A 143501-nucleotide genomic window follows, 5' to 3' on the forward strand; every position below is an offset into this window, starting at 1 on the left:
GTCTGCGCCCTGGCTGCCCACTGTTAGTGAGCACGCTGCTCTGCTGCTTTGCAGGCACGTACTCCTGAACCCTCCCAACAACCTGGCGAGACAGCTATTATCAGCATTTGACTAGTAGGTGCCCCTAGCTCCCCATGCCACAGAAAGTCCTAATCTCCTTCAGATCTACCCCACCACCCTCACTCCTCTCCAGGCTTCGCTAGGTCAGTAAGCGGCCATTCACCCTGTTACTCAGGCTAGAAAACTCATTGTCAACCTTGGTGTCTCTCTTTCCTCCACACCCACATCCCCTCTATCACGAAGTCCAATCAGCTTTCCCCTATTTGCAGAAAGGATTCTGAGTCTGACCTCTGCTTGCCACTACCTCCATGCTTTGGATTCAAGTCCAAGCTACTGTCTTTTGTCCTCCATCACCTGCTTTACCTCCTGCCCATGACAGTCCGCCCTCCGCATGCAGCCAGAAGGTCCAGCTAAAAGGTGATCCCGAACCAGCCACCACTATCCTTCCTGTGAATTTCTTTCCAAGCTTGTTTTCATTCACATGTGTCTTCATAAAATCATACGTACATAGCAGAGTCTATAATGTGCTTATTTTAAAACCTAACATCCCATCATGAACATCTCTGTAACACCGTTTAAGTTGCTTCTATAGCATTATTTTTGACACCTGCATCATGTCCATTGCACGGATGTCCTGTCACTTGGCTAATCCTATATTATTGGGCATTTTCTTGATTTCCAGTTTTTGCTACTGGAGATATAAGCTAAGTGACCATCTTATGGTTAAATCTGTGATAGAACTACAGCTTCTTTAGGATGATTTTCTAGACGAGACATTATTTCAGAGATTCATCCAAAAAAGACCGGTTTGCTTCTGTTATGATTAGCGCTAGGTTTGGGGACTTATGGTATTTCCGTATGGCGCCATGGTGATTCTGTAGAGAGACTTTACATGTCTTAGAAAATCCTTGCTAGAGCAAATGGCTCCAAGAGAGAGCAAATACTGGAGAGACATTTGTGAGAGCCTGTCCGATACACGTTACTCATTGGAATATTTTCAGTTGCAAAGGCAATAAGACTCACTTCCTGGAACTCTGGGAAGGGTAGGAGAACTCTCTCTCTCTGCTGAGGCTTTTCCCTGAAGCATCCACATTTGATACACAGCCACAGCCACACACACACTTAGCAAGATCATTTGGAATCACAGCATATGAATATTTTCCATTCTTTGAAGAGTTAACATTATCTCGCATACAGTTTTTCTACTGTTACCAAAGTCTCCCAGCCCCCTCATTTTAAATGGATGCAGATATTCCATTTGAACAAATTCTTTTTCATTCATTCTCTCCTTTATTGTTGAACACGGCTGCCTCCCACAAAAAGGTAAACCTCTGGAAGACAGGGATGAGTCTTATTGATCTGTAACTGCCCAGCAGAATCTGTGAAGCAGCACAGGTCTTTGATAAATGCTGCTTAAATGAACAACTTGTGAACGGTTGGCTGGATGGATAAATGGATAGATGGATGGATGGATGGATAGGTGGTTGGGTGGGTGGATGGATGAATAGATGGACAGTGGATAGATGGATGGGTAGATGGATGATGGATGGATAAATGGATGGATATGCAATACTTTAGGGTTTGGGAGGGGATTTCTATGTTAGATGGGCTTGTTCTAGATGATTTTAAGGGTCCTGGCCAACTATAGGGTTTTGCTTCTCCATGGGCTTCACTGGGCTTTTTCAGCATCCATGCATTTTCCTATGCCATACTTCCTGCAAAACATGCCATTTCTCCCTCCCCTGTCCTCATCTAGTGATTCCTTACTCATCTTTCAAAGAGCAGCATGGTTTCCCTAATCCTCCCTCTCCCCAGCTGAGTAGCTGCTCCCGCTCCATGCTCCTCTCACCGCCCACTTTGCCCCATCCTGCAGTCTTGTTTCATAATGCACTTCTCTCATTAAACAAGGAGCTCCTGGAGAGCAAAGGCCCGGCCCTAGACCTCACTGTGTGCCCACACCTGACATCCTGCTTGGTCTTGGCTTTAGGAATTAAATAGACCTTTGAGCTCAACCTACTTTGACGTCTTTAGAGCATCCTAGATGGCCTTTAACCAGAATCCTATAAAATTGTTTTTAAGGTTAGACAGGGTAGGCAGTTAGTGACTAAGATTTCACCTGCACACAAGAAAGTCAGAGTTTCATGCTCCCTGGCTTAAAAGTTACATGAGTTTCGTTATATATTTCATCACATTAACATTTCTTTTTTTAAAAAAAGCTCTATTCATCTAGTTTTATCTCCAAAGCAGAAAAGAATGTTTTCTAGCTTTAATTGCTGAACTTACAGTTCAAGAGAGAGCTGTTCGGCAGCCTGCTCTAATGCCCCAGCCATGCTCGGGGATGCTTAGAAAATGGGGAAACCTGTGACTTGCTGAAGACTCCAAGATACAAGCAGCAAAAATGTGGGATTTTCTGTTCTTGAGAACCCATTCTCAGCCCAATTTTTGGTAATCTGAATAGGGAACACTTCCGACATTCACATTCCCATGAAATTTTGTTGCTCTGTGCACACATGGCATGCTCATCAGTCTATCGGAAGGCAGAATGGGTCCTTCCAGATCCCCTTAACTCTCCATTTTACAGATGGGGACACCAAGGCCCAGAAAACAGAAAGGATGGGCCCCAGGTCACAGAGGTACTGATGGGACAATGAGGTGTGAGTCGAGCTTTTCCTCTGCCCTGCTGGCGATCCTGGAATTGGGTCTTCTGAGAAGGGCTGAGGGAAGGGACAGGCTGCAAGTGTGAATGACAGGCATTCACACGTGTTAGCACATCACCCCAAGGAACTTTCTGGACTCGGTCGAGGTGTTTGTTCCTTAACCTTAAGTTGGAGGTTCTTTCTGAAATTTCCCCAAAATGAGTATATCCCTGTGTACTCCAATCAAAAAGCAACTGAGCATTTCAAGTCTGCTATTTGCCTGGTTTTCTGAGTGGGAAAAATCAAAGGCTCAAACACTTGCATCTTAAAGCCAGCTAGGGAAAGACCTGGAGCCCAGGATCTGAGGAAGAGAATTCCTCTCTGGGAATTCCTGTTCCCTTCGTGTCTGGAAAGCAGGGCAGGTCTTCTGAAAGGCCGAGTCCACTTTTGGTGCTGCAGTTTAAATCCCACTTCTATTCATCCAGCAGCTAGACAGGGCTGGGTGGGGTGTGACTTCTGAGGGTGAAGACAGGACACGGAGGGACACGTGCCCTCACTTCTCCTGTCATCTCCGAGGGCATAACCCACACAACATCTTAGCAAGCATGGCTCGGTGTTTTCATTTTTTGCAAAGTCTCCTTGCGAAGCTGCTCGGGCTGCCTCCCTTGGGATCTGGTTCACGGCTGGTGCTCAGTGAGTTCGCAGAAAGTGACTCGAGTGGAATGTTGTTCCCTCAGGGCAGGACACATAAGAAGAGTGATCAAGAACCCAGTGGGTCCTCGATCCCTTTGCATTCAGGGATGGGCTCTGACTCTCACTGACAAGGAGGAAAGCAAAGGTTCCGTTGTGCCTCAGTGGCTGAAACCCAACAGAACACTGCCATCTTCCACTTCCATCTCGTCAGCTGCTCCAGACCCAGCACTGGGAAAAGCCAAGCTAAAGGCTACTTCCTTCTGAAAGACCTTGCCTCTTCCTCCAGATCTGAGATTACCCGCCAAGAAAGGGCCTAGCACATGGGAAGGGAAGGAGGTCCTCCTATGTGAGGAGAACAGGCAGAGATGCTCTCTAGTCCAACGATCTCACTTCACAGTGGAACCCAAGGGGACCAAACCAGACCACGGGTCTCAGTCCCACTTACCTCTGACCCCTCGATGCCTCACCCAGTGGCTCTTACTGGGAATCTAGGAAGCGTTAGCTGACTGAAACCAGACCAGAGCCTTGTCATTCCCAGACAAGGATTTTTTCTTCTAAACCACGTGTCCTTACTCTTGGCTGTATGTGAGAGTCACCTAGATCACTCTCAAAAATACTGATGCCTAGATCCCACCTCCAGAGATACTGGTAGAAATTGGTCTGGGGTGGAGCCTGGATGCTGGGGCTTTTACTCTCCCAGGTGATTCCAGTGTGCAGCCGGGACTGAGAACCACTTTTCTCCATCCCACTGCTTCCCGGGGGTGAATGAAGAGAACTGCTGGTCCTCCCGCCATTATTTCCTGTCTCCCCAGACATGGGAGTAAGGGTTTGGGTCAGGAGAAAGATGGAGAAAGACCCCCATTCACCCTCAGAAATCAGCTGTCCATCCCCTACCCTCGAAAGACACAGAAAAGGACAAAGTTTGGAGATCAAGTTAAATGTCCAATTTATTTTTATAACTTGAAACCAGAACAAACTTGGTTTTGAACAAGCGTACAAATGAAATGGCAGACACATGCTGAACTCAACATCGTGACATTAAGGGAAAAAAAGAGGCCCCCAAATCTGGTACAGAGAATAAAAGGAACAATAAATATTTTCCTAAGCCATATTGAAATGACCTCCTGTCATCTCAACATTTTATCCATACTTAAAAAAAAAGAGCCCGTTTCTTAAACGGAGCACAAATGCCAAGCAATAATAAATAGTTCCAAACTTGTAGTAAAAGACAGAACCTCCAAGTAAACAACAAAAGCTCACACAGTAAGTAATAGAAAAGGTAATAAAAATATTTTGCCTTGCCAGTACAAATGCAAACAACTGAACTCAATGTGACTTTGCTTCACGGGGCGGATACAAAAAGCACCAGAATCTCGGGTCTGCCTGTGCTCCACAAAGCCTCTGCCTGTCACTTAGGACCAGGATGAAAGGCGGGTTTCCTGACTTTTCACATTTCGCTTAGAGGAATTCAGCCTCCTCCTCTCCCCACCAGACCCTCAAATGGCAAGTGGCAGGTTCCAATTTGGGGCAACTTTGAATCAAGTTGTGGCAGTGTGGAAAACGGCCTGAGGTCGGCTGGACCTCCCCGCCCAGCTCGGGGCCTCTCTCACTGGGTCACCGGCTTCGGTGTTGGCTTCTTAAAACACGAAAGAGATGCAAAATGCTCTTTTCTCTGCAGCGGACAGAGACACCATCTTTGTGCTTTAGGATGGCTTAGTCCTGGCATGGTGGTGACTTTGCGTAAGCTGGTGAGAGCTAGCTAGCTTTTGTAACTACAGGAGGGTCACCTTGGAGGCTCTCACGGACCTTCACAGGGCATCTGGGGGAAAGGGCAGCCCCTGGGTCTTCGGGTCAAGCAAGCAAGAAGTGGACAGCTCAGCTTTACCTCCCACCTCCTCTCCCTTCTTTTCACTTGGCAAAGTTAAGTGGCAAGGAGGAAAGAGCATGTCAAACAGAAAAGCGCCCAGAAGCAAGATTCTGCATTTGGTAAAGAATTGCCCAAAAGGATGCTTGGTTATACTCTCATCACCTGAAACAATGGTTCCTTACAGTTCCTGAAATAAAAAATGGCTTCCTGATATAGGTATTTCTTCAAATGTGTTATTCCCTCATCCAAAAAAACCACGATTTTATTATCTTAAAGCTACTTGGCTTTACAAAAAAAAGGGGGGGAGGGAGGGAAAAAAAGGGAGAAAGAAATCAAGTAGAAATGAAAAGAACAAATAAAGGACCGACAGAGGCTGGAGGATGGCGAGGAAACAGACGGAAGAGAGAGAAAAAGCTGCGGAAAGGCACCGAATCCATCCCAGGCCCTGGGCATTCGGAAACTGACGGAAGGTGGGTTTCGGAGGGAAAAGCAGCAAAGCAGGTAAGGAAGACGACAGGCCAGCGCTCTCCACGGAGCCACAGTTCCTGCTCGCGATGGGGACTCCTTCCTGAAATCCGCTTTGCGCAGGTCCCAGCAGCGGATTGTGTCACCTGGGCCTCGCTGACCGGCCAGCGACCTTTATGACATTTTTTTGCTTGTTTAATGTTGTCTCAAGGACTAAAGGAAGCTCCTCTGCATTTCTTTCTGCTCTGAAGGGCGGGAGAGGTGGTGGTGACGCCACGGTGGCAACTGTAGAGGAGGAAGATGCTCCGGCCCTCTCTCCTCTACACCTGACATCCTTACTGATGGCCGCTTAGAGAAAGGGAGGACTGTGAAACGTTACCGACATCTTTTCAAAAACTGATCTTTCCCTCAATACGAATAAAAAATTTCCCATCCGCTCTGCTGTGGCCACACCAGGGAGCCTTGATGCAAGGTTTGGGGCGTTCAGAGTGGAGCCCGACTCAAACAGTCCTTTGTAGAGGCCAATTCTGACAAAAATATATACAACTAAAATGATTTGTGAACCAAAGCATTTAGCTACTTCCTTTTGTTTCTTTCCCTCAAAGGTTGTCAAACAACCCTTTTTTCTCCTGTACAATAGGACTTCACATACAAATTTTTTTTGCAATATTTTATCCTGCCAAATTAAAAAAATATATTATGGCAGCCTGCTTGTTTTTGTTTTTTTTTCTTTTTATTTCCAAATTCACTAACAAAAAGGTACATTAAATCCCTTTAAAAGGACAAGCTTACAGTTAAAAAATTACAAGCTCCAGTAAAAATACAGCAAGTGCCTACATCATATGAACCAACCAATATATCCATTCCAGAGGGAGGTGGAGAGAAAAATAAGTACAGATCAGAAATGTGGATTTTTTTTTCTGCAAAGCAATAACAATATTAAGCACTTTTTTTTCTACATACTTTTTCTACATGGTGTAGCAATCCCCTTTTAATCCCCAAATACAAGTTTCTATACATTTTTTTTGAAATAAAAATTCAACACCCAAGGCAGAAAAAAAATGTACTAAAACTCCGACTTTACAGTTACTGTGACAAGAACAAATTATTAGAGACCCACCATTTAAATTTTACTGCAACATTTTCAAGGAAAAGAAAAGGGTTTTTTTTTTCTTGTTTTGTCAAATGCCCAGGCATTCTCGATTATTACAAATACTGGTCCACTTTTACAGTAATCAAGAAATTTTAATATATATAATATATACTAAAACCCCGTCACCAAAAGAAAACAATATACACGCAGCCACTGTGGCATTTTTTTTATAACCTATTAAGCAAACTTTGAAAAAAAATGATCGCTCCAACACACATACACACATTTTTTTTACCCTTGTATGTATCCAATACTGTAAACGTATTTTTAAGACAGAGTGCACTAAATTTAACTTTAGAAAAAAAATTAGCCATTGTTCCTGAATTGTTTTTGTTTTTTCATTCAACGATAGCAACTTGTAACTTGTGTCACTTGAGTTTTAATTCAGCAGTAAATCACCTCCACTCCAGATCTAAGCAGCGTTGTCCCACAGACAAAAGGGGCTGAGGATAATTCAGCTAATGAATGTCCAAGGTTGTGCTGGGTTTATTTCTTCATTTGATTGGGTCTTATGGCATTTTCGTGTCCTCAACCAGGATTTTAAAAAATTTATTTTAAGTAAATGTGGCTTTGTTTGTTCCTAAAGAAATGTACTTTTCTTGTTTTACTTTTTTTAAAAGTCTTTTCATTTCAAAAAAAAAAGTTTTGCATTTGTCTCAAGAGACTCAAATAGGAAGATCAGTTTTCAAGGCACTCACATCAAATTGGATGGCAGTAGAAAAACTGTCCAATAAATTATTATTTTATTTTGTTCTTTATAGTGCCAGTATTGTGAATGCCACGCTTAGCAATACCGACACTCAATCTCAGCCGTCCCTTACAGTTTAACCCACCTCTGGGCCAAAAAGAAGATGCTGCAATTTCTTGTTTAGAAGCCATTTAATTTAAATGCAAACAAAAGCTTTAAAGTGCGGGTCAACAGAATTCAAATGTCTAATCTTAACAGTCCAATGTTTCGTACCTTCCAACCTAATGGGATAGAAAAAAACAAAACAAAACAAAACAAAAACCAAAAAAACTGGGAAGTAGCGCTGGGCACCTTCGGATGGAACTCTTCCCGTTTTCCAGTAAAAGGGAACTGAGATTGGCAAGATTCCCCACCCACCTCCGTCCGTACAATGTCATCAGTGTGCATCAGATGAGAGAACAGGAACTTCCCTCAATTCCCCATCAGGACACTTGTCTGCTGGAGAAGCGATCAGTTGTCACTTGTAACAAAGTATGACTTAGGATTTCTGTGGTGGGGGTGATGGGAAAAAGAGACAGAAGCTGTCAAGCCAGAAGCCTGAAAGAATATCGCTGGTTTCTTTCCTTTCTGCGTCACTGCAGGCCACCACCATCCACCCCGAAAAGTACCCATGGCCCATTTTACTTAGTCTAATCTACCGCAAATAATGAATGATTTTTTCCCAGGGCACATTCCAAGAAAAGGACAAGATCTGCTGGGAATGCACAAATCTAGAATGCACTTGGGCCATTTCCCCAGGCGGCAGCCTGGAAAAACTCCTGTTTCTCAGGTGGTGCTTAGTTTTTGGGAGGGCCTCTACCCACCACTCAAAGGTTTCCTATTTATAGTAAGGTTGAAATCAACACAGAAAAGGCCTCTGTTACTCGGGACATCATCAGTGCTACATCTCCATTCCAATTCTGAAACAAAGTGCTACAACTTTAAAGATTGTTATCCGCTGTACATCCACTCTCCACCCCCAAAAAATCCCCAAAAACTGCATGCCACTTTTTATTTCAGGACCAAAAAAAAAAAAAAAAAACAAAAAAGAGGAATAAGAAAGTAAACAACTTTAAAAGTCATGTAAGTGTTGGCTTCTTCACAAGAAATTACACATGCTTAGCTTAGATTTCAAAAAAGCAGCGCCCTCCCCCCAAATTATAATTTAAAAGATAGGCTTCCCCTCTACATAGCTTGGGAGTCATTGCTCAGGCTACTACTGGGTTAAAAACAAAAAAAAAAAACCGAAGAAGGGATGGATACCCAACAAAATCTCTTAAAGGAATTTAAACAGAAAGAATAATAATAAAAAGTACCTGCACATGCCAAAAAAATTACAAAACCCAATAAATACAGAAATTATTGCACAGTTAAAAGGCTCCACAATTTTTACTGCCTTGATCAACCCTCGGGTTTCCATAGGACTTCGCAGACACAGGTTAGGTTGGAGGGTTGCCTCCCCTGGGCCCCGGGGACACGCGCGGGGGGGCTAAGTGGCGGGGACACGGAGGCAAGTGTCAGGTCAGCATTCTCTAGCTTGGCAACGGGTCCACTGTACAGGGGCGCGGTGCCCGGCCGGCGCGCGCACGCGCGCTTAGCTCCTCTCGGCCTGCTCGATTTTGACGTCGTTAGTCAGCAAGTGCTCGCCGTGCCACTTTTTCATGTGTTTCTCCAGGGTGCTGTAGACGCTGAAGGGCATCTGGCAGATGTCGCAGCGGTACACCTCCTTGCCGATCTGCCCGTGCGTCTTCATGTGGCGCGTGAGCTTGCTGCTCTGCGCGCACGCGTAGTTGCACAGCTCGCACTTGTAAGGCCGCTCGCCGGTGTGGCTCCGCCGGTGCACCGTCAGGTTGCTGCAGTTCTTGAACACCTTGCCGCAGTACTCGCACGTGTCGCTGCGGCGGCCCTCCTTGGAGCTCGGCCGCCCGGGGCCCGGGCCGCCCAGGTGCGGCGTGCTGCCCCCGCTGGCCGTGCCGCTGCGGCCCGACAGGCCGCCGTCCAGCAGGTCCCCGGGCGGCGTGGAGAAGCGCAGGCTGCCGTTCTCGGACGAGTGCTCGGACGACGTGGCGAAGGGCGACTGGCGCGCGTCCGTGAAGCCCAGGAAGGGGTCCTTCATGAAGTGCCGCGACGCCGCGTAGCCCACGAGCCACTGCGAGTACACGTTCTCGGACGGGATGAGCGCGGCGGGCGGCAGCTCCAGGTCCTTCTCCACCTTGATGCGCTTGGCCGCGCTGTTGAGCCCGGGGCTGGGCAGCGGCGCGGGTTTGCGCGGGAAGAGGCCCGGGAAGGGCTCGGCGCCCGGCGCGAAGCCACCGCCGCGCCCGTTGACCGCGCCGCCCGGGCCCGCGTCGCCGCAGCCGCCCGCGACCTCGTCGTCGTCACCCGCGTCGCCGCCCGCCGCGCGCTTCAAGAAGGCGCCGCGCTTCTGCTTGTCGGCCAGCAGCTCGCCGTACTGCGGCAGCGCGCCCAGGCCTACGTTCTCCATGACCTTGCCCAGCACCAGGGCCTTCTCGTCGGCCAGCGCCTTGGCCGCGCCGCCCACGCCGCCGCCCGCACCCGGCACCCCGGCCACCACCCCGCCGCCGCCGTTCTCGCGGTTGCGGCTCAGCTCCGAGTCCATGCTGAAGCTCGACTCGGGCCGGCTCTCGTTCTCCAGCAGCAGCTCCTCCTCCTCCTCTTCCTCCTCCTCGTCCTCCTCCTCGGGCTCGTGGCCCAGCGACGGGTCGCTCTCGTGGTGGCGGAAGTCGCCGTCGGACGCCTTGAGGCCCTCACCGGCCAGCTCGCTGGTGCCGGGCTCCGGGGAGCTGGCGGCCGAGAGCCCGTCGTCAGAGCGCCCGGCCAGCGAGCCGGCCTTGTGCATGTGCGTCTTCATGTGGCGCTTGAGCTTGCTCGCCTGCGAGCACGCGTGGTCGCACAGCTGGCACTTGTAGGGCTTCTCGCCCGTGTGGCTGCGCCGGTGCACGATGAGATTGCTCTGGAACTTGAAGGTCTTGCCGCAGAACTCGCACGACTTGCTCTTGGCGGGCGGCTGAGGCGGCGGCGTGCCGCCGGGGGGCATGGGCGGCAGCGGCGGCGTGCTCAGGAACGGGGACTTGGGGCTGGGCTGGAAGGGGTTCAGGAGCCGGTGCATAGGGTTGCCGCGGCCTGGCGACACGGGCGGCGGCGTGGAGCTGTTGCCCGCCAGCTCGCGGAGCCGCCGCGAGAAGTCCATGGCAGGCGAGTCGATGGCCATGGGGTTCAGGCGCATGACTCGGTCAAAGGCACTGGGGTGCTGGGCGACGAGCCCCATCTCCTCGGCACTGAGGCGGTGCGGGTCCAGGTGGTGGCGCGGCGGCGGGCTGAAGAGCGGCGGCGTGCCAGGCAGGCGGCCCTCGCCGAAGCCCGGGTGGTCCCGCAGGATGGGGCCCGTCATGCGCAGCAGGTTGAAGGGGTTGCTGTCGCCCAGAAAATTCATGAGCGGGGACTGGGCCACGGCCTCGGGCCCGAGCGGCGGCGGGATGGTGAGCCGCGGCGTGAGCGAGCTGCTGGCCGGCCCGGGCTCCAGGTAGATGCGGAAGCCGTGCGTGTTCTGCGCGTGCTGCAGCAGGAACCACGCGCTGTTGAAGGGTTGCTTGCATGTTGTGCAAATGTAGCTGGAAGGCTCATCTTTACCTGGGGAGACACACGGACAGAAAGGCAGAGAGAGCGTGAGAAGCGGACGGGGCGCGCGCACCGCAGGGCTGGAGCCGAGCACGTCCCGGGGTCCACGGCTCTCAAAGGCGGCAGCGGGACACCACTTGCGAGCAGGCCCAAGCCCCCAGCGTGGCAGACTCCCCAGTCGAGGGGCTGAAAAGGCCTGCCCGATGGGCAGGCAGCCGGCAAAGCCCAGTTTCGGCACACGATCTGGGCGAGTTACTCCAATTCCACAGGCCTTGCTCGGTTTGTGCCCCTAAAATATGGTGTCCTTAAACTCATTGTCTCAGAAGCCAAAGGAGATATGTTTGTGAGACTGCTCGATTCCAATAATAGGAACTATATAAAGGCTGGACTGCAGAAAGGATAGCGGGGCAAATTTCAGCCATTCAGGGTTGGTTCACACCTGCCAAGGTCCAGATGAAGCAAGGCACTACTGACATTTAGACCCCGATCGTTCTTTGGCTGCATGGGGGCTGTCCCATGCCTTGTGGGATGTTTAACAGTATCCCTGGCCTCTACCTACTAGAAGCCAGGAGCACTCCCTGCCCCAGTCATGATGGTCAAAACTCTATCCAGTCATTGCCACACATCCCGGGGCGGGGTGTGCAAAATTGTCCCCCCCCCCATCACTAATGAGGCAATATTTGAACCAAGGAAATTCTAAAAAACACAAATCAAACTGAATCACCTTGCAGACATTTTAAGAGAAATGGTGGATACCTCCGCATCATTTGAGATTTTAACTACAGGAAATTCTAGGGTTTTGTACAGCAACATTCGTGCAGAAAGCACTGTCAGATTTAAACACGGATGCATAGGAACAGAAGGAATTGAGCATATTATTATGAAGATCACAACTGGGTGACCACTGCCCCCCCCACTGCCTCCATGGCCTCATACAACCACGGGGTGGAATCTGACCTCCAGAGACCCTGGGGAGGGGGAAGTGGAGGAGAGGTAGGGGAGGGGTGGAGGCCACTGGCCTAGTGTAGTCCTTTGCCAGAGGGCTGAATGAAAGAGTGTCACATCTGACAGGACAGGAGAATGGCCGCAAGCGTGAATTTGTTACAAAGTGGCTCTGGTGACATCAGGAGCAAAACCTTAGTGGACACTGGTGGCACAGAGCCAGAACGTCCCTGTCTTTGTCCATCGTTGGGGCAGTCACAAAATGGGAGCCTGGACATTTCATCCAGACCCTGCCTTGCAGCCGCGGTCCTAGCCCACAGGTGACACTGGTTACTTCTCCAGCCTTAACCTCCCCTCATGCCTCACGTAAACTGGACAGGTGTGGGCAGGCCCTGCCTTCCACCATCAGATTTCCTCACCAGTCAGGGAAAGAAAAGGGAACAAGACATCACAGCCGCGATCTTGAAAAACCCCTTTTGTTTTTTCAAACTTTCTTGTACCTGGAAGATTTTAACGCTGATAAAGTCTGGTAGCCGCAAACTCCCTAGTGGAGCCAAACGTGCATGTTAATTCCCACAGCCCGCATCAGCACGGGGAGGGAAGAGCGCAGCCGGGCAGCCGGAGGAGACAGAGGCCATCTCAGCCCCTCCCCGGAAGATTAAGGACTTCTGAAATCCCGTACAGAGACCGATTTTTTGTTTTCCACCCACAAGCTATGTTTCTTTGGGGCTTCACCCTTAGCAGTAAAAACCAAGTGGCTCTAGGACCAAACGCCCTGAGTCCCGTACATGTTAGACTGGACATCTCCCAAGGGGCTTGGACCTCCCCGACCCACACAGTGTGTGCGATGCCTCAGAAACACAGTGGGCCGGCCAGGGGCCAGGGGGCAGCATGCAGACCCAGAACCAACGGGGCCAGAACACCTACCACTGGAAACCAAGACATGCCTTTCAAGTCTGGTGTTCCACGGGCACCAGTGCACACTCATATCTTATTTTGCCTGCATGTTTGGTGGTGAGGAGACTGGCAGCCAGGGGAGCAGGACAGAAAGGGAAAAATTCTGAAGTTCAACTTCATCTTGCTTCAAAACTAAGCTCCAGAAGAACTTCTGAAAGCAGTATTCTTTCTCTGGGCTACCTGGGTTCAGTTCCCCATGCTGGAGCCCCTGGGGGAATGTCCCCACCTGGAAACAGACAGGGAGGCCTTCCCAGGGCCCTGGGCAGCAGTGCTCCTCACTGCAGGAGCGGAAAGCCTGCACGAACACCCCACACGTCCTTTCCTGCCACCCCCTCTAGCACAGAAAGCTCCGGCCTCCTGGGGACACCACCTCCTGGCTTATGAGAGAAGGTACATGGGGAACAGAACTTCACCTCACAGGAGAGCTGGCCAGAAGCCATGCTATTTAGAGTCCCCCTCAAATCCTTTTCTGAGCAATGCAGAATGAATGCGTAATAAATAAGGAGAGAAATAAGCAGTCCCTTTCTGTCACACAGCTAATAACAGACGAAGCACCGCCTCCCACAGGTCACAGACCTTCAAACTAAGGACACACCTGTACCCTTCAACTCGGCTCTCAACACTCCCGTCAAGTTTTGACCCACAGCTGCTCTGGTGCCTCCTGTTTTTAAGCCAGGCCACCTCCCTTCCCCTAATCTCTTTTCTCATCATCTTCATTTCCTTGTGGGTCCCTCCAGAGCACTTCCTGCTTCTTGTTCTGATAGCCACACACTTTCTAGAAAGTCCTATTGCCCGTGAGGAAAACGGGTATCAGAAGACAAGGCGGAACTCCCAGGCAGGCTGGGAGTGAAATGGCCGATTAAAAACAATTTTTTTTAACTCAGATGGCAGCTGCTTGGAAGCATGTAGCTGCATGTTTTAAAGAGCTCAGATGTTTCCATTTCTTGTTTAAAAAATAAATAAATAAGAAGGGCAGAAGACGCTTCTAAACTCTAACTTGGAGCAGCCTAGGGAGGAAGTTAGCTGTCTGGAATTCAGCGTCAGGTGGGGAAAAACTCTGTGTGTCCATCGAATGGGATTCCAGGGTTCACTGCCAGGGTTCGCTCTTTATTTTCCTGCACCCCTGGACCAATTTGATTCCCAGACTTCCCTACATGCTGTTGCAGGAGGCACAGCAGGTGACACAGCCTGTGTGGCACGGAAGACTGCAAGGGACAGGCTTCCCAGGATCTGACAGCTTCCGTCATTTCTTCCAGCCCTCCAAGGCCCTTCCTAGACAACGCTCCTTCCACTCTCCTCTGTAACTTTATTTTTAAAGAAAATGTTCATTTCCATATTACCATTTCATGGTTCTCTCTTGCCTAGAAGTAGCCTTGAGCACAGGAGCTGCTCGCTTTTGAGAACCGAACAATGTCAGAAAGTCTCTGAAGAGCCACTCGGAACATTTTTCTGTTTGAAAAGCTGTTGGCTATCTTAAAGCCCTGGTACGTGCAGTCACAGACACCTCCTTCTTGCAGCGTAAGACCGTTGGTGAGAGGGCTGCATCAGACTCGGGGCTGCCACCCCGTCCTGGAGCTCAGGGCCCACCTGCCCAGAGGCGAGCTGGATGCTCCACCAGGTACCAACTTTGCCGGTGGCCCAGACAGGATCCATGCGACCCAACACGCAGCCACGGTGGCCCCCGAGGTTCTGACTGATAGGTGGATGCCGAGATAATTTTGAAGCGACTTATGAAACAACATCAAACCTGACCTACAGACCTAGGAATGTTGGCTACATTTTGATCACTAAATTAGTCTTGGAGACTCAGAACCCAGGGCCTGTGTCTTTCCTTGCTCGCTTGCTTCCTTTTTCCTTCCTCAGACGTTTTCAGTATCTATTGACAGAAACCCACACTGGATCTCCGCTACTGGCTCTGAAGGGAGGCCCTAATGTTTTTCTCATATTCAAAACCCTCCCTGCGATCTCTCTGTCACGGGAACCCTGGACAGCGGCGTGGGTTCATACCTCTGCCTTGTCTTTCCCAGCAGAGTGATGTCAACCAAGTCACTTAACCTCGCTGAGCCTCCGTTTCCTCATCAGTAGAGTGGGAATGACATACCTGCCTCCTAAGAGGGCTGGGGGAGCAAGTGAGACCTCACCTGTGGACACACCCTATAAAATCCACACATCACTATGCACATGTTACGGCTGGTCTTTGTCTGTTTCTCTCTCTATTATCCACCTTGTGCCTGGCTGTGGTGGATGTTTCAGGGATGCCTTTCTGTGTAACTCTGGCAGTAATAAAACCCTGGAGGGATTTTAATGCAGCCTGCCTAATGCATTAGAAGTTCCAGGGAAGCAGAAACTTGCAAACATTGAGGAAACATCATTTTTTATTGCGACTCTGGGGAACCAACACGCAACTGGGCTCCTGCAATGAAATGCTACTCTCCCTCTGCTCAGAGGTGTTTTTTTTTTTTAATGAGCATTTAAATAATTGTCCCCCATTATTATGCTGGTTACTCTAATAATACCAATAAAGGTATCAGGGATGTTCAATAAAAAGCACACCTTTAATTGAGTTATTATTCAATAAAAAGGCCATAATTGAGAGCAATGGTTGAAGAGGTCTCTCCTAAGGGCGGGTGGTACGGAATAGAAGCGTATTCCTGCCTGCGGGGGATCTAGTGGTTCTCTGCTATTCAAAAAGGAGCCACGGCAGACGCCACCTCCCAACTCAAGCAGGGCCTGGGGGGTCAGCAACCTCCAAAAAGATGGAGGCAAAAATGAGAGTCCTGGCACTGAAGTCAGGACCAGGTCTTGGCTTCACATGGCCCTCTACGGTATGTAGAGCACTTGACAGCTGGTTTGGCATTTTCACACCCATTCGTGCATTTCATTGTCACTCACACGACCTCTGAGGGAGGCCAGGCAAGGACCACATCCCTGCTGGCACGTGAGGATGCTGCAGCTCAGAGAAGCAGAGTCCGACAGCCAGCATGGGGAGGGCCACGCCCCTCCTCAGGGCATCCTGACCCCCAGGCTCCATCCCAGCTGCCCCCACCAGCACCACCTGACAGATGGAACATTCTTCACTTGTCAGGGCCTGTTTCACAATGAAAAGGCCAAGAGAGGTTCTCCTGCCACACTGTGTGCGTCCTCCCAGCAAGGGGCTTGATTGTCCTCCCAGCTGGGTTCACCAGGGGCCTTGTCCCCGGAGGGGAGACGCTTTGCACAGCAAGTGAGCCCACAGGGGCAATGCACCACTTGGGACCTGCCAAAGAGGTCACGAGATGCCAGGCAGCCAGATCTAGGGGCAGGCTGTGGATCCAGGATCCCCCTGTGTCAGGCCCCTTCCCTTTTCTGGACCTCAGGGTGCCCAGTGCCCAAGGAAAGGGGCTGGATTCACTGGCCAACCACCTCATCCTCCTCCAGAATCTTTGCCTGCTAACAGTGCTGTCTCCTTGGTCCCAAAATGATGCTAGTTATTGTCATGATGATGTCTAGGTGTGTAGCCCCCTTATTAGTTTAAAGCCTGTCTCCTCTTTCATGATCCCAGAAAGACAGTGTCAGTTGGCTTCCTTGGGGGAATCTTTGTCGGTTTCATGTTCGTACCACTTCTGCGCACGGTCATCTGTGAACTCTGTAAGCACCCCTCCTTGTTCTGAAAGCATCCTATCAGACCATCCTCAGCCTCTTCAAGGAAGACGGTGGAGCTGAGGGAACAGTAACAGCAATACGATAAACCATTGCTAAACCCTTACACGAGCTGCCCGCAGGTACGGCGAACTGTCCTCACAACAACTCCCAAGGTCGAGAACTGTCATCGGCACCACTTTATAAATGAGGGAACAGGACTGGAAGAGATAAGGCGATTAGCCCAAGGCCACACAGCTACCTGTGCTCTAGATAAACGCCGGGTCGAAAGAGGAAAGGGTGCAGCGCTGGGCCCACCCCAAGCCAAGGGACCCGGGGTAGGGGTGGCTGCGTGGGTGCCTCGGTATTTTACCTGTCGTTCCGGCCCAGTGCTAGCGAAATGTGGAGATGTGTTGCTCTCGGCTAGAACTGCAATAACCCAGTGAAATCACACTGATTATCTCATGCAGAAGTAACAGGCGCACTTTGTTGGCTGCTGGTGCTGGTGGCGAAAGTTACCAGCACTGCTGCTACTGCTAAGGGGTCTCCCGGGTGACGCAGTGCTAAGCCAGCCTCAGTCTAACTGAGCCAATGCGTCTCCACCAGTGCCCGTGGCAGACATGGCCAATCCATCCCCGCACTCACCCTTCGAGCCTCGGAATCCTCTTTGGGTTCACCCAGAGCCCTAGACAGCCATTACCACCACAGAGTGTGCGGGTCTGCCTCTTGGCCATCCCTGGATCCCAGCCCACACAAGCCCAGTATGTAGGGGACCAGGAGAGATAGGGCCAAATGAACTAGGTAGCAGAGGGTGTCCTGCTGAGAGCAAAGACTGCTGCTATCAAGGCATGCAGCTCTCAAATTCCAGGGGGAGACAAGAGCACCTAATCACCCTCTCACTTATTTCCTGTAAAGTGTGAGTGCTGCTAGGGCAAAGTTCAGGGTGCTGGGAGAGAGAAGAGTGCAGGGCTTGGCTGACTTGGGGGTTTAGAACCTGCATCGCTACACCCATGACTGTTCTCAGGAGAAATAAAGGAGGCTCAGAGAGCGTGGGTAAGTTGCCTGAGGCCTCATTACTGGCCTTGGGTTATTTATTTAAAATTCATCATCTGGGCTGGATCCCAAGCTCCCTGAGGACAGGAGCCTAGGAGAGCTAGTCCACTGCCCTGACTCCGGCCACCAGCAGGGTGACTGACACGCATGTGCTTCAGAATCGCCGGTGCCTGGTCAGTGCCGTGCTCTGTCTGTTGCCCTCCCCGTGGTTGGCACTGCTGAAGTCATCACCACCAGGACAAGGGCGTCTGCCCAGGTCTCAGTGAACCTGCCCGGGCTGCACAGTCTGCCTTCCAGGTGAGGCCGCCTCAGGAGCAGGGCTCAGCTCAGCTCTCAGCAACGCCCCACTGCCCCAGCAGGGCCCCACCCAGCACGCCCACACCTCTTGGCCCACTGCCTTTCAACCAGCGGAGCATGCCGGGATCCCAGGTGACTCCCAAGAGAACCCACTCTGGCGCTGCTCCCATCCACCTCTCAGCCACCCCCAGCAGAGTGGGCAAGTGGGCCAGCAATCTTCCCAAATCCCAGAGCTGATGGGCCCCGCCACCAGGACGAAGCACCAGGCACTCAGCTTTCAGGATCCGGCTGGACCTGCCGCCCACCTCTGCACTGGCCGCTCACCCTCCTGGCCCGTTCCCTGGCCGTGCACGTCACACCTCTTTGCACCTGCGGTTCCCACTGCCTGGGATACCTGCCTGTCCTCTCTCTACCAAACAGCCCAAGTGTAGGCCCCTCTGTATTCCCACAGCCTCTACGGACTGTTTCTTGACCCTGATCACCACAAGTGTTGTCTCATCTGTCCTTGACTTTGATGGGCTTGACTTCCATGCAACCTGCACGTGCCAATGGCAGATTTATGCTCTCCGGGGGGTGCTCACAGCGACTCTGGGAAGTGGGTTCTAATCCAGATTTTATATAAAAAAGAAACTCAGTCTCATCACAGTTAAGTGAGGGGCCAGAGGTCACACAGCTCGTGGGTCGCTTAGCCCAGACTCACACCTGGGTCTGAGCCCAGGGCCTGTGCTGCGTCTAACACACACCTGGCTGCCCCTCCGCTGGGACTTGCAAACTTGTAACCGGTCCTGGGAGGTTGGTGAGGGGGCCGGAACCAGCCACAGCAAACCATCCCATCTGCCCCCGTGCACACTAGCGAGCTGGCCGCGGCAACGAGCTGCAGGCTCAGTGCAGGAAATGCCACGCAGAGCTTGGCTGAGGATAGAGGGGCCTGACACAAGTGAGAAACCTCAGCCGCAGCCCACTCACCCTCCCAGCGTCCGTGCAGCAGCGGTCAGCTTCGTGCTTCAGGTGCCCGGAGTTAACTCGGGCTGGGGGACTGGACCTCCAGCCTCTCCACAGCCTCCAGCGGAAGCTCTGAAGTCCCCAGAGACAGCCAGGTGTACAAAAACACCAGGGTCCCCTTCGAGCCAAAGCAGCAGCCTGGGAAGTTACTGAACCCAGGGAAATCTAATTTTGTCCCAAATGGTCTAGGGACATGCCTTTCTCATTCAATTCACTCATCCACCCGGTCACCACGTGCCAGGTGCCAGTATCCCACAGCAGGGACTACCCAGGGCAGGGGATCGGCCACAGGTGGGGGCCGGGGAGCCGGGGTGGGTGAGGATGGGGACACAGAGCACTCGGAGGCAGAGCAGAATCTGCCCAGTGACCCCGGAGCCCAGGGAGGAGGCGGGCAGAAAACACCCCATGGAGGTGAGCTCAAGCCAGACACAGGGAAAACGGCACCTGCCCAGATCCAGCAGGGAAGGCACGCAGGGTGGAGGGCCGTGCACAAGCACACTGGGGGTGCACAGAAGAGAAAGCAGCTCTGTCTGCGGCAGGAGGAGGCCAGGAGGGGACACGGGAGAGGAGATGGGAAAGTTAAGTATCTGCAGAGAATTCTGCAAGGGGTGTTTCCATCTGCTGGTTCTGCAGGGTTTGCGGTGCAGGGCTGTCCTGACTCACCCACACTCCCCATCCAAGCCCAGGGCTAAACAGTGTGAAGATGATGCCCTGGCTCTCAGGGCTCTTATGCCCTGCGAAGAAAGCCAGGAAGCCATCGAGACAACACCCAGGGTCACACCTGGCGCCCCAGGAACTGGACCATTGGTGCAAAAGGTGAGAGGCTCTTCTCAACACAGCCATTCCTTTGCTCCTTCCTCCCTTCCTTCCCCCCTTTCACTCTGCACGCGCTGGCACCGCCCGCTGTGTGCCAGGCCGCGCTGGATGGAGGGACGCCCGCTTGGAGCCTGCAGTCCAGGGCAAGAGGCTATCGAATCCACACACATCTAACAAAGGCTCAGACAACTAAGGCGCAGAGAGGGTGTACCACGAGGTGCAGGACCCAAGGTGGGGAGAGACTGACGGCCCGGGAGGACCAGGGGAGACTTCTCCCAGGAGGAGGCCCCAGATCTGAGCTCAGAAGGAAAAATGAATCCATCATGCAGAGACAGGAAAGAAAGGGTGTGCCTGGTGGGGGGAACCGCACACACAAAGGCACAGACTCACAGAGGGGAGGACCTGGATGGGGAGCTGAAGAGGGGTGTGGGATCCATCTGAGGAGGCTCTGAAAACATGCAAAGGAACTGAGCTGACAGAGATCAAGTTCCATTGCTGCAAATTCCATCACAATGACAACTTAGATTTTTTTTTTTGTAATGAAGATTTTCAAGCCCACACTCAAGGCCTACTTGAGTCACGAACTATTCAGTATAACAAAATGTCAGTACAACAAAAAGATGTAGGTGAACCCCTCGGAGAGTTTTGTTTCAGACCAGATACGCCTTTCCCAAACTATGAAACATAAGGCATAAAGAAATGAAATGGGGTGGGGTAGAAAACACAAAGAAGGAACTTAAAATCCAATCTATGAGGATTGCTAGCCTACGACGCAAGGTGGCTTCTAAATCACCCTCTCCCACAGAAGTTCTATTATTCCAGCAAGCCCCCTATCTGAACACTCAAGGCACGTGAAGCCGCCTTCAGGAATGGAGCAGTCCAGGCTCTCAGTGGAACAGGGAAATATTAAAACTGATCTACAGCTGCAGGCACCAATGCACCCCAGATTTCCCCAAAACAGTCTCGATTTCAACTGCTCAATTCTGTGGTCACACCAGGTGTGCAATTCAGGCTCAGGAAACAGCCACCAGACTCTGAGACAAAGCAACAGCACTGACTGCGGAGGCATCTCGGGGCAGGGTGAGAACCGTCATGTTTGCTAGTCAGATAGAAGAGCTCGAAGCAGGACACACGGATTGATTTTATACGTGGCAACTCATTTCTGGCATTCTTGAGAAATTCCAGCACATTCCTCAAGATCATTTTTATACAGTCTGTCCCCGACCCCGCACGAGGCACTCAAACCCACGAGAAATAATATCTTCCCCGAAAGAGGTGAATGCATCGTCAGGTTCCCTTGAAATCTGCTTTTTGTAGACTTCCCCGAAAAGGACCTATGATTCTCCAGTGGGTGTTGGATGGGCTGATGGACGAATGTATTCCCTCTCCTCCCTCACCCCAAATATAGCGTTTTCTGAAAGGATTCTAGAACTCTGGGGACAGGAATTTAGCAGAGAGCATGAAGAGGCAGCAGAGTGAATCATCCTTATCATTTAACGGAAAAGAAGTGAATTAAGACATAAACAAGCAAAAACAATCAGGCAGCGAGCTGCCCATGTGTGTGGGCGCCAGCGTGGGCACACGGGGACACGCCCCGGGCACATCTCATGCACACGGTCCAGCTGACCCGGGAAGTCTCCCTTCTCCGTAATTCACGACTTCCTTCACGAGGCGGGCCGCCATCCTTCTTTTCCTTAAATCCACAAAAATCTCTACCTTCCACCCCAAGAAGTATTGCAGGGACAGTAAATCTCGTTTTAATGGAGTGTACGTTTAGCTCTGAGGAGATAATTGACGTTGTGGAGAGCCTCAACGCCCAGTTACATAGGTTAGCTAATGCAGAGGGGACTCGTACTCACACACTACAGACAAGCAGTAATATATGTATATTGTTCTGAGTGGCGTTATGGCAAAAGTGTTCGGGTCCGCGGGGATTGATAAAACACAAGAAAACAGCAGCCACGCACTTGTAAATTTGTCTCATTTGTCTCTGAAGTTAAAGGTTATTCCCTTGTTCTGAATTTGTAATAAAAACATGCTAGCCCAAGGTTTGTGGAGAATGTTTGAATATTTAAATTGTGTCTAATGATAGGCAATTATAGGGTAAAAACTGGACCTTATGAATGGGGAACGCTGTCTGGATCACCAAGTGTTTTCCCACCGATGACTCATTTATCTTTAATGCATAAGCGCTCCGCTCCCCACCACCTCCAAAGGGCTGCAGGGACCATTACCAGGTCCCACTGCCACTAACCGGTAACCAACCCAGCTTGGGTTTGCTTTGGCTGGGTGGCTTCTTTTCTTTTTTCAGTTTCATTTTCTTAAATACACCTCGTTCATCTCTCCAATCAAGAGAATCAAGAGCTGAGTCTGAGGTCACGGCCCTCCAGGACCACCCGCTACACAGCACAGTTCCCGGCTGGTCAGTGCCTCCGTGCTGTGGGGACGTGAGGCCAGGTGTAGGGAGGGGCCTCTGCCCCGCCCTGGAGGAGAGCAGGGGGCTGGCAGGGAGCCCCAGCCGTGCGGTGCCTGGGGTGGCCCCGCAGCATCCCGGCTAGAGCCGAGGTGCCCGCCTGGCCCCATCCAGGTTAACCAACTGCAGCGTCAGAGTAACTCCAGCCAGCTTGTCACAGCGCACAAAAGTCATCAGCGAGTGAATGTTCTTTTCTGCACCACAATTAAGACGAATCAATACGACGTGCCACAAATGGTATTTTACTCTCAATAAGAACTCGAGCTGAGTTTATTCAGAATATTTTAGCGCTTCCCCGGGGGATTTTGGGCCGACGCAGATGGCAAATAAAGTACTCAGCCTAAGGCTACAGCACATTATGGTAATTCTAATGTCAGATGTACTTTAATATACAGCTCTATTTAATCACCCCATTATTTCACATTTCCATATGAAAAACCTGCGGCACTTCTGCAGCGCTTTGCCTCCGCCACGGCGCCAGCTTTCTCCAACCCGCGGGCGGCAGGGAGGTGGTCATCCTCGCCAGGCACGGCTCCCCGTGTCGAAGTTTCCGGGTGCCCCTCTGCCAGCAGAGCTGCCCGGCACGATTGGAAAATCAGAGGATTCGAAGATGATACCGAGCGCCACGGGCGGTTATGAGAAAAAGAAGCCTAGCCACCCCCGACCTTGCCTCCCCAGACACAGGTTCACACAAAACGCAGGGATGTGCGCGCACACACACACACTGATGAGGGGAAAAGAATTACATCAGGCTTCAAACACCAGCAGCCCCAGCAACGTGGCTGGGTTGCCCGGTGGCTAGACCCCAGCATGGCGCGGGGCTGGGTAAGATGTGCCTCCTGCCCGTGGTCCACAGAGGCTGTGCCAGCTGGTTGTCACAGCACGGCCCACCCACCCACCCACCCCACGAGGCCAGAGGAAGGCAGCAGCGAAGCCAAGGGGCGGGAGGAACTGTGCAGGGGCAGTGGAGGCTGCCTGGTGACAAAGGAGGTGGGGAGAACAGGAGGCAGAGTGGGAGGGGACAGGGAGCTGCAGTCCAAACTGACTGCAAAGTCTGGAGCCAGTAGCCCCCCCCCCCGCCCCCAGGACGGCCCTGTCGGGTTTGCACTGGAGAATCTGAAGCCGAGGAGGCCTGGGCCCTGGGGGAGGTGGAGTCCTGTGAGTTCCAAGCAGCGCCAGCACCTCAAGGCGGGCTCAGCCAGCCAGCTGGCGGGGGAGAAGCCAGCGGAAACATGGGTTTTGGCTGAGCCCAGGAAATCACTCTCACGCTGTCACAGGCAGACTTGGCCACGTGGCGTTCCAAGAAGCCCAGCACAAAACCCGCTGACCGCCCAATTCTAGATTTCTCGAAGATGGGTTGCTGATGGGTGAAATGAAACCTGGCACCTGGCACCTGACTCTACCAGGGGCCCCATTAACGAGTCAACATTTCAAGCCACTGAACAGGATTCCTGTAAACGGTCACACATATGTCATCCAAGTGAGCGGGCCAGGTCCAACTCCTGACACGGGAGAAACAATCTCTACGGGTAGGAGGGAGGTGAGGAGGGAGGGAGGTGAGGACAGAGGGAGGGAGGGGAGGGGGAGGGAGGAAGGAAGGAGGGGCAATAAAACAGGAAGTCCTAGCCTACGATGCCAAAAACACTAGCAAATTCCTCCAAATTGTCTATTGACCAATAAGACTATCAGTTACCTGATTCTAGCAGATCAGTCTTAGAAGCTCAGTATGGAAATTTTTTTAAGAGGAAAACTGCTAGATTATTTGAAGGTACAGACTCCTGCCTACCTGGCCATTCCTAATCCTAAGGTGTGTCAGTAACGGACAGCTCAACCCCCTGCACCAGCCACCCACCAGGGTCGCTCCTTAAACCAGTATCATCCAGTGACTTCTTTTAAAATACACTTTTGTGGTTAAAAATTCAACAGTGGGGAGAATACAGACTTGTGGTTACCAGGGGGGTGGAGGGTGGGAAGGGATAGACTGGGATTTCAAAATTGTAGAACAGATAAACAAGATTACACTGTATAGCACAGGGAAATATACACAAAATGTTATGATAACTCACAGAGAAAAAAATGTGACAATGAGTGTGTATATATGTCCATGAATGACTGAAAAATTGTGCTGAACACTGGAATTTGACACAACATTGTAAAATGATTATAAATCAATAAAAAATGTTAAAAAAAAATTCAACAGTGGGAATTCATTCCCAACTTCCAAGACCTTTGATTCCACCCTATTATTACTGGTTATTCATGAACCTAAAAATAGACACTACTATTCTCCAGTCCTTTTCCTGGTTGTAGTGATTGCCGGTTTGGAGGGAAAAAAAAAAAACAGCTAGAACAGTGGCTGTCAATTGAGGAGTATTTTGCCGCTCTCGAGGATTTTGGCAATGTAGAGATATTTTTGACTGCCACGATTAGGGGGCTGAGGGTGCTGCTGGCGTCTGGCGGGGAGAGGCAGGGATGTTGCTGAACCACCTACAACAAAGATTTATCCAGCCCCGAGGTCAGCAGGGGTGGCCACCCTTAGCTGGACCCTTCAACCAAAGGACCCACTCTCCCAGCAGTTCTGCGGCTGCACCCAGCAAAGGAAACCGGGGAGGAAAGTGGGGAATGGGGTGGGGGGTAAGGCCGAGAGTGAGAAGGGGAGGAGAGAGAGGGTGGAGAGAAACTCAGAGACACCAGAGAGGAGGAGGAGGAGGGTCCCGCATCCTTTACTTTGGGCCAAAAACGCACTTGCAGAATCCCAGTCAGTTTCATCATTATAAGAAATTATTTGAATTCCAGAGTTGCCTGGAGCTTCGAGAACAGGGCTCCTGGGGAGCTGTATGCCTCGTAAAGGGGGGTGCCAGCCTGAACAGGCAGAGGGAGCAGGGGCATTCAGTGTGTCAGCACCCCCTCCCCGCCGCCTGCCTCCAAAAGACCTTTGGGCTCGGCCACCAATGCCGGGATGTCTGGGGCTGCCCTAGATTCAGCTGCTCAGATGTGAGCTTTGCAACAGCGGCTACAGGAGATGAAAACCCAAACATACTTCCTGAAGTCAGAGAGATAAAAATACAATTTCTGCTGCGTTCACCGCTCCTTGACGCGCAGCAATGCTTACACGTGGGGGAGGGGGGCGGGGAGGATGACCACGCAAGCTTCAGTAAAAAAATTTTTTTAAACACGATCCGGAGAGATTACATAAAAAGCACAATTAAGGACCTCTCCGAATCCCGGGGCCTTGGAGAACGTGCTGCCTCCAGAATATTTTTAGAACAATCACTGGAGTGATTCTTCTTAGTTGTAGAAACACTCCAAATCAGAAAGTCAATTTTTCCTCTATTTGCAGAAGTGAGCTGGCTCCGCTGGACGGAATGCGTGTGTTTTGCTTGGCGGCCGCTCACCACGCTGTCTTGGCAGCGTCTCCTTGGAGCGCGCACGGGGAGCCTGGCGCTCGCACACAGTAGCACTTTCATTTTAAGCGGCCGAGCCACGCTTCCCTAATAACAGCCTGGGAACTGCAAGCCCCCGTAAGCCCAGCCCTTTAAACGGGGAAGAGAGCCGGGCTTTCGGGGCCCCTCTCGCCACAATAGAGATTGTCGACTGGGGCTGGGGCTTTCAATAAAGCTGCTAAAAAGCAGAAAATAGAACAACGCCAGCCCGATCTGGCTACCTTTCACCTCGCCTCCGCCACACACACACACACACACACACACACACACACACACACACACACACACACACACACACACACACACACACACACACACACACACACACACACACACACACACACACACACACACACACACACACACACACACACACACGTCCAGCCCCAGGTGGCTCCTCCTTCCCTCCAGCTGCCTGCACAGGTACCAGATTATCTCTGGACCTGCTGATGTCTGTCTGGATGGGAAGGCACACGGCCACTTCAGAACCACAGGGCCCTGACTTCTGCTGCTTGGCAGCCTTGGCTGAACACGAATGAGGGAATTCAACTCTGAGCTCCGGTTTCCCTTCTGACAAGTGGGGTTCATACCCCTATTGAGGATTTAGAGCAAGAATCTTACATCCGGTCACTGCCCAATAGAGGAAGCTATTCATGGGCAAGAAAGTGAATGAGTGAGTGAATGAGTGAGTGAATGAGGACGTGAATGAATAAGGGAGTAAATGAACCAATAGGTGAGTGAGAGAATGAACGAATGAGTGAGTGAGTGCATGAGTGAGCGAATGAATGAATGACAGGATGGGGCTAGGAGGGAGGAGGGGGAGAGGAAGCACTCATGACCCCACCCCCTCCATTACTGATCCCTAGCTGTGGTCCCACCCTCCCCACCAGGGGAGTCATCACTCAAAAAAAGGGACTTCCAGGTACAATTTCCGTTCCTCCCTGGCATCAACAAATGTAGTTATTTCGGCCTCTTAGAACTGGCTCGTCACCACTGTCTCTGCTTCACACATTCCTCTTTCTTTCTGTGTTGTTTACAAAGGTTTCATTATGTTTTCAACTAATCAGAAAGGCCCTGCTAATACACAATTAAGATGTGATTATAAAAAAAAATTAAAATAGCTTCCAGAAGAAGGAAATGTAATTAAGTAGAGAATGCTTTTCAGTAAGTGCTTGCTTTAACCCATTGTCAGAACACAGTCTACGTTCGTCCACAATGCCTGGAACAGATGCCAAGGGCAGAATGTTAAAAACAAGTTAAAAAAAAAAAGGACATTATTTTCTGGAGGAATAATAACCATCAACTTGGCACCACGTGCTGGAGAACTCAGATTCCGGCTGCAGAGGCCTGACCTCCCCCCTCCCCAATCTTCTCACAACTCTCTTCTGTAAAAACGCTTCCCTTCTAAAAACTAAAATAAATGATTAAACCCAAATCTAACAGAATAAGTGAAACCAAGTGGAGAAGCAATAGTCAAACACACACATTTACAAACACCACCGTTAGCAGAAGCTCTAGTCCCAGACCACGAACAGAGCTTAGTAACACCACTTTTTAACCCAGTCTGGGATCATTTTGGCCAAATTTCAGAAGGGATCGATCTTAAAAACAAACAAGCAAGCAAGCAAACAAACCTAAATCTACGTAAATTGAAAATGGATTTTTAACCCATGTTCAGGAAGCAAGCTGACAAAAGGAAAGACTCCGTTTTCTCTCCCTTTTCCTGCTGCGACCCCAAAGCACTTCTTGATGCCAGTGCAATCCAGCCATTCTACTGGTCCCCAAGCTCATCAGTGTTCACGAGGGCCCCGGGTTTTGATGGTTTCTGCCAACCAATATGGCCCCACAGCACACTGGGAATTCAAGGAGTTCCTGTCTCCTTGGGAACGCTGTGTGAATGTGTGTGTCCCCACACACGAAGCACCTGGTCTTTGCCATAATTCTCCCAAACATGATGGAGAAGCACTAACCCCAAGCGGCTGGGGGCTGATGGCAGGTTACCGCACCAGACGCCTGTCCTCCCTCCTCCAAGCCTGGGCACTAAGTAAATGCTCCCGGCCCCAGAATGTCCCCAGCCGGGAAGCAGCAGTCAGTGAGTGGCCAAAACCCTACCTGGCCGGCCAAGGAGCTGGGGCTTCTGGACGAACATCCCACAGGGGAGGCAGCCTTCTGCCCTCTGGCCACTCAGGACACAGTCCAGTGCTGCTCCCTGCACCTCCAACAATGGACGTGACCCTACGGGTTTCTACTCCCAGCTTGGCAGTTGTTAGCTGGGTGACCCTGGGCAAAGTGCCCAAATTCTCTGAATCTGTAGTCCACTGTGACATTCCTTGTCTGTAAAGCGGCCTCAAAAGGAGGCTAATTTCTCTGTCTTACAGGATGAAAAGTGAGATTCAGAGGGTTTAGGTGGCTGGCCCGAGGTCCTGTAGGAAGTGAAGGAGTGGAGACCCCGGCCTGGACGGTGACGTCCAAGAGCCCACTTCTTAACCGTGGGGCCCCAGCCCCAAAGAGCTGAAGATCCACACTGCGGGCACCGGCCAGCAGGACCTCGTTTCATCCCTTATGTGCATGTTTTTGCTGTAGTCCAGGGATGAGGAGGAGCCTGAGGCTGAGGATTTACTCGCGTCTGCCTAAGGCCACCGAAGTGTAAAATTAAGGCAGGAACAAGCAAGGCCGTCCAGCCCTCCCCACGGTACCAGACAGGGGAACTGAGGCTGCCCAGCACGGAGGACAGACGTCCGAGTCACACGTGTGCTCAGGGAGCCGAGCCCAGTTCCTAACCCGGCCTTCCGGGTTCCCTCGACAACTCCACCAACAGGTCAGGTCCGCTCTGACCCTGGGCTCCTTCTGAAGAAAAGGAACAGAAACCACCAACAGCTCTCCCGATGTCCCCCACGCCTCCTCCATGGGCCCCCCCGGCACGCCTGTTTCACAGATGAGACCAGAACGCGGAAGGCGAACAGCATGCCTGGGCCAGCACTCTGTCATCGCTCCACCCCACCCCACAGCCCCTGACACCCCTCCCTGCAACCCCCCAAAACAAGGACCTGCATGTCTTAGTGTTTCTTTGCTAACTCCTACTGCGGTCCTTGCCTTGGATTCAGACGCAGAATTCAAGGCTCAGAGAGGTAAAGCAACCTGCCTGAGGTCACACCGCCCAGACCCATTCAGGCGCCGGCAGCCCAGATGACTCAAAACCAAGTGTAAATACCTTTCCTGGTAATAGTGCCTCCCCACCCCCAGCACCAAGGGACAACAGGCCTCTCCAGAGTGGGAGCCTCATTCCATCCATCCCCGCACCCCTCCCCCACTCAGCACCATCTGACACATAGTAGGTGCTCTACCAACACCTGCTGAGCTGAATCCTGCCTGCCATCCAGAAGAGCTGTTAAAATTCTGCAGCCGGCGCACGTCTGCCCGGCGCAGCAAGAACTGACAATTCTTCCTAGATAAATATCTGGAAAGAAGTCGGGAAACAATTAAAACTAGAAGCTAATAAATGATGAAGAAGCCCATGAGCCAAGTCCTGGCCCACTTCCCAGTCTTCATTCATGCATCAAAAAAACCCCAGCGGTTCGAGGCTTCGAGAGGGCAGCTGGGCAGTGGGGCTGTCCAGTGTAATATAAATGGGAATTAGATATGATCGAATGTACTCATTGCATTCCCAACAGCAGACACTATCTCCCAACTCCCCCTCCCGTGTCCGCCCAACCAAGCCCCCTTCTCAGGAACTCGTGACAGATGATCTTGTAACCAGGCAACCAGGCGGAGGAAAGGTTCCAGAGTTCCTCCGCTGGAGCGCAGACGGCTGCGTTCTGCTAAGGGTGGCTGCTAAGGTGGGATGCAGCACCGTGATACCCTCTCCTGGATCTTAAGAAACAGGGAGCCGGTGCACAAGATGTCCCATGGAGATTTAAGTGTTCCGGCATCCTCCCTCCCCATCCCAAGCCAACCCGGCACCCAGCTCTGCAGGGAGACAGGTTTCCCTGTCCTTCCCAAAGACAACCATGGCTATGGATGGATCTGCAGTAGAAGGTCCCAAGCCACAGTCTCTAGAAAGGCTCTCGCCTTGCACCGGCCCATCCTCCTTGACCATTTGCCATCTTCAGCTGTTTTGACAAATGCTCCCAAGATCCCAGGGGACCGGAGCGTCAGAGGTTCAACCAGTTCAGCTGCACTTTGGAAACATGTGCCTACAAAGGGAATGCCTTGTATCTGCGGGAGAGCTGGGGGCTGGATAAAGGATCTTGGGGTCTTGACCAACAAAATGGAAGCTCTGTGTGCAACGAGCAGGTGCACCCATCCGCTCTGACAAATCGAAATACTTTCCAGGCCACATTAGACACCTTGAGAGCTGAGCTCTCTCACTGGGCATTCGGCATAAGCTGGTGTCTCCAGGTCCAAGGTGATACCACGTGCTCACACCCGGTTAGGTGTATACTGTGGTTATCGTGCGGATTGCGGACTGGCGAGGCTCGGGGCTAGAGAGGGGAAGAGGAACCACGGGCTAGGGACTTGGCCGGAAGGATTTGTATACATAATCCCATGAACTTCATTCTCACCCTGGGAGGACCCTGAAACCCAAGATGCTCAACCAGGAGCCAATTGTGTGGCCTCCTGCCTCCCTCGCCTACACCCTTCCCAAGATCACGGCCGAGACTTTTGCTAACAGTCATCTCAATTTAGGGCACCGTGTAGGATTATGGTGGGTGGCAGTGAGCAGATAAGTGAGAAGAGGACCACGGGCAGATGGGCACGTCTGCAGAGGGCCCTGCGTGGACCAGGTACCACCCTGGGGTCTAAAATCCCCCTGGCTCCTTCCAGCCAGTCAGCTGAAGTTGGTATGCAAAGCAGGGTCCAGACACTGAATTCAGGCCAGAGCTGTCATTTTCTTTCTTTCTCTCCAATAACCATAGTGCACTTAATAAAGAAAACGAGTGAAGTTGGAAAATTGAAAATTGGAAAGAGAATAATTTTTTTTCCAGGAGGCAAGCCTCCAGGAGGTTCCTGTGGGTATCAGAGGGTAAGGGGCACGTGGGGAGGAAATGAAGACCCTGTTTCGGGGAGGGGGGTGGATATCATCCAAGTGTCTAATAAGGCTCTTCTGACCACACTAAGATACACACACACACACACACAGACACACACACACACTCACCCTCTTCCTAGCTGCACGAATAGAGTATGATTCTCTCTAGTGCCTTATCTGGATGGAAAGGACCATGGCCAGAGACTGGGCAGACATGGGAGTGAAAGAGAGGCAGAGAGACTGGGGTCTATCAATTCAACAAATGTCCTCACCTCATGTCCACTTCTGGACCACGCATCCCCAGCCCCAGTGGAGGAGGGCCACAAGCAGGGAACTGAAATAACGCCGATAAAAAGACGCCTCCCAGCGAACAGGACTGTGACCTTCTGCGTAGGGAAGCGACCCATCACCGCCGTGCCGACAAGAGTGTTTTCAGCATGTATCCCACGGTTATATCTAAGGGCTGAACGGTCTTCTGGGAAGTGGGAGGAGGAGCTAATGAAACCACAAGCCTGGCAGGGCCCAATGCAGGGTGCCCGGCTAGACACTTCCCTTTCCAACCAGCCAAAGTCACCACAACTTGAAATCAATGTTACTGCATCTTCAGATTTTTAAAGGAATGCTTTCTTCTAGTAGAAAACGTCACAGATACAGACCAGGATATAGAAGAGAACAGAAACCACCAAAGTAACTTCGCTGACATTTTGGTGTTCCCTTCCGGTCACTTGTCAGTGGACTGAGACACACAGACATCTACCCGTTGAGCTCTCACTGCATTCAGTAGTGGTCTGGGCCCTTCTCTCTCGATAGTACATGGTACTCTAGGAGATTTCCCGCATAGCAAGGGAAATCTGATTTTCCACTGCTATGTGATGTTCCATCAGGCGGCTGGGACACCATTCACGTAGCCATTCTCCTCCTATTGGAATCTACTTGCTTCCAAAACTGTCCAAGGTGACAAGGACACTGGAGGCGTGTGCCCAGGTGTGTAGGCGCATCCCCGGTCAGTCTTCAGGATGGCATCCCAGTAGAATCCCTGGGCCCAAGGGTATAATAAGGGATCTCACTCGATGTTCTGAGCGATGCCCCCGGCCCTCCAAACACTGCACTACTTTATAACCCACCCTAGAAGGGCACAAGATACCTGAGGATTCTCAAGAAAGCTTTCTGCTCGATTGATAATTTTGGAAAAAACTCCCAAGCAGGGGCTCTCCTGGGCCCTGCCACGCTGACAGTACTCACTGTGCTGTCCAGCTGCCTCCCCGTGCACCCCCGAGGCACGCCCGGCACCGATCGCCGCCCCCCGCAGCGGGCCTCTCTCGGACACCCTGGACTCCGACTCCCTCCCCACAGAACGATGCTACTGTCCACAATCATTGAAAGAAAGGAAACACACAAACAAACAAACAGAAAGAGCACGTCGCCAATACTTTTGTGAGATACTTGTCTGCTTCCTGAAAATGTGAGAGAATGAATAAAAATGTTCATTATGGAATTATTCACTTTCCTCCCTGATTCACGTCCTGGTAATTACCGTGACCAGCCTAATAAAAACTGCTACAAACCGAAGGTCAACTGGCAGTTAGAAGTGTTCATTTTCATTTCAATGTATTCATCTCTGGCTCCTAATGGCCTCATTTTCTCCCATGCTCCTTAATAAATACCACTGAATTACAGGTTAAATAGCTAAATTAAATTATTGCAATTACAGCGTGCAGAGCCCTGAATCTGGGTTTACCTTTCCCAGTTCAATTAGAGGCGAAGTTTCAACAGCCGCGGAATTCTGATTGCTGTCAATATTCTCAATTGCTGGGAATCTGCGCAGACACCCAGAAATTTGGTGAGAGGGCTTTTTTTACCCCCTGCTCCTTCTGAGGGGCTGATTGGAGCGCTCTCGACTGAAACAGAATCACACAATCAAAAGTGGTTTTTGGAAAGCGACCACAAGGCATAATTGATTCTTTTCGACTGAAAAGGGAAAAGACTTAGCAGGGTTCTGGCTAAATGCTGTGTGCGTGTGTGCGTGTGTGTGTAAAAAAGAAAACCCCATCTTCTGAAGGGGAAAGGTATGTTTCAATATATCCAGATCCTCCCTCTTTCACGACACTGGCCCACAATTATTTTACGGGTCCACATTAAAGAGCTTCCTCATTATTTAAATATATTCGAACGCTTGTTGCTGCTGCCTCGACACAGGATTAATTATCCAACATCCCTTATAAGACAGAGTGTCTTAATAATACAGAGTGCCTGGGAAGGAAAAAAAAAAACCTCACCAGTTCTGTTTCCCCAAATCCCAAGATATGAGTCTATTTCTTGTGAAAGAGCTCCCCCTTACTTTCCATCCCTCTGCTTCTAAAGGCACCAGATTCCACCACGGACAGAGACTCATGTGTGAGTGTGTGTGTGTGTGTGTGTGTTTAACAATCTTATTAACACACAGCACGAGTGAGCGGTGAAACCCCATTAGGCCCACCCGTGAGTGTTTAGAAGTCGGGGATGCTGAGGGGGTCCGCATCACGGAGAAGAGAGCCCGCCCACTTCCCTGGCCTCAGAGCCCCAGCCTGGTCAGACTTGAAGGGAGGGCTGATTCCACCCCGGTGGGCAGGGGAGGGGGGCCGGGCTGAAATCCCATTTGCAGCTTTGTCATCCCTGCTCAGAAAGCCCACAGCTGGGCTGGTGCCAAGCACAGAGAGGCGGGTTGCACAGCTAGAGCCAGGGCATGTGGGTGGTGACTGAGACCCGGGGCACGTCAGCAATCGGGGCCAGGGGTCTACTCCATGCGCTCGGCTCAGAAACCCACGTCTGGACACCCTCCAACCACAACATGCGGCCTCTGGAGGCCTGGGCGCTCTGCTCTCCGAAAGGTGGAGGGAAGCCGAGACACTGGGCTAGGGGGCATCTGTGCTCACATCATGTGGCCCACCTCCTCCAGCCAGGATCATGGCCAAGGCTCTGGACTTTCCTGTAAATGCCTGTTCCAGGCCTGGGCCACAGCTCACCAGGGCCACATGCCCCTGGCATAGGGCAGGGGGCTGGCATGGACGCTTCTGGGTCAACTCAGAATGGAATCAAGAGCAGGGAGTCCCGACGGGGAGCTCCCTGAGGGCAGAGCCTGTATGCAGGTCACCTGCAGGGCCCTCCCTCAGACCTGGCACAGAGCGGACCTCCCTCAGTATTTGCTGATCCAAACTGAATGCGAAGCAGCCTCCCAGCCGTCCACAGGCTGGCTGGGGGAGTCGGGCCTCTTCGTTCGCGGCCAGCCACCTCGGGCAGCCCTGGGGCCTCCCTCCTCCCAGACCACACTCTTGCTGACACAGGGAAGGAGGCACAGCCAGGACCAGCGCAGTGAGCGAGGCCTGGTCGCCGAGGCAGGTCAGAGAGTGGACACACAACACCCAACTTTCCAGGCTCCCAGCATTTTCCTAAAGACAGGATCAATGCCACAGAGCATCCAATTTCCCAGGAGCAGTGGCTGGCGGCCCATGCAAATATTTCTACAGAGGAAAAAGCAACTCGAGCCAGGGATTTCTACCCCTGGAAGCCAAACCAAGGCTCGTTTTAAAGAATGCCTAAAAAACAAACTGACCATCAACTGCTTAAAACGGATCAGTAGTTGAAAAGCTGTCACACGCAATTAACACATCAAATACTGGAGTTTTGGGTGGTTGGGGATGGGTACAAATGGTGGCAGGGCAACCCTCCCATGTATTAGGGACGCTCACTCTGGATCCTTATTGAGCCTTGCAACAATATGATGAGACAGCATCTCCATCATCATCACTATCCTGCTGGGGTGCTGCCTCCAGTTTACAGATGCCAACCTAAAATTCAGAGAGGTAAAGTGACTCATCCAAGGTCACACAACTGGGAGCCCTTGGTCTCCCATTACAGGGCTGCTTCCTGGAGAAAGACCCCCCCCCAAGCCTGGCACCTCTGCACATCTTGTTCTGCCGCCTGCTCCGCCCCCCGCCCCGCACCCTGTCCTAGCCCGTCAAGCTGGCTACTCACAGAAGGGTCTTCTCCCTCACACTCTGTTCTCCGTCACTCCCAGTGGCCTCCCATCCTCCACGCCCACTGGGGAATGTCTTTGCCTCCTTCATGTCCTGGCTCAGACTCCCCTCCAGAGCTCTCAGCCTCCCTTGATGACCCCTGGATGCACTGCACTGTTCCCTGGCCCTTTACCTGGTGTCCTCCAGAAGCTGCACCCCTTGACTCTGTCTCCCGGTGCCCAGAACAGTGTGTGACCTGAACAAGACCCTACCCCTCTCTGAGCCCAGGTCTTTGGCTGGGGAGGGAGTCAGGTCAGACAGCTTGCTGCCCTCCACTGGGAATCCAGGGCCGCAGAGCCCGAGTGCATCTGGGCAGGGGCAGCCACTGAAAAGCTACGTCCACGGAGACACGAGAGCCATGTGGTCCCCATCCTCGGCCATTCGATACCACGTCCCACTTGGACCAAACAAACGGCAGCTGACTTTTCCAAGCCTCCAGCATGCCCAGGTACCAAGCTGGGCCCTTCCACAAGTGATCTCAATGAACTCCAACTTCCCAGAGGAGGAAACTGAGGCTCAGAGATGGGAAGGAGGTTCCCGGTCACCGAGTAGAAAGGCAGCAGCTGCTCCACTGCCCACCAGTCCCATTCTCGTCCCTGCGGCCTTGTGAGCAAGGACCAACCAGAGGGTCTGTACTCAGCTCAAATCCATGCCTGTAAATCCCACCACCGTGGGCGGAAACAGGCTCTGAGCTGGGCGGGGGATGCAGTTATAAAGCGACACACACCTGAGGGCACCCTTACAGCCCAGCCCAGCGGGAAGCAACCCCCTCTGCCTCCCGGGACTCATAAACCCCCTCCAGCACCTCCACCCCAGCCCTCCCGCCCCACCTTTGGGAGAGGGCCCGGGCTCCGTGCGGCTCGGCCCTCCCAAGGCCGCTGCAGATGAGAAGGCGTCTTCCTTGTGATCTGCCGGCCACGGCCCCTGCCCCAGACTTTCAGGCTCTGCCCAGCCCTGTCTGGGACCCCGCTCAGTCAGAGCTGGCCTTGGAGTGAAAAAGGCCGCTTCAGGTTTGGTGCCAGGGTCTGCAGCTGAAGGGGGACGGTCACTGTCCCAGGTGGTTGCTGCACACAGAATCCATGCCCACGCTGTGTGGTGAACGCCGGTGACTGGCTATCTCCCGGCGTCTAGGGTAGAGGCCTCGTTCTCCCTGGAAGCACCAGCTGGCCTGTGCCGGGCACCCTGAGCGCCTCCTGCCTGCAGTGACGAGGGCATCTTACCCTACAGCGCAGGGGGTACCCAGGCACAGCGGCAAGGACGCAGGTGGTGGACCCTGAACTTTGCTCCCCCAACCCTGGCATTTTACCCCAACATCTCACAGTAAGCGGTGCACAGCCCCCCAGGTATCAATCCACAGATGTCCTGCCAATGCCCAACACGGATCCCTCCCCCAGGTGCTCACCCCACAGTCAGTGCGTCCTCAGTCACGCGGCCGGTCCTGGGCAGCTGGGAACAGGTACTGACCTGTGCTTGACAAGAGTCCAGAGCCTTCTCCCTCACAGGTAACTTCCCTCTCTCCCCGAACTCAGGCAGAGGTGCAGCTTGAGCCCAGGTGGTGGCAGGAATGTTTCAGATTAAACTGAACATCTTGGGTCCCTGAAGGTGGTCATGATGGGCATCCCTTGTTCAAAAAATGTGAAAAATGTGAAGAACCTAAAGAAACTCATGAGCGTACCCACCATAAGGCCACACGGGCAATGTGAACACAGTTGCTTGGCCTGGGCCGTACTCTAAGCCCACTCGCTGTGACAAAACCTCTTATCAAGGGGCACCTGGGACGGGACAGGTGAGCCAGGTCCCCAATCGATAGGCAGGTGTTCTGAAGACGCACCTCCATGACAGTACGTTACATTACTCAGACAGGGAGGATGAAATGATCATTACTTAATGGAAACACGACCTTTCACAGCAGTGGGAAGGGGGAATTCAAATAAAACAGGTCCTTGAAGGAACAGGAGGACTGCGCTGGGAAGGAAGGTGAGAGAGAATTCTGGGGTTGGTAACGGGGATGGTGCTTTATTCTCAGCCATTTCTACAGGCTGGTGTGCCAGCGGTCCTCCAAACCCTAAAAGTGAGCATCCAGGGACACCCCTAAATCAGCTGGGCCCCCAGAGAACTCCCACCCACTCTAGACGCCCCACTCACGTTTCATCCAGTTTGAGAAAATGCAAGGATTTTCCCGAAGGCGGCACCGCCCACCTCTGACAACCTTCAAGGAAAAGGCAAAGTCCATCCCCTGCCCCTTCTGTGAGCCAGATCCCACCCCCAGCGAGCTTTACAAACTTTCATTTTGCAGAGAAGGAAAAGCAGCTCAAACGTTAAGTATCTCTTTGCCGTCCTCTCCCTGCTCCGAGCCTTGGTGGAATGAGGTCAGGGCTAAGTAAATAAGCAAGCTGAAAATAAGTGGTAATGAGCAGAATTCACAGAAATTTCCTATTCCCATATACTGCCCCCAACAATCAAAAAAAAAAAAAAATACCAGCACAATGGCCTCTTCCCCAGAGCAGTTCAGTTCTTAACCACTGGGGAGTCAGCCAGCCAGCCCCAGGCCTTCCTACAAATACCTTTCCTTCGCAGGACAAATTGTCGAAGGAAGGTCAAGGTCAACCCGGAAGGGGCAGTTTTTGCAGGAAGGGAGCCTTAACACCTGAAATCTGGGGCTTTGGGATGGGAACACCCAAGCTGGAGAGATTCATCTGCCCAGGACTAGAGCCAGTGGCCTCCTTGACTAGATTCCCTCTCTCCAAGGACAAAGACATAGAATGAGGTCTGTGGGACTCAGAATAAGAGGACCAGACCCTGCACTTCATGCTTTGTCTCCATTTGTCTACCAGGGTCAGTATGAGGACCCGTCTCCATTTGTGGTCCATGGTTACCATTCCTTATCAGGGAGATCCACAAACCACGGGCCGTGAACTGGCTGGCTGTTTGTTGTAAATAAAGTTTTAACAAAACAGCCACACCCATTCAGTACATATGGCCCATGGATGCTCCTGCCTTGCACTGGTAAAGGTGAGTGTTGCAACAAGACTGTTGGACCCACAGAGCCTAAAATATTTACTATCTGGACCTTTATATTAGATAAAGCCCTGCCTTATCTAAAACACCAGGGGATGAAGTCTCCCAGACTTGAAGGTGAGGCAAAAAAATCCCTCTATCCTGAACCATTACACTTTCTTTCATAAGCAAATCAGAATTCACCATGTTTCCCTTTTTGCCAAGGCTGCCAGGAAGCTCAGAGCTAAATTCTGTGCTCACCTGTAGTATGGGTTATTGGAACAGCCTTTCCCATCCCTTGAATGTATGACTCCCATTCTTTCATTTTATCATTCATCCCGTTTCATCATTTTAATGCTTCTGCTACTGATTTACTTAACATAAAAGACTTTATATTCCCTTATTATGGAAACAGCAATGGTATAAACAATAAAGAGAAAAAGAGCATGAGGACAGGATGACCCTCTATCTCAGGGGTCCCCCTGCATCATTAAACCTTTGCAGACCCCACTCTTATAATTTACATGGGCAAGGACCCCCCATTCCCCCATTCCTTCCCTTCCAATTTAAACTTCCTCCAGCTGAGTCCTCTGGACTGGGAATTCCTGCATGAATGCTTGTGCATTCCTGGGTGAGCTTTGGACACTCAACTTAGGTCACTTCCAGTGCCCTATCTGCTTCTGGTGGGTAAGACATTCGTCACTCACTCAGACTCCTCTGCATCGGGCGCTGAGACCCAGAGACACACACACAACGCAGAAAGCACAGTCCATGCCCTGGGGGACCCTGTTTCACGTAAGAAGGATGCAACGCAACGCACTCAGCGCAGAGGTGCGTACTAAGCGCTGCCTAGGGGAGCTGGTCCTGGAGATGCTGCAGAGAGCTGCTTCCTTGGGAGCAGACATGCTGCCCGAGTGACTGAGGGGCTGGCTGGGCAGAGTCCGGCCAGACCAAAGGGCAGAGGTACCGAGGGCCCAGGAGAGCCCTGGAGGCCAAGCTCAGCCACCCACCAACCACCACGACCAGCCCAAAACGTCAGGGTTCTGGCCTGCAGCTGCCACCTGGAAACGTCCCACAGCTCCACCTGGAAACCAGCCGCGTGTGGGCTGGATGACCCTGAACTAGCCACAGATGCACCAACATCACAGCAGCATCCTTAAGAGGACCTGAGATCATAGGCGTGCCCGCCGGCCTGGCACAGAAAGGGTACTCCATCAGCAGAAGCTCTGACGGGCGATCTGGCTGGGGTGATGGACTGGGAGGTGAGTCCAGAAAGCCCCGGAGGCCGTGCAGGCCGCAGTGAGGAGCTTACATTCCCCAGGACATCCCTGAGAGCCCTGACGTTTAGAAGCAAGCGCTGAAGGATCTAGTCCCTTATCCTGAGCAGCACAGTTTGAACCTGAGCTCAGCCAGGCCTGCCGCTCCTCCTCCACTGGCAGAAAAGCCTGGTGGTGCCGGGGTGTGAGGCACAGGCCCTGGGGCTTCACTGGGCCCTGGATTCCAGGTGTGGACGGGGACCCTCCCCCACAGAGGCAGCGTCTCCAGGGCCGCCACCTCGCTGATCACCACGTCACTTGCTCGTTTGTGAGGCAGTTGCTCCCACCGGCTGCTGGCAGGCCCTGGTACTCACACCCGCTTTCTCGAGGCTCCCAAAGTGCGGAAGTCATAAAAGGGCTGCTCCTCCACGCGGCAGACAGGGAGACTAACCCAGCAAAACCAAGCAAGGGGCCGCGTTTAACAGTTGGAAAGGGGCTTTCAGGCTCCCTTCAGCTCGACTTCAAGATTCTGGCTAATAACGCTAGCCCAGGAGGCCACACGCCCAGCTGCCTCCACCCTGTCCAGGGAGGCTGGGGGCAGAGCCTCAGCCCAGAATTCCGCTGGACTTGCTTGAGGCATTGCTGGCCCATGGCACAGCGGGGTAGTGTGATGATGTGCCCACTGGAAGGCCCACTCTGGCTATCCATCCATCCATCCATCCATTCCCCAGACATCATCAGGCCCATTCGGTGAGCCAGACAGGATGCTGACATCAGAGACACAGAGGTCACGAGACCCAGTCCCTGCCTCAGCCAAGGCCCAGTCTAGAGGGGGACACTCAGACAGGCCCCTACACAGCAGCCAGGCCAGGACACCCAGGGGGAGGGAGGGAGTCAGAGGAGGCCTTGGGGCAGAGCACAGAGACAGCCGCACAGGAGGAGGCACCGTGTCTCCAAACATGTCGAGAGAGATGGCAAGAAGGGCTGGGGCCTCGGAGACCTGGTCTGACCCTCCTTCCGCTGCTGCACAGCCGTGTGGTTCTCTAGGAGGACCTGGCCTTTTCGAGCCTCAGTTTTCCCATCTGTAAGATGGGAGTGGCCCCCTCACCTCAGGGAGCCATGATGATGACTCAGGAGATAAAGGGGAATGATGGGGTCCAGGGGCCCCCAATCTCTCAGCTAACATTCCTCTTGGACTCCAGAACTCTGCCTTTTGTTGATCAAAACACAGAGCCTCCACTGACATCAGCAGGGAATTCTCAGGCAACTAAAAAGCAAGCCACGGCTCTGGGGTGGAAACCCCTAGAGACCACAGAGACCATGTGACGGAACAAGCCAGGTCCCAAGCCAGGACCAGGTCAGGGCGAGGGCCTCCTCAGCCTGCAGAGCTGCCTGTGGCCCCTGGAACAAGCAGACAAGAGAAGTGGGCAGCCCCAGTCCCACGCTCACTCTCTGGGGCTCACAGTGAGCTCAACCAGGTCCTAGAGAACACAGGTCCCTGGGGGCCAGGCGGGCTGGGCCACGGCAGCCAAGCCAGGGAAACACCTGGGAGGGGGAGGCTGGGGAAGAACTGCCAAGAGAGTAGCTCAGGTAACAGGTGAGAACCCTGGGGTTGAACTGGCCAGCCAAGTCAACCATCCTCTCTGCCTCCAAGTCCATGACCTCAGGCCAAGGCTGACCTTCTCTGCAACACTGGGCAGTGCTGTCTGCCCCAAGAGGTGGGACTGGCTCGGGCACACGCCAGCCCTCAGCAGGACAGCCATCACCTTCACAACAGTCACACTTAAGCCCAGGCCTCCCACCTAACTAGCTAACTCCCCTCACTTGTCCAATGACCCAGAAAGACCCCTGAGGCCCCAGACATTCCCCTCAAGGGCTGAGGAAACAGTGCCAGGTGGTGTCTCATCTCCTACCATTCCCTCAGAGCAAAGTCGTGCCAGGACAGAAAAGAAATTTCACCTTTTGGGCCAGTGTGATTGATTAGTAGTGGCTGCCTTGCTCCACAACTCGAGGTGCCCAGGCCCAAAGGAAAGAGATGCTGTGATCGACTAGTGATGTCTGCTATGGGTACCAGAGTGGGCCAATAAGGCACACCTGCTATGTATGCACCTGACCCTAACACATCTCTGGACAACAGCATCCCATTCCTTCAGGAATAAACAAATACAAACGGGACAAGGATTATAGAAAATAGGGGAGCTGGGACAGCTGGTCCAAAAGAATGGCCAAGACCAGGGAGGGGAGGAAGAAGAGTTGCCTAGAATTTTCATAGATCTCTGGGCTTTATTGGCAACAGTAAACACAGGGCTATGGGTTTTCTAGCCCATCTCGCCTGCAGAGGTGTTTACTACGAAGGTTTCCTCTAGGGAGAAATAACTGAGAATAGCTCTCTCTACTCAGCTAGCTACCTCCCTAGCTCCAGCCCCTTTGTTCTGGGTCTGGAACAGACTCCCGAGGGAGCCCAAGCAGCTCACACCTGAGGACCAAGAAGCCACCATCCTGAGGTTTGGGTTCATAGGGAGGTGCGGAGGGCCACTTGAAGAAAGAGGAGACACAGGTAGAGGAATCAGGAAGCCGGCACAGGGCAGGGCCTCCCAACCCTTGTCCAGGTGAGCACCACAGCCACGTGGAGCAGCTCACACTGGCCTAAGGGCCTTGGGCACCTGGGATGCAGGAGGACCCTGAGGCAGGGACCCAGCCTTCACCACCAGCCCCTCAGCTCAGCTGCACGCAGCCTGGGTCGCTGAGGAGAAGACACCTTCCCTCTACCGACGATAACCACTATTGTCACAGGGTAATCCGTGCAGGTCCCCTGGCTGGGGCCTTCCAAGTGCCAGGCCCGAAGGTAGCACCGCACACGCCCTAGAATGCAGGTAACGCCATCACCTCCTTCCAGTGAGTGCAGAAACCATGGCTCCAAGACGGAGGTGGAGGGCCACGGTCACCCAGTTGAGAAGGGGCAGAGCCAGGGAAAGCCAGGCCTGGCGCCTCCCCGGCAGGGGTCCCTACCAGCCCAGCTCCGCCTCCGAAAACACCACTGGGCAGCCAGTGTGCACCAGGAGAGAAGGCGCCGGGGTTCTCGGGAGAGCCTGCAGTCACGCGCAAGGGCATCACCTGGGTGCCTCACTTCCTCTTGGTCCTGTGCATGTGTCACTGTTCCCTGGACCCTTCACAAAGCATCAGAGCCGCTGGCCGCGGAGCCTGGTCCTCAGGATGGAGGGTGGAAGCACCGTCCACGCACACACATGTGCACAGGCATCCATGCATGCCAACATACACACACAGGCATGCACACACGGGATCCACGTATCCACTTACATGTGCGCGGGCACACAACACACGCCTCTTTCTGGATACTCAAGTCCATCGTCCTCACTCGCCAGGGAGACCTCCTTAACAGAAACGAGCCTGCTGCCGTGGGGTCCAAAGGCTCCGACGTGCTGGCCATCTCCCACCCAGGGGCTCTCTTCAGACTTTGCCCACCCTCTGGAGCCCCCCACCGTGGGTTCCTCCGTTCTAAACCGTTGTTCATTTTCTGGGAAATTTAATGGGTAAACAAACTGCTTTTCCAGCTTTTGCTTCTCATGGTCTACATGAGCTTTGTCTTCTTACTCATAAAAAGAGGAAATTTCAGCTTCATAGAGGACAATGAACTTGAACCCCTGCCCATTCTTACTCTCCCTCTCCTATGTCCACCCAAAAATGTGATGGTTCCAAACTCAGAAACCACACTCTGTATCAGAAGCCAAACCAAGAGCTTTCTGCTGTCCTGGCCGCTGACTTCCCTGGTTCCATCACCCTCAACACCTTCTGTCTTTCTCAGACGGATCCCTGAGCACTGCTCTTCCCACCAGGGCAGTCACCTGAGCGGTGGGCGGGCTGAGGGGTCTTGAAATAGAAGCAAGAGCAAAACGGAACCCTCAAAAGGCTGAATTTCCAAAAAATCAAGTGGCACATCCAAAGCCAGAGAGATGCAGCTCCAGGTTGGTCCGACAGCGCATCTTCCAGAGCCTCAAGTCTCATATTTCTTCAATGTGCAAACCTGCACTTCCCCCGGCCCAGTAGAGACTTCCAGAGGACACGGCCCCCCTCCGTGCCCCTTACAAGCTGCATCTGGGGCCAAAGGTCAGCTTGCCGGGTGCCCAGGCTCATGGTGAGAGAGTGAGAGCGGTGGGTGTGGGAGACGACAGCTGACAGGGGCTGACCCCAGCCTCACCACACCCCCCAACCTCCCCAGCCCACCTTGGCTGCTCTTCCCCAAAGCAGGATGCATGGCCTTCAGGCCTTCAGACAAGAAGTCCCTGGGTCTCCCCCTCCCCTCTTCAGTGACAACTCCCTGCCTTGGTTTAGGACTTGGACGTCAGAGGCTTCTGGGAAAGATATGCCAAATCTAGAGACCAGTTTCCTGGAGGGAGTAAAACCTAGCCTGTCTTCTGTACCCTCACCTGAGCAGGACACCCACCAGGGAGAGGGGACCCTGGGACTCTGTGCCAGGGCCAGGCACAGAGCGGGGATCCCACTCCAGCCCACTCCCATCTGCTCCCAGTTCACACGAGCAGACAGATACGGAGCCTTTTCATACTGGACATCACTCACTCGCAGCGCTTAGATCCCCGAGACCTCGCTTAGCCCGAGAACCGAGGCAGCCCCGGAGCGCCAAGCAGCACGGCCCTGCCACCCGCGACGTGCAGACACGAGGGAAATAAAGGCCGTGGGCTTGCTCCCGTTCAGGGGCCGCGTGCAAAGCCCCGACTCTAATCAGATCGCACAGGGCTGCGATGCAAAGCGCCTGGCGGATTATTCAGCAATAAGGAATAATTGAAAGGATTAACATGAATGCGATGTTTCCCTTCCAAAAATTCGAGGAACGCCAAAACGACTCTCATCTGGGCTGGTATGACTCATGTTTTAATAGAGGAACTTAATTTTCACTTCTGAGGAATCTGGGCTTCGGGAAACATTGTCTAAGAAACACTCATTTTACTCCACCGACAACCGCAAGTACTGCCACCCCGAAAGCAGAAATGAAGGTCCCCCAGCCTGTCCCTCGTCACCCAGAATCTACTACCGGCCACCATGTAGGTCCTCCACAGGCCTGGACACGGCACAAGGTCTCAGGGGAAAGGGCGGCGTCTGAGGTCAACCGGGCAGGTCCTGGCTTGGTGTGGTTACCAGTCCTGTCCCCTCTCAGAGGCACTGCTCTGGCAACACTGCACAGGAGCCCCTGGCAAGGTGTGCTGTGTGGTCAGGACAAGAGGCTGCCTGCAGCACAAAGGACACAAAGGTATCTTCCTCCCAATCCCCGCAGGCTCCGTGTGACGCAGCTCCCAGCGCCTCTTGAAGAGGGACAGTCTCAGCGTCCCAACCCCACGGTATCCTCCTCCCAGGAGAGCTGGCTCCCAGGACACTGACTCCTCCCTCCTCCCGAGCCCAGTCCTCACACCCGTCAAGGGCCAATGGCTGGAACAACCTGTCCCCACCCACTAGCTGCATGATTAGTGGAGGTAAGAGCCCCTACCTCCATGACGAGACATCACGGAAGCTCCAGAAACGCCTGTCCCTCCCCAAACCCCTCCCTCCTGGCACAGTCCGTGTGCACACATCCACATCCCTGCGCGGAGTCCCCACAGAGCCCCCGCCTCCCAGGGACTCCCCAGACCACCCCACTCCACTCCAGACTCCAGTGAACGTCAAGCTTTACATAAAAACTGAACCAAGCTGAGCATCTGGGCTGCAGATTTCTCGCAAGCAGCAATACCTGGCAAGCCACTGGTTTTCTGCCTCTTTACCTTCCCAGCTGCGTCTCCTTATCTACATGGCCCTCAACAGGCCCCCAGTGCCCACATGCTTCTAGCTGATGCTTCGTTCCTGAAGGGGCACAGGGATCATGGGGACCAAGATGCAAGTGCTGGCTTGAGGCCACAGCACCCAAGCACCACCATCACACCACTGAAGAGCCCTGCAGGTGACAATTTCCCATCAAGCACGCCTGGAGAGCGGATGCTCCAAGATACCACCGATCCTCAGATGCTCATCGCCACATCCTGGCAGCTGTTACCTGGCCAGCCACAGCGGGAAGTCCCTTCTAAGCGCTGCACACCCTTCACAAAGGCTTCCCCTGGACCCAACAGTGACCAGGACGGTGCCTCGCCACCCCCACCCCAACCCTGCAATGGAGAACAGACACCCAGGTGCCCTCCCCAACTCTCTCCAACCTCTGCTCTGGCCAAGGGAGAGGCACTCATTTATAAGTTGCAGATAATGTCACCCACCATTCATCCAAACGTGTCACTTACATCCCATTAGGCTGTAATTATTTTTTAATTAAAACTAAGAAAACTGGCATGCCTGTGCCGACTTTTTGCATCTGTTATGGGTTAAAATAGCTTTTAAAAAATGTTTCGGAGACCGCAGTCTATTGTGGCCACGGCCCCTGCCAAAGAAAACGCAAGCTTGCTTATTTTCTCCGTGGGGCGCAACAGCGCCTGTGTGTGCCGGAACAGAATCGGCTGGCCGTGAAAAGAATTCTAAATAAAACACAAACATGGAATTTGGCAACGCCACAGAAGCAAGCTTAAGACTAATTCCAGCATGCGGACGGCTCTCACATAGTGAGTCTGGCTCTAGCATAAATGAAACCAGGCGCTGTAAAATACCAAGCAAGTTGGAGTTTCAACTTAAAGGGACAGAACGCTGCTGGTTCCAGGTATAAAAAGCTTATTAAGCCGGCTCGCGCTGGCTCCATAAATCCATAGGTTATTAGCTGTTTGCTTTCAGCCAATTGCTCCTTAAAGAGGCGCATACGAAGAGCGAGAGAGAGAGAGAGAGAGAGAGAGAGAGAGAGAGAGAGAGAGAGAGAACAACAAATGAAAACCATCACTTTGCACTTGACGTTCGGCGCAGCAGTTCTGGAAATACTGGGTTCATTATCTCAATTAGAGGAGAAAGGCTATCTGACATCAAACGCACACAAACCCGGAAGGGAGGGGAAGACGACGGCGGGGACGAGGGATGAAGGTAAGGATGTCCATCGGGTTGGAAGGAGGGAAACGGCCCCCGGAAAACCAGAGGCGTCAGGAGGCGGGACTCGGCCACAGAGGGAAAAGCCATGTGGACGCCCGAATACCTCCCGCCAGGGAAACAGCAGTGGTGAGGACTGTGGTTACACCAACAATAAAAATAGTACAGTAATCTCCGCTTACTACTCCCCACCTTCCACAGAACTGCTGCGGCTGAAGGCGGGAGAGCACATCAGGGGAGGTTCTAAAGCCTAATCAAGCGGTTAAGGGTTCTGAAGACAGACTGCCTCAATTTCCTTATCTGTAAAATGGGGAGAATAGTGCCTTCCTTGCAGAGTTGGGGTGAGGGGTACTGAGGATGGAGCCCATCATAAGCGTTTAGCAAAGTGCCCCTGAACACAGCCGTTCACGCCTAAGGCTGGCGTCCCCCCGGCACAGCCCCCAGGACTGGCCCCATTTCCCAGCACTGAGAACTGCGGGCTCCCCGAGATCGGGGTGGGGCAGGGGACGGGGTCTCCCCGAGAAGGTAATGAGAAGGCGAATTCATCCCCAGAGGGTGACCTGCCCACAAAGGCCCCTGGAGCCTTGGCGCTGAAACATGCTGGCACACGCTGCAGCCAGGGAGAACTGCAGAGTTCAGGGGGAAAAACAATCAGAAGTGTCTCCACCGTGAACACCTGGCACTGGGCGCGCGGTGGGCGGGGGGGGCGACGGGGGGGGGCCCTGTTCTGTGCAGATAGTGCCCCCGCGCCAACACACACACACGTGCATGCACACACAAACTCACATGCACATACATACACACATACAAACACATGCACCCACATATAAACACACACACCCAGTCACCTACACTCACACATACATACAAATACACACACAAACACCTGCACATACATCCACATACACATAAGCACAGACGCACAAATACACACTTACATATTAATGCACAAACACACAGGCCCTTTCATTACAGGGTCGGTGCCAGGCCCAAGGACCCTGGCAGAGGCAATGGGAAAGATGAGGGAGAAAATTACATGAGGCAATATTTGGCTCCAAATGAAAAAGCCATGGAATGTTCTCCCTCCAGTCTTGGTTATTTCTTGCAGGTCCACTCAGCCCCATATCACAGGACGGTGGGCGGGTCAGCCTCGCCCAGAGGGAACCCCTGACCCTCCTGGTCCCGGAGCTAAACCGGTGTCAGTCCTCCCAACGGACCAGGCGCGGCCACAGTCAGGCCGCCCAAGGACTGTCCTCCCAGTAGAGACACCCACAGCAAAACGGGGTCCAGGACCGGGCTCCTGGCCCTCCGACCTGCCCTGTCCCCACCCTGCTCCACGGGCCTCCGCAGCCTGACTTGGTGACATCACACTCCAGTGGACCGCTCTTCCTGAAAAGTGGCACAGCGTCGTAGGAGATGCGGACTAAAAATATTCCTGGCTTCTCAGAGCCTGTTTACCAAAATAATTCTATTTTCTTAAAAAAATAGATTATAGGCAAGTCTGTGTCCAGCTATTTTTAGCTTCTCTTCAACTCTACTCATTTTTTCCTCATAATAATCACTGCAGACTTTTCTTTAAAGCCACCCTCTTCCCCTATCAATAACTGTGCACAGAGCAGGCCACACAACCTTCCGTAATCTGTGAGGTCTGAGGGCTGGCCAGAGGTGACAGCGTCTGAGAGTTGCCGAATTCCCAAGGAAAGGAACATGCGATCATCCCCGAGACCAGTCCAAGTTCAACCCATCATACATTTTGGGGATGCTCCACATGCGCCTGAAGCTGTCCTAGACCTTGGGAGTTCACAGAGGGCACCAAATTGGGGTTCTTGTCCTGGAGGGGCTCACAATCCAGTGAGGGGTATGTCATGGGTTGAATGGCAGCCCCCTTTAAAATGAAAAGTCCATAATCAAACCCTTAGAATCTGTGACTGTGATCTTATTGGGGAAGAAGTTCACTGCAGACATAATTAAGTTCAGGATCTGAGATGACATCCTTCTGGATCATCTGGGTGGGCTCTCAATCCAGTGACAATTGTCCTTTTAATTTTAATTGTCCAGGAGAGAAGACAGACCCAAGAAGGCAGCAACATGACCCTAGAGACAGAGATGGGAAGGATGTGGCCACAAGCCAAGGAACACCTGCAGCCACCGGAAGCTGGAAGAGGCCAGGAGCAGAGTCTCCCCTTCAGGAGGAGCGCAGCCCTGCTGACACCTTCCTTTTGGACTTGTGGCCTCCGGAACCTTTAGACAACCAATTTCTGCTGTTTGGGTCACAGCAAATGACCCAGCCTGTGGTCATTTGCTAAGGCAACCCAAGGTCACAAATACAGGGCAACAGAGAGAAATCACAGCACCACATGATTATCCTCACTACAGCCCCACGATGTCCCCTTTCACAAAAGACCCAAGGCCACCACATCCGCATGGCAGACCCAGGAAGTAAGTCGCCCTGTAGGTCGACTCAGGATGCCCCCTCTCCAATTGCTCCCAGCCCAGCCGGGGAAGCAAGGCTGGGCGATGACCCCCAGCAGACAGGAGAGGCTCAGAGAGGGGCAGCACGTTTCCCAGGACACCAGCCAGCTCTACCTTGCCCCCCGAGTGTCCCCACAGTACATACACACTCTTTCTGCTGAACCCAACCCAAATCAACACCTGGAGGACACAGCAGAAAGGAAAGTGAAAACTGCCCACTTGCAGAATTTTCTTCCCGCAACTTAGCTAACAAAATGTTTAGCTGACTGCCGAAAACCAGCATGCTGGGAGGCAGGGCCATCACAGGGAAGCGTTCACAAGAGAACCGATGTCAGAGACCCTCCAGGGAACGGTACCGAAGGCACCGACCTGTGACCACGGCCACATCACAGAGCCTGGAGTCGGCGGGGGCCGAGTCCATCCCAGGCTTTCAGGCTTATTAACCACATAACTTGGGCCAGTTGGTGTCCACATCCCTGAGACTCGGGGTCCTCATCTATAAACTCCAACGGTCAGGGAGGAGGTTGGAGAAACAGGGCCCCTTGAGCACTGCTGGTGGGAATGTAAAACAGTGCAGATACAGTGGGAGAGAGGTGGACGGTTCATCAATGAGTTAAATACAAAATCACCATGTGATCCAGCAGCTCCACCCCTGGGAATTCACCCAAAAGGACTGAAGGCAAGTTCTCGAACCGGTATGCGTACACCCGTGTTCACAGCAGCATCGTCCCAGGAGCCCAACGGTGGAAACCACCACCATCCACCACAGGATGAACGGATGAAGTGTGGGCCCTCCATACGCTGTATATCACTCAAGCTTAAAACGGAAGGCAATCAGACACATGCCGTAACATGGATGAACCTTGAGGACATTATGCCGAGTGAAATAAGCCAGACACAAAAAAAGACCAGTCTTGCACGACTCCCCTCCTGTGAGATTGCCCACGTGGTCAAACTCACAGAGATAGGAGGCAGAATGGTGGTTGTGGGCTGGGGCGTTAGGGTTTAACAGGGACAGTGTTTCCATTTGGGATGACAAAAAAGTTCTGGAGATGGATGGTGGTGACAGTAGCAGAACAACGTGAATGGACTTAACGCCTCTAAAAATGATTAACGATGTCCTGTGTAGTTTACCATAATAAAAAAAAAATTCCAACACACATATCCTCACATCACTGTGAGAAAGAATCGGTGGAAAGCACACACAGAAGATGTGCACATAGTGGGCCCTCAAGCGACGGGGTCCTTGTGCTAGTAAATCAAGAATAATAAAACGAGGCGCTTGTTACTACAGCACAAGGAAATCCGAGAAGCGGGGGCCTGCAGCAGAAAGGAGTGGTTAAACACAGCGCCCAGGCAGACTCAGGCGCCCGGGGGCCTCGTCCCCCTAAGCCACTCCTCACCTCTTATTAACAAAGGCAGTAATTAAAAATGTCTGGATTTATGAAAAGATTCCAACTGCCCCTGTCTCTGCAGGTAGGGACTCCGTTTTTGCATTAACCTCCTTGCAGAAGCCCCGAGCCCTCTGATCCCTTCTGCTGAAATCATAAAACATGGGCGTTCTTATTACCCAGGCTCGGGCCAGCCCCGAGCAGCTCCCTGATTCATTACCTCGCTCCTCTCCCTCACACCTGCCAGGTAGAGGGCCCGCGGCTGGGCAGCCTGGGAACCAGAAAGCAAGGAGAGGAGCAGGCTGTGGCCCCCAGACCCAAGGAGACCTGGGCTCAAATCCCACCTCTGCCGTCTACCAGCCGTGCAACTTCAGGCAAGTCACGTCGCCTCTCTGGTCCCGGTCTCCTCAACGGTGAGCCACAGAACAGGTGGCCTTCCTAAGGGAGAAGCTGCTGGAGAGCTTAAATGTCTGGGAAGGCCCCTGCAGAGACTTTGATGCACAGTAGGGACACAGAAATGGTGACCTGGCCATGACCTGGCGGCCCACTGCCGAGTGTCAGGACCCTGATGGGAGAGGAAATCGCAGTGGCTGCATCCTGCCACCCTGACCACACGCCGTGGGCACACGCCAACCCCCGAGGCGCTCGGTTATTATTAGATAATGCCCAAGGAGCAGGGGAGGAGGGGTGGGAGGCTACAATTCCCCGCAGGTACGATGCTGGCGGCAGAACCCCACACAGAGGGACCCCGGCCCGCCAAGGGTTTCTTCCCACTGCTTTCTGGATTAAATTGGCCAGCCTTGATTATGTTTGGATAAACTTTATTTCATGGTTTAGACTCTTCGGGTTTGATTGTGAAATATGTACATTTCACAGCCCCTCCGCCCCGCCCGGTCCTCCAGTTTGAAAAGTCAAGTACATTTTGTTCCCTCCGACAGAAAAAGCAACAAAGACCACCACCTCCAGCTGTAAGGACAACGAACGTCGGTTTCTCCCGAGCGCGGAGAAATTGCTTCTAGGGACCTGAGTATAAAGAGGAGGAGGTCACTAACGCAGCCTCTGTGTTCCTCCTGCTTGCTCGCCAGACACGAGCACACCTTCCCCGGGTCTTCATTGCCCACCGGCACCTCCTGAGCACCGACAGGGCCCAGCCCGCCAGGCACTGGGAAGACCCAGAGGGGGATATAAGTCAACCTGGTACAGGCTGGAGTGGGACTGGTTGCTGAGTCCATGACTCCCAACCAGACCCTAGAAATTCCATATGAGGGTAAATGGGATGAGAAAGTCGTCCCACGTCCAGGCCTCTCCTTCAGTGTCAAAACTTCCCCCTGGTGGTCAGTGTCCCCGTAAATCACTCACAAGTCAGACCCCTTGGGGGCCAGGCGGGGCTCTGGGAGGCTCATTGGGTCAGCGGGGCCCCTCCTGGGAGACGCCACACCCACATCTGTCACTGCCCCACGCCCGAGAAGAAGCCGGTCCCCACCGCCAGCCTCACCTCCTCCATCAGGAGAACTCAGTGGGGGCCCCCCAGCTCCCACAGCCAGGTGTTTCATTTCTTTAAGCAGAGAAAGGAATCATGGGACATGTCCCTCACATTCTCTGTGCACCCCCACCACCGTGAGCTCCTCTAGGGCAGAGACCCCCCCAGGGAGCCCCTTTCTGGATCCCTGCATCGAGCCCAGATCAGGCACCACCAGCATGACCAGTGAATGAAGCAAGATACGGGGACCCTCCCAGGACCGTGGCCGAATGTGGTCTGCTTTTCCATATTTCAACCGCCAAGCAGCCCAACGCGGAGCCGGAAGGGAGAGCTGAGAAGACAACTTCAGGGCCAGCCAGACCCGAGCTCCAATCTCAGTTCTGCTGCTTGTGTGTTGTGTGGCCCCTGGCGTGTTGCTTGGCCTTTCGGTGCCCAGGTATCCTCATGAGCAATAGGAGGGCGGCTGCCTTTCCTTGCAGGTGTTAGGAGGATGGGTGCCTGAACGTGGGATTCAACACGGCTAGGACGGTGCTGGCAGATGGCGGCACGTCTTAGAAGCAGTGATGGAGAGGGGCCTTCCTCCTCTGTCATTCACACTAAGGAGACTTCCCAGGCAGGAGACTTTCAAAGAGACAGCAACCAAGTCATCATTGTGTACACAGTACCCAGGGCTTCTCAACAGCCCAGCCTTCTCCCGCCTGCCCCTCGCTTCTCTTTGCCTCTGCTTCCCCATGTGCTGGCGATCAGCTGTGGCCACTCAGGATGGAGGCCATTCAAGGGACCCTCCAGGGCAGGGATGAAGATCGGGTTCTTCTACTGTCCCCATTTCCCAGGTGAGGAAACTGAGGCCTGGAGAAAGGAAGTGGATAGACCACAGTCACCTATTCACACCCATGCACCTTGAGAACAAGGACCAAGCATGGTCCCACCCCTGGAGCTGCCCACAATGCCTGCTGCTCTTCCGCCAACAGATGTCCACAATGGCTTTTAATTTCAAGCCTTAATCCACACCATAGAAGAGATGCCTGAGAAGAGATGGGCAGCCAGTGATCACAGCACAACCACAGGACATGTCACACCTAGGACCCATCACACGGAGGCATGTCCCAACTGCAGAGGGCAAAATGGGGGGTTCAAGAGGCCAAGTGCAGGGCTCCTCAAAGCAAAAAAGCTACCTGTTGCCAAATCTAACTGCCTGTTTCATGTGACTTCAGCAAGATCATGAATTTCCTTTTCCCGTTTTCAAAGTGAAGTCGAGAGGGGCAGTGTGGGCTAGTGTGCAAGGCCTGAGGGACGCAGAACGAGCCAGCTCCAGTGGCCTCTTCCCCACTCTCTCCCTCAGTGTCCCCATCTAGATGATAAAAAGGAAGGGCAAGATGATCAGTCAGGACCCCTGATCCCAGCCCGTTCAACATTAACGCGAGGCTTCAGGTCATCTGAAGCAGGCGCACTTCTGGACCATCCCATCCATGCAGAGGGTGCCCCGCCTCCTCTGCCACTTTCAGATTCCCTTTCAAGCTGCAGAACGTGGCCGCCCTGCTCCGAGATCTCTGATGTCGGTGGCCAGGGCTGGTTCTTCACATCCACTAACTGCTTTAGAGCACTGCATCCAGTGCTGCATTAAAAATTAATTACACATGCTATTTTATTGCCAGTGCATAATGTAATGAGCACCAGCTGTGCTAAACAGCCAAACTCCTTTTTAAGACAGCTATAAAAAAAAAAAAAAGAAAAGAAAAGAAAGAAAGAAAAAGGAACTGCACTTCCAAATGCCTCTCCTGTCAGAGCAGAAAAACAGCAACATCTTGTGCGGATTTGAACAGAATTCTTTGATTTAGCTCTGCCTTCGGAACGTCTGAAGGGCCGGCTGGGAGAGTGAAGCCAAGTCTGACGAGGCGGCAGTGGTCTCCGCGCTGGGACACGGCTGGGACCCCCTTTTATCTAAGGACGTCACGCGGGTAGGTGCCCCTGCCCCCCATGGAGCAGCTCTGAACTCCTTCTGGTCTCCCCTCGCCATCCCCAGCTCATCTGGCGCCCGGGGGTGCCAGAAGAGCTGTGACTTTACAGCTCCCTCGACAGAGGACTCCTCTGGAGTCCACCCAAGCCCTGCTGCCCTCAGCCACGTCCTCCAGCCTGGAGAGGCGGCTTCCTCTGTCCTGGGGGCCTCGCAGCCTCCAGGGCTACTCCTGGTCTTCCTCCAATGACAGGAGAAAGTGTCTGGGTTCTGAAGGCAGGTGGCCAAGGGCAGCCTCTGCAGCAGTATGATCCCGAGAAACCAGCAGACACCAGAGTAGACTCCAGGAACCGCCGACAGGCTGAACACGCTGGACTGCCAGCCCCTTCAGTGATGGAGACATCAGTGCAGGGCATACAGATGACTCTTTAAATTTTTAATAACTCCCCTGAGAGCCTTTCTCCACAGTGAGCCAATCCTCATTGCCCCTGGGACCTGGTGAGTCCAGAAAGACCCCACCACAAACGCGACTGTGCAAAGAGAATGGAGAATGTCAGGGGCGTGTCTGGAACCTTCCCCGATGGGAGTGCTTCTGTCCGCACACGCTCACCCACACTCACTTCTCCTCTCCGTCACCCCATACTCACCCCTCCCTCCAAGGTCTCCATGGAGGCCCCCGTGCCCAGCCAGGGCACCTCTGCACCCCCTGTGCCCGAATGGAGGTGGTGCGCCAGCAGGGGCCTGGCAGCGCAGTCATCTCGGTCCACATCATCCTTTGGCTGCCCACTGATCCTCCGGTGTTAATCAAACCCAGCCCAAAACGAAACTACAGCCTGCTTCTTGTTCTGCTACGAAATGTGCAAAGCACAGACCATATCATTAACATAAAACTTCCAGAAATAAGGCCACTTTCCAGACAGACTGTATTAATTGCATCAAGCTTCCACAGCTAGGGTGGCCTAATCCACGGCATCTCATTGGAAGGCTCCGGCTGTAACAACCAACACAAAATGAACACTAGGATATAATTGAAGGAGGAGAAAACGACAAGATCCCACTGTTAAACCCTACTATTTACTTACAGGTATTCTTTTTTCTTTACTGTCCCTTTAACCCATGCCAAGAAACCCCAGACTAGTTAAATAACACAGCAAGCACAATTTCAGTAGAAAAGTAAATTGAATTTAACTTTACAAGATTGCCCTGTGATTTCAGCATATACTAATGACTGCAACTGACTCCTTCTATTAAATCCAAACACTTTCACTTTCCTGAGCTGGGATCTCGTGTGTTCTTGCTTGAGACCTTGAACGTCACCAAGCGCACGTATTAATCATTGTGGCTGATGACCATTTGTGGCTCTTAAATATGCAATGAAGTTTCTAGGTTCCTCTTCCACCTCCCAATGCTGAGAGTACATGATCTGAGCCAGCCAAGAGGCTAAATGCCTTTAAGAATAGAAAGTGGGGATCCAGCTTGAAGCAGGAGTCCACAAGGCGCTGGGCAGGTAAGGATGTAAGGTTGTGATACCCATCCTGCTCCCGCATAAATCAGAACATCTGGAAGGCTCGCTCAGCAAGAGGCATTGTTCCCAGCACCAAGTGTGTATGACCTCATTCAATCCTCAGAACAATCCTTCAATTACCCCCATTTTATTGGTGGGGCAACTGAGGACGAGGGTGGAAATGACTTGTCTGAGGTCACACAGCCCTACAGGAAAAAGCAGCCTTCACTCTGCATTCTGGTACTCTGCCTCCCCATCACGAAAACCTCAGAACAGGGAAGGGTTCAGGGTTTCCAAAGACCGATGGTTTTCAAACTGTTCTCTGAATGCCCCATCCTGCCTGGGAACGCTAGCCAAGTCCTGTACCCAGATATCCACAGCATCTCAGTAATCGAAACTCATCGATGTGATCTGTTTTAGAGGTCAGTAGGAGGAGCCTGGTATTTAAATATTACATGTGTACCATATATACACGTGTGTGTATGTGCATATTACATATGTACCATATGTACGCCTGTGTGTATACGTGTATATTTATTTTTATAGAAGGGGAGACAGGTCCAGACAAGGGAAATGACTTACTCAAGGTCACTGGCCAGATGGAGTAAGAGCCAAGACCACAGCCCCACCCCAGCCTTTTGACTCCATCAGTACCTCAGAGACATTCCTACATGGAATTTCTCAGGGAAGGAACTTCAGTTTCCAGGAACATCCAGACCCAAAGCCCCTCACTCTTTCAACAGAGTCAAAAAAAGAAAAAGTAAAGGGGTCTCCCCAGACCTTCCTTCCTGCTGTGACCGTTAGAAGGAGATTTGGGGTCGGGGTCCTGGGAGCCAGTGTTCGGGATACTGCCAGCCAGAAAGGTACACAAATACCCTTTCCTGTGTGGTCTTCTTCCCCATAAAATCGCATCCTTCTATAAGTAACCTAGAATGTGTTCCCCAGCATGCAATTAACCTGTGTGAAACACGGTTACACTGGGGTTTTCCAGATTAATTTGAAAAGTGCACCCTGATCCGAAAAGGGACAAAACAAAGTACGGACAGCAGCCGCTTTCCGTCTTTACAGAGGACTGCTTCTTCCTAACGGGTTACTGGGAATTTAATGACTCCATTCCAACTACTAATTAAGCAGGCACTAAAAACACTTAAGCAAACAGCCCAGTGCCAGGGACAGAAGCCACAAAGGGACAAAAACCACTGGAATAGGGTATTTCAGGTACCGAAATTGATCTGAAAATATGATGGCGCAACCTGGCAGAGTCTAATTACTGCGACCCAATGAGGACGAGATCAGTGCTAGGAATCCAGGCAGAGTATCGGAGGCCGAGAGCTGGCCCCCGAGGAGGCAAGGAGGAGAGGTGCCCAGGACCCCAGACACAGACACTGCCCTGCCTCGCTCCCCTCCCCGGCACTGCTGGCAAGCGTAGGGGCTGCTCACGGGTGCTGAGCCCTCGCGGCATCAAGGTCTAAAATCCAAGGAGGACTCTAAGTCGGGTGAGCCAACGCCCAGGATAAAGCAGGTGGAGGATGAGCAGTCCACCACCACACGCCACCTCTGTTCTTCCATCCCCTTCGAAGCATCCTCCCTGCGGGTCCCCATTCCCACTCCACCACCCCCACCCCCTCCCACCAGACTGCAAGCCACAGGAGGGCAGGGACCTGCCGTGCTTGACTGCACTGTGGTTTGCACAGAGCCTGTAAACTCGGTGAGTGGAGCAATGAATGAACAAACGAATGAACAAACGAATGTGAATTGTGAGACTTCACATCTCTGAGCCTCATTTTCTCATCTGTAAAGGAGGGACAGTAAACCTACCTCCTAAGGTGTCTATGAAGATTAAACTCAAGATTACACACAAAATGTATAGCGCAAAGCAGCACACAGTAGGCCCTCAATCCACAGTTTCAATAAGGAAGCCGGTGGCACCATGGCTGAGAGTGACTGTGTGAGCATGTCCCCTGGATGTAGGCAGAGGCACGTGGCTCAGCGGGAAGAGGGCTGGCCTTGTCAGGAGGCATCCTGACCACAAATCCCAGGTTCCACAACACGGGCCCAGCCACTCACCCTCCCCGAGCCTTTGCTTTGCCATCTGTAAAATGGGGACGTCACAGCTCTCGCTCAGCACCATGGCTTCTAAGCAGAGCCGGAGCCCTGAGAGGGTTAAGGAAAGTCCCAGGCACTCTACTGCCAGGGAGATCATGTTCCTGCACCACAGACTGAGTCCAGTCATAAACACTCAGGCTGATCTTTGATAGTGCAGCCCCCAGAGTAGCGGCTGAGGGCTGCAGCACTGATTACAGGAAGCCATGAGGGCAGGGCAGCCACCCAGATGGAGCAGGCATCCCGCGCTCAGCAAGCAGGGATCACAGCACAGACCTGCAGAGCTGAGACGGGGGCCTCAGTCACCCTGGGCCCCAGGGCAGCCCGAGTCATGGAGCCGGCTTCTTCGGGTGATTGAGTCTTTGCTTTGTGCATTCAAGACATAAGCCCAGTGCTTACAATGTCACCCTGTTATATAGCAAGGGGTGCTGAAGGCAGCAGGGCACTCCGCCAGCAGGAAGGCTCAGGGAGCTCTTGATCCTGAGCCGAGCTGCCTGTGGCCCTCTACAGAGCTGTGGCTCTGGGGGGGGCCACCCCCTGGGACAGCTTCAATGAAAAGTAAAACCTGCCTCATAAAAATCTTTTTCCTTTCACAACCGGGGTCGAGAGAAAGCCTGCAACGTGCATAGTGACAAAGCAGGGACAAACAGAACCTCCCCTGGCTATGCACCCACCCTCTGCTTTCCTGGCCCCTGCTCCCCCGCCTGGAAACCAGACCGAGGGGTGCTCTCCACCCCCAGTGTCCTTATTAACATCCCGGCTCCTGTGGCCTCAGTGTTTTCTGCCTCAGGCCCTGCCAAGACTCTAGGCGGGAGAGGCTGGGATGCAAGGTCCCCGCCTGCACATTCCAGGGACCCCAGGCTGGAGCAGGAGTTTGGTTTTGCCTGGGGAGAGAGAAGGGATGTAAGGGAGACCAACAGGTGGTGCCTCCGCACTGCCCTGTCCGCCCATCTGTGTAATGGGTAACCACACCGACCTGGAGCCGGGCACACCACAGATGCTCAGCACCACCCCCTGCCCCTCCCCCACATGCTCCCCCACAAAGCTTCACTCCCTCTCAGAGCCGATGCTAAAAACCTCCTTCAGAGAGACCTTTTTTTCTCAAAGTTAATGGGCAACACATTCTCGCAAAAGAAACTCAGCATTTTGGACGGCTCCAGTGATGTACACAGAAACCAAGGAATCCATTCTAGCCGTGCTCTGGGGGTGGTGGGTGATGGCTGGGGTGGGGGAGGAGGGTGGCAGTGGCGAGGGCAGAAGAAAACCTCAGATGTTAAGCGTTATCCAATTAAACTTTAGCTAAACAGCCCAAAGAGATGAAATTGGGAGGTTGGGGGAATGCATTCTGAGAGGAGACTCTCAGAGGGGGTGGGGGCCTGGGGAAGGCCTCCTGACCAACGGGGACCAGGGCTCAGACGGGGACCAGGGCACCAGCGCACAGTTCTGCTGACATCCTTCACCACTTCCCCGGCACCTCCCCAAAATGCCTTCTGGGGTACAGGTCGCACATTTCCCCGGGGTCCCCACCTTGCCCAGCCCGCCTGGGAGAGGTAGCCGCTGGCTCAGCCCAGGGCGTACCCGCCATCCCCAGGAGCCCGCCCCCCACCGCGGCCGTAGGTTACCTGACAACTGACACTGGCATCCAAAGGGAGCCTCCGTCTGACCCTCACCCTGAGTCCCGTCACCCGAGACAGGGCGCGCGCTGCAGCACGGCAGGGGGAAGCAGGGCGGCAGAGCGCCCAGGGCGCGCAGCGGAGAAGTGATCACGGATGTGTGAGGGTGGGAGGAGGAGGCAGCTATGGGGGCCACCGCTGGCAGCTGGGCAGGCCTGCACGGCCCTGGAGAAAAAACAATAGAAAAGGCTGGTCAGTCGGGCCCTGGACGGGGCGAGGGCTTCAGGGTGCGGAACTGGGGCCCGGGGCAGGGGGCTGCAGACCACCCTTCCAGGGTGGGAGGCCCAGGGTGCCAGCCCGCTGGGGAAGGCAGCAGGACTGAGGCAGGATCAGGGGTCAGGGAAGTGGGTGGGGCCTGAGGGGGTCCTATGTCCACAGCTGCCAGATGGGACTGTCTCGGGACCAGACTCCCATCCCAGGGTTGCCTAATACACAGGGCTGGAGCAAACAGGGGCTGTCAGGTCTCCCAGGGTTCAGGCTTCTGGAGTGTTCTGGAGCAGACTCCATTTGGGGACTTATTCCCCCAAATCTAGGCCACCCCCCTCTGGAAGAGCCAGGAAGTTCTGAGCCACCACCGATTGCTCAGATGGGCTGTTCGTACAGGCCTTGGATACCTCCAGTCCACTTCCCGGCGCCTGGGTACCGCTTAGCCTCCAGCCTCGTGAACCATCAGCTGGTGCCTCTCCCAGCCCACAGTCCTCCTCCGCAACCAACACCTTCACCCAACATCCAAGCCCCAAGTGCTTTAAGAAGGCTTTGAAGCCCCCTCCACCCCAGAAAGCCGTGGCACTGCCCAGCAACCGTCTTCACACCTCCCCCAGTCTGACAGCCAAGACGCAGAGCCAGGGGCCTGCCTGTCTCCGCCCAGCCCCACAGCTCGCCTGGGCTCCCCGGCAAGGCCTGCGTTTGATTTGGCCGTTTATCTTAACTGGCTAAGAGACCACCAGGGCAAAACATTTGTGTGAAGCCCTTGCCAAAACCACAAGTGAAGAAGCCCAAATTCCCTGGGTAAATAATTGAGCGGGGAAGCATCAGAGAGACAAAAGGAAAACATCAACAAGATGATGGGCAGCTGGGCCCCGGGTTGGCTCTGCCAGGGACGCTCCCCCAGCACCCCTCACCCCTGCCCCACGGTGCCCAGTGCCCCACGCAGGTCTGCAGGGGCAGGGATTGCCCATTCCAGGGCCCCTATGAGCGAGTCCCCCATCCAGAAGAGCCACAGGACCCTGCAAGCCAGCAGCCTGTGTCACTCTTCATCTTGAGTGAGCTTCCTAGCATGCCCTCGGGGGCGGGGTTCAGCAGACCCATTGCACAGACCAGGAAACTGATGACGTGACCACAGAAAACTGCAGACACCAGCAGCCAGCTGCACCAACACCCTGGCTGGCTGCTTGGCTCCAGAACCAGGGCTCTTTCTCTGGGCCCGTCTGTCCGAAACGGCTGTGATCCAGGACCAGGGGCATTAGTGTATTTGAGGACACCTACACTTGTCCGGCCAAGAGACCGAGGCTAACACCACTGCCGCCTCGGCCCCTCTGGGCCAAGGAAGACCTGGTACCAGGCTAGGCCCAGCCCGGGGTGATTCTGCGCCTGCAACAGCCCCGGAAGATGTGGCCAAGACCCCGTGCACAGTTCCAGCCACAGATGCTGATTGGAAGGCTGTGCCCCAGATTTAGTACAGGCTCTCAAGAGAGGTCAGCACCTGCAACCAGCGTTGCCTGCCTCCTCCAGGAAGCCTGCCCTGGCTGATTCTTGCCTGAAACTCCCCAGCACTGAACTCGGCATTTGTACCCTGTCTGTTACGTTGGCCCTGCCCTAAGACCACAGAAACTCTGGGTCATCATGAGTGTGACAGTGGCTCACGCGCCCACTACAACGAGCGGGGCACGGTTTACCACCAACACCCCATCAACAGGGAAGACCTCCCCCGGCTCCACAGGGGAGAAACTGAGGCTCGGGGAGGTCTGGGCTTGAACCCAGTTTTATCTCCAAAGCCTGGATATGCCCTGCCTCCCCCTGAGGCTGGGGCTGGGGTGGAGTGATTAGGGCACCCAGAATCCGGAGAGGAAGGGCTGAGAGGGGTGGGAGGCAGTCCTTGGGCTGAGTTGGGACATCAGAGGTCGCAAAAAACAACTCCGGACCCCCTGGTTCTGGGCAAGACCACAGCACTGCCACCACCATTTAGCATGGCGAAGGAAACCAGCAGGAGTGCCCAGGTAACTGCTGTCCCAAGCCGGAAGAGAGCAGAAGCTGCATGTCCACAATTGGCAGGAAGGATCAAAGAGCAGGTCCAGCCTCATCCCTCTCTTGCTTCATGAGGCCAGAGGCTAAAAGCAGTCATTCCCCAACCCTGGTAGGGGTGGGAGCACTTCCAGACAGTCTCCTTAGAATTCTGGTCTCAGGGCAGTCCACATGCTCCGAGGGCCAGCTCAGTGGAGGTGGGGAAGGGACAGCAAGGGTGGGGGGCTTCTGATCCTAAGCTGCCAGAGAAGGACCCTCAGGGTACTCTCAGAGGACCCTCTGCCCTGGAGGAGGTTCCCCTCCCCATCCCACCCTGAGCAGCTTAAACCAAAACCCTGCCCAAAGGTGGAACTCCAAACACCCTCTCCTGAAGCTGCAGAAGCCAAAGGTGATGACAGGAGCCACCTATTGTACGATTACAGGAAACGTCCAGAACAGCAAATCCATGGAGACAGAAGGCAGACGGGTGGCTGCCAGGGGTGGAAGGAGTGCGGGCTAATGGATACAGGGTTTCTTTGAGGGGTGACAGAAATGTTCTGGCATTAGACAGAGGTGATGGCTGTTCAGCACTGTTAACATACCCAAAGCTACTGACTGCGCACCTTAAAATGGTGAATTTTACATGATGTGAATCAAATCTCAATTTTTTTTAAGTTCACCGTGAAGATGGTCTCTGGCCGCAGCACCTGTCCCAGGCTACCTCCCAGCCTTCCAGGTGGCGGCCCTGAAAAGTGCACAGCCAGAGAATCGAGAACACACTTGAGACCTTGCGCACTTGAGACCACGCACCTCAGCACGGGTGGAGGAAGCCCGGAGCTCAGAGGCTACACTGCCTCGGAGAGAGGCCTGGGTCCGTACCCTTCTCTGGCATCTCCTGGCCGCGAGACCTGGAGTGAGTCACTTTCTCAGAGCCTCTCCTTTAAAGGAAAGTCAGGACACGCCCGGCTGAGCCAGGTTTCTAGCAAACACTCAATAAACCAACCGTCAGTATCATTCATTTATTTTTCACCTTGGAACTTTCCCTGCTCCCTATGGGCCCTCCCCACAGCACGGCAAGGAACGCTCCCTGCAAAGGCACTCCTTTAAAACAAACAAACAAACAAAAAAAAAACTCTTTCGAGGTCGAGGCCAGCTGCCCTCTGGAGCTGGAACAGACGCACGTGCACCAAGGTATGTGGCGAGGGACGCCAAGACGCCATCTCAGCTTTATGCAAGATCCAGGTGGCTTAAAAATAAAACCTCAGCTGGCTCAATTCCTTATCATGGAAGTTCACTGCCATTAAAGGAAAAAGAAATAAACAATGGCTGTACATATATATCATCATCCCTTTTACACCCAGCAGCCTTCCTATTGTACAGGTATCAGGAGCCCCCCCCCCCACAAACAAGGAAACTGAAGCTCTGTGCCCAAGACCACAAAGCTCACAGGGGTGACAGTCACTCTCTCTAGGCATTTCATAAAAAGAGCTACAAAATGTCCAACAATAAGACCCCTTTCCTAAGCTCCAAATCCGAGTGATTTGAATGCCCCTGTTCCTCGGGGGTCTGTAACCCGTCTCCCTCCTGGAGAGGGCCTGCAGATGGTCCAGCCGCACTCCTCACACATGCGCACTACTCCGCAAACACACCCACACCGACGACCAGCGTGCAGACACAAAAAACTCCCTGGAAAAGCCCCAGCCTGGTTTCCAGGGGAAGGCGAGCCTTTCCCAATGCCGCATCCTCGGTGTCCCCTCCCACATGGGAGGGTTACAGATTCCTAGCTAGCAGAGGAGTTCTGGAATACACTGTGCAGGAGATGTATATATTTCTCCCTACTGCTGCCTCTCAATTGATACATTTTTTTCAGCCAAGAACTCCTACTGATAGTGCAAAAATGAGTCATAGATCAGGGAGGGAGACAGACAGGGAGTGAGTGCATGTGAGTGAGGGCCACTGGCAAGGAAACCTGACAGTCCCTGCGCCCCCTCCCCCCATGCCAAGACATTAATTCTCACAAGTCGGAGAAAATTACTATGCATGAATGCAAAAAGCATGATCAGGAGTAATTAACATGGCTTCATATGCAAATTTTATTAATGCAGAAGTACAAAGTCATTATGCAAATGAGACTTACGTCAACTCTCTTGACAAATATTCATCTCCGAGGCTCAAGTTTCTCCCTTTTTATTTATTTATTTAATTTCCTCCCCACCCCCTCCTTTTTTTCTCTTTTTTTTTTTTTTTTGCAGGTGGGGGCAGGTAGTGCTGGTGGCTGCTTTGGCGGCAGCAAACCACGAGGACTGTTTGATAAGTTTGCAAAGTTGTTTTTCAACCAGAGAAATTTATTCTTGCTTTATTGATTTTTTTTGTGGGGGGGATGGTTGTTGGCAGGTACAAGACAGCTCATAGGAGAAGAGGAAAAATAAAAAAATAAAAATAAAAAAGCTCTGGGCAGCAGGCAGCCAATCAAAACGCCAGAGCCTGTAATGAGGGCGATTGATGGCTGTTTGGCTTTTACTGCAGGGTAATGAACTAGACTCCAGTCTGAGGAGGGGGGAAATATGAATATTCATGAGACTGTGCTCCTGCCTTTGATGATTAAAGAAATTTTTAATATTCAAATAAGCACTTGCCAAGTGATTAACAAAGAACATGCACGTAGAAATATGGAAATGGGAGCCGGGAAAGATTTGAGTGGGGAACAGACAGCAGGAAAGGCAGCCCCAAATTTCATAAACAAGATAGGCAGATAACCCAATTCGCATGCAGGCAAATAAAAACATTTCTTTCGGATCGCTTAAATATTTTGCCAGCTACTTTGTCTTAAGGATGATAAAAATTCTATGTATTAAGGGGGAGGGGGTAGCAAGGAGAGAGAGAGAGAAATACATGAAGTCAAATGCTCAGCTCATATTTAAGAATCATTACCCTGATCCTAGCCCACCTCCCCCCACCCCAATGGGAACTCAGGACTCTTTCCCGTTTGCTAGAGAGAAGATGGAGGGAAGGCAGCTGAGACTTGAACCTCCAGCGCTGCAGGTGCTGGCACGTCCACAGCACGTGGTCATTTGTGGCTTCTAGGCTGGTCCAGAGGCCCAAAGGCAGGAGACTGACCACGAGGTTTTGGGGGTGAGAGATGTAATTCTTGGGGTCTCCAGTCTGGAGAGTTCAGGGCCCCCTCTGGACTCAGGCCCAGGTTGAAACACCTAAGGAAGGGAGTCAAAGGGAAAAACGGGTCCATCTGGAGAAGCTGAGAGGACACAGACTCCAGCAGGGGGCCTGGCCTGGGCCTCCTCAGGGCCACCGATCCCAAGGGCTCCAGTAGCTGTCTGCTAGGGCCACGCGCTCCTATTTTAACAGCTCCACCATGGGTTCACATTGAAGCACATAATAACAGTATTAGCTGGTAAAACGATCCTGCAGTTAAAATACATCTAATTAGCAGCTGATGACATCCATTTTGGCAATTTCCTATTGGAAAGAAGTGGCATGCTCCCTTAAATGATACAGGCGGTGGGTATTCGCCCATAAGCCTTAGCCTTCCCATCATCTGTCTCTTTCTCCCTCTCCAGATTTTTAGGGGGCTGGGGGTGGTGAGGGGGTCACGAGTAGCTGAGACAGCAGGAATAGAGAAGAAAGACTTTAAGGCATCATCTTTGCAACTCAATTTCAGAGCTGCACGGGTCTTACGGGAGCAATACTCAAAAAATAAATTCCTCCACTCCACAGGTATTATTTCTTGTCTTTTTCTTAGGGTTTTTTTAATTTTTTTTTTTTGGCCGGGGGGAGGTAATTAGGTTTACTTATTTTTTTTAATTCCTATTTTTTATTGAAGTGTAGTGAATTTACAATGTTAGTGTCAGGTGTACAGCAAAACAATTCAGTTATACATATACATGCATATATTTTTTTCAGATTCTTTTCCATTACAGCTCATTACAAGAAATTGAATACAGTTCCCTGTCTTACACAGTAGGTCCTTAACAGATACACATTACTACATATAAAGTAGATGAACAATAAAGTTTACTTTTTTTTTTAAGGTGGCGGTACTGATGATTGAACCCAGGACCTCATGCATGCTAAGCATGCACTCTACCATGGAGCTATACCCTCCACTCTTTCTTTTCTTAATTTTTAATTACCAAGTTCTAGGAACCAGCAAAGACTAGAACTTGTTTTTCATTTCCTTATAAAGAATAATATATACAATAATAAGACAAAGCAGAAAGGGAATCCAAGGCTTTAAGTGAACACAGTAAGCCGCTGTGAGAAACTGCAAGGCCAGGATGGGTCCCCAAGGCAGGCCCCATGGGTGAGTAGGCATAGGGCATGGCTCTGTCACCACACCAGAGCATTTGGGGGGTCCAGAAGTCCTCTATGGTGAGCTGGGGCTCCCCAAGTCCCACTTCCCACTACTGGATTCCCATTTAGTCCAGTAAGGCTGAGTACCCTTCTGGGCGTCCCTTGCTGCAGTGGGTTTGGGTTTTGGGGGTGCACAGGTAAGTGTCCATTAGAAAAACGCAAGGAAAAGAAGAAATGAGTTCTCACAGGGATTGAAGAGATGTGTTTAAAGCGTTCCTTCAGGGTCATTACACGGGAGACGTTAAAATACAGCTCCAATCCATGGTCGCTGAGAATAGCAGCCCTTATGCATGGCTGGGAGGGTGGGCAACCCCATGCAGGTAGAAAGAGGCTGCTCGACTTGCCATTGTAGCCTGGGCCCAGCTGGGCTTAGAGAGGACCCCCTCCACCCAGCATCCAGGCAGCAGGGACGGAAGAGCCTGAAAGAACACCTCTGGGCTTAAGGCTGGGTCTCCTGCCAATCCCCCGGTGACCATCCTGAGACCACCCAGAGCCCTGTGTGAGCATCAGGGCATCTTCTTGCAGCCACAATCTCAAGAAGGCTTGGCCACGGAGAGGAGGCAAGAAGGATAGCCTCCTCCAAGCCAGGAAGATGGCCTCCTCCCCTGCGTGCCTCCTGCCTCGTGCACTCCTGAGATCTGTCCTGGTGAAACACTGCTTCAACTATTTTTGCCCCGCAGTGTGCCGCACATTTAATGCATCCCAGAAAAGGGAGAGGCAAGGTCCAGGAACAATCGTGCCCCACAACAACACTTCCAAGCACGTTCTTCTCCTTCCACCAGGGCCTGAAGAGGGAACACCCTCCCCGGCAGCTGCATCTTGCAATTAGAAGCAGATGCACAGGCACACCTCCTCGCCAGGTCCAAAGGCACCTGTTTCGATGGCTGCCAACCTCAATTTCCTCAAGATGCAAGCGGCTGCAATACTCTGGGGCAGCCGGTCCCCTTCCCACTCCCTGAGCCAAGGATTGGTGAGGTAACATCACAAATTCTAAAACCTTCCCTGGTTCTTCCAAAAGGCCCAATGAGGGAGCAGAGGAAATTTCAGGTGCTGCTGACAAGGCAAGGTGTGTCTGAAGCACATTCTGTGAACTATTTGGGGTAAGATGGATGCAGCTGACCCAGAGCTCGGGGCTGAACGTGCCAACCCCTAGTGGGCTCCCGTGGGAGAAACCGTACAGCTCCAAATCTCCTTTGCTGTCTTTTGGGGAAATCCCTGCAGCTCCGTGAACTGCCAGAAAGCCAGCACACACAACCATTTGTCCTCCAGCCGGGAGGTGAGACCTCCACACCGTGGCTTTGGGATGCACACAGATAAACAGGTGTGAGTCCTCTTGGGTGGCCTCAGCAGGAAGGGTGAGCAGGCTTGGGGACAACAGAGGTGAAAGCACATGTTTCACTAGCTAGCAAATATATGCATGCCCGTCTATTATAGAGAGGATTATACACACATGCATACACACACACACACACGCATCTATCAGCAACATGGACAGGTTGCAGCGCCTGCATACGTCCCACAGAATCTACAGAGGCCAAGGACAAGCTGGAGCTGACAGATTCTCTGACTCTCACCAGCCAAAGCAGTCAGCCAATACCTAGCAGAGGAATTTTCCCCTTTCCCCCGCCATCTGATACCGGCCTTCTGATCAGAAGCTGGGTAGCTGCTTCAATCTTTAGCAGTTTCTGCCCTAAAACACAACTCATCCAAGATCCTCCAGCCATCTTCTCTTGGGCTGCATCAAGAACCACAAATAGTACCCCACAGGGTATCTTCATGAAGCACCCCGGGACGGAGAGCTCAGTCTACAGATGGAAGTAAAAGGCTGGATAAAGCGTTCGGATTCCAAGCAGGAAGAATTTGGGACTTGAGGTCAGGAGTCTGCAGTCCTTTCCCAGATGGAACTCAGTGGCCAGGCTCCAATGACCAGCTTGGCCTGGCATGCCTTAGACACGCCCCCATTCATCATAAGCCGGGGGGGGGGGGTCAGAAATCCTTAGTCAAGACAGAAGTCACGTGTCCCACGAAGGGAAATAAGCCAGGAGATGATTCCTCAGATTTGGTGCCTACAGTGAGTTGTAAACTAAAGGCACGTTTTCCCTCCCGCTCAGCATCTGCTGCGCCTGGCCTGAGTGGTGACCTGGGAACGCTGAATCCTGACACTCGTGTACAAACTGTGAGTTCAGAAGTTGTGATTTGCACGCTGTGGTTTGCAGGTCCCACAAACTCCAACATGGACTTGGACACGTGCAGCGTGCACAGCGAGATAACAGGGAGGATGTCTGAACTGGGAAGAGAATTGAGAACAAAAACAAGGCAGCCCAGCCAAGGAAAAGCACATCAGGCGAATGGAGCAAGGAGGCTACTGCGATGATGACTCAAGCCGGGAGCAGGCAGGAGCAGGGGCTACAGCTCCAGGTGGATTTGCGGATTTGAGGAATGGAGCCATCATCAACCTTTTTTAAGATGAGACCATAAAATCCTACCTGGACAATAACCTGGACATGCAACCGCAAGGGCCAGCAGGGCTCCTTGTCTTACAAAGACTAGAAACTTAACTTGATTAGCAAAACGTTAAAATAAATAAATAAATAAAGGGAAGGGAGGGAGGGAGGGAAGAAGAGAAGGGAGAGAAAAAAGAAAAAGATCTAATTGTTAAAAAAAAAACATGCTACAGTTTAAATGCTTTTTTTTTTTTTTTTGGTTTCCATTGCATTTATTATTATTACACACCAATGGTCTCCACTGCTGTAATCAAAACCCCAGCTCCCCCGGGGGCCTGGCTGTTGATGGCGTCTTCTTTTTTCCTTTTCATTTCCTTCTACCTTTTGCTAATGGACATAGAGATTCCTGAGGTTCAATGCTTTGCAACACATAAGAACAAAAATCTTTCTATGGCCTCTTTATGTTTCTAAGTGAAGTCTGAAATGTCACTCACTGAAACATTGAACAGGCCTGTAATTACTTTCAACAAAGTAGTTCCTTTAACTGAGTTTTCTGGATGTAGATGGCATTTAATATACATATTGTGAGGCTTCCTTTCAGCACAGGTAGCATTTGATGGCGAAAATCACAAATTTTCTTCTAAGGGAGCAGTCTGACAGCCACCTTCTTACTTAGTTTTTGACAGGAAATCATTTTCCTCTCCTACCACACTGACGGTGACGTACAGCGTGTGCACAACAAAATTTGTAAAAATTAACACTTTGCGGGCTTAATTTAATAAGGATTGTTAACACATTAACACCAGCAACGTTGGTCCTTACGATTCAATCTAACCCGGCTCCCGGAGCCGCTGTAACAGGGGTTTACGTTCAGCTGAGGTTTACACCGCTATTTAATGTAATTAAAGAAACCAGTAGTGCAGTCCTCAATGGAAATATCATTTCTATTGCAGAGAATTCCCATTAGAAATTGGGGGAAATCATAGCACGCTGACTTTGATTTTGTTGTAAATTTTTTTCCCTTGGCTGTCTTTGAAACAGAGCTGATGTGCTGGACCTCAGACTGAATTCACTACAGCAGCTCAGCAAAGATTCCCTGATAAGACCAGCCAGGCCTCCTGGCAGAAGCCCCCGACATTTATGTGTCATTGTTTTGATTTTGAAACTGTTAAAAAAATTTTTTTTAATCTGTAATCTCTATTTGGCCATAATTCTCTGCCCAGCAAACAGCATCATATCATGAAAATGACTTTTCAGATAACTACCAAACAACATCGTGGCTACAAACCCAAAGGGAGATCTCCCTGGCTGTTCCTATATATAAACACTGCTGGTGGAGCTGGGATCCCAACAAGCTCCAAACCCCGGGCTGGGACTAGAATCGAGTCGTAGCCTCAGTGGAAGGACGAAGCAGGCACTGCTCGGGAGGCTTCCGAAACTAAAACAGACACAAAACCAACCCGAAAAAAGAAAAAATAAATCTTTGCACCACATCATCCAAAATGGCAGAGAAAATTAAGTCTTGGGGCTGAAAATGAAGGGAACCTGACTTAGGTCTCTCTCTTCTCGACCGCCAGCTGCCTCCTGCCCTTGGAGCCGCCAAGTGCAAACAAAAGTGAGCCGTCTCTGAACCTGCTCCCTGCTCGCAGCAGGTCCCTGTGCCATGGGGTGTCTGGGTGGGGCTTTTTTCCCCCTCTCTCAGTGCATTTTAATGCCCTTATTCTATATCCTAATGTCTTTGAGGAGGGAAAAAAAAAAAGTAAGTGTCACTTAAAAAAGTCACTCTGTTTTGCAAAATCCAGCAGCTTCCTTGGCAGCGAGAAAGGCTGGCTGGCATCATCCCCTCGTTTGACAAAACTACTATTTCTGGGCATGTGCTCAAAAACAGGTAGGAAGCAAATGCTGAGAAATAAGGAAGTAAAAACAGCCAACAGATTTTTCTCTACCAAGAACGCCAAGCGTAAACATGATTTATTTAGCTGTGTTTAACGTGTCTGTCCTCCACATAACTACGAGCCCACTTGGGCCGGAGGAAGGATGGGGAGGAGGGGGGAGGGGAGCAGGGAGGACAGTGGGGGACAGAGAGGGCAGGGGGAGGTGGCCCCAGACGAGGACTTCCTGAACGGTTCCGTTTAGAGTTTTGGGAGAACAAGAATCTTGTGCCTCAAAATACACGCATGTGTCAAAGGGAGGCAGCAGTAATCTGCTGGTTAATTAACGAGCTGCCACTAACAAAAGATGGAAGACGCAGTTCATACGAACAATATCTACATGGGCGCTGCGCGATCCTGTCCCCCCACCGCCCCACACTTGCCTTCCTCTGCAAACCATGTGGGCTGGCTGCTGGGACAGGCGAGGAGGCCCTCCGGGTTGGGGGGTTCTGAGCTTTCAAGTTCAGACAAGAGGGAGAGGGAGAAATATCACTGCCTTCCCTGCCCATCTTTGCAGGCCCACGTGGAATTGACTGAGATCTGTATTCAATTAAGGAGCACCAGACAGCTCTGGCTCCACGCCTGCACCAACACAGGCTTCGGGGATCTGCCATGCCCCCTCAGCCCACTCCAGCTCCGATGCCCATGCCAGGAAACTAGGGCTGCACTGAGCCCCCGCGGAGAAGGCAGAGTGTCACATCCCCCCCCCCCGCCACTCCCACCCCAACCCTCAAGCCTGGGGTCTTGTCCCTCCCGGGGTGAACCGACCACCTCCGTAAAGAAAACATCTGTATTTCCCAACGAGCAAGACTAAACCAGAGGTTTGGGGCCTTGCCAGAGGTGATTCCTATTAAAAACCTAATTCAGGTCACTCAGCATTGGCTGGGAAAAAGAATCCAAGCCTCTTTCAGATAAAAACAACAGAAAAGTAAGATGAAAGCCCCAACGGGACACTTGGGGCCTCCCATTTCCCCTGTGAAGGTACCATTTCAGTGCAGCCCGCTGTGTGTTCGGTGGGCACCAATGCCAGTTTTTGTTAGCTTTGCGACGCCGTGGTATAGCAAACGGAGGATTTTCTCACGGGGTTCCTTCCTCACCTGCAACTAGCAAGACTGTGCACTTCAAGGCTGCCTGCTGTATGCACTCCTCCCCAACCCAAGTCTACACTCCCTTTGCCCCACACGCCTCTCCCGCAGCCAGATGCCAAAAGTCAGGAAAGATACATTCTCTGGTGTATTCAGGTCAAGGGCAACAACTCTGCAATAGGATTCTGCATCACGTGACAGCCCTGAACAGGAGCCGAGGGAGCGGGGACAGCACCCTGAAATGCATGCGGACTGGGGAGGGGTGTTTCTCCTTGGTATTAGGCTCCCAAACTGAAACTTCAAGTCCTGCCCCTCACGCTCCCCCCAAACCCCCAATTCTTCCCCCTCGCGTTGAAAATGACCTGCACACAGGAGCTGTTTGATTCCTTTCCCTTTTGCAAATTAGTCACCCTGCCCCCGTGGACTGAACAATAATAGTCTACACTTTTATGATGTCCTTGAACTCAGCAATGACTTCACTCCTACAGAATGGTTTGTTTTCCTATCTGGATGGTGGCAAGGGCATAAACCAGTGGATACCCTCCTTCATCTTACAGATGAAGGAGAGACGCGCTGAACTGGTTTGCCCTGGGCTGTTTAGGAACAAACCCATTTCAGATGTGAAGCTGCTTGCCCACACTATACCTCGATTCAGCGCTTCCACACGGCGCCCATCCACGCCCACCACCCCAGCTCCAGCAACAGCAAATAGAGGTTGCCCACCTAACCAAGGCTCAGGTGGTGCTCGGGGAGGCCACGGTCCCAGAAAATCAAATAAGAAAATCTAGATTTCTCAAAGTAGTAAAATTGAAGACGCTTCGCTGCACCTCTGAAGGAGGCCTCCCCGGGAACCCTTTGGCTACCAATTCCACTGGTATTTCAACATAACCCAGCTGACCAAATCCCCCATTTTCAAGCAAATGTCCCCCACACAGCTCCCGAACAAAGCCAGGCTAGTCACCTGTGCCCTGCAGACCTGTCCCACGGCTCAGAACAACACTCTGCCAGGCAGCCCACCTGTCACTCGGACACAGAAAGGTGTGCACCTTCCAGAGGAGGGAGAGGACCCAGGAGGCCGCAGGCTCTCTTCCGGGCTTCTGAACAAGAGCCCTCCAACACTCTGCCCCAAGCCCTAACTGAAAACTAGAGGGAGAAATCACCCGTAATTTTTAATCACTGTTGAGTCGTCAAAATAAAGAAAACAAAAATAAGGTGGCCTCCTCCCCCGCGTGACAACCATTAAGTCAGCCAATCACACGTTTACCTGTCTTTCAAGCAAAACATGAACGACCACCCCCACGCACACCTTGTCTCCAGAAATCCTGAAACGTACATCTCTCTAAAGGAACTGCAGAGACCGAGCACGGGGCCCCTCGAACACATACACACACATAATTAGTGTTTCATCTTTCTTTCTGTACAGGAATTCGGTAACATAAATATTAATCAAACAGGAGGATCTGCCTCTTCAGTCTTGGACCATTACGAGTGTGGGATTGTGATCTTTACCCGTATTTACAGATATTCAAAGGCAGATTCTATCTTGTTAGAACTGTTATAAATGGACGTCTGAGAAATCAACGAGCAAGTTCGGGCAGATAGGAAAAGCTTCCTGTCCAGGACTGGCAGCAGCTTTAAGTTTCCAAGTGTTGAATTTGTTACCTTTTCTGTAGGCCTTTCAAAAAAAAATTGACAAATGCCTTCAGATTCCTCCAGCAGTAAAGCTAGCTGCTCAAAGTTCAGGTTAGCTAAATCTGAGATTTTTTTAAGATCAACTCTTACTCAAAATGCCACGAAGGCATTGTTTACAAAATACTTTCACCTTTGAGAGCCACAGGAAATGCCATATTAATATTGTTATGATTTGGGTCAGCCCAAATCATAAATATATATGTATACACGTATTTCTTTAAATTATCTTGATTCTTGCTACAGCAGATATATTCTGTTTGGTTCAAACCTATATCTGAATAATGGAAAATAGAGATACGGTTCCAAATCTGGCTAGAAAAGCTGTCGTAGTGAAGGTAAACTTTTAATCTTCCACAGGCAAACGGCATACATTTTTATTTCCAGAGCAGCAGCTTTGGGAAAATGTTTGAACATTCTCTTAAGAGCTCTGTGGTAAATATGCTGGGCGTCCAACCAATGCTTTTCTGGGTCTTTAAGGGCCTGTTGGAGTGCTTTAAACGATTGGAGGCCAATTTTTAGGAAGCAAAAATAAAGAGACTCCTAGCAAGGTGACCATTTGCATTCAAATTCTCTTTAGGGGGGGTTATTGTAAGTGCAGTCGGGCTGGAGGAAGGAGTGACATTAATTCCCTGTAATTCCAGGAGGCTTTGTGTCCCACTCCAGCGGAGGGTTCCATTCCCACACAATTGGGAAAACACTTTTGTTCCTGAGTGTTTTAAAATCCCAGCCCCAGGAATTCCCTCTAGAAAAGCAGGCTCCCTCTCCTTCCCCCGGAAAAATAAAACAAAACTCTAAAGAAAACCACTTTTGGATGGGGCTGTTGGCCCTAGATGGACACACACAATGCACACGGGAACTCTCTGAGGCGCCTTCCAACTGGGCCTCACCTGGATCCGGGAGCTGCCGGGCTCTGTCAGGCCAAGTGGGTTGAGAAGGGCGGCACGACCCTCCAGTGCGTTGGCGGCGGGAGGAGAGGGGATCCCCAGGCCACCCCAAGAACCGGGACGCACGCCCGGGAACGGATGCCACCCTAGCAGGAGCCCCGCCCTGGCGCGCGGCGGTTTCGAGGGGGCCACCGGTCGGAGTTTTCAGGGGTTCTGAAATACAGTTCCCCACGGCCGGGTAGGTCACTAGCGCGGGCGCACGCCGGGGGTCTGGGGAGGGGGCGGCGGGTGGAGGAGGGGCGGCCCTGCGTACACAAAGGGGCCCCGGGCCGGCGGGCTCCCCGCCCTTGACCTTGGGTCTCCGCCTCCATCCATCTCCGCGCACAGCCAGAGAAGGGGGCTGGCCCGCGGCCAGGGGCGAGCTCGCCGGGCAGCTTCGGAGCAGGGGGCCGACGGGGCCGCCAGGGGACAAGGGGGAGGCAGGGCGGGGGAGTAGGGGGGAGGGTCTTGGAAAAAAAGACTCAAGGGCAGCAAAGTGCTCCGAAGAAACCTGCATTCCAACTCCCCCTAGTCCCTGAAGAGCCGGGTCTTGGGGCGTCTCCGATTCACCGCCCGCCTCCGGCCCCCAAAGCAAAAGTTGCGCGGATGCTAGAAGAAAGCCCCCTCCCCTTGGCTAACCCTGCAACTCGCCCGACCCCACCCCCACCCCGCCGCCTTCCTCGGACCCGGGCCGAGAGGGGGAGGAGAGCTGTCACGGGAGGAAGAAAGGAGCGCGCCTTCGCGGTGAGGCCAGACGCGGGTAGGGTCAGCTGCGACTCCGCCCGCCCCTCGCCGCCCAGCTCGGGCAGCTGGCCCATTAAGCCCCCGAATTATGCATGGACCTGGAGCCCCCTCGGCCCTCCCGCCCCAGGAAGCCACAATCAACGCGCGCGGCTGCCCGGGGCCGGCAGAGCAGGAAGGAGTGGCTAATGGTCGCACAGCCGCGCCCGGGGCGCAGGCCGGGGAGGCCGCGGGATCGGCGAGCCCAGCTGCCCAGCAGGGGCCAGGCGCGCCCAAAGGCCTTTGAGCAGCGTCTCAGCACCCCCGGCGGGACCCGGACGGGACCAGGACCGGCGGGGGTAGGGGCACCGATCACAGGGGAACCTGCGGAGCAATCACGAAGTTGCCACAGTGTCCGCCCGTTTCCCAAAACGGGTCGGGGAGGTGCGGTGGGCCCCAGCGCCCCTGCCTGAGCTCTGCACGACCCGCCACGGGAAAGGCCATCGTGTGCCTGGGCTTGTCTGTGAAGACATGGACCCCAACCCTGGAGGCCCCGAGGGGCGGGGCTTAAGTCCCCCGCCGGCCTGGCAGGAGGAGTTCTGCCCCTGCCCCCTCCCACGGGAGAGGGGGTGATTTGCAGGTGGTGGGCACCGTCGAGGGCAGGAAAGAGGGTCTAGGCGTGGGGGGCGGGGATGTCGCTAGAGATCCTGCGAGGAGGCCAGAAGAGTCTTGCAACCTTCAGTGCACGTGGGAAATTGCATTACTAGTGAGGCAGGTGGCGCCTTGTTTCATGGGAGCAGGAGGAGTTCAGTCTCAGAGTTGGGAGGGTTAGATGTCCATCTTCCCACCCTCCGCCACTGCATTAGAACTGGCCAAGGACCCAGTCCCCAAAGCACATGCAGCCTCACATCCCTTCCCTTCGGTGTCTCAGTGTCTTATTTCCCCACAGTAGGGTGCTTCCGGTGCCTGGGACCACAGTGCCCCGACGCCGCTGGAATGTGAACTCTGCTGTCTTAGGCCGTGCCCCGTTTGTTTCTCTCTCCCCTTCTCTCCAAAGCAAAGGCCAGGTCAGGAAAATTACATACTTCTTTTTCCCAGCGAATAAAGTCGCCTCGCCTCCTTTGCAGGGAAAGTTTTACAAGCCACTGATGTCAACAATGCAGGGAGAAGACCACACTGTTTAGATTTCTTAATTGTCTGGCTTTGAACTCAGGGAGGGAGGGGGAAAGAATCCACTCTGGCTCCCTTGGAGAACTTAGTTTTGTGGGGTCTACCAGCCTCAACCGTTGTTAGCCAGTTGCTGGGGTGGGAGGGGGTCATCAAAGGTTTGTCCTGTTTCTCCTTAAGGGAAAGGAAGAGCCCCAGACGACTGGTTACACTGAGCCCAGGCCAGGGAGGCCCCCAGCCCCAAGGAAAGACCTCTGGAACCCAGCTAGGGGGCTATACTCTCCAGATGCCATGCTCTGGCCCAAAAAGAGCCTTGGAAATAAAGCCAGTGCTTTCTCCACTACTTTCAAGTCAGGAAAACAGAAGCATGTTTCCTAGTCACTGCCAGGTCGGACAGGCACCCTCCCTCGAACCACAGCCCAGGCACTGAATCTGTCGGGCCTCGGGGTTTTACACACGTGGATTCATTTTGGGTGAGTGGTGACCTATGCATCTGTTTGCACCTTTCAGTCTGAATTTATCTCCCTGCACCTAAGGCTGTGTCCACACTTGCACCATGAAGGCCGTGGAAGCCACCCAGGGTACTCAGCCAGGGTCAGCCGCCCTGATCAAACACTGCCTTGGCTTAGAGAACCAGCTCGCTGTCTAAGGTGGGGGGATTCACCCCACCCTTGGTGGTGCATCCAAATAACTGCCTTCTCTCCACACCAGGAGTGGAGGATTCTGACTTCTCACCTCCAACAAGAGGCCATTTTTTGGCTCTTTTCCACCCAAAGGAGCCCAGTTTCCACGCTGTCTGAGCAGCAGGCAGCGCCTTCCCCAGACTGTCTCTCATTGTAGTGGCCCCACCTCACCTTCCCAGGACCTCCCTCTCCCGCACTGCCCCTCCCTCAGCACAGACTCCTCCTTCCTGAGCCCCCCCAGCCTCCCCAGGGGGCCCTCCAGATCAAACCCAGCAGACCAGAAGAAAGGCCCAAAAGAAACCCACTGAAAAATAAAATAAAATAAAGCCTTGCCTTCTCCAAAACGGCCTCCCCCCTCTGAGTTCAGCTCGGGGCCTCCAAGTCCTGCCTGACCCATCCTGCCACCTGGAGCTTCTCCCTGGATTCCATTCCAGCAAAGCTGACTCCACCTGAGGTCACTGACTGCCATCTAGCAGTCCCTGGGCCGCAGCGGGCCCAGGCTTTGCGGGGCCTGAGGTTTATACATTGGAGGGGAGGGGAGTCCTCATAACAACAAAAAGACAAGTACCCAACCACACCAACAACGTCAGGGACAGTGCCCAGAGAGGGCCCGGGCACTCGAGGAGCCCGTGCCCAAACATCAGCCTCACAGTGCACACACCACATCCTCCCAGAAGCACCTTCACACCTTGGAGCAGAAAGAGACCCTGTTTACCTTTTAATGTAATGGTTTTCATTTTCAGCCACCAATTTCTTCAAAGAAAACTTACTTCCTAAGCGCGATACATAACAAGTGAGGGAAGTCAGCTGGGGCCGCTGGGCAGGAAGGGTACTGAGGTGGGAAGTTGGAGTCTACCCCCCACCCTGCTGCCAGGAGTTTGCAGCTGTTACAAACCACTGATGGCCCCTTCTCAGATTTCAGCTTAGGAAGCTCAGGCCCAGAGAGGGGGAGGGTCTGCTCAAGGTCACACAGCTGTGGCCACAGGTCTTGGGCCCGAGTCCACCCTGCCTGCCCCTCCCCAGGCTGCAGCCAGTAGGCCCACCTGCCTGTTACCATCCCTACCCTGGGGAGGGGTGAGCTCCTAACCAGACGGGTTTTGCACAGAGCAGTGGGCAGGAAATGGACAGACATGTAGGACAGGGGAGCCCCACTGTCCTGATTCCCTCACCCCACACTAGACCCCAATTCCCACCAGGGAGCTTCACCCTGAGAGTGGAAATCGGGGCAGAAGAGGCCTGTGCCAGCCACAGTTAAAGACCGGCACCATCGCACCCAGGCCTGGGCACTGGCTGGAAGTAAGGGGCCTGGTTCCTAGGCACAACAGTGCCGCTGACTCACAGGGTGGCTGTGCAAGGCGTTTAACCTCTCTATGACTCGGTTTCCTCATCTACAAAATGAAAGTAATACCTGATTTAACCGCTTTGGTGGGGCAGAGACACTGGATGGGAACGTGGGATAAAATATGACCACGGGCAGCCCCATCTCGCCACCAGAAGGAGCGTGACTACCGGCGCTTACCTTCTGGGCCCCTGCTCACTGGCTGTGTGACTTTGGCAAATGACTTAACGTCGCTGTGCTTCAGTTTCCTCTTTGGTCAAGTGGGGTTGCTAGGAGGATTAACTCAGTTAGTATGTGTGAAGCCCTTCAAACCGTGACTGCCACACTGTAAGCTCTAATAAGGATGCAGTAAATTAAAAATCCAAATATGAAAAACTCCATCTTTTTGTTTCCTCAGTGAAAAGAGGAATTCAAGGGCACAGGGGTGACCACCAGGCTGCCTTATTTACACAGCTTACTGACACAGAGCCCCCTCTGAACAGATTCAGAGCTGGTGGTTATGCATTAGTCAGGCATGAAAATTAGGCAGGGTCGGAGAAAGCTGTCAAATGCCTAATAAAAAACTTAAAATCAACTGCTAACTACTTACTGTCTAATAATAATAATAATAACAATAACAACATCAACAACAATAATAATAATAATAGAGGCTAAATGTTGGTTCGGGTCTCCACTTGGGGCCCAGAGCCTTCCTCACTCACTCTCTCCCTTTACTTGCCTTCCTCCCTTTCCTCCCTGCTGCTGGGAGCACAGATCCACCTGAAAAAATCGCAGGTCAGAAGCTCCCAACTCTAAAACGGAAAAAAAAAAATAATGAGCTTTTAGCTGACCGATATTTTGCGTCTTCCTTTTAATTCAACTTTGAACTGCCGCTCAGAGCCACGGTCACATTTGCAGCTGATGACACTCTTTGCTCTGGCTCGGACAGTGTACACGGTACCTGCCATCTCCTGCCTCCCTGGGAGGCCAGTGGGACAGGGATCACTCCCCCCAACCCCCATTTACAGGTGAGGAAATCAGGACTCTGCCAGGGGAAATGGCTTGCCTGGGGCAGCCTGATGGGGCAAAAGGTCACCTGTCCCGACTCAAGATGACTGGGGTCTGGACTCAGCCCTGTCTGCAACCAGTTAACACAAGCTCAGACACCCCCTTAACAGTTAAGAATGGGGAATGGGCAAAGAGATCCTTCCAGCTCAGGCCAGAACCCCCGTGGACCCCAACTGATGACTGTTATTAACAACAGCTGGTAATGCACAGGGACCTCAAATATGCACACACTGTCTAAATCCAACCATATAATGAGCCTGAAGGATAAGAAAGATTATCTCTATTTTACAGGAAACTGAGATTTGGACAACTGACTGAAGGTCATATACCAAGTCACTGGCAAAACCAAAATTCCAGCCTAAGTCCGTCTGAATTCATATTTTATTGCTTGCTTTTCTGTTGCCTGCCTTTCCAAAACCTCCACCAGGAAAGAACAGACCACCATATGAGGATGCCTGGGACTGTGGGTCAAGGCCTCTGGGGGCCTCAGGGTTCCTGGCAGTCATCTTCAAGGGTCATACCTGGGACAGGCTTCAAAGACCACCATGAATGGAGCCTGGAGATAGCGCCTGCCACCAGTCGCTCCACCAGCCAGGCAGAATTAGTATACTTCTTCCTAAAAGCCTCCATACCCCGTGCTATCCGAGGAAGCCAGGCAGACCTGAGTCTGATTCCACTTTGCTGTGTGACCTTGGGCAAGTCCCTTAACCTCTCTGAGCCCCAGCTCTAACTGGGAGTAGAAATGTCTATTTCAAACTGGGGTTAACAGTATCTGTTTCAAGACTGACATCTATTTCAAGGTGTGATAACCCAAGAAAAGCACCTAGCACAGTGTGGGTGACCAGGTTGGCCCCCTCTTCCCCACCACCCACCGGCCCTGCCCAGGCTCTGAGGTCAGCCCTGCATGCCCAGCCCCCGAGCCTGAGCCCAGGGCCATGTCCCTCAGATGGAACACTCCACCATCACTTGGTGCAGACAGAACTAATAATTAGCTGTCACGATTTAATAATAAAGAAAAGATAATCCGTGCCACAACACACATGGATTTAACTAATCTTAATTTGAAGGGAAAATAACAATTCTAAATTTATCAAATGCAAGTTTTTTAAGACAACCTGCAAGTGGGGTTTATCTCTGGTTTCCAGCACAAGCAAGTTACTTAGTTTCTCCCACTGGCCGAGTTAATATTCTTTTTTGCACATTTATTTTATTTACTTTTTAAAATCTGAAACGAACATTCTCAGAGCAGCGCGTAAATCCTCCGGCTGAACAGAAGCCCTTCGCTGCAGCACAGTTTGCCTAGCAATGGGTCACCGGGACCCCAAACCAAACCGCCGGTCTGTGCCCTGCCGGCTATGTGAGCCCTGCCCCATGCCCCCTGCCCCCTGCCCCCAGGAGCATCTCTGGCCCTTCCAGGGTTCCAGATGAAGACATGCAGAGCGGGCGGAGCCATCACAGCAGGGACCTGCCCGCCACCTCCAGCCCAGGGGTACCTGCCACCTCCTGTCACCAGCTGCCTGTCTCCTGCATTTCTCTAGAAATCTGACATCTGGGGTTTGGAGGGAAGAGAAAAAAAGGCAGAAGGCAAACCTAGAGCTGACATCTGATGGCCCATTCCCCCTGTTATAGCTCCATTTGGTTATGGAAGCAGTGATAACACCACACAAAAAAAAAACCAAAAACGAAATGCCTGTGATCAGGGGCTATAAAATGGGAATTCTAAGGTGGAATCTGGAGGAAAAGGCTGAGAGAGATCCAGGATGAGTTTTCAAGATTCTGACTGAGAAGAGCAAGCACCTCCTGCTGCGCTCTTTAAAAAGTTTCCCAGATGCTTCCACATCTCAGTGGTCTACCCAAGGCCAGGCCCAGGCTGCTTAACACCCTCATCTCATTTACTTCTGAGCATAAAGCCAATAAGTCAGTGCAGACAGGGAAACTGAGGCCCAGGAAAGCAGAGCGACCTCCCTGGATGGGCGCAGGAATCCCACCCCGGCGCCTGGCAACATAGCCCGTGCTCCTTCGACCAGTAGACCCCACCCCCGGGGCCGCCTGCCCTCAGAGCTGACGCCACTTGACAGTAATGTGACTAAAGACAGGGGAAGGCAGAGCGACACATGGGACAGGAAACACGACAGTTGTTCTGAGGTCGTTTCTGACGGTGGCATCCTCAGAACCCAATGGAAGTGTCTCCTCCATTCCGGGGAGACCTACGCTGGCTACTCTCACACCAGGAGACAAGGAACCAGGGAGAGCAGAGCATCCGTAAGGGAAGGAGGAGGGTGCTCGTATTCACAGCACGTGCACCACGCGCCAGGCACACGTCACTGCACGTCACAGTTATTGGGAGGTAGGCTCCCTGATGAGGGAACTGCAGCTCAGAAGGTCAAATCACGCTGCGTGAGGCTGGCAGACTTGGCCTGGGTCCACTCCCGTGGGGCAGCATCTCCCAGTGCAGGCTGCAAACCCAGCTCCCCCAAGCCCCCTTCTCCTCACCCCTCCTGAAGACTCGCATCCCAGATAACAGCTCAGAGACTCATGCTCTTTGCAAATGCTGGACCCCCCTCATCTCCCCTCCCAGGGTTCACTCCTCCTGCTCCCCTTGATGGATGGGTCCCCAAGTTCCAACAGTGGCAGAGAGAACGCAGCAGGAAGGGATCTTAGGGAACGGAAGGAACACCTATACAGGTGGGTATCTAGCCTACAGCCGCCCCTGAGCCAGCACTCCAGGACAAACCCCCACCTCTGACCAAGGCCACCCCTCTGTCTGCAGATGGGCCTCAGACACAAGCTCCAGGGACCTCCTTCGCCCACAGCACATGGTCAAGGAGCAAACCGTGACCACACACAACAAGAGCAGGGCTGCCACCTGCTCACACTCCAGTCATGTCCCCTAAGCAGGACACAGCAGTCCCCTAGATGGCCATCCTCCCACCAAGCTCCTGCCCCTCCAGGGCGGTTCTTTTGGCTGGGGATGTCCAGGGCGGGGAAGGGCAGCAGGTGCTCAGTTGTTGAATGAATGAATGCCCAAGGCTTCAGAAAGGTCCTCCTTTCACTCTCCCACTTCTTCATTATTAAAAAAAGGGGGGGGGCTAGTTAACTACTCCCTTTTTACCCATCTCCAGAACACCATCCCAAGGAAAGGTCCAACCCTGGTGTCATGACCGACAGAATTCCAACTTGGTCCTCACCCAGGGGATGCCTGTAAGGGTGGAAGAGATCCCACATATTTCTAAGCCAGCCCTTCCCATCCATCTCTGGAGCCCTGCCTCTAGAAACACCTGGCCGGGGGGCTGGGACCTGTCAGGGCCACACTCAAGAGTCCTAGCTCTTGAAAAGGCGGGACCTTCGCGGCCACCTGGGCACCTCAGCCCAGACAGTCCAGCCAGAGGCAAAGTCCCAAGAATCAGCAGCCCCCGGACCCCATCCCACCAGCTGCCAACCAGGGCCAGCCCTAGGAATGACAGGGGGCAGCGGGGGCACGGGCAGGCTGGAGCAGCCCCTCACAGCCGGAAAGCAGGAAGCAGAGAGGCCTGGGCGCGGCCAGCGGTGCCGGGGGCCGGGCCAGCGGCTGCGCGGACTGCTGGGGCCCGGGCGGAGAGGCGCCCGTGGTTCGTAGTCCCCCTCTTAAAATATAAAGACTCAATGATCTTTGAACAGCTTGCTTTACACATGAATTGACACATTTATTTTACAATAAATAACTGAAAGTTATCTCTGTTTCCTTTACTGTTAATCTACACAGAGAAATAATAAACAGGGCTTGTCTACAAAAATGCAACTACTGCAGTCCTCAGAATTCAATTAAGCTAAAATAATTAATGCTCCCACCATATTAAATTACTTTATACATTTGAGCCACTGAAGTTTTATTCTTTAATCTTTCCTTTTTATTAAATATAAAAAAAAAAAAAGAAAAGAAAAGTTGGTGCCGAAGTAGGGAGGGAAAAAGCAAAACAGGAGACTGGGAAGGAAAAAAAAGCACGATGGGCTGTTGAAATGGAATGGCCGTCTTCGGCTGACACAGCATGCAGACTGTTTTGTGCCTTTGATTAAAATAACGTTTTAAATGCTTTGAACAAACGTATCTCTTTAGACTTCTAAGGGATTATTTTACATATTTCTTCAAGAATGAAGAAATCCATTCGTCCTGTTGCTGAACAGAAAAGGCCAAGAATATCTTTCGTCACACGTAGAATAAAAATACTGTCGGCTGCTGCCGTATTACAACCCGGAAAAACGGGGGATGGCGGGGGACAGAGGGTGGGGGGTGAGGACAAAGCCACCTTGGAGATTAACTTTGCCTTTTATGCAATCATATTTAGTCGCTTTCTTAAACAAACCTACCGACAATGAGCTGCAGCCTCTCACTGGATCAGACCTTCAACATGAAATGAGGATTCAGACGGGGTTTGGCTAGAGCAGAAAGCCCTTCCATTGACATGTGAATGGGGCCCAAGTCTCCTTGGCAGAAGCCACCCCTGAAAGGTCTGTCTGCACTGACACCAGGTGTTTATACCACTGGTGGAAACTATCCCTCCAGCATCAGACAAAGAAAAGAAAGGGGTGGGGACCCCAGCAACATAGACAAGAGGGGCCCAGCACCTTTCTCAGTCACGGCTACAGCCCTAATGAAGGAAGCATCGCTCAGATCTGCATAGCACTGAGAAACCAGGCTTCACAGAATTTGGCCTTAAACAGGGTGGACACTGTTCTCAGTGCCCGTGGTGAATGAAGAGTGTGGGAGACTTTGTGTGAGGACAGCCACCAAGAGGCCAGGCCCACAGGCCAGTCTGGTTCGACAGGATCTCTCCAGTGCCCAACACGTGCCTGCAGGCCTCTGCATACCAGAGCAGTCTCTTCACAGGAGAGAGAGCTCATCAGTCCCATTGTACAGATGGACAAAGTGAGGCCCAGGGTCACAGAGTTGCCAGGTGGCTGCCAAGGAGCAGCTGGGCTTGCTGCATCACCCTACCTGCCTCCTGGGTGATGGGCGGTCCCCTGTCCACACCCATGTGTCTCACCCGTGAGAGCAGAGTGCCCTGGTTACCCCAGGCTCACCCTCCAAGGAGCACCCAAAGCCTCAGTCCATCCTGCATCTCCCCTGGCTTCCACGACCAAACAGTGGAGAGGGATGCACACCCTTCCCCGCCAGCCACCTGCTTGCACGCTACGGTGCCAGAAGGGACCCCCAGGAAAAAGTTTCACTGCCAAAGCATTTATGAAGCCCCTGCCCACTGAATCCTCACACCAGGCCTGCCAATATCACTCTGAGGACGTATGGGAAAACTGAGGCTTGGACCCTGAAGAAGCCAGTCCGAAGTCCACTGGCAGGATCTGAGCCCTAGCCTGCATGCACTTCGAGGCCGTCTCGCTGCAGGACAGGCTGCCACTTCCAGGGAACACAGGCCAACCAGGGCCCTGAGCTCAGAAGTATGAACCAGAAGCAAACACTCCGGGTTGCACGGAGCACGGGCTCCTTGGAGGAGGCTCTAGCGTGCCCCGACGTGGCCTGGAGAGAAGGACTTGATGCAAACTCACTGTGGTGAGCCCACCTGGCTGGAGGACGCAAGCCCCTACACCTGTTCTCTAAATGGTAAAAGCCAGCTGTCCAGGTGGCCAGCCAAGTGGACGTGCCAAAGGGGATGTCCAACCTTCCACAAGGGGCGCAGTGTCCCAGCAAGTTCCCACAAGCCCCTCCCGAGACCCACCTCTAGGATCAGGCAACATCAGAAGGGGCCTCTGAGATCAAGGGCCTAACCCCTCATTTTACAGCTGGGAAACTGAGGCCAGAGAGTGGAGGAGGAGAAAAGAGCGATCCCCTTCGTAAGTGCTGACCCGGCACGGCCAACAGGCAACGTCTCATTAAGCCTCACGACGACCCCAGCAAGAGAGGTCTCGTTAGTTCCATTTCACAGATGGGGAGACTGACTCGCCAAGTTTGTGAAGAACAGACTCCAAGACCGGCTGGCTCCAAAGCCAGAGACTAAGCCAAGAACACCAGCAAAGTGAGGGCCAACGAGCCTTCTGAATTTCCATCCCGACCTCCTGGCCCCACAATGGAGCACACTGCCAGAAGCAAAGCAACCATCACTCGCTGGGCCGCTCTGAGCCCCAGGCCTGTCTCCTCCCGAGGGTCACCTGGATGGTGGACCCTCGGCCAGGGCAAGCCCACCTGGTGGCCCCTGGGCCCTCCCAGCACCGACACCCTCAGACAGAGGGTGAGTCCCCAGCACAACGAGGGCGGGGGACCCGGGAGGTGGCTTCGGCAGTGGCCAGGAGACTGCCATGTTCCATACCTGCAATGTTCTCCTGCTTGGGGCAGATGCCTTTCGTGGGCGAGAGCAAGTGGTCATCTTCGTCGGGGGTGACCTGGATCCCGATCTCCACCGGCTCCGACACTTTCCTGAGCTCAGAACGTGAGGAGGGCGGCGGGCTGCCCTGGTCCAGGCCTTTGTCATAGCAGGCACCCAAGCTGCTGCCACACTGCTTCTTCTTGTGCTCTATAAAAACCAGGATGTCCCCCAGGGGGAAGTTCATCTGACACTGTCCACAGGTGAGCAGGTCAGGGTCGGGGCCACCCACCATCAGCCCCAGGCTGCTGGGCTCCTCTATCTCCAGACCCTCGTCTTCCTCGAGGATGGCGGCCTCCACATGGTCAGGCTCTGCTGGAGAGAGAAAGGAGAAGGGGGGGCAGAGAAGACAAGATGGACTTAGGCAGTCACGAGCACCCGTCGTTCATTCCAACCCTTCCCCACCTAGAGGCAGGCCCTGCCGTCGCGGGATGCTGGCAGTCACCGCATCCTCCCCCAGACTCCTGGAGACAGGGGGCTTACCATCCTGCGTGCAACAGATTGGCAAACTGAGGCTCTGGGAGCAGCTCTGCGGCTCCCAGAGGCTATGGCTTAAGTGGTACTAATCTTACAGCTTTCTGGTTTACTTCCTGCCAATTTGCCCCTGCCCCAGCCTAGCAGAGGGACACACACACGTCCTGGTGTCATGAGAGACTGGGCCGTCCCCAACTTGGCAGTATCATCTGGAGGTCTCTCTCAAACTTTGCAGCATCTGAGACTCAACTGGGAGCTTTGAAAACCCCCGATGCCCAGGCAGCACCCCAGATCAATTACACTGAGATACAAATGTCAGGCTGTCTTGGTTGGTTTTTTTTTTGAGACTCCCAGGTGATTCAGATGGACAGCCAAGGCTGAGAACCACGAGCCAGAGCCAGAGCTGTTTCTCCCCGCTCGGGCTCGAGCTGCGCCCTACCTCCCCTCCCTCCTTTCATTCATGTCCTCCCCATTCATTCAAGTCCTGCTTGCATTCCTCTACCTGAGACCTGGCTTCACACCAGACAAGAAAACAGAAACCCAGATGGGCATCCGAGGGCCAGTTCTTCCGAGAGAAAGAAGCCCACACGCTCAGAAAGCAACAGGTGAGTGTTGGTTCAAAAAGAAATATCGAAGGGGAAGCGACGCAGGGGAGAGTCACTGCAAGTCGGCTGGCTGAAAGAGGGAGCGGCTTCCTGCCAAACTCCCTGCTCCCGGTCAGACTTCCATCGCCTTGTAGACTTCCCAGCACTCACCGACTCCCCACTGTCCTTTTTTGTTTGCTGGGTTTATTTTCACTCCCGAAAAAGAAAAGAAAGAAAATAATAATTCTTTAGACTCCAAAAGCACTTGTTGGCAGATGACAAACCACACTTTCAATGGGCTGTACATTTTCATATTTCTTTAGCAGCCAATCTATTTCCTTTCTTTTTTTTTTTTTTTTTTTGGTAGGGGGCACAGGTCCCAAATATTTTGAAGCGACTCGATGCCTGGAAAAGCAGCAAGGTCCTCAGGGAAAACCTGAAAAGGCAGCAGCCGACAGCGTCACAAACAAGGGAAGTGGGCAACCAGGTGGCGCCGTCCCTCCAGGTCTGAACAGACTCGGGGTGGGATTTTTTGAGAGCAAATGTCAGTAGTGGTGTAGAAGGCACAAGTGGCGGGGTCTTCAGGGAAGCTGGGGGCAGCCAGAGGCCAGAAACCCGAGGAGGCAGGTATATTTTAAGTGGTATGGTATTTAGGAAAGGATAATGAAAACCACAGAAGAACAGAGAGAAAAGAAATGGAAGAGAGGAAAAACACATTCCGTGGCAGTGAAGTTATTGACGGGCCAGAGCCAAAGAACAGATAATTTAAGGAAAAAATTCTGTGGCATCTTCCATCCTACATATAAATCACTGTCCTGTATTTTCTGAACACAAGCTTCTTCAGGGCCCGTGAGAGTCCACGCAGATGGCCAAACGTCAGGGAGACGGTTCAGGACGTGCACCCCGTATGGGCTATGCGTGTGGCGCAGGTACCGCTGAGGAGGGAAGTGACACTTTGAGATCCTGCCTGTGCTTACGGAAAAGCAGGCAGAGCCGTGAATGAATTACATGTAGCCACGCACTGGAAACGTGGCAGTGCAAAAACACCCCGCAGAGGAGGAAATCCGAAATCTCTCGTCTGCATGCCCTCCCACAAAAAGAACCTATAAGGTAAGAGGAGCCACGTGCACAAAAGGCAGCCCCAGAAACCATTAATTACACTGTAAAAAGAAATCGGAGTTTACTTTAAAAGGAGTTAGAAGACAATGCCACGTAATTAATTTACCAATTTATTTTATGAAAAGATGGTTAAAATGTAATCACAGCCCTCACGCCGAACAGCGGTTCTAGGGGGGACTGGGTCCCTGTGAACGGTCTGTCAGAATGTAAAAGGCAATTATTCGGTGCCTCTTTTCCCTTTAATGATCTAACATTGAGCAATACTGTTTATATTGAAAAGCTCGCACCTTTAATTACCAATTACATATACATAATTTCAGAGCCAAAGGAGAGGGCTGTGAAAACAGTTCTTTAGAAATATAAGGATGTATTGTACACCATTGCTAGAGAAGGAACTCTAATAAATGGGAGGAGGATGTCAAAATATTGTTTTGTTAAGAGAGAGAGAGAGAGAGAGAGGCACAAAGGAAATGAGCTGAAAAGCAAAAAAAAAAGGACAAAACGAAATTGAGAATTCAAATGAAACAGGGGTGAGTTCTGCGGCAGGGAGGCTGGAGGTACCTGGGCCCGTTTTCAAGGCCTCTCCTGAGCAGGCCTAGCAGCCAGCTGCATCAGTAAGGGCATTTGATAAAAACAAACAAAGGCAGCAGCTAATCCAGCCACATTCCCTACTTGATCATCTTCTCTGAGGGCAGGGAGGTGTTCGCCGTTGTCTAATTTCATCTTTGGTTTCCTTGTTCGGTTTCTGTTCGGCTTTGCTTTTCATTCACTTTTTCAGCCAGTCTGTCCACTCCCTCTCTGTGGTGGAAGGTCTAGGAGGCATGAATGGCTCCTCTCGGCTAGCAGGTTTTAAGCTACAGAATTTCCAATGTATTTTCTCCTTCAAAAGAAACACAGACTAATTTAAAAATTAGCCCAGGTCACCTAGGCCTGTCCGCGAAGTATTCTGCCCTCTCCCTTCCATCTTTTGCTAAGGACTCTGTTCCAGCACTCTTTCCTTTTTCTCCTTTTGTTTTTGGGGTTTTTGGGGTTTGTTTTTTTTTTGGTAACATCTGGTATTCTTTCCTTTATTTGGCAGTCTCTGCCCTTTCCACTTTCTTCATGCCGCAAGCCTGTGAGCCCCAGTAATTGAGTTTGAAAGAACCCGAAGCCGTTCACTGAGCTTCAGCTCTGATTTCTGTCTCCAGTCCCCTCGCAGCCACCCTGGGCAGCCAGGCTCTGCCGGCGTCCCGGCCCCCGGAACAGCTCTGATCTCAGGTCTCCAGCTCTCAGACCCAGGGCAGCTCCCTGTCTCCTCCCAGGACGTCCAGGAGGAAAAGAACCCAAAAGGCCTCCTTCCTCTCCCACCTGCAGCCTTGAAAGTAAAACTCCCGGAGACGACAGGGGTGCTCACCCAGCTCCAAGAGCGAGGCTGCCTCTCCCCACGCCCCCCAGGGCGGGGAGCTCTGGGCTTTGGCCTATTGGGGAAGGCACTTCCCAGGAAGGTGGCAACGTCACCCCGCAGTGTTTAGGCAGCAGAGCCACCCCGAGCCCCCAAACTGTCAAACTTTGGGGTCAGAGCGGGTGGACCAAGACAGCTTGCTGAATCTCACGCTCAAGGCCTCCAGAGACACCCCAAAGACGGGCTGTGGTTTCGTTTCCGCTGGCAGGCGGATACTGAGCTGGGCGTGTGGGGTGCGTGTGTGCCACACGTGTGTGTGTGTGTGTGTCCCTTCTTAGAACCCTATTGCTAATGTAAGAAATACAAGGAGAAAGAGCCACTGGGCCACGCTCAGAAAAGGCAAAGTGAGACAGGCCTGGCCCATCTAGAACCCTCCTTTCTCTGTCTCGCTGGCACGTGGATGGAGCCCCGGCGAACCAGGCCTCTGCTGTGACAGGCACAGCAGTCCAAACTACCATCCAGAGACCAGAAAGCACCAGGAAAGTGAAGCACCACGTGAAAACAAAACAGCCTTTCCAATTCCCAGACCCTACAAACCAGCCCCCCACCGCCCCCCACCCCGGGCTGTCTTGTCCGGCAAACTCGGGCCTTCGTAGACAGAAGGCAAAGATGAGGGGTTTTTCCCCTCTGAGATGATTTCTGCTTTCATGAAAAGCTCCCCAAGTGTCAGGAAACCCTGGAAAATATTGCTGCCCTCACTCTTCTGAGCCGAGTAAAGTAGAGGGATTGCTAAAATGTTTGACTCATTAAAAGGAAAAATGAATGAAAGCAGCGTTTAAATGTCAGGTATCAGACTGGGGTGGATTCTGAAATGTGAAATCCAAAAGCACGTGGACACACACACACACAGTTAATTTTCTTTTACAACAAAACCACATTTAATTTACAAGGCTGGGCTGATAAATGCATTTAGAAGCAGTGAAATCAGGGTTCACAGATACTAACGGATATCGCTGTTAAATGGACAGGGAAGCCCTCAATCTTAAGACCACTCCCCCAGGCCTCAGCTTGGCTGGGAAGGAATTTGGGCAGAAGACAGAAATGGAAAGACATCATTAACACCGGCCCGGCCAAGCCGCCCACAGGCCCCCAGCAGCTGCAAAGGCTTAGCAGGCCTTACCTGGCCAGTGATTCCCCCACATGCTGGGCTCCCAGGGCCCCGCCTGCCCAGTTCTCCTCTGACAACTGCCCCTGCACCTGCCCCACGGGAATTCCAGCCCAGGGGCGGGTCTCCTGCTGTCCCCAGAGCACGGTGTGTGCACCCTGCTGCACACACAGCACACAGACCCCATGTTCCCCTGAACCCCGCACTGATTCAAATCCAAATCTCTACCTTTAATGGCTAAGCCACAGACTAGGAGAAACATATGCAGAATTATTGTTTCACTGATGAGGGGGAGGGGAAGGAGGGAGGGGAGGAGTGCCAGGCTCTCAAAATCGTGGGCTGCCAACGTCACAGCCGCCATCCTATTTGTACGCGTGTTTACGAGAAATGTTCAGCATCCCTCCGCCAGAGCTCTGCTTTACACCTGCTTCCTACGAAGACAGCCTTGGCCAGGCAGCCCGTGCTTCCCAATCATCTGCAGAACAATCTTTTCCTTCTCCTCCCCATGAACATTCAGGGAGGGGCTGAGACCCCCGGCGACACCTAAACGCCACCAAAACGCGCACTCGACGGAGCACAACACTTTCTGGGCTGCCATCAATTTTTAATTTATTGGATCCAAGAGAAAATAACAACTGTGGGGTGGGGGGCAGGGAGGGAGGGGTAGATGGGAGAGAGAAGGAATCAATTCTTGACGGAGAGAATAATCTATGACTAGGTGATGCTTAAAGCCACAACAGGAGGTTTTATGAAGTTCTCCGCACAGAGGGAAGAAGGCAGGGCCGGCAGAGGGGTGGGAGATGAGACAGAGCCTCAGCCTAGCCAGGCACGTGTTCGGGGGAATGTCCTCACAGGGCCACAAAGGGATAGGATGCTGTCAGGTCCCAGCCCTCAGCCCCATTTGCCCACCAAATTCCTGCCACCAGCAAGCTCGGGGCTGCCGCTGGACCCAGGGAGGGCACAGCTGGGCTGGCGGCAGGTCACTCAGAGAAATGAGCCCTCTCTTCCTGGACCACCTGCCCTCCAGGGAAGAGGGCTGAGCAGACTCCAGCCTGTTCTAGGTGTCACATTGCTGGTGGCCCAGGCCCCGAGCCTCCCCAAGAGACCTTCCAAGGCCACCTCCCCCGCACCCTCAAATCGGCTGCGGGGACAGGAGTACACCAGGGCCGCCACCACACAAAGCCTTGTCTGCTCCACGCCAAACGCAGTACATGCGTCAAAATGAAATCTTCCACATTTCTGGTATCCGGGCAGAGAGAAGGATGCCAGGGCACAATCTTATCTGTAATGTGGGTTTCCTTCCCGTGAATGACCTGGAGTCTGGCTGGCTGGGCCCACGAGGGAAGGCCTAGGCTTGGCCTGCATATCAGGAAGATGGAGGACTCCTGATCTGAGGAGAGGTTTGGGGTACAGGGAGAACCCAGCCAGCAGACTCCACACTCCCCATATACACACATTGTCCTATGCACCCCCCCCCCAGGATACTTCTGCAAATTAAAAATAGCTCCCTGAAAAATACCTTAAGTTGCTCTACAGACTTAATCCAACCTCCCCCCACCCCCACTGCATCTACCTCCCCAGATCCCCCAAAACTGAGCTCAGGAGGCCAGGTCTCACACATTCAAAAGCAGAAAAAAGACCCAACCAACGAGGGAAGCAGCATTCGGGCGTAGCCACAGAGCCTGTCCTGAACTAAAAGGTTACTAAGAAAAAAGGCAAGTCCACCATATACCAAAGACAGGAGGGACCTAGGTTTTGATAAATAAAATCGTTCTTTAAAGAAAGAAAAAAATGTGTGGCTACAGAAATCCTTCTAAACACATTCAGAAGATTCCTCAAAACTGCAAACGCCTTAAATCTTCAGACGCAACAGGGCTCGTCATGATGCGATAGGAAAGCATTCTTTGAGGCCCAAAGAAGAGATTTGTTTTATTTAATGCTGTGCTTTTTCAAAGGTGCTTAACAGAAGAAAAGAAGGACCCTCCGTACAGGACGCCGAACTACAAGCTTTTAACTGGAAGAGATTCTCTGAGGCTGACACCCAGACAGCCATGGCAGACGCTGCTTGCAGCATCTCATCGCCAAGGTAGAAATTTAAACATGACTCCCCCCTCCTTTTGTTTTAATTCTTAGCAGCGCTCCCATCTCTGAGGCCCATGTTAATCACAATAACATTGGCATTCAACTTCCTTGAGTCATTTTTGCGTGTTGTTTTGGTAGAGAGCTCGTTAGAACATTCTCAAACGTATTTGTACTTCAGCAGTTCAGTGGAAGGGGGTGATAAAAAAAAGTTGTGTAAAAGGGAGGGTTTTTTGGTTTGTTTTTTGTTTTTTGTTTTACTTTGAAGTTACCTAATTTTGTGTGGTCTGGGATTTCATTACAGTGAAAAAAGCGCGGGCTGGCTAATTCAACACCCAAGCAGATTATCAGCTGCCTTGGAAAAGGAAATAAAGAATGAATTTCTTGAATTTCAGCAACTGCACAAAAGACTTGCATATGTCAAAATGCCGGACGAAAGTCCCTGTGAATGTAGCACCATTAATCAAACCGCGATCTGGTGTCACTTTTGCCAGTAAAAACGATGCTGTTGCCCTCACCCCCCTCCCTGGCTCGTGCAGAAGACGCACGAAGTGTGTCCCTCTGCTTTCATGTGTCTCCAAATAGCCTGCTCTCCGCACTTTTTATACACGCCTAGGAAAAACTACTGCTCAAGGGAGGCAGTCAACAAGGGACGAAAACGCGGGCAGATCTCACTGACCATCAGCTCTCTGGGAAGTGACATTTGTGGGATGGGGAGCAGTGGGTAGGGGACACCACACAGGCCCCCAGGCCCAATCCTGTGAGTAAATAAAGAGTGCTGGGAAGGACAAAGCTATCCTCAGAGCAGCCGGGTGACACAGACATTCATTCCTGGCATTCTACTGTCCCCTCTCCCCATGAAAAAAATACGCCAGTGGACCTAAAGCTAACACCACCTTCAGAGAAGGATGCTAGGCAGGCATCAATAACTTGACCGTGCAGGACAGGACACAGTCCCCCAAAAGCATTTATTTTCCTTTGTCCTCCCAGGTGTGGCAACAGCATTAAACCCAAAGTCCCTGCAGAGTTCCAGCTAAAGGTAGGCCCTACTCAGACCACCAGAGGGTCCTTTCTTAAACCATAAGAGATACAGGAGATAGTCCTCAAAGGTCAAGGGCTCCATCTTTGCTCTTCCCCATATATACATATTTTTTCTTCATTGTCGTATCTGTGGTCAGTGCTTAGTTACAGCTTGTAAAACTCCCCCAAGTCCCGAGGCAAAGGATTGGGGGTTTCTAAAGTCAATTTTTTTTTAACAGTTTTCTGCAGGCCAGAGGCCACTGCCCAGCCCAAAGCTTCAAGATGACAGTGACACTTCATCCCTGAGTTGTCAAATGAGCTCGCTGCCACGATATGCTTACAACAGGCTCAATTCAAACATTAAATGAAGTAGAGAAATCATCAGATAAATTGCTGGCCCTCTGTCCTGGAGAGTGAAGGCTCTTCCTCCAGCTGATGACAGCGCTGGGCTTTTGTCTGACCTAATTTATTTCTCTTTCAGGTTAGAATAAAGCACTCCTTTCCTGTCGCTGGGTAACCTCTTCTGCACATATACTGAACTCAAACATACGACTCAGGGCTAACTGCGCTGTCTGCAGATTTCTTGAACTTGGAGAACACGACATTATAGATCCAGAAATCCGGGGATCAAAAAGCACACATACTCCCCAGCATGAAATTACACGGTTAGGGGAGTAGTCTCATTAAAAGCCATCCATTAAGGGCACTGTTTGGGGTGAAAGGTATTGGCAACGCTGGGTCTAGCAAGCATACACTCCTTCCAAACAAAGTTTTACATGTTATTTGAGTTGGCATTTTATATCTTTGGGGAACGGTGCTATTTTGCTTAGTACAGTGGGAACGTTACCTAATAAATGGAATTGAGAATCCAAGTGTTATAAAATCTGAGCTAAAAGGATTTCCATTCATCAAACTGTTTTAGATACATGATTCCCCAAAGCAGCGATTCTCGGCAGATCCCTGGGTCTGTGACATGCAACGCAGAAATGGACAAAATGAGGTTCACTCTTCAGACACTACCTAGCCCTACCCACCCCCTGCCCCATCATGAATGCCTAGAGGGCCTAACAGAATTTTCAGAAAGTCATCACCACAGGCTAATCGGGGGGAAACACACCCGTTCAAAATTAACAATTGTAATTGTTTAAAAAAAAATTAAAAGAAAAAGAAAAATGCCACCCCCCACCTAGTGAGGTCTTGTAAGTCAATGCCAATAGCTTGAAAATAGATTTCTCAAACTTATATTCGCATTTTGTCCTTCTCGGATCTCCGCAGGAAAATCAATATTACAACTTCACACTTAAGACATTTTGCAGCAACGTAAACTGCTTTCATGGCTGATGGAAGCCGGTTCCCGGCCCCTCGCAGCGCCGGCTCCAAGCCATGACACGGGCGCCGAGCTCCCCCTAGCTGCCAAGTGGCGCCAGGCGCGGCTCCGCGTTACAGCCTTGCCATCCACCCAAAGCCAATTCAACCGAAAGTTTATTTTGGAAAGTACTTTATCACAACAAGCAACAGAGAATGCAAAGCGATCGAGAAAGGAGATGAAAAGGAAAAACGGAAGGCTGGTGCGAGCCGTGTTCTAAGCTCAAAGCCAGTGCCAAAGGCTCGCTTCTGATAAAGACGCTAGAGAAACTGGTGCGCTCGCTCGGCAGTCAGAAACTGATCTCTGGGAACTGTTTTGCGTGTTTCCATCTCACCTGAGACAGAATGATCATTACTATCCAATGCACCAAAAGTTGGCCTTCTCTTGGGTCAGTGAGACCCATCTAGCCCTGCACAGCGGCCACAAAGCATCACACCCAAGCATCTGACCTCAGCCTCCCTCCATGTTTCTAAGGCCGGCCTCACCAAAGCAACTGCAGTCACTCCAGCACTTGAGACATGACTCGTTTTCTGTTACGAAATATTCTGAAGGCCAGACAAAAATCACCAAGGCCAAAGCACAGGCAGAGAGCGACCTCCTACCCTCAAGAAAAAAAAAATGCATCTATACATCACATTCCGGGAGGGAAAGACTACCCTTTAAAAATATTAGGGGTTGTTAAAATAGGCTCATGACTGTTTTCTCTCAGGTGTGAATTACAAATGAATAAAATCAGCCTGGCATAACACCTTGCATGAACACATTTTGATTCTCCCTTGGAATCAGAGCAGCTGACTTATATCACACTTCTAATGATATGGGGTTCCCTTCTGTGCAGAAGTGATACAAACTTCACTTCCCCCCACCAACTACCAAAAAAAAAAAAAAGAGGGGCCCAGGTCTTATGAAATGTATCGGAGACCCAATTTTGCAAGACACATAGGCCACCGGAGATATACTCTACCCTGGGGAGTTCAGAGCATTGTGAGCACAGTGGCCTTCAAAACCGGCAGCAACAGCAAAACCTAATTTAAGAGGCAACCATGGAATTAACACAGTTAGCCCAACTTCCGCGTCAAATCCTGGGTCTCGAGTCGTTTTGCAAAATCATGAATGCATACGGAAAATTACTAATCTTCCAAGAAAGCCTGTCGCTGAGTTGTTGAAAAATCACCTTCATTGGGGTTGTGTAATCTACCACGGACTTCTTATTTTCTTGGGAATGCCTCAGAGCTCCTGCATGGTCTGGAGTTCATCTGCCTCTCCACTCACCCCGCAGCTTGCAGCCCTTTTCCCTCTACCTGGTCAGTCACTGTCCCTCGTCCTCCTCTCCTCACTATTGTCACTGGGTTGTTTTGTGTTTGTTTTTATTAATAGCTGTGTCTGTCCTCCGATTTTAAAAGCCATATCCATCTGGGTCAAACATTTTGAAACAAACCAGAAGCCCAGGTTTTCATCTCCAGCTGTCTCCCATACTCTCTTTTATACCTCGCTCCTCTTCTCGCTGGCCCTGTCTGTACATTTAACTAGCTCTTTCTGGAGCCCTTCTCTGACTGCCTCCCTTCCCCTGCAAGATTCTCAATGCTGTTTGTGTGCTCTTCGTGTTTCTCAGACCATCAGTTATCCTCAGTTGCATCATCTCTAAGGAACCTGAGGCCAGTGGGCTGCCACCTAAACTGAAGATGTACCACGTTTTAGGTGGTTTCTTTCACATTTAAAATCCAAAATGTGCATCCCAGGTCAGGGCTCTGACAGCACCCATGTAGCTGGCCAGGAGCGCCGAGAGCACCCTAAAGCCACGACTCCTGCATCACTGTGGAGAGGCACTTACAGAGGCCAGACAGCCTAAACTGCATCCAATTCTCTCCTTTCCCCTGCCTGCACTCCCACCTCCCGGGTGACACAGGACAGACAGAAAAGCCAGCTGCCTTGGGATAATAAATAGCCTTGTCTGAAAACTGGTTGGACCGCTCTCCCTCCTTAACCCCCTGCACATGCCCTGGGCTCCATGTGCCCCTGAAAGGCAGGCGGGATATCCTTTGCCCCCTGCTCTCCTCCCACCTCTTCTTCCCTGCCACTGCTCCAGTGTCAGCCGGCTTTCCCCAGTCGCGCTCTGAGCGAGACTGAGAGACGGGGAACAAATGAAGGATGGAAGGAGGTTGCACCAGGCACCCCTCACCCCCCACGCCCAGCTGCCACCCGTCCTTCTGGCCGGGGCTTCCTCCTGAGGTCCCAGGAATGCCAGAAGAGGAGACAGCAAAAGCAAAGCAAACCTACCTGCTTCTTCCCCCCTTTACACACAACTGCAAACGCTCCTGGCTCCTTCGTTGCAGCCAGCTTGGCAATGCACCCCCAACAACTCCCCCTTCCTGGATCTCCCCCCAAGTTCCCCCTCCTCAAAAATAACCCTTGCAATTATACAGAGCCTAAGTGGGGCCAATTGCCTCCTGAAGAAATTAGGCATCTGCAAGTGGAGACATTCTAACAGCCACTCCACCATCTAAAGGGGGGTGGAAGGAGATAAAATAAGCGACTGCAACCGGCTTGGTAAAGGACGAAATGTCAACTGGCGAAAAGGACCTTGATCAAACCAGACTCAAATCTGGTTGCAAAACATTTTGTTTTAAATGCAACCAGCGAGTCTTCTTTGATGTTACAATGGTGAAAAATACAAGAGAAGTCCTCTTCCCTCCCTTCAAAAAGGCATCCTTCTCCCAACACAAGCCCACTTTAATATCTATTCCCCTCCCCAAAAAATAATAAATCCACAAATTCTTACTAATGGATCTGCTGTAACAAAGGAGAAATGGCAGCAGCAAATGCTCCGAGCAGATGGCTCCTATGCTGGGTTTACAGGGGAGGGGAGAACCCCTTTTATATATTTATTTATTTATTTAAATTTTTTAAAATATAACATAAATATTCGGCTCTCGGCCGCCCCGCAGCCAGTCCTCGGCGGCGGCTGGGCGCGCAGCCCTCTCCAGCTCCGCGCCGGCAGCCCGGCCCCAACCTGACGAGGTGCTCGAGGATTGCAGGAACACAACCTGCCCGCGGTTTCGAGGGCACCCAGAGGATGTTTTATTTCTATTGCAATTAAAAAAAAAAAAGGGAACGGCGACCCAGGCAGCACGAGAGAAAGGACCGCGGGGAAAGGTCTGCGCGCCGCGAAGCAGCGGCCCCGCGGGCTGCGGCGGGCGGGGAGCGCCGCGAGCCGACCTTCCCGGAGCAACTGTGCAGGCACCCGGGCGAACTCCCCAGCAAACCCCCGTACCTGGCCTGCTCCCGCACGCTTCTTCCCTTTTCTAAATAAACCCAACTGGGGCGCAGGAAACTGCTGCGTCTGTGCCCCACTGCCTGACTTTGCCCGCCTCGCCACTTGCTTGAAATCCACACGATTTCAGCCGGTGGATTTCCACTGCGACCTGCCTTGTTTATTTAGATCGGGAAGATGAAAGATCTGAGATAGCAAGATGGGTAAGAGAATGATAGGTCTCTCCTTTTTTCCTTTTTTCTTTTCTTCTTTCCTTTTTTTCTTCCTACTATTTTACAAGCACATCCCTCTCTTCCTACTCCTAGCTGACAACCCTTTTTTTCCCCTGTGGCGGGGATTTTTTACCAGCCCCCAATACCCCCACCCTTCCTTTTGGAGTGGGGTAAAAGAAGATAAGATCATCCCAGGAGACAGACGGAGGTGGGGAAATGGGGGGTGGGGGTGCAGGAGCCCAGCTAACAGGCGCGCAGCTGGATTCTTTTGCAAATAGCAAGAGGAGGGGAGAGAAAGGCGGCTGAGGAATCCTAGGGCCGGCGTGGCCGGCGCCCTGCCCGGCCGGGAGCCGCGACCGGAGGACTCGGAGCCGGCGGCCGTCCCTGGCCCCGCGTCTCCCCAGGCCTGAGCGCACCCCGCTCTCCTCCGCCCGCGCCGTCAGAGCGGACCCACGCGCTCGCCAACTTTTCCCCACTTCCCGGCTCCCCCCTCCCCCTCCGCTCCCCCAGCCCCCTCCCCCTCCTCTCCAAACCCCGCCACCAGCGCCGCCGCCGCCACACACGCCGCTCGGAGGGGCGAGCGTCCAGCCGGGCTCCGCGCGCACACACACACCTCCTCCAGCCTGCGCGCCCCCTCCTCGGCCTGGAGCCCGCTCCGCAGGCCCCCGAGCCCGAGGCGCGTCTGACTGCGCAGCGCCCCGACTCCCCGGGCTGCAAAGAAACTTTCCTATGGCCCCCCCGCCCCCACCACCAGGCTCTAGGCCGACGCCGCTGCCTCTGAGAGCCAGTGGGCCGCCCCAGCGGCTGGCCGGGCTGCACCCGGCTCGGTGTCCCCAGTCCCGGGCGCCCGGAGCCCCATCCTCCGGCCCCTCGCGCGCACGCCGCAGACACTTACGGGTGATGAGCTCCCTCTGGGACAAGTGCTGCGGGTTGCCCTGTTTGCGGCGGGACATTGCCCCGGCATCTATTCTGGCATCGCCCGGAGAGCTGTACTGATGGGGGGAGCCAGGGGAGGGGGTCCGAGCCGCCGCCGCTGCCGCCGCCGCGCCGCTGCTGCCGCCGCCGCCGCCGCGCCTCCTCTGCCCGGGTTGGTGTTTTGTTTTTTTTCCCCCCTTCCTCTCTTGCCCTTTCTTGCTCCTCTTCTTCTTCTTTATTTTGCTGTTTCTTCTATGCTGTTTTTTGTTTTGTTTGCCAAAAGAAAAAGAGAAAAAAAAAAAGGAAAACCTCTCGATCTAAAATAGAATAAAGGCAAAAAAAAAATCTGCTGTTGCTTGCCGCGGACTGGTTGGTTTCTTTAAAAATATATTCTTTTGAAGGAAAAAAAATCGCTTACACTTCTTCAAACTGTTTGGCCTCCTGGACTTCCCAATGTCTTCTTGAACTTAAACCGGATTTTGCACCGGCTCCTGACACTTTTCTTTCAGGGTCTGGTAGGTGGAAAGCGCACTTCTACCAGGAGGGGGGAAAGGGGGGGGGGATGCAAACAAATAGAAAAGAAGAAAAAGAAAAGAAAAAAAGCAAAGAAAACTTGGGGACTTGTCTCGTACCCCCTCACCCCGCCCCCTCAAAAAACCCAAAGCAATGTAAAACTGCCCCGGTTCTGTTGTTTCTGGGTTTTCTGCGGGCTGCCTGGTTTTTTTCTCGGAGACTGACCCTTCCGAGGCTCTGGGGGGCTCCAGGAGCGGCTCTTTCCCAGTTCACCTGGCAGGCTGGCGCCGGCCGGAGAGGCTGCCGGGTCCCCGCGAGCGCTCCCCAGCGCTCCCCTGGCGCCGCGGGCCCGGGGGGAGCTGGGCTGAGGGGCAGCCTGCCCAGTGCGCCTGGGTCGGTGCGGGCGCGGACTGGGAGCTATAGATTGCAACGTGAAGATGGCGGAGTCCGGGTTCTCTGGGAGCTCTCGGTCTCTCTATGGCTGGGGCTGCCTCTGTACAATGGGATAAAATTCAAGTTCAAGTGCGGACGTGACGTTTAATCTGCACTAGAGACAAAAAGACCCAGAGAGTCGGAGCACTGGGGGCGACTAGCGGTGGCTTTTTAACATTGTACCCTGTAAGAGAACAAGAAAGCGCACACACACATACAGACACACTCGCGCGCGCGCGCGCACACCCACAGTCACACATACACACACACACTCGCCCGTGCGCACACCCGCAGTCCAGGCCGGCCACACGTGCAGCGTTTTTGTGCGCTCCTCTTCTCCCCGCGCACTGGCAGCGCAAAATGGGAGGGAGGCGGGGAGGGAGGACGCTGGGCAGGATATTTTTAAATGAAAGAAAATCCTCTCCATCCCTCCTCCCTTCCAGGGAGCAGGACCCCCTGAGAAGGGGGCGGAGTACGGTGTACTTGGAAGTAAGTTGAATCAACGCTAGTCCCCACCCACTCATCCGAAAGCTCTTTCGGACTGGGGTGGGGGGTGCTGTGAAAGAGGGTTGGGGTCGACACGGGGATTGGGGGGAGATGGTCAATTGCTTCATCTCCTTGGAAAAGTAGCTCGGTGGTTTTTACGTTTGTTTTACTGAGGGGTTGGGGTTAAACTTCCAAAAAGTGTCTCCATATTAATCCTGATATTACCAACTCTGGGAGAGCAAAGTGGACAAAATAAAAGATATCAAAAGGAGGGAATTAAGAGCACATTTGGGGGAGAGGAACCGTAAGACCTTGTTGGAGTCCCTTTCCGGAAGGAATGTTCTCCCGAATCTTTGCGCCCCCTCTATCTCACCCCTATAATTCCTCGGGGTCAAAAGCGGGCGCCACCCCCAACGCCCAGGTCTGCGAGAAGCGTGGGGGTGAGGGGCCAGGGGTGCTCCACGTGGCGGAGGTTCTTGGACGTGCTAACCAGAAGTAGGTGTGGCTGGATCTTCGAACACACTTTTGAGGCCCCCTAGTTCCTTCCCACCCCCTGACAATTACTGCAACCTGGAAGTAACGCACCCCCACCCCCACCCCGCCACGGGCTCCTCCGTCCAGGACAGGACTTGAAATCGCCCGTCAGACTGGGAAGGACGCAGCTGCCTTGTCAGCCGTTTGATCTCCAGCCGGCGAGGACAAGAGGAGTTGTGGGGGCCTGTTCGTGGCCCGGGGACAAGGCCAGGCCGCAGACCGCGTGGACATCCCTCCTTCCACCTCCCCGTCCCTCCTCAGGCCGCGGCTAACTCCATCTATTCCGTGACTTGACCTTCCAACTGGGCGCGCCACGCGGCCGGCCCCCTCTCCCTTCCCAGGGCTTCCCGGGTCTGGGCCGGAGGCGGCCAGGGCGGGTCGGGGCCTGGCTCAGGGCTGGGCTTCTCAGGCGAGCCCAGCTGCACCCACCCCACCCCGCCCCCAGGCCGGGCTCTGGCGGCCTCACCAGAGCGAAGGCTGGGCCGTGACGCCTCCGGGCGCGCCGCCTCCCTCGGGGCCTTTTCCCGGGGTGGGGGGGGGGGTCGGTGTTCGCCCCCACGGTCTTGGGTGGGGCGACGGCACCAACAACTTAACAGTGCAGCGCCCATTAGCGAGAACAGAAAGAGCTCCCTGCCCGAGCCACCCCCCCCCCGCCAAAAATTAATAAAATGTGCCCTAGCATGCAGTTTTGCGGACCCGGCTGCAGGGTCGGCGGACGAGCGGGTGGAGACTGGGCGGAGGGGGGCAGTGTGAGGGCGAAGGGGGGCAGGAGGGGAGCGAGTTGGCACTACCTCCCCACCTGGGACTGCACACTGCTGCCCACCACCCATCACTCATACTCCACCTCCACGTGGTCCAAAGTCTAGAAGCACCTCCCTCTCCTCCCATCCAGCCCCACCACGAAAATCTTTCCAGGAAAGTGGCCTAAGTTTTTAAAAAAAAAATGCCCACACACGCATTTAATAAACTTATTAAGAAAACCATAAACCGGCCATCCCAACTCGCCCACATTCTTAAATTTGGGAGAGGAGTAAGCTCTCTTTCTGAGGACTGGCAGTGTGAAGTCCAGAGAGGGGTAGCGTTTTGCCCAAGGTCACACAGCGTATGGGGGCAGGTCTAAACTCATATCTCCGCGGCTTGCCTGCAGCCCCGCGCTGCCGGCTCTCCGGCGCCCGAAATCCCAGCACGAGACCCTCACCCTCTGGGGGTTGATTACAAGTAAGGGGGACCCGGTCTGTGGGCAAGGTGAACAAGTCAGTCCCCTCCAAGAAAAGGGAGGTGTCCCTCCGCGGACTGCGCAAGGCGCTCCGGGACCCCGGCCGCAGCTGCCAACTCCTGCGCGCCTGGGCGGCGGAGTCCGAGGAGGGGGCACCCCCCACCCCCAGCAGGAAGTAGCGGGCAGGGGGCGGCGCGGGCCGCGACTGACCCGGGGAGCACTTCCTCATTGGCCCCGCGCTGCCCCGACGGCAGGAAGAGGGACGCGCAGGCGGGCCGGCGCAGGGCTGGACACGCCGCCGCCCGCCGGCGCGCTCCACCTCGCGGCGGCCGGGGAGAGGCTGCCCTGCCCCTGCCCAGCCTTGCGCTGGCCCCTTCGCCCTCCTCCTCCAACTCCTCCTCTCGGGAGAGGCGGCTGGGCGCAGGCAGCGAGCGATCCCAGCTGCCGCTCCAGTCTCCTTTTTTTCCCTCTGCCCGTCTGGCACGGGCATCATTAGCGCTGAAAGCTGTTAATGTCTGGTCTCACAGCTCCCCCTTTAGTCTTGCTGTGCTCCCTGTCTCGCGTTCCAAGCCAGATCAATAGCCGCCTCTCCGCCGACCTTGACCTCTCCCTCGACCCCGCCTGGCTTCGGCAGCTGGCCCACACTAATGTTTCCCCACTCTCCTGATGCCCAGACCACAGGCAGGTGTGGCGGGACGGGGATGGCAGAGCTTGGGCCACAGCCCTGTCCCTACGCGCTCCTCAGGACCCCTGGCAGGCAGGGAGTCCAGAACCCTTCTGAGACGTTACTGCACACGCACACGCACGCGCGCGCGCGCGCGCGCGCGCGCACACACACACACACACACACTCCTTGAGCTATCAAGCCTTTGTTTAGCATAAAAGTCACTCCCATCCCCAAAGGAGGAGGGGTGCAGGTGCTTAACATATGAAAATATAAAAGGGAAAAGTTTAAGTACAAATACCTTAATTTGTATCTGTAATACAATACTTCAGACTCATTTCTCCAGCCCCTGCTGCAGGCCTACTGTGTACTCAGCCCAGAGCAGGGGCTTTGTGCCTACTGGAGTCAGAAACAAATGCCATATTTCTGCACTATCTTGGAAAGGAAAAAAAAGATGTGAAAAAGCTTTTTGAAGTCACAAATATTTCCCTGCTCTTTTCTAGCTTCACAGTGCATTCTAGCAGATAATCCCCTATATTTTGTCTCTTTAAATTTCTTTATTGAGAAAGAGTTCAGAAATCATAAATAATTTTATCAGATCAGAGTGCATTTTTATGAATTTTGTGTGGGGTTCTGGATTCCCTGTGTGTGCTGCAGGGGACACGCCATACTGTGGAGGCAGATTAAACAGACATGTGACCCCCACCCCACACCAGGTTTCTTGTTTAAAAACCTTTGAACAGTTCTCAGTGCTTAACTCTTAGCTGATGGGGGACTCTGTTCAAGATTCTGCAATGCTATCTTTGCCTTCCAAGCTGTGATGTTTCATATCATGTCTTTACAAAAATTTGGAAAGAATCAAGATGAGGAGAAATGGGGCTCTCAATATTTCTGCAGAAAGAAAATCGATGTTTCATTTGTTTTGTTTTTTTAAACAGGGATTCACCGTCTAAAATACAGTCAAATAACTTTGTAGCAATATAAAAACTCAACGACACGTCTACCAAATTACCCTGGGCTTCAGTTCTGGTGCTTAAAAAAAAAAATACAGGCAAAGAAAAGGCAAATCTTTTCATATTCACAGGTGGAGGGCAAACTCGGAAGTAAATTGTGTCTGCTGATTCCTATGCCTTGGTGTCTATGTTAAACGCTATTGACTGTGAAGATGAGGATAAATAAAATGCATCGATCTCATCGGGAGATTGACTTGCTTTAACTTTCGAGGAAACCACAATGAAAGTACTAAGCAAATCATATTTACATCCACATTAATAAGGCTCCCAAGATGGCCTTTATCTCTTTCCTTACTGTTCCAGAATCTCTAGGAGCTATCAAATCCAGAAGCCTAAAAAGGCAGAAGAGGCATTTTAAGCTTCCTGGCATATCTTCTAGAATTCTTTTATGACATTTCTGAAAATTACAGCAAATTTCTGGGAGCCATAAGCTCTCAATTAAGGCTTCGCTCCATTTGGAGGAATTTTTTGCATTGTCACCTTATAGCAGAGGCAAGACCACAAAACTGGCCTTCCAGCAAGCGTTAGGTTGATTCTTTCCATGTACTGAATTTAGCAAGATTGCTTTTGTTAAAACATGACATCATTTGCGCCTTATTTGTGTCTGTAGTCATACTTGGGCTTGGTAGATTTCTGAGTGCTGCTTAGCTACCCAAAGCCTGCAAGCTCTAGGAAATCTAAGAGGCTTTCCTGCCTGTCTTTATAGCTGCAGCCTGCAAGGGGTTAAACCAAAGTCCCTGTTCCTGATTCATGTATTATTTTCCTTAAAAAATACTTACCCAGCTCTCCGTATATGAAAAAGACTCACACCCACATTGAATGTTCCTAACTCTGTCCCTGTCATCAGAAATGATATTGAATGGCTCGGTACTAGGGGATCTGGAACTATTTCTACAGCTTTCTCACCTCATTTGGAATTTTCTTGCCTTGCTAATTTTAATTCTTTAGTTGAGTCATCAATTCAAATTTGGTAGGGATTGGCATCACCCAGTCGGTTGACTTGGGAGAAATACTGCTCACAAAGATGATCAGACTCCACCAAATCCCACCCTCCATGTACACGAGATCAGAGTGGCTATGAGAGTGAGTGAGTGTATGGGGGGGGGTACAGAAAGGGTCTCGCCGCTGCTTTATGTCTTGCCACACCAAGTCTCCAAATTGTATATCTGAAAATGCCAAACACACACACCTCCAGTAGCTCGAATTCAGTGGCTATCAATCTTCCCTATTTAGAGTACAAATGAGGAAGCGAAAGCAAGTTAAAATGGTTCATTTGGGGAAAGAACTGGGACTCAGAAGGGAATTTTCAGTTCCAACGCTGGCTGTCAGCGGCTGTCTTCAGAAATGGACTACAAGGAGGTGTCTGGTGATAGGAAATGGGGAGGGGCTGGGGATGGAGGCAATAATGATCACCTTCCTAACAAGAGTTTTATGAGGCTGTGAGGGTTAATTAGTTTGTATCCTTAAGCAGTTTGAGAAAGAGGAAGTTGCAGTAAATGCTAAGCTGGAGTTGTAGACGTGTCTGACTCAGTGGTGAGCTCTGCTCCCACCTCCAGCACCCCGCGCCCCCCTCCCAAGTCGCAGCCTTGAACACTCCTGCCTGTGCTGTGATGCTGTGCAAGGGAAGTGGTGGAAAGGGAAGTGAGGGGGAAGCACTCACTTAGGGAAGAACAGAAGAGAGAGAGGCATGAGTCAGGCTAGCATCCCTCAGGAAGGCAAAGGCACCGCTAATGAGGATGCTGCAGGGGAGCGCTTACCAAAAAATAACACTAAAAACCAGCCAACACCTTGTTTCAGATACGCCTTCAAGAGCTGGAAAAGACAAGGGGATCTGGGAGATCTCATCTGTTGTCTTGTAGTTTTAGAAACAGCCACGTATGCTTTCGAGTGAATTCAACAAAGGTAGTTTGTATCCTAGAAAACACTTAAGGGCCGTTCCCTCTATTGAATAGAGAAAGGTTAAGGTTGCTAGCTGACAAATAAACAAGCGTCTACCATGCAAAATTGGGATCGCAGGCACGTTATTGGAGATGGAATAATATACCTACAGTACGTGAAAGTTATAAAAGTTCTTCCATTGTGTGCATCTGAAAACAGTGCATCTGCTTAAAGATATGCAATTTACAAGGCTGAACTTACAAGGCAGACAATTTGCTACAACAAAAGATAATTAATGCTGCCCAGGGAAAACTGAGACACTGGATTGCTGTGTATTCTGGTATTAGTTTAAACTGGGTCCCTTAAAAGAGAAAAAAAAAAGATTTCAGTGTGATTTTGAGCCTTTGGGATCATTGAAACAACAATGGCTTCTAAAATATGGATGTGACTATAACATTTCCCGTTTGAACTTGCAACAAAGCCCCTCGGCTTCTCTCTCTCTCCCCGCAAGATGTCCTGAAATGGAACACTGCACAGGAGCAAAGACACCCATCTCTGACCTGTCTCTGATGGTCTGCCATCCACACAGGGCAGACTTATGGTTGATACACTAACATCTGAACTTGGATCTCTGGATTCCAACGCGTGGATTCATCAGCTGCCGGGATTCAGCACAGGCATCTGCAGTTTCATTATTTTTGTATCTGCTTAACAGGAACGATTAGAGAACTGAAGAGTGAGGACGCCCGTTCGGGGACCGTTTCGGTATTGTACCCAGACCACACATTCCGGCTGGGAAAGAACACGGTAATGTATAAAGCATTAGTGGATTTAACACTCTGCGTCGTGTCTGGGGAATCGAATTGTTGATGTTTCTGGCAAGAACTCATACTCCAGTTGAAATCTGTCAAACACCTTAATTAGCTCCGGGTACCGAAAAGCGCCCAACCCAGAGGCAAGCTGGAAAGCAGTAGAAAGGAAAGGCAGGAAACTGTGCAGAGGTGGCCCAGGCCTCACCGAGGTCCCCCAGGGCCCTGTGGCCTCAGTTTCAGGACCAGGATGCACGAGCCACGGTGCGAAGTCAGACAAACCCTGACTCACCAAGGCAGCCACGGGGGACGAGACAGAGGATGTTTGGATGGTTTGACAGGTGGCAGCTAACAGGATGGGAAGAGGCCACAGTGACACGAAGCCGTTGCCGACGGTAACTGAAGTCTTTTCCTCAGCCAACCGTTCCACCTGGACCTCAGCACAAATTATTGTTTTCAATTACCACCTGTGTATTCCTTCCCATGCAACTTATTGATGTAAAATTACAGCTACACCGGTATAAATAAGTTATGCTGCAGTTGTAAAATGGAAGAAATTTTGTTGTAGCAATTATGTTCAGCAAGATGACAAAATAAATTTCCAGAGCTGTGCCTGCAGTAACCTGGGGAATTTAAACCTCATAATTTCCATTCATTTCAGATAATTTGGAGTAATTTCTATATGTAATAACTTTGTAATGAAAAACACAGCGGTACTGAAGTGATTTCGCTCTGTTTTTTTTCTCCTATGGTATACATGGCACAAAATAAATGATAAAAATAATATTTCCTTTTTATATGTGTGTGTGTTGAGTAATTCCTTCGGCAAAAAATCATAAACTAATACTCAGACTAAATCTCTGTCCACAAAATGAAAAATAAATTGAGTTAAAGAAAGTGAAAAAGTATGAAAGGCTTTGGATGTTTTATTGTGACTTTATTGAATTGTCTTATTCCCAGGTTACTTCTGATCTCTAAGGGTTACACTTCCCAAGTAAGGGGTGAATGCAGACCAACCCCCAGACTCCCAGCAGGGGGCTGCAGGGCACCCCCCCCCTTCCAAAGCTAGAATATCCAGGCCAAGGGGCAAATTCTCCCCTAGAAACCGAGGAAAGGCAGCCTCCTCCTGAGGTCAGCCAGGCTGTTCAGAGTTGCTGCTCCACCATCAAGGTCTTTAACAGCAACTTTCTCTGCAACTGGGAACAACTTATTAGGCTGAGCGTTGGTCAAGTAGGTCCTCCTTTAATTAAGGACAAGATGAGGTGGTGAGGTTCCCTGGTGGCCCAGGCCCTGCCTGACCTCTGACGGTGACACCCGCCATGGATGTACACAGCCCCCGAACGCCCGCGTAACCCAGCGGAAGCTCCCACTGCGCTGTGAGAGGTGAGAGGATTACAGCAGCTGCTTTAGCTCCCAGCGCCGTGCAATTAGCCTCCACCCCGCCACAGCGCCCATCAAGGGTTTCCTTCAAATGAAACAGGGAGGCCGGGTCCGGATGAGTCATCTACCCCCTAAACCCTGCCTGCCAGTGGGGGAGGGCCAGGCCTGTTGTCAGTCTCCTCCCCGCCAGCCCAGAGGGCTGCCTGCAGCTTCCAGCAAGAGTTTCTTCCCCTGCCCTGCACCAGCCTGCCACTGCGGCCAGGGGCGCAGACCGGGATCTCAGGCTGCGGACAAGGCACCCACCGCTGGGTGGTCCAGGGAGGGGGAGAGGGCCTTTACTGCTCAGCTCCATGACCTCCCTCATCAGATGGGGCACCTGTGGGCTTATGGGCTAGGCAGAGATGAGTGGGCCTATAGGAAGGGCCAGCCCATCTCTGGCACGTGGTGGTCACTTCCTAAGCATTGCCATGACTCATCCTTCCAACATTACACGTGGATGGGTGCCTGCCAGGTTCCTCCCGCAGACAAACCTGAACCTGCCACAGACACCCTGCTCCAAGGACCAGGCGAGGGGAAGCAGACGGAGTTATGGGACTACAGTAGTTGTAACACAGCCCACCGAAGGTACTCCTGGCCATGTGTCCTGAGTGCCATGGGAGCAGAGGAGTAGGGATAGAGGTCCACAATTCTTCCCAGACCCTCAAGGCCTGCCGGGTCAGAGAGACGCAGGGGGTTTATCTTACCTAATCCTGGAAAGAGAAGGACCTTCATCCCCAGGAAGCCCAAGGCCAGTCAAGAAGAGGCATGCCCGAATCACCTCCAGGGTTGTCTCTAGGGACAACCACGCCACCAGTTTCCACCCAGACTTGATTTCCAGCCATCCTGCGAGGCAGCAGTGGGCAGCCGCAGGCCCCACTGGGTGTGAAGCTAGAACAGCAGAGCAAAGTGGGCGCAGGACCAGGACCCAGGAAGAAAGAGAAAATTTAATGAGAAACAAGGATGAGGTTAGCAGAAGGGATTATTCCCCTCTACTGTGGACAGCAAAATCCAGGAAAATATGACCATGGCTCTCAAACCACATCATCCAGGTGGGGAGAAATGGGAGGAAGAAGCAAAAGGTAAACAGGATCTGGAGACATCAAGTCTCAGAAAGGACTGAACACAAGAAAGGGGCTTACACTGCAGCCAGAGTGGGTGGGGACGATCAGAAGGGTCTGCTGGTTAAAGTTTAGAACAGACGGCTAATGTCGGTGCAGACAGTTACAGCGTGCGCAGCCCATTCTCTGCCCTGACTTGAGTTTGTCCTTCCAGCAACCTTGTGGGTGATGCACGGGGCAGGGGCACAAGCATCTTGATGACAGCTATGAGAGGCACAGGGGTTCCATCCCCACTCAGCCCGCTGTTTGCAGGGAGACCTCAGACAAGCTTCTCTTCTCAGCATCCAGGTCCTCCCACGTTACGTTTAAGATTCTTCTGGGGAATAATAATCTATTTGCAAGCCCCCAGTATGGGGCCGTGCACACAGTAGGAATTAGCAAATTATAGCTATTATTATCACGGGGGCCTCAGGCTGAGGTCAAGAGGAGATTGGCATCCTACCCCATCTATGGAAGCACTGCAGCGTTTCACTGCAGGAGTAAAGAGTGCTTCTCCCTGAGTTTCATTCAGAAACAAATGGAATGAAGGCTGATGGAGCACCTACTACGTGCCACGGACCAGGCTAACCTCTAGGAAGACCTGGAGGAAAAGGTCATAGTCCTTATTCACAAACAGTTTATAGCACATCACTGAGCTCCTCAAAGGGACAGCGGAGTCTGTGTTCTCTCCTTGGCCCGTGGCAGGCACATAGCAGGTCATCAACGCATGAAACAGTTGGACCTCAATACGAGACCTAATACAACTGCACAGGGGCCCTGAAAAGGCTGTGCCCACAGAACAAAGGCGGAGAAGACACCACCCCCCACCCACCCCCCGCCGCCAGGAGTTGGAGGGCATCATCTTGGAAGTGGGCACCAGAGGCTCCCTGTTCGTTTCCTTCTCTTGGTCTCCAAATTCCCCACAGTTGGCATTTTCGGCTTTTATCATCTGCCACAAGAAATTAACAATTACAGGTTGTGACAGCTGTCCTTTGTGTGGGGGGAGAGGGGAGATAACAGACCACCTATGAAAAAAAGACTGAAACGAGATACAGAAATGACTGCCGCTATTGTGTTAGGGTGACGGCACTAGAGAGGCTTTTCAAAGGACTGAATTTTCCAAACTTTCGAAAATGCCATGAAAGACTTGCCATACATTTTTTTAGAGTTTTGTAGGAGAGTCACCGGTGCAGCCACTGGGCTCTGAAGAGCTCTGCGGGGCCGTCTGGTCTGGAGAAGCAGGGGCAGGAGGACACTGTCCTGGCATAGGACCATCCTGGGGGCAGAAGTGACTGCAGCGAAGTTGGACGGGACTCTTTTTAAGAAGCTGAGTTGTTTTTTTCCCTTCTTTCCCTTCTGTTTAGGGGCCTTCATCACGTGCAACTACACGCCGGGCAAGATTCTTGAAGTCCAAAGGGGCAGGTTTTAAATGGCCCCTCTCCCCACCGTCTGGGACGCCGAGGAGCTGGCGTTCTTCCCTTCCCACCGAGCCACGGACGTCAGCATCTCCGCATCAGTACCAGGAAGCTGCCTGGCTGGGCTGAGGGCTGGATGCGTGCTAAGTGTGGGGTACTTTTAGACACTCACAATGAAGGATGTCCTCTGGAAGCTTCCCCCTCCTTCCCACCTTCTGTCATCCGGGGAGATAATTCATTTATGCAGCTTTCATGGAAGACTGACATTTTCGACTTTTTTAGCAGAATAAATTTATAAGGTAAATTAGGGGGTGGGAGCCCTAGTGTCCTAGGCAGATTCAAACTGGTAATTACAGAGGGCCTAATTATGTATTCACCACAGAGCCTTCTGGAACTGGGAAGGCTACGGGGTGGCTCTTACTCTCCCTGCAGAGGACATTCTACCCTGGAAACTTCACAACCAGCCTTTGAGATGCTTTTGCTTCCAGCCCTGAGCCGTCGCGGGGAAGTTTTCTTGTCGGCGGTACCTGCGCCCTGGCATCTGCAGAGAAAATCCCAACCCTAGTCAGGGCGCCCAGATCCCCTAGCAGTTGTGAGGTCAAGTATTTTTCAGATCAGTGGGGGCCTGACTTGGATAAAATTAAAGTCTTTTTTTAAGGCAGTTTTTTTTTTTTAAATCTTGCTCGGCCACATCTTCCCCAAATTCCTCCTAGAGTTCCAGACGTCCATCTACAGCCTATGGTATCAAAATGAACCTTTTCACAGCCATCTCCTGGCTTGGCTGGGGGCTCCCTGGGAGCTGAAACTGTATCTTTGACTTCTCTGTCTCATCAGAACTCAGCTAAGGGTCTGGCCCCTCTACAGCAGTTGAGTGAATGAACGAATGGCTGGCCAAAGTGCACAATGACCCTCAGAAGGAAAGGACCCTGGGCCTCAGCAAAGTGGAGAACTGGATGAACACCCACATCACAGTGTACCGCGATGTCTGGAGAGCTCTGTGCATCTTAAATGCAGGGCCCTCCTCCCTGCAGCCATTTCCAGTGTCCTCTCTGCCCCTCAGTGTCTGATCATTCACTTGGTCAATATGGGCTGTGCTCTATTGTGGGTTGAATTGTGTCCCCCCCAAAGTATGCTGAAATCCTAACCCCTGTAGCTGTGACTGTAACCTTCTTTGGAAAGAGTCTTTGTAGATAACATTAGTGAAGGTGACCTTATCCTGGATTGGGGTGAGCCCTGAACCTAATATGACTTGAGTCCTCCTAAGAAAAAGAGAGGACGCCCAAAGAGAAACAGAGAGGAAGGCCAGAGGTCCACAGAGACAAAAATCAGCCCAGCAGCTTCCTGGAGCTAGAAAGAGGCGTGGGAGTGCCCTCCGCCAGGGCCTTCAGGGAAGCGGGGACCTGCCGACAGCTTGGTGTCAGACTTCCGGCCTCCAGAACTGGGAGACAACGACTGTCTGTTGTATTCAGCCCCCAGTTTGTGACACTTTGGGTACGGCAGCCCTAGGAAGCTGAGGCATGATCCTGCCGTGTGCCAGGCCATGTGCGAGGCCCGGGGCGCAGAGCTGGACCACACAGCTGAGGATCCTGCCCTTGGGCGGCTCAGAGGCCACAGGTCTTTCCTGCAAGGCAGTGCAACACTGCAAGAAGCTTCCCAGGCGTTTCACATTTGCAAAGAGTGTGGACAAGAACTGCTGGTCCTCCTTGTCACCATGAAAAAGAGCAGTGATGACCGGGCTAGTAGTACCTCAAGGCCGAGACAAAGGCGGATTCTCCTTCCATCCGGAACCCCCACCATGCGCCGCAGGCCAGCCTCCCATTCACACTTGGTACTTGCACAGCCTTCAAACTCCGATTATAACAGCAGGACTTGCAGAAAAGCAAAATTTCAGTGGGGGAGATCCAGGGGTTGGGGGGACTGAAGAGCCTTTGCATTGGCCCTCAGATCACACCCCTCCAAGAAAGCACACACTCAGCATTGATACAAGGTTGACTCCAAAATGAGCCAGCACCTCTAAAACCCTTCAGCCGCTTGAGGTGTTAGCCTGGCGTGTGGTTGGGTTTCATTTTCACTTTGGAGTTTCATAAACAAAGAGTGAAAAACAAGACACAACAAAGAACTGACTACCTCACACTGGTGGTAGCAAATGGCAATGCAGGGCTCAAGGAAATGGATTTGCATAAGAGCTGGGTCTCTTTAGTTTGTACTGAAAATTATTTGGGATGAAGTCAAGTGAAGATCCCTTGCCTTCTCCTCCCCCGCCCCTGAACCATCCGAACAAACAAAATCAGCTTTGCTCCTTCCCCAGGCCAGATGGGAAAGGAAACTCTTCGTCTTTGTCCCCCCTGTACCCTCTTAAGAAAACTGAAGCCTGGGGCAGGACTGACTCCAGATGGCTCTGCCACCTTCAGGCCTGTGCGTGCAGCCGTGGGAGGATCGGCGGGAGAATTCACACTTCTGAGAAGTGCTGGGTTCACACCCAGCACAGGCGTCAGCAACTTTGACCAAATGCAGGCAAGAACGGCCAGTGGATGTGACTGAGCAAACAGGGCTGTCTTCCTGTGAGGCTGTGAGGGAGCAGAGTCAAGGGGGTGGGCTGCAGACCAGCGCTGACATAGTCTATGCCCCTGCTATGTGCCAGGCACTGGCCGAACGGTTTCCACCCACGCTTCCAAAACGCCCACCCTGTCAGTTACAGACCAGTCTATCGCATTTTACAGGGGGGAAACCAAGTGACGCGGCTAGCCCAGGGGTGCACAGCCAGGAGCGGCAGAGTCAAGGTTCAAAGTCTGGTTCTCCAGTGGTGTGGGAACCGTTCATTTCTGCCTCTTCCCACTAGACAGGTTAAGCTGCAGAAACAAGCTAATCTCTACGTGTAAGAGTTTTACACAAGAAAAGTCATGCAGGTTCCCTGATGACCTCTGCTTTGCATGTGAGTGGCCCTCCTACCCCTCTAACCACACATCGTGTGGCCTCCAGGGCCACAGCAGGGGAAGAGGGGCATCAAAGAGTCACACTGGCTCTTCACTGCCACAGACCAGAAGGGACACACGTCACTTCTATTCACAGCTCATTGGCCAGAGCTAGTCACGTGACCCAACGTAACTGCAAGGGAGGCTGGGGAATGTTGCCCAGCACGTGGAATGCTGGAGGACGGTGCCTGCTGGCCACCGCATCCAGACCCAGCATGTGCCCAGGTACCCCATCTCAGTCTCGACTAAAAGGGCAAACGGGCCTTAACTAGAAATTTCTCTACCAATCTAGGGAGCAGGAGTATGGCTTCCTGACACAGATAACACGCCTGATCTGTTGTTATATAACCGAACGTAGGATTTTCATTCTGAGCCAGCTGAATTTTTTTTCCTCCATCCTCTGATATTTACTGATGGCACTGCTACCTTTATCCATCTCTCACTGTGATTGCCCCCATCACCCTGAAGAAGTGCGGGCCTTCAGGGTAACACAGAGGTCTTAATCTGGGAGATTTTATTCCTTGTTATGCACCTTGCTGTCAGGACCAAACAAACCTACAGGATTTAGAGGTGACCAGTCAGCTCCTTGGAAAAAGAGGCTCATGAACGGGGCCCCTCTGGTCCAGAAACGTGGCCATCTGACATGCCAGTCAAAAGAGACATTCGAACTCTGGAAGGTGTGAAGCAGGTGTGTGGGATGATGTAAAACACCCAGGCTTCACTTCAAAACCCTCAAAATAGTGTTTGATGGATGGATTTAGATCAGAGAACTTTTAAACTGGGAGGAAACAAGAGATGATGCCATCCACCTACCTCAGGAGGGAGAGCCTGAGCCCTGGGGGTGGGCCCCCTGCCCCTGGCTCCCAGGCCATGGCTGCAGCCCCAGATTTTCCACCTGTCAATCAACAAAGAGAAACGAGCTGTTGAGAAGCCACAGGACTTTGTCTCCTGAGGCCTGACAAAGGCGTGGAAAAGCTCTTGAATCCCAGTCACCTGGGTGACAGGAAAATGGAGGGCACAACTCAGGGCTTTGCTGCCTTCACGCCATCTGTTCCCAGTCTCCTCGAGTCATGGCCACATGTGTTCCCACTGTGTGCCAGCCACGCCCTGACCGAGGCCAGACTGACCAGCCCTCACCTCAAATAAGGTGTCTCCCTTCAGGAAGGCCACCAGGTCCTAGAGAACCAGGGAATAACTCAGGAGGGAGTCGAGATGATAAAGAGCCCCGTACAGTGCCACGTGGTGCCACACTGATACATGTGGGGACCCCAGCCTGGGATGGGGGCCTCTCCCCGTGGTGAGTCTCACTGCCCAGCTTTGTCCTTGTGGTCATGAGGCCCAGCACTGCTAGGCATGGGGAACCAAACAGGCCAAACTGCCAGGGACCCATCATCGCAATGGGTCAGAATGCACCTGCTTCCCCAGTGAAGGCTCAGAGATGGAGGAGTCCTAGGAGGAGTGGCTTAGCCCCATCTTGTGACAGACAGGGAAACTGAGACCCAGTGACGCCTTACCCCCAGCCCAGCCACCTCTTCCACTTTGCCATGGGTCCCTGCAGACAAAGCATGGCCTTCCTCCTTACACCATGTCCCTCTGCCTGGGGGCTCTGGTCTGGTTCCTGCAGTGGGTGACAGGCTGCAACTCACTGTTCGGGGTTCTCGTCCCGGAAGCCAGTCCCGCTCACTGCCCCCTTCCTCCAGCGCTGGCTCTGTCCTCCCACCTTCGCATCACTTGGTCCTGCTCCGATGGCAGCCACCCCGTCCCAGACTTCCCAAGCGTTTCCCTGTGTCCCTCACCTGGACCATGAATAACCGCAGGCAGAGACCACGGTTCACCCACCTGCATGTCACCAGCTTCCCTGCCACAGAGGCTCACAGGATGAAGGCACCGAGAGCAGGGGGAGCGGTGGCAGGTGAAGGAGTAAATGAGGGAGGGAACGAGGGTGCATGCTGATGCGGGGGCGGGATGATGGGGTAGACCAGGGAATGAGCCCCCGAGGTACTGCCCTCGCTGGAGGAGGAAGCCTGCTACCTCACCAGAATCCAAAACTGAGCACACTGCACAATCCCGACAAAGAAACGTATAAAAGAAAAGAGTTGGTGATATTTTCAATAAAAAGAACAGAAGGAAAGGGACAGAGAGAGAAAAAGAGGAAAGGAAGAAGAAAGGGAGGGAAGGATTACCAAGGGAGGAAGAAGGAAAGAAAGGAAAAAAGAAGGAGGGAGGGAGGAAGGAAGGAAGGAAGGAAGGAAGGAAGGAAGGAAGCAAGCAAGCAGAGGTAAGAGGGGAAGGAGGGGAGAGAGGGGCCGAGGGAGGAGGCAAAGATAGACTGGAAGATGTGTCTGGCTAATTTCATTGAACTTGATCCTCAGGAGCCCCTGAAGGCATTGAGGCAGAGGTGGGGAACAGGAGGATCTGGTGTCATGCAGGGCCCCCTGAAGTTAGCCTGCAGCAAGGGTCATGCCTCGGTTCTCCCCACGGCTCACCCCATGGCCCCGGGAACCAGGGGGAAACCACACAGCTTCCCGCAGCATCCCTCTGTGATGGGCTGGCGGGGCACTGAGACCCCTTCCGAGTTGTACCTGTGCAGCAAGCCAGGAGACGTTCTCCTCCTCTGGCTTCTGAAAACAAACAAACAAGCAAGCAAACAGCTAAACCTCACTTCTTTTCTGTGCCATCTCAAAAAAAAATCTCCTGAGCCCCTACTGTGTGCAGAGGCCCCTGAGGCAAAGGACAAGGGTTGCTGGGTAGGGACCAAACAGAATTCAAATCAGAGCTCTGAAACTTCCTTGCAGTATGACCTTGGACAAGGTACTTCATTCCTGAGCCTCATTTACTCATCTGTAAAGTGGGGGTCATAGCAGGACCTCAGGACCCCTGAGGACTCACTGAGATAATGCAGGCAAAAGTACCAAACTGAGCATCTGGGTATGGAAGATGCCTGATACACATAAATGGGATCCGATAAATGATCAATACCAAGCAGAATGAAGCAGGTGCTAAGGACCTGAATATGGGGGGTGCTGTGCAAAAACGAAGGCAAAACAACTAACTAGGCAGATCAGGGAAGGCGTCCTACAGGTGGGGGCCTCTTCAGCTCCTTTTCAAAGCTCAGCCCAGCATCACTTCCTCCAGGAAGACTTCGGTGACTGCTCAGCTGGTCAGGCCCTTCCCACCAGCCCCTGGGCTTCACCCATCACACTGAATCCCTTCCTGGGCTGTAAATCTCTGTAGGTCCATCACTGCTGCTAAACTGCATGGGGACAGAGACGGTGTCTCCTCCACCTCTGAGTCCCCAGAGTCCCACAAGAATGACACATCCAAGGCATGGAGTAAATGGCTCCTGTATTTGGGGCTGTAACTAAAACATGCTGTGATTTACCCACATTTCCCCCAGAAACCACCCTGTTTCTCCAAGAAGAGAAAATTCTTGAAAGACGTTACCTACACTTACTCAGCTGAATGACTGTCTCCCGTTCCCTCTGGAAGCCACTCCATCTGCTCTGGCTCTGGCTCAGGCAGCTCCACCCAGCTACTCTTGCCTCCATCACCACCGCCCTTCATGTTGCTCACCCTGATGGTCAGTGCTCAGTCTGTGCTGTACCAGACCCAGCAGCAGCCTACTGTCCAGCTGACCACCCCCTCCTCTTCAGTGGGCTTCCAGGAAGCCACATGCCCCCGGCCCACATCCCCCTCCTCCAACCCCGTCTCATCAGTCAGCAACCTCTTTTCTGGTCCCTCCTCGTTTCTCAACCTCTGGACACAGGACAGCCCCAGGGCTCATGCCTTGGACCTCTTCTCAATTTATAACTCACCCTCTTGGCGATATCAATCTCTCAAGCCCTTTGAATGCCACCTACACGCCAATAGCTCCCCAATTTGTATCGTCATCCTTTGAACCCTGACTCCACCTACCCAATGACATGCTTGACCTCCTCACAGGGCGCCTAGCAGGTAGCTCACTCCTAAGCTCTCCAAAACTGAGTCCTGAACTTCCTCCCCCAAACCTGCCCCTCCCAGACATCCCCTAACTCTGTAAATGGTCATAGCTCAGGCTAAAACCTTAGAGTCCTCCCTCATCTTTCTCTTTCTCCCACACCTGACATCTAATTCGTCAGTATATCTGACTGGTTCTACCTTAAAAGTCTTTCCAGACAAGACCAGTTCTTACCACCTCCACTGCCACCTCCCTGGACTGAGAACTTTCTATCTGGCCTTTCTCTCTCCATCCTTGAGTCTGTTCTCAATGGCCAGTCTGATCTTTTGAAACACATGTCAGATCACAGCAATATTCTGTTTAGAACCTTCACTCATTCAGAGGAAAAGACAAAGACCCTACACGGACTTAGGTGGTCTAAGCTCCATTATCTCACTGACCTCATCTCCATCACTTTTCATCTCTCTTGCTCTTCACTGGCATGCTTTTTGTTCTTCAAGGCACCAGGCACATGCAGGCCTCAGGGCCTTTGCATCTTCTGTTTCCTCTTTCTGCTATAGCCACCCGCCTCTGTATCTGGATGATGTACTTCCCCACCTCCCTCAGCTCCCTGCTCAGTGGGCCCTTCCTGGTTTTACATTAAAACATGGACAACTTAGATAAAATGAACTAACTCCTTAAAAAACACAACTTATCAAAACTGACAAAAGAAGAAACAGAAAACCTCAACAGTCATGTCTATTAAAAATTGAATCTGTGACTTCTTTCCTTGCCTCCTCCAACTCCCACCAAAAACTAAAACAAACCTTTAGGCCCGGAAGAATTCACTAGTGAATTTTTCCAGACATTTAAGGAAGAAATAATACCAATTTTACACAAACGCTTCTAGGAAACTGAGAAAGAGAGAACACTTCCTAACTCATTTTATAAGGACAAATAATGCTGATATTTAAGACTGATAAGGATAATAGAAAAGAAAATTACAGACCTTTACCCCTCATGAACATAGAGCTGAAAATCCTAAACAAATTATTAGAAAATGTAATGCCACAATGTATTAAAAGGAAAACACATCATGGCCAAGTGGGATTATTCTAGGAATGTGCTTGATCACTATTCAGCAACCGACGTACGGATGGGGAGTGGCCTTTAGGATATAGTATGAGGTGGGAAAGTGAAAGCACCTGCAGCGTGTTGCATGGGGCGTAAAAGAAAAAAAGAGAGATGAAAATATGCGTCCATCTGCTCATCTGAACAAAAAGGCACAGGAGCGACAGACCAGGGGCTAGCAAGGCTGGGCACCGCGGTGGCGTTCCGGCCCGTTAAACAGAGAGCCGCAGGCCGCGGGTCTCCTCGCCCGCCCGGGGGGGCCGCAGTCCGAGACCAAGGCGTGGGCAGGGCTGGCTTCTTCTGAGGCCTCCCTCCTTGGCTTGTGGACGGCCGTCCTCTCAGTGTGTGCCTGTTTTAATCTCCTCTTTGAGAAGGGCGCCAGTCCTACTGGATTGGGGCCAATCCCTACGACCTCATCTCAGCTTCCTTACACCTCTACCTCCACATACAGTCACCTTCTGAGGTGCGGGAGGGTGAAGACTTCAGCCTATGGATTTGCAAGGATGCACTGCAGTCCATAACAGTTACCTACGGGGCTTGAGTGAGGAGCGGGAAGGGGAGAAGGGATGGGAGATGGGAGAATAACACTTCTCTGGCTCTAACATTTTATAAATCCCAGCCATGTTAATGTTTCACATTCTCCAAAAAAAGAGAAGAAGAGCAGCAAGTATGGGGGAGGGGACCTAAATTAGAACAGAAGCAGAGTAAGAGCTGTATTCCAAACAAACGACATAACGACCCTGAAAGGAGAGTGCTAACTAACTTTTGGGCACAGCATTTGCATTGTATGTCTTCAGACAATAGTCAGAAAATAACTTTTAAACAAACATTGAATTCTAATTAGTAGGCTTCCTTTTTTGCAGAGGAATAAGTTAGCAATTCTTGAAACTATTCTTGGCACATTCTAGGATGGGACAAGTAAGTGACAATATTGTTGATAATAGGAGCCAGGCTTTCACTGTTGAGAAAGGAGTTATAAATATGGAAAGGGGATAAGAAAACGGACCATGAGGCGCTGTTGGAAATTGGAGTTACTAGTGTGACCTCGTAGATTTTAATATAGCTAGAGATAACTAGACATAGAAATAAGTATAAATGCATGTGGATGGATGTGTGTGTGTATAAAATTTCCCAGCTCTGTCTCATAACAGGCCTGAGTAACAATGAGCATACGTAAAGACAAGATCTTGGTTTATAAAGATGATTCTCCACTAAAAGGAACCAACGGCTGACTGCAGGCCTGGGGCAGGGAAAGTACGAAATGAGCCTGGAACATCTTCTTGTGGCAAAAAGTAAGAAAGTGCTCCAAAAAAAAAAAATGATGGAGGCATGTCAAAGGTACAAAAACCAGATCAAAGGGGCTTCCACTGGGCCAGTCTGGGACAATCTGAGCATCAAAATAAGTAATGGCAACAAATGATTACAGACTAAAGTAAGACTCTGTGAGTTGAGACCAACTCGTAAATAAATGAGAAGAAAGTTTCTTCCTTACAGTAGAAAGTCAACTAATAAAAGTGGAAGGAATGACACCATTTAAAAAATGACCATTTGGTGGTAAGAATAATAATCCATTCTATTGGTAGAATAAATGTGTGGAATAAAACCCATTCTACAAAATAACGGGACTACGCTCTTCCAAAGTGTCAGCGTCATGAAATAGGAGACTGACTGGAGACGCACGGCAACTTCATCCAATGGAGAACCCTGGGTTTCCTTCTAGTATAAAGAACATTATTGGGACAATTGGTGAAATTTAAATAAGGGCTATGACTTAGATAATAGTTGTGTACCAATATTAATTTCCCGATGTTGATGGCTGGATTGTGGTTATATAAGAGAAATCCTTGTCTTTGAGAAGTACAGATTCTGAAATATTTAGAGATAAAGAGGCGTATCTACATCTTACTCTTAAATAATTAAGGAGAGAGAGAAAATAAATGTAATAAAATATTAGCAGTTGAGGGGTCTGAAAGAAAGGTATCTGAAAATCATTTGTTCTATTCCTGCAACTTTTCTGAACATCTTAAATTTCCTTAAATAACTAGTCATTGTAGTAAACTGAATACCATTCCTGGCACTTTCTATCTCGCCCCTGTGCTTTATTTTCTGTAACAGTTACTAACATGTCATTGTAGTAGTTTTACTTATTTTGTTGTTGCTGTCTTCTTCACTTACCAGAATATAATCTTATGAGGGCAGAAAGCTGGATCCATTTTGTCCAGTACTGTGTCTCCAGCAATTAAAGCAGTGATTGTCACGGAATTTTAACAATAAACATTTAAATAAATCATTTGCCCAGACTTGTGGTTATTATATATTTGTTAAATGAATTAGTAGGGGGAAAAATGAATGTTAAGCTGGGCCTGAAAGGTGAGCTCTTATGGCTTCAAGATGAACATTTGAAGGCAAACATTAACAGAGCATCCTCCACAGCCTGTCCCTGGAACGGGCTCTGTTTGGCTGTCACCCCAACCTCCCCCAACAGGAGTGAGACCGTTGTTGGCACGTCCCCAAGAGGAACGCATGAGACATAGTTGTCCTTAGCCCCGAAGATGAAACGGAAATAAATTCTCCAGCAACCACTAGAATCCACCAAGATTCAGTCTCAATCCCCGGACGATGAGTCAAACCTCCCCAAATACTGTCTGAGTGTGCTCACTGCTTTTCCTCACTGGCGTAAGTGGGGGGCAAAGGAAGATCCAGGAATGCCTGATTCATTGCCCAAATTTCAGAACAATTTGGGAAGCAGCAAAGGGACCAAAGGAAGTTAAGGCAACAGAAAAAAATACCTGTTCTCTCCTCCCTCCCGGAGCATTTATAATCAGCTGTTGCTCTTTATCACTTCTAGTCAGTGTATCACCACCATTCCCACTCCCCGCCTTACAGCGGGAGCTCTCAAACGTGGAGGACTGTGAGAAATTTGATTCATTGGGTCTAAGGTGGAGTCTAGGAATGTGCATTTTTAACAAGATAAAAGGCCAGAATTCAAACCTAGGAATCTGCCTCACAGCCCATGCCTGCAAACGCCATGCTGCACTCTTCTGATTCTGACAGAATCACAAAACTGTGCAAAAAGTAATGACAAGGATGTCCATCACAGGATTTTCCAGTATCACCAGTACTGGAAACTAACGAAATGTTTACCAATAAAAGAGTGATTCATTAAAATATGATGCAGTGGGATTCTGTTTTCAGTTAAGATGAAGAAGCTCTCAGGAGACTGATGTGTTTGTTAAGAACAAGTATAAAATCCAGATAAAGTTTTTAAAATTCTTTTTGAAAGGCACCATTACCATAGGCTGAGCTATAAAGCAAATCTTAACAAATCTGAAAAGATTTAAATCATTTAAAGTTTGTTCTTGAACAACGGTGGAATTAAGCCACAAAGTAACAAAAGGAAAATGCAAAATGTTTGGAAATAAAGCAAAACTCTTCTAATAACCCCTTGGTCAAGAATACACCAAAATAGAAATTAGAAAATATTTTAAATGAAATGATAATAAAAAATACAATATATGAAAACACAATATTGAACTGAAGCTGTGATTAAAGGAAGCTCAAAAGCAGATATTATAAAGAAGAAAGGCTGAAACTTAATGACCTCAGTATTCATTTCAAGTTGGAAAAAAATAAAAAACAAACTAAATACAAAGACAAAAATACAAAATAACAAAGAAGAAAGCAGAAATAAATTTCAAAGGAAACAAGTGTATTACAGAAAAATAGCAAAAATAAAAATTCGTTCTTTGAAAAAAGATGATTAAAATTGATAAACATTTGGAAAAATCAATCAAGAAACAAAGAGAAAATAAATTACCAATATTAAAAAAGAAAAGAAGGCATCACTACAGATCCTACATACATAGAACAACCATTTTCCAAAATATATCAGTGTTTAGATGAAATGTCCAAAGCCCTAGAAAAATGCAACTTTTCAAAATGGGCACAAGAAGAAATAGAAAATGTGGCTAGTATATAAATATTTTTAAATGATTTTGTAATTTTAAATCTTCCCCCAAAGAAATGTCCAGGCATGGACTGTTTCACTGGTGAATTCTTTCTTTAAGGCAGAAGTAATGTCAACATTACACAAATTTTTCCAGAGAACAGAAGAAGGGAGAATACTTTCCAACAAATTTTATGAGACCAGGATAATCCTGATGTTAAAACTCTGCTAAAGACATAACAAGAATTTAAAATTACAGATTAATTCCTCTCATGAAGATAGATGCTAAAATTTTAAACAAAATTTTAGCAAGTTGAATCAAGTGATTTATTAAAAGGATAATATCATGACTACATATGATTTATCTCAGAAACGTAGGGTGGTTTAATATTTGAAAATCAGTCAATTTGATTCACTACATTCTCAGAAAACGCAAAAAAAAAATCATATTTTCATTTGATAAAATTCAGCACTCTTTCCTAATTAAAAAAACTCTGAGCAAACACAGAGTAGAAGTGAACTTTCATACTCTGATAAAAACTATCTATAAACTATCTACAAAAAAAAACAATGGTTTCTCCTTAATATAAAAAAGAAGACAAGGATCCCATTACTACCATTTACATCAACATTGTTCTGAAGATCCTAGACAGTGTGATAAAGAGTGAAAAATAAATGAAGGATACAAGAATTGGAAAAGATGAAACCAAACTGTCATTTTCTCAAACAGCAGCATATGTGAAAAATCCAAATGATCCACATAGGAGCTATTTAAATTAGTAAGTGAATGTAGCAAGACTGTTATATCAGCTCAATATAAAAACATCATTCTTACTTCTATATAACAGCAGCAAACAACCAGAAAATAAAATTTTGAAATAATACGACTTATACTTCTGCTTGTTGTAATGGCAGAGTCATTTGGTTTGGCAACAACTCCCGAAGATAACATTTTAAAATCAGAGCAAAATTTATTAAAAGAAAAATTATCTGAAGGTATTATAGAATTTTTAAAAAGGCAGAAAGCAGAGGAGAGTTTTGTTATAAAAGAGGCCATTGCAATGGGAGAAAACTGCAAATATCTTGATTTTTTTTCCCTGAGGTGACTGAGAGTGATCTCCAATCCTTACAAACCCTATGGCAGAAAACCTCAGGTTTACAAGCTTAAGGGGGTATTTCAGAGATTGCAGAATAGCCCAGAATTTAAGTATCCTGGGTGGGATCCTGGAAGCAAGAGAACAATAGAAGGAGCAAGGCTCAAAAATCTGAGTATAAAGTCTGCCCAAAGCCCTGGCTGACTGCTATCTTGTACATGCATACTGGAGAACCCAGAGAGCCAGTGAAAAACCAGGCAAAAATCAGAGAAGAGTCTTCCTTTGAAAGACAGAACTGTATTGGAAGAGATCGGAAAGTTTGTCGCGTTGTTTTTTTTAGCTAAGGGCATTCCCCAGCCTGCAGAGCAGCAGCAGAAACTTGAATCCTTACTGGATCTGGAGGTCAGAACTCAAGATTGGTAGAACAGCTAGAAAGTTAAGAGAGAACCCATAGGAATAAGAAAGCTAGAGAAAGGGTGAATGCCAAATTGTGGGTGTAAACTGTCCAAATCCTTGGCTAATCACCAAATTATGCTGGTGGAGGGGAGATTCCAGGGATCCAAGCTAAAATTACAGCAGCTAGAAGTTGAATAACTGAGGATGGAAGAGATGATGTCTGAAGATTGAGACCTGGCAAATTAACAGTCAACAAGAACAACAACAAAACAACAACAACAATCTTTAGAAGAACATAACAGAATGTAGAATCACTATAATGTATTGTCTAAAATATCTGGCTTTCAACAAAAAATTACTAGACATGCAAATGAACAAGAAAATGTGACACATACCCAGGAAAAAGGTAGTTCAATAGAAAGTGACTCCAATGCGCACAGAAGTTGGATTCGCAAACAAAGACCTCAAAGCAACTATTATAAATATTTAACAGAAATAAAGGGAAATATGATGTCTTAAAAGGGTAAATGAAAAAGTGATCTTAATGAGTACACAAATAGGAAATTTTAACAGAAAATACAACTATAAATGTTAAATGAATATTCTAGTGCTGAAAAGTACAGAACTGAAATAAAAAATGAAAATTTTACTAGATGTGCTTAACAACTGAAGATGAGAGAAGGAAAAATACCACTGTGCTTGGAAATAAGTGAATGGAAATTATCCAATCCAAAGCAGAGAGAAAAAAACAGAAGGAAAGTGAACATCAGAGAACTATAGGAAAATATCAAGAAGTCCAACATACATATCAAGGCATTCAAAAGGAAACAGAGAGAGAAAAAGCCTGAAAAAACATCTGAACTAATGATGGTCTAAAATTTCCCATATTTGGTGAAAAACATTAAATTACAGACAAAGAGGCTAAACAAACCCTAAGCAGAATAAATACAAAGAAAATGACACCTAAGAACCCCATAAACAAAGGGCTAAAAGCAAGGGTAGAGAGTTCTTTAAAGAAGTCAAGAAAATGGCACATTACACAGAGAGGAAAAAGAATTAAATTAAATAGTGACTTCTCATCACAAACAGTGCAGATTAGAATGTACTGAAATTACATACTCAAAGAATGCAGAGAAAAATAAAGCTAGCAACCCCAAACTGTCCTTAGAAGGTAAAATAGAGACCAAAAAAATTAGATTAATTAGTCCAACGTTACGAGAAGTGCTACAGGAAGTTAAAGGGAAGTGATACCAGATGGTAATTTGGAGCTATAGAAAAGAATAAAGTGCATGAGAAACGGCCAATATGTGAATAAATTTTAGGATGTATTTTTTCTTGTCTTAAAGAAATGTTGGGAGGAGGGTATAGCTCAAGTGGTAGAGCACATGCTTAGCATGCATGAGGTCCTGGGTTCAATCCCCGCTACTTCCTCTAAAAATAAATAAAATAAATAGACCTAATTACCACCTCCAACAACAACGAAAAAGAAATGTCTTTAAAAGGCATGTGATTGTTTAAAGCAAAACTAACAACACTGTATTGTTGGGTTTATAATGAACACAGATGTAATATATAAAATGATAGCATTCAATGAAACTATTGTTTCAAGTTTCCTATATTTTATCTGAAATATTTCAATGCAAATTCTAAGCAGATAAATTAAAATGCCTATTGTAATCTCCAGAACAACCATAAAAATGTTAATGTATGTAGCTACAAAGCCAATTGATGAATTTAAACAAAACATCAGAAAATTTGATTAACATAGAAGAAGACAAAAAAAAAAGAAACAGAATAACAAAAAAAAAAAAGAGGAGACATATGGAAAACAAATATCAAAATCATACCTAAACCCTACCAAGTTGGTAATTAGGCTAAATATAAATGGGTCACACACTACAATCAAAAGGCAAACATTGTCAGACTAGATAAAAATGAAAACTCAGCTAAATGCTGTCTGCAACAGATGCACTTTAAATACAAAGACATAGACAGTTTGAAAGTAAAATGATGGCGAAAGATGTACCATGCAAACAGTAAGCATAAGAAATGTGGAGTGGCTCTATTAATATCACACAAAATAGACTTTACAAAAAGAAGTACTACTAAAGAGAAATTCATAATGATAAAGGAATCAGAAAGATGCAAAAACTATAAATATATGTGCACTTAAAAACAGGGCTTCAAAATATATAAAGCAAAAACTGATAGGACTAATGAGAGGAAGGATAAAACAACAATCACAGCTGGAGATTTTAAAACATATTTTTTAAGTAATTGATAGAACAGCTGGAGAAATAATCAACAAGGATGTGGGATATTTAACAATACTATCAAGCACCGTAACTAATTTATGTTTATAGGATAGTATACTTAACATCTGCAGAATGCAAATTCTTTTCAAGCGTATATAGAATATTATCCAAGATAGACCATACACTGGACCTTAAAATAAGTCTCAACGGAGTTCAAAAGGTTGAAATTTTACAGGGTATGTGCTCCGACTAAAGTGGAATTTAGTCAGTTATCAATAACAATGAGATGCTTAAAAAAGCCCCAGGTATTTGGAAATTAAACAACACACTTCTAAATAGCCCATGGGTCAAAAAAGAAGTTGCAATCAAAATAGAAAGCATTTTGAATTTAATGATGGTAAATACACAACATATGAAAATATGTGACATATGAATAAAGTGATGCTGAGGGAAAGTTATAGTTTTAAATCCATATAGTAGAAAAGAAGAAAGGCCTAAAACCTGTGCTGTAAGCTAGTACTATATTAAGAAGTTTAAAAAAAAAAAAAAAAGAGGGCCAAAATAAAAATAAGCAGAAGCAAAGAAATAATAAAGAGCAGAAGTCAATGAAATAAAAAACAGTAGAGAAAGTAGGCAAAACCAAAAGCTGGTTCTTTGATAAGATCAATAAAATTGATAAACCTCTAGCTAGAGTAATCAAGAAAATATCAATTCAAGGATGAAAGAGAAAACAGAACCACAGATCGCACAAACATTAAAAAGGTAACAAGTGGCGTCGTGATGGTAAGCCAGCTCTCTCTGGCAGGGGGAAGAAGTTTGAGTTGGAGTGCAATTTCCACGTTGCAAATAATACCACTATGGCTGCTTTCAAGCTATCAGTGAAACATCACTGAATGTGAAGTTAGAAAGAGATGTTCACAATCTACTCCTGTGAGCTCTTCAGAGCTGGATCCATACATCAACATTCCTCACAAAAATGGACACAAAAATTCTTACCAAAATACTATGAATGACTTTATGCCAGTAAATTCAACAACCTAGGTGAAATAAATTTTTGAAAGACAATAAATTACCAAAACTAACTCAAAAAGAAACAGAAAGCAAGCAGTCCAATAAATATTAAAGAAGTTGAATTTGTAATTTTAAAATCCTCAAAAAGCCAGGCAAATATAACTTCAATGGTGATTTCCATCAAATATTTAAGGAATAAATAAGACCAGTCACACACAAACTCCTTCAGAAAATAGAGAAGGAAGAAATACTTCCCAGTTCATTTTCTGAGGCCCTGATACCAAAATCGTTACAATAATGATGTTACAAGAAAAGGAAATTACAGTCTAAATCTCTTATAAAAATGCACAAAATTCTTAACACAGATTAGCAATTAGCAATTCGAGTAATTATAAAATGATAATATATTATAACCAAATAGAGTTTGTCCCAGAAATGAAAAGTTGGTTTAAGATTTGCAAATCAGTGTAATTTAACATATTAATAGAAGGAAGACAACTGACATGATCATCTCAATAATGCAGAAAAAGCATTTGAAGAATTTCAACATTCACTCAGGATTAAAAACTCAACAAACTACAAATAGAAGGAAATTTCCTCATCCTGAAAAAAGATGACTTCCAAAAAACTATAATTAACACAACACTTCATGGTAAAAGACTGAATGCTTTCCCCCTAAGATTAGGAACAAGGCAAGAATGTTCACTAAAACTGAATATACGGATACCCACCCCATCCACTCCTCGATGTAAACGTGAATCTGCAGGCATCAAAAGGTAGGCTCCGGATTGCGCTTAGCCGCGTTGTTCACGATAGCCCCAAATTGGCAACAACCCAAACATCTATCGTTAGTAGAATGGATAAATAAATTGAGCTATGGTCATGAAATGGAATACTGTAAGTCAATGAGAAAACAAATGACCCACTGATCCACGTGGCACTGTGGACGGATCTCATGAAGCCAGACACAAGCGCCTTCACACTGTGAGTCCAGTCACATAGCGCTCAAAAAGCAAGCACAATAAGCCATGGTGACAGAGAAGAGAGAGAAAGCAATGACTGCATGGGGACGTGAGGGAGCTTCCGGGGCACTGATAATTTTCTATTTCTTAATATATGTGGTGGTTACACAAATGGGTTGGCTTTTAAGAAATTTAACTTACACAATTATGGTCTGTGCATATCCTACACGTTACAATTCCATTTTTTAAATTGTTTTAAAAATTACGGTGCATCCACACTATACAATGCCATGTAACCATTTTTCAATAAGGTAGATTTCCCTACGTGTGCTAATTTGAAAATCTCAAGACACCTTAAGGGAAAATAACAAAAAACAAAAAGCGTATTAGCATCGTAGTAAATTTTAGAATGATCTATTCTACATTGAAGTGCTGTGTGCATATACACACATATACATACACTTTAGATGGATAGATAGATATAGAAAGATAGACATTAAACTGAGAGTTTGGGGATGAAGCACAAAGTTACCAAGAATTTGAAATTCTAAAGTGAGAGTCCCAACCAAGATGAAAATTTTCAAAGGAAATACCTAAATCAGTGGCATATCGCAGTGTGTCAAGTGTGGCCCCTTACAAGTACACCCTGTGTGCAGGCAATTGTCTATAGATAATTTTTAAATGATAATAAAACTAATTAAAATTTGCTCTGCTTTTTATTAACACCATGCATTGGCCATTCTAAATGATGCTAGTAATAAAATACTCCTCCTAGAAAAAAAATCTTTTGTTGGTCTAACTTCTAAATAATTGCTGCTATTACATTTGAGTTTTAATAATATGAGGGCAAGTTTCAAATTAGCACATTTTTATTACTAACCCTTTATTGAATATTGTGTCCTACAAGGAAGTTAATTCAAAAACTTTCCAGTTAAATGGTTTGCCCCCAGTACACAGGAACTCAGTTCATGTGTTCACTTGGAAAGTAAGTTCATAATGGTTGGGAATTGTTCAAGCTTGCAAACTGAGAGGTATGGTTTTTTTAATAAGTGCAAATTTTAGTTTATAAATGAAATACTGTACTAAATTTAAATATATTTAACACTGGTATTTCTTTATAAATTGTTCCTTGTTTTAGAACTAAATAGCAATAAAAAACAATGATTATGACTGATTATTGCATGATCATTACTAAAATTAATTTTGTTATATTGAGGAAGGAAAGAGCTAAAAATCATTGGCTTCGCATGTCAAATACACTAGGCATACTACTGCCCACTTCACAAAGATATTGTAAAGGTTTAATAAGAAAATACAAAGTTCACGGCATAGTGCCTAGTGTATAGATGCTCAATGCATGGTAGCATGGTTATTAATATTCGTAAGTGACTGATCCCCCACCCACCTTCCTCAGCCACCTATCCTTGTATTTCCAGATTATGAGAAGTTAGGATTCAGACTGAGATCAAAGTTCCAACTATGTGTCCTGTGATTAGCGTTGTGTGTGCATTATCTAAATTATTACTCACAAAAACCCTAAGAGCATTCTCTTTATCCCTATCTAATATATTGCAAAACTACATTGTTTTTCTCAAACGTATTTTCTCAAACTCATTCAGCGAATGAATGGAAATATAATGATCAGACCAAAGTTTTTCTGCTATTAAACCTGCACTCTTTCTACATAACTATCCTGCAAGTTGTTGTGTTCACCACCACCATGAACACCTACTCAATATGCACATGCCAGATGTGCCCACACTTTGCTTGATATGCTCTGCACAAAACAATTTTTTTTACCCACATTTTACCACTTTCTTAGTTCTTTCCTTCATGAACCTCACACCTTTCATCTGGAATCATTTTCCTTCTGCTTAAAGCATCTTCTTAAGAATTATTTTAGTGAAGATCTATTGGTGGCAAATTTTCTGGGTTTGTTTATCTGAAATAAAACCTGTGTTTAATCCCCACTATTAAAAGATATTTTCACTGGGTATGGAATTCCAGGTTGACTGTTTTTTTCGCAGCACATTTAAGATAACATTCCACTGTCTTCCGAATTCCATTGTTCCTGCTGAGAAGTCAATTGTCAGCCTGCTCCTCCATCATGTATTACCTATCTTTTCTTATACAAGGAAATCTCCTTCTAAAATCTTTTGTTTTTGGTGTCCTGCAGTTTCATTGTACTATATTTTCTTTTCCTATAAGTTGCTTCGAATTTATTGGACTTCTGAGAATTGTTGTTTCCTCAATTCCAGAAGTTTTCAACTATCATCTCTTCACATTACTGGCTTTTCTCCATTCCCTGCTCTCTCCCTGTCTCCCTTCCTCTCCCCCACTCTCTTCTCCTCTTTTCTTCCCTTCCTTCTTTTTGCAGCTGTGATTAGACTACATTTGAACTCCTTACACTTATCTTTTGGGTCTCTTAACCTCTTGTCCGTATTTTCCATATCTATGCCTCTTGAGCTGGTTAGCAAGAGCCTCCTTACTTCTATCTTCAAATTCACTAAGTCTTTCTTAAGCTTTTTCTAAACTTATATTAAATCTGTCCACTGAGCTTTAACTCTAATTTTTATATTTTGTTACATTTCTAGTTCATTTTCTAATCTACTTAGTTCCCACTCATTTTAAACTTATTTCTTAGATATATTAAACATGATTTTTTGCATTCTTTATACAATACGTCTGAAGCTATTGAAAGACTGATTATGCCGTATCTAATTCTGCTTGCTTTCTCCCTCACACACTCTCTCTCTCATTTCCTTGTGTGTATAGTGATTTTTACATTGAAGTTGTTCATTTTCCATGGAACTATGGAAAGTTTTCAAAGCCTAGGATGAAAATTGCTTCTTGATGAGAGAATATTCATTCTTTTCTGTCAGGTGGCTGAGATCACTACCAATATGGAGCCACTTGAAGCTAAAGTCTCAGCCAAAGTTCTTTGGGCTCCCAGGCTCTATGAATGTGGGATACAAACTACCCTTGGCTACAAATTCTCAGAGGAATCTCATTGTCCCTCTCACCCAGCCCTGTAGTCCAAGACAGACATTCTTCCTCTCCATCTCAGGAAGGGGGCGTTGACTTCTAATTCTGTCTTACATGGAGGTGCCCTTCTGTGTTCCTGGCTTTATACCAAACTTCTCATCTCGGGCAGGTCCTGAGCCGTGTCCTCTTACCCTCCTGCCTCAGGATAGCAAAATCAATTCTCAGCGTCACCTGGTTCAACAAATGTCCCCAAGTCAAAAGCTAGCTTCAGCTCTCTACTGACCTTCCTGAGTCTCTCCCTTCACCTACTTCCTGGCCTAAGTAGACCTTATTTTCTCACCAGCTCATGGGTGCATTTAAGACATTTTTCAATCCAAGATTTTTAGTTATTTCCTATAAGAGAATCATCCATTTGGTCCACAGGGTTGCCTGAAACAGGAGTTCCTGGGCCTCAGTTTTCTTATCTTCAAAACTGGCTACTATCTGCGCCCCCTGGGGTAACTGGGAAGACCAAATGAGCTAATAGTTTTTAAAATGATCAGTCAAGCAAAGATTCTGTTTTGAGAAACCAGGGTCAAACACCTCAGAAAGCAGTGAGGATGCACACAGAGGCCCACAGTCCAGGGCTCCAAGTGACTCCAACTACAAGGAAAGGCAGTCACTCAGTGACACACAGACCCTTTGTGCTGCCCACTCAGTCCTCAGCATCTCAGTGCCATGACACTCCATCACCTACAAGCAAAGACTATGAGGACACAGGCTTCAGAGATGAGGTGGCATGGGAGCCGGCCTTGAGGGGACTTCAGATGGGATTAGGGAGAGCCTGGGGGGTAGCTCCCAAGAAGAGTCAACAGCATGGACAAAAGCACAGAGGCCTGCAAAGGCAGAGTGAGTGCAGGGAACCACCCCATGAGAACACTGATGACTGAGGTTAGAAAGCAAGGCTGGGGCTGAATGGTTGATGCCTCGAAGGCCAGGCTGAGCAGCTTCCCCTCTGTCCCCAGGCACTGGGAAGTCCTTGCATGTTTGTTAGTGACACCATCAAGCGACACCATCGGGCAAACTGAGGAGACTGTATCTGTTTCACTCACTGATTTATGTCCAATACCCAGGACATCACAGGCACTCAACATTTAATGAATGAATGAATGGATGGATGAATGAATGAATGAAGCCTATTGACTCAGCCTCTTTAAACTGTGGCCATATAATATGTCTTTGCTAGTTTAGCCTGGACTTATTTATAGCTACGTATCTGGATGGAATATTAAATAATTTCAATAAACATTTCCAAGCATGCATTCAATGATTCCAGGTGACCCGTGCTGTCATTGGCAAGGCACTGGCAGTCCCTGAATTCCCTTCTTGTCCTTGAAGAGCTCCTCCAGACATTCCCAGGCAATTCTCTGGACATCCAGCCAACTTCCTGACAAGTTTTATCTTGTTGCTGTTTTTTTCAAGCCTAGCAGAGCTCTCCAATTAGATATCTGGGGAACAAAAAAGATCCCACCGCCTAGCTACTGAGCTCACAACCCCAGCTGAGCTTACTGGTCACCATGTTCCAGACATGGTCATGGGATGCAACATCAATTGGGTTCTTCCCCAGAATATCTTGGATAGACCCAATGGAGAAGAGTCATCTTTGCTCTTAAGTCACTAGCTGGGAGAGTGTGATCCCAGAGCTGTCCAGGGCCATAAACTGCTTCCCAGTCTATTCTGCACACACGTGGAGGCAGTGTGCAAAGAAGAACTGAGATGACTAAAAGCTGGAGAGACTGAGCAAGAGTGAGAGAGCGAGCCAGCAGTGCCGTCTAAGCTCCCAGCTCCAGGTACCCTGAGGTCACTGGTACCCGCCCTGGAGGGTTTTATCACATGAACTCTTTTCCACCTTAAGCCAATTTGAGTTGGAATTCTGTCATTTGCAATCAAAAGGATTTCAACTAATTCACAACCCTCTGCATGGTGTGATACTTAGAAGATATATGTTCACTCATTCATTTATATATTCAACCATTTGTCTCTGAATGCAACCAGTTTTCCACCAATTTCCTCAGGCATCTGGCAGCACAGAATTTTTCCAGCTATCATCTCTACCTGCTATTCTTCCAGAGGCTTGTAACTGTCAGAATCTCAGGACAGGTGTGCTGGCCCTCAAGGGATATGTGAGATGATGAGAAAGTAAAGATAACCTGGCCACCAAGCTGTGTGCGTGTGTGTGTGCACGCGCATGCGTGTGTGCGTGTTTGTGTGGTGTGTGTGTGTGTATGAGGGGTTTCTGAGCTTTTCCAGGCTGCTCTGGCTCTGAATCCCCACCAACACCAAGCACGCACACATGTGCACGCACCACCTGGGTAGGGGCAGCTCACCCTCATCCCTTCCAAGCTCACTCAGCAGGCATCTGCAGCAAGGTGAGCTTATCACGCTTTCCCCTAAGCTTCCAAGTGAAGACACTGAGACTCAGAGAGGTTCAGAACGTGCCACAAATCACACAGCTACCAGGAGACGAAGCTGGAAACCAAGCCCGGGTTTCCCAGTTCACATCTTGGGTGTCTCTTCCAGAGACTGTGAGGTTTGTGGGTGAAGATGAGCGGGAAAGCCCTGGATGCAGGCAGCATTCATTAGGATATTTACTGCTGAGTGATCTCAGATAATTACCAAACCTTCCTGAGCCTCAGTTTTCACCTCTTTAGTGCGTGGGCACGTGCTTGGTCAGTGCCTGGTGCATGTTAACTATTTTTACAAGATGAAGAACAAATTAACAGGGGAGGGTGTGGATGAAGAAAGCTGGGTGGGTAGGACTGTAAAGGGGCAGCACAAGGGGGCTCCTTTGTCACCGGGGAAGAGCTCTGCATCTTGACTGTGATAGTGGCGATACGAGCCTACACGTGCTATAAAATGTCATCAGCTTATACACAAAAACAAGACCAGTGTATGCAAAAAGTGATAAAATCCCAGTTGAATCTAGTTCATCACATTGTGCCAACCAATCTCCTGGCTCTGATCATGTACATAACCCTCATGTTTCACCACTGGAGGAAGCTGGGTGATGGATAAATGGGACTGCTCTTCTATTTTTGCAATTTCTTGTAAGTCATTATTTCAAAATAGACAATTTTTAAAAAGAAACGTAGATTTTTAAAAACCCTCAGAGGTCCAGTGGCGCCTATGATTTTGCTGTCACAGATACCTTGCAATATCGCTCTCACTCATCACTACTTAGAAATTCCAGTAGCTGGTAGATGGAGTAGTTGGCTAGATCTTGTTCCTCAAAGGCATTCGTAAAGAAGCACATGTATTTCTGTTATTTCACGTTTGCTTTTAAATATCTTGATAACTATTTCAATCTGATCGGTTTCCTTTGTCATCTTCCGGTTTTATATTACGCATTAAGAAAAGGGGGTCCTCCTTCTTCCCCAGCTCCACAGCACAGAAAAGATTAGGAACTTTGCTGGGCGTGGAGTGTAAGCTAGCCATCCGGTCCAGACGAGGAAATTAAGGCCCAGAACGGAGGGCTAGCAACGTCGCGAGGTCTCTGAGCCCCGGACTCACTTGTGAGGAAAACATCTCCTCCAGGAGAGAGCTCCTCTCCCTGTTGCCACCAGCCACCTCTGGATGGGTGTTTACTCTGCCAGGCGGAGTCCATCTGGGTCCACTCTGGGGCCGCACAGTGGCCTCTGAGATAGAGAACAATGCCACATTGTGGCCCTGGCTTCAGATAAAAGAGAAACTTGGCCCGATTGCCCAGGCAGGAGTGACTATCCTCTTAATATTAATACAAGGAGGGTGTGCCCCTCGCCTACACCCTCACCACTTTCGCCGTTGACGGTTGTGTAGAATGTGATCCCACTGCCTTCTAATGGATGGTCAAAGGCCAGTGTGCCGGGCACTTTTATTGTCAGCTGCCTCAGTAATCTTTAACCTCCCACTGGCCAAAGGGCTGAAACCCAGAAAGACAGAACAAACATGGGTTGGGCACCAGAGGAGAGTGACTCAAGCGATCCAGCACTGGAGGGAGCCAGCTCACCCCAATGCTCGCCATGCCCCCCAGTGCCCTGAGCCCGCGAAGCCCGCCGAGATGCTCAGGGAACAGCACCCTAGACGCGGCCCCGGGGATGCCACCCACAGCTCTCCCCTGCTGGCGGTGGGACGCAGGACCCCTGGCAACAGCTGTTAGCTTGTCACTGCAGGTTCAGGGAAAGAGCAGATGCCACACCAGCCATGCTCTCCCCAACCTGTGGCTGAGATACGAGGATGGCTGGGCCTGCTCCAGAGCAAACAGTTCTGCTAAGGTCAGTCAAGGAGGGAAAGGGGTTCAGTGGGCAGCAGGATGTGTGTGCGGCAGACAGGCCCGGTTCTCACCCAGCTCCGCCACTCCTTCCTCTTGGAGCCTCAGTTTCCTCACCCGTGACATGGGACACGGACGTCGAGCAGCATCAGTGCCCTCTGCTGCCGTCTGCTGAGCATTTGCCACCACCAAGGATGGCACTTACTTCACTGCTCACAGCACTGAAGAAGTGGGCTTCACTCTCCCCACTTTGCAAATAGGAAGCTAGGGCGCCGAAAGGTGGACTTGCCCAATGGTGACACCGAGATCTGAACCCAAGTCTCCATGATTCCGGAGCTGTGCCCTTTCCACTCGACAGCAGGTGGAGAGCCCTCTCAGCAAACATGACCCCACTCACAGTGGCTGTGAGGCAGGGATCATGGCTCCATTTGGCAGATACAGACACTGAGGCTCAGTGCCCATATAAAGGAGGGGTGGGTTCTTCTTGAAGCCTGAGTCATTTGAGTCCATGTCCTCTTACTTCCTCTCAGATTGAAGAGGGCTGCCCACATCCATGGGCAACCCTTGTCACCATCATGAGAAGGTGTGGTCACAGACCAGGGCCTGAATCCATTTTAAGGTGCAGAGACAGAAACCCAGGAGTCCCTAATGGTCCCTTATGACATGGGAGTGCCTGTCCCTATCAGTGGCCTTCTCTCTGATCAGAGCTGTCATCATTATGCAGGGAAAGGACAGAGAAGGAAAAAGGGACTGAATCCAACCCCTATCCCCGTCTCCAAGGGGCAGGGGCTGAGGACAGGGGGAAGATACACTGCAGGTAGACTGGATTATTAAGTCTGGATAGATTCCTTAATCCCTTTTTCTACAAAGCTGGGCAGCTCTGGGTCCTTGCCATGATGGCAGAACTTCCGCCCTCTCTGGTCAACCCGGGCTGGGGCCCCAGCCAAGCCCTCACCAGCCCTGCTAATAAAGTTACGTTCTGTACCTGGGGCAGAAGGTCAGAAAAAGCCAGCAGCAGTTTGAAGAAGGTTATGGTCTTGGGATCTGCACCAGGGTGGGGCGTGGGCAGGGAGAAAGATAAGAGTGGACAATAAAAGACAGGCAGAAAGAGACAGTGGGGGGGAGGCTGGCACAGAAGTGTGGCCCCCAGCGGTGCCATCTCTTTATGACCTTTATAAGGTATATAAACTGGCACCAATGCCAGCCTTCTCTCCCCCTCCAGATCTGTAATCATCCAGAATCCACCACTGGCCTCAGAAATGGCAGCTGTGCCGGTCACACTGTGGGAACAGAGCCATCGGGCAAAGGGAAGCCCAGGATGGAGGAGCTCAGCTCTGCCCCCCGGCTGGAAGGCCCTGGACCAATCAGCCCCACTCCAGGAGACTCAGGCCTGCAGCTGCTGGGCAATAGGGCCCTCAACGTTTCCCGTGAAACGTGGTCTCTTTGGGGGCAGGGCAGGCCCTGCACAGGTGACAGCCCAGGGGGAGCCGTGAGCTCATTCCCTTCAGAGGCACAGGCCATCAGGGTTCATCCTTTGCATCCAGGACCACGCTGGAAAAACGCCTATTGTGTGACAAGCGCTTTGTGCGTTTTCGTGAATAACTTCGCAGCATCCAGCACTGCCCACAGCACACTGTCAGCACACGCTACCTGGTGAACGTCATTAGTACTCATCGTAATCCTCGCGATAGGCCTTTGAGATGTGCCTTCCACCTGGGGCCCAGAAGAATGTGCCGCACAGGACTCCAGTCTCAGGAGGCTCCTTGACCCCCACCCCCACCCCAGCAGCGCCCTGGAATCCATCATCGCCGCATCTGCTATAAGGCCAAGGCCGGGCTCCCTGCAGGCTGTTCCCAACATGGCAAGGTCCTCACATCCACCTCAGAGGCTGGCGGGCACGGCAGTCTCAGACCCTCTCTCTCTAGGGTCTTTCTGAAATACTGGAAATGCCACGGAGATGGAATGGGGCTTGTCCTGGTGTCCTGGCACTGGCAGCCACGCCCAGAGCCACCGGAAACTGACTCTGCTGACACCCTCCAGGGGCCACCACCCACTCATCCTGCAATCCATTCTCTGCCCTCTTCTGTCCTATCCTGTGCCCTGTGCCCTGTGCCCTGACACCCTGTTGGGTCCCGCCAACAGGAAGCCCTGACTTGGGGTGGGAAGGTGGGCCAAGAGAGAAGCCGGGCTATTTTGCGCCTTTCTTAGCCCTGTCCCCGCATGACAGCTGCTCTTGTCAGGTGCCCCCGCCTCCAGCTGGGCTCCCAGCTTCCCCTACCGCTGGCCCCATGTGCAGCAACATCCTGCGGGTTCCTCTAACCCAGCTCCCCCGGATTAAACCTCTATGAAACGTCCCGGAGTTACTTTCCCTTCCTGCATGGGATTCTGCTGCCCACAGGACCTTGCTGGATGAGGACCCTCAGGGGCCAGGAGGCTGGCAGCAGTCAGGTGGCCTCTGACCATCACCCCAGGCAACAACAGGAGATGACTCCTGCCTCCGCCACCTGCCCACCAGAGCGTCCTTCTCCTGCTTGGTCACCTTTGGGGACAGTAGATTGGATGCCCTGCCCTAGCTGGGCCTCTGTGGGCCCAAAGAGAATGAAAACTGACCACCAGGGGCAGAGAGAGGAAGCAGAGGAGTACAGTTTGGCAGGGAGTGTGCAAGTCTCCCAAAGGCCAGGTGAACGCAGCAAGGTGATGGTCTGAGCTCTGCTGCCTCCTCACCTGAGACAGCCACTGGGCAGAGATGGGGCGCTGGCCGGCAGCACAGGCTGCGGGGTGACCTGCCGCCTGGGGCCGGGCTGCAGGCTGGACGAGGTGAACAGAGCCCTGCCAGGCATGACAGCCAGCAACTGGGCGGGGCTAGCCACCCAGGGGACATAAGGTGTCCCATCAAGTCCCAGCACTGGGAACGAGACCAGAGTTCTCACTGCCTTGGATTTGCCCAAGGGACCAAGGGGTTAAAAGAGGGCAGGGGTGATGGGACACAGCCCAGACGGGGCCAGAGAGTGGGGAAAGCCACGCCCAGCAGGAACCAGTCAGTAAACCTGTTACAGCCACATAAGGCCAGGCCCCCAGGCGTATAGAGCAGGGTTTGAAAAACCTAAGCGGAAGTTATCCCGACTAGTAAAGCTGGAAATAACACGGTGACGGGGCCCCTCCGCCTGCCCCCCACTCTGCGCTGACTCCTTCCTCTCTGCGTTCCATCCCCTCCTTCAGACGCGTCATCGCGTCCCCCGTCCTGCCCTGATGCTGCGACACCAGAGTAACAGGCTTTATTCCAGTGCTGCCAGCACACAAGCACAACAGACTGACCTACGTGACCCACTGTCTTGTGACCAGGGTACAGTGCACAGCAGAAGAGCGCCCCGCAGGGGCGAGAAGCGTTCAAGCTAGAAAGTCGTAAGACTTGGGGAATGGAGAAGCTCCGCACTTGTCTCCAACTTTTAAACATCGAACGCACACCAACTGTATGCCAAAAACCGCGAAGTCCTGCTCTACACGGTATCTCATTATAGTCTCATGACAGCCGCAGGGCCTCTCCTCATTTTGGAACCCTGAACCTCAGTCACCTCACTTATAAAACGGGGCTCATAACACCTCTGTGATTGCCTTTGGCTGAGGATTAAGGGATCAGTGTCCAGAAGGCTTTGGAAATGGGGTGTCTGTGAACGTCTGTGTCCCTGATGGGCCACATGCCCTCTGAGGGCACAGACCTGCTCTGTTTATTTCGATACCCCAGTTCTGTGAATAAAGCCTGACACGGGGTGAGAGGACCTCCTTGGAAGTTATCCTAGTTTTTTAAGTATAGATAATTTGGGGGGGCTGTGATTTTTAAAATAAAAGATCAAAACAACATACATAGGAGTTGCACTTTACGGAAGCTCACTTTCCAGGGATGTGCTGCAGCGTGAGGTGACTAATGACGTGAACGGCATCTCAGTGAGGGAACAAAACTGGAATTAGGGTGAAACCCCGCCCACATACCCATTAAAGCTCATCAGGAGTCATATAAGCACAGCTCAGGGAACCACATTCAGTTTCTTGTAGTAACATCTAATGGAAGAGAATCTGAAAAGGAAATCTATATAGGTATGTAGATGAATAACTGAGTTGCTTTGCTGTACACCTGAAAACAAACGTTATAAATCAACTACACTTTAATGAAATAAAGAAAGAAGGGATCTGTTTGTGAAAGTAAAGAAAAAAAGAGAAAAGAAAAGAAACCCTATAATGTCCACGGTGGGCGGAGGGGTGGGCAGAGGGCACTGTCGACTGTGTTAGTCCTCTTGCCACAAGGGGGCGCCACTTTAGCTGGTAAACCCTCATCCTGGTACCCTGGTGGCCCTGGTTAGAGGGAGGTAGGCAGGCCTGGAGATCCGGTGGACCATCCACCCTGTGCAGAGAGCAGGCGGGTGGTGCCAGGGCACGGAGGTGGGTAGAAGTCTCAAGGAAGGGCTCAAAAGGGACTCACCCCACCAGCTGGGAGGGATGGACTGGGGACAGATGGACCACAAATGGTCAGTCCCAGAGAGGTCTGGCTTCTCAGTGGCCCAGAACCACCCCCTCCACCAGGCAGCTTCAGGGTGTGGCCTGTGAAGGTGTCACTTGAGCCCTGGCAGGGGAGAACCCCCTCCCCCAGTGCTAGGGGCCAGGGGCCGCAGAGGGTGACCTTCCGGAGTCAAAGCCTGGGCCCGCTGCGGCCCACACAGGCTGGTGGCCAGGCAGGGCCTTCGCGAAGCAGGTGAGAAGACGCCCTGGGCCGAGCCTGGGCTGGACTCTCACCTCCGCCCACCCATGTGACCCCTGCTTCCCTTTCTTCTGCGGACTGTCCCCAGCCGGCGGGGCCCTGACCAGTCACCAGTGCCCCTGGGAGGGCATCCAAGAGGGAGGACAACTTGCCCTGGCCAGACACGCCAGATGGCACCCCACCCCAGGCAGCGTCCCGCTTCACCTATCAGGGCTCAACAAGAGGTCATCACCCTGGTCATGTCCCAAGTACAGGTGAGAGGCCCCACCCCCACCCTCGCCCCACACCCCCCAGCCCAGAGCCAGGAGGCCTCCTGCTTCCCAGGCCCCTCCCACGGTGATCCTGAGACCCCTGCCTCCTCAGGTGTTCCCGTCCTGCTCCTGCCCCCGCTGCTCGGCAGACAGGCCAGAGGACCCGAGGTCGGACAGCCGAGGACGCTTGCTCAGCCCTTGTGGATGCTGCAGCCACGTGGCACTGCCACCAAACCACAGGTGTAGGCTGCCCTCTCACGAATGATCAGTGGGTTGTGGGGCACAAAACGGCCACCAAGAGCCGGCACACAGCTGGCTGCCCAGGGAGCATCTACACCCTTAGACACACCCTGGGTGCCATGAAAGCTGGTCTGCTGGACCTCGGCATCCGCTCACTCCCCACCGGGTTACTGAGAGCGCTGGCATGCACATGCACACACACGCTCACACATGCCCCATTCCCCAGGCACACTGAGAGCCTCGGGGAAGAAGGGTCTGACAGCTTCCAGGTCCACTGAGTGTAGTGTCTGGAACCCCAGTTCTCTCCCTCCCTCCTCCCATCCCCCTCCTCCCCTCTCCCCCAGCCCAGCCCCCGAGAACAGAGGTGTCTCCTTCCTCAGTCAGTCCCAGGACCCCTCCTCAGTTCACGTCCCAGTGTGAGCAAACCACACTTCTCTGCCAGCAACCTCCCAGTCACCCTATCCTAGTTACTGGGGAAGCCACGTCAGGTACCAAGTTAACTTCATGTGCCTGGACAGAGCCCTTGGATTCTGGTTGGTTGTCTAGGTTCAAATCTTGGCCTCACCCACTTATGGCCTCCTTGGTGATCTTTGGCAAAACTCCTCTAAAACCTCTGAACCTCCATTTCTTTGTGTTTTCAACATCTCAAATACTTACTTAGGTGGAAACACTCTTCCATCACCCCTCCTACTCTGGCCTAATTCCAGCTTACTTCCACTGCCACTTCCTCCTGGAAGCCCTCCTTGATCTCTCCAGGCAGAGTTGGTGCCTTTCCCCTGTGCCTCCATTGTCCTCTATCACCTGTCATCTCTGTGTCTCTCGCCACATGCTGTGACTCCCTGAGGGCAGGGGCCGATGTGACCTGGGTGCCCACTACTGTAGGCCACACAGAGCCAGGTGATAGGGACCCCAGTCACTGTCCCTGGAAGGCACTGGAGGGAACAGAAAGGAAATGGGAACAGCAGGCTGTGGAGGGGCGGCTGCCTCTCCCGGCAACATGGAAGATGCTGGGTTTTCCATATGTCGCGCTCTCCTCCCCTCCTGCGACATTCGCCTGGGGAGCGAACTTTGGGTTTGGCAGCGACCCCAGGACTCCGTGTTTCTCTGTTCCTTCCAAGACTCCAGGAAGCATCCTCCTGCCCAACTGCGTTTGGATCCTGGGGACTCTGTGAAGGGGGCTCCCCTTCCCCAGGTGGCCCTCCCTCCCAGGCACCCCCCGCTTCCTTCCTCTGATCTCAGGGGGAGAGGAAACCATTGGCTAAAGGTCTGGGAAGGGTCCAGCTGGCCGGAGCCAAGAGCCCCGGACCTGGCCTTGCCCTGGGAGGCCAGCCCCCTCTGAGGGGACTGCCAGCCCTCTCCTCCCCAGGGACTAGCCCCTGACTCTTGGCTCCCAACCTCATCTTGAGGGTCATGCCGTGTCTGTACCCTCATAAGTCTCCCACCTGCTGCAGCTCTGATCCTGGCCCCTGAGCTAAAAATCTACCCTGTTGGAGGGAAGAGAGCAGGGCACAAATGAGAAGATGAGGTTTGAGGGTGGCCTGTCAGGTTGGGCCTCAGTGTTCTCATCTGCAGAGTGGGGGCAGCAGTCCCAACCCAGCTGGGGCCACAGAAGCTCAAATGAGCCCATGTGCCCGTCCCCATCCCTTCCACGTGCTGCTTCTGTCCCCCTGCACACACCTGCCATTCACCCATTCCTGTGCCCCAACTCTAACCAGCCTGCCCTGGACCGCCCTTTCCCCTCCTTCCCTACTCTGGTGTCTCCTCCTCCAGGAAGCTCCCCTGTTGCCCAGCCTCAGGGATGGCTCTCCCCTCTGGCCTCTCAACCTAGCGTCAAGCCCAAGTGTAACAAAGAACAAATCAGCCTCCATGCTGGATCTGCTTCTTTTACTTTCACCTTTGCGTTCTGTTGCTTTTACTACAAGTTCATCACTAGCGGGATGCTGCCTGTAAGCTTAAATTATACATAATGGCCCATCTCTGGGAACCCTGCCTCCCAGGTAATGAGCATTTAGCTAAAATACCTTTGTTTAGCTCACAGGAAACACCCTGACCAGGCCCACCTGTGAATGACTGCAGGAAGAAATTAACACATCCCCTCTGGAGGGTGACCAGAACCAGGAAATGTTTGACTTGACTCCCTTTCCTTCTAGTATAAAAGAAGCCTGAATCCTAACTCAGGCAAGGTGGTTCTTTGGGACCTTAGTCCCCCATCTTCTTGGTCTGCTGGCTTTCCTCATCTGTGCAATGGGGATGAAATGGATGCTGCCTTCCAGAGGGCAGTGAGGACTCAAGGAGGAACACCTGGGACTGCTTGCCGGGTACCCGGCCCACGGTATGTATTTCACAAAGGACAGCCTAGAAAGCAAGGCCTCTTCCTCCTCCACCTGTCCTCTTTGAAGACAGCCCCATTTGGTCATGAGCTCCTTAAATCCCTGTCCCAGGCCATCTGTAGGGACTTCAGCAAGTCCAGCTGCTCATAGGCCTGTCCCCACTCTGGGCCTCTCCCTGTGAGTTTGGGCACTGCTCCTGGAGCGGTGTGGGCCACGGCCAGCAGACACAGCCGCAAGTCGGGCTCCATGTCTGGTCCAGGCGTGTGGAAGCCCGGACGGCCCGTCCCAGGGCAGCAGGCAGGCTCAGCCAGCCCAGGCCCAGCCCTGGGTGAGGGAGACTCCAGAGCGCACGTGCCCAGTCTGTCTTGGCCTCTGGCTGATATCAAAGGGCTGGAGGCATCCAGGGAGGCCGGCACGTGGGGAAGGAGGCTGGGGCCAGGCCCTCTGCGTTAGCGAGTGGGGGCCACAGCTTCTGGTTGACGCAAAGCCCTGGAAAGAATGCATCTCCGAGATAGTAAACCACGAGAAAACACGCACTAGCGCTGAGGAGAAGCTGTCCTGGCCTCTCCGTCTGCTCAGGCTGCCACAGTCCGACTCCCACCACCAGGGGCTTAAACAAAGAACCTTTCATCTCACAGTTCTGGAGGCTGTGAGTCCGAGATCACGGTGCGGGCAGGGCCGCTTTCATTCTGAGGCCTCTTCTCTTGGCTTGTAGGCTGCCATCTTGCTCCCTGCTCCCGTGGCCTTTCTTCAGGGCACATGGGAGTTCTCTGGTATCTCTTCTTATAAGGATGCTAATCCTGTCAGATAAGGGCCCCACCCTTCCAACCTCATTTAACCTTAATTACTTCCTTAGAGGCCCCATCTCCAAAGATAGGCACAAACGGGGGTTAGACCTTCAACCTGAATCTGGGCTGGGGGGGGGGCACAAACATTCTGACCGTAGTACCTGGTAACAGCGGCAGAGTCTGAATTCAGAACCCAGTCAATCTGACTCCAAAACCCATGCTCAGTCCAGAAACTACGATGCTTGCACCATCCTCAGAACAGAAGAGTCAGAAGGGAAAGCAAGAGAGAACCGCACCTCAAAGGGTCCTTAGTCAGCATCTCATTTACCCACTGGCTTTTCAGCCTAGAGAGAGGGAGGGCTGACGACCTGTGTGTCCCAGGACAC

At 51.1% G+C, this 143501-nt stretch overlaps 1 protein-coding gene across 5 annotated transcripts; it reads right to left on the minus strand.

Annotated features, from left to right (window-relative positions):
* Positions 1-4318: 4318 nt before the first annotated feature.
* Positions 4319-113664, minus strand: BCL11B (BCL11 transcription factor B). 5 transcript variants are annotated; one of them, XM_072963682.1, is made up of 5 exons: positions 113589-113664; positions 98308-98584; positions 84688-85056; positions 58722-58937; positions 4319-11252 (listed from the first exon to the last, which is right to left on the minus strand). In XM_072963682.1, the coding sequence occupies exons 2-5, from the start codon at positions 98363-98365 to the stop codon at positions 9196-9198; spliced, it is 2700 nt and encodes an 899-aa protein (XP_072819783.1). In that variant the 5' UTR covers positions 98366-98584; positions 113589-113664; the 3' UTR covers positions 4319-9195. The 5 variants fall into 5 exon arrangements, with proteins under 5 accessions (XP_072819783.1, XP_072819784.1, XP_072819785.1 ...); XM_072963683.1 differs by lacking the exon at positions 113589-113664 and having other exon boundaries at positions 84688-85053; positions 98308-99350; XM_072963684.1 differs by lacking the exons at positions 98308-98584; positions 113589-113664 and adding an exon at positions 98026-98076.
* Positions 113665-143501: the final 29837 nt, after the last annotated feature.

Source organism: Vicugna pacos, chromosome 6 (genome assembly GCF_048564905.1).
Source record: "Vicugna pacos chromosome 6, VicPac4, whole genome shotgun sequence".
Lineage (NCBI taxonomy): Eukaryota > Metazoa > Chordata > Mammalia > Artiodactyla > Camelidae > Vicugna > Vicugna pacos.

What these genes read in the sequence shown, in the direction of transcription:
- BCL11B (XM_072963682.1), bottom strand. Translation starts at nt 98,365, where the DNA reads ATGTCCCGCCGCAAACAGGGCAACCCGCAGCACTTGTCCCAGAGGGAG. An exon ending in CAAGCAGGAGAACATTGCAG is followed by an intron (nt 58,938 to 84,687) that starts GTATGGAACATG and finishes TTTTTTCTCCAG; the next exon opens with GGCCGTGCAGGCCTGCCCAG. An exon ending in ATGCCAGTGTCAGTTGTCAG is followed by an intron (nt 11,253 to 58,721) that starts GTAACCTACGGC and finishes GTGTCTCCCCAG; the next exon opens with GTAAAGATGAGCCTTCCAGC.